The 144,179-nt window shown below is 45.3% G+C and overlaps 1 protein-coding gene across 1 annotated transcript; it reads right to left on the reverse strand.

Moving 5' to 3' along the window:
• Positions 1-20,714: 20,714 nt before the first annotated feature.
• Positions 20,715-114,912, reverse strand: Cacng3 (calcium voltage-gated channel auxiliary subunit gamma 3). Its single transcript, XM_032892722.1, has 4 exons — positions 114,011-114,912; positions 34,519-34,602; positions 27,645-27,785; positions 20,715-21,777 (listed from the first exon to the last, which is right to left on the reverse strand). The coding sequence occupies exons 1-4, from the start codon at positions 114,219-114,221 to the stop codon at positions 21,266-21,268; spliced, it is 948 nt and encodes a 315-aa protein (XP_032748613.1). The 5' UTR covers positions 114,222-114,912; the 3' UTR covers positions 20,715-21,265.
• Positions 114,913-144,179: the final 29,267 nt, after the last annotated feature.

A 144,179-nucleotide genomic window follows, 5' to 3' on the forward strand; every position in this document is an offset into this window, starting at 1 on the left:
AAAAAAGAAAAAAGAAAAGAAAAAAAAAGATTATAGCTATATCTGTGTATTTGCTTGGCTGTAAAAGCTGATTACACGGGAATGAATCCAAGACAAGTGAGATTGGTTGTTGCACTGTTCTTTTAAAGACAGATTAAACAAACAGACTGGATACTCAACAGGATCACAGGCTAAATGACCTCAATGCTATTAACCCAGCTGTGAGGTCTAACCAAAGTCCCAGTCTCTTTGAGTGTAAGAGATATTTTCATAAAGTCATATTGCCATAGTTGACATTCTGTAAATGGGAGCTGTGCAGCCTGCGAGCAGCACACATTAGTGAGAGCAGCTACTATGATACAGTCCATTTTGAGGTTCATGCAGGCTCTCATCTATCCTGGTGATGATGGAGATTTGGTTGTTTTCCATTGGTTTGGGTTATATGCAAAGCTCCCATGAACATTTGGTACGTGGCTTTGGGTGTCCTTGTTTTTCTTAGGCATCTGGAAATGGAACAATTGGGCAGACATACGTTTAGTGTTTATAGATAAGACATAGATTACTATTGGTGTCTGTTCAAACATTTTAATTAATTAATAATTATTATTGTGTGTGGCAAGGCACATACCACAGTACACATGTGGACAACAGAGGGTAATCATCAGGAATGTATGAGACTATGTGACCAAAAGAACGGGCATGTAGGGAACACGTACTGTCAGCCTTAGTCAGACTAAGGTCTCGATGATCTCTGTCTCAGGTATGGCTTTGAGAGCTCCTGTGATGCTGGGTTCACTCTTCTTAGAACTTGAGGCATGCTGGGAGGTGGTGACTCAGACAGACAACAGGGTAGAGGAGTGAAAATAGCTAGCTAGGGACCTGGAAAGGTGACTTAACCAGTAAAATGCTTGCCAGAAAAGCCTGAGGACCCCCAGTTTGGGTCCCCAGCACCCATGGCATAAGTGAAAGTCAGACCCCAGCCCTGGGGAGACAGAGACAGGAGGTTCTCTGACGCTCATTGGCCAGTCAGTGTAGCTGAATCAGGGACTCCAGGATCAGTGAGAGACAGTCTCTTAGATTATAAGTTGGAAAGTGGAAGGTCTTGGGTTCAAGCAGGATACTGAGACAGATTTATTTTATGGGAAGTAAGAGTTGAGTAGAAGAGACATTAATACCATGGACAGACCAAGAAGAACAGGATATGAGAGCTTTGAAGAGAGTTCAGCACCATGGACAGTGTGGTAGTTGTGGGAGGGAAGGCTATGAAGTAAGGAAATCAGGACCCATGTGGCAGGACCGTCTTACATCTTTCTGAGGGTAGGAGTGTTTTCAAAGCATGAACTTGTAGCTAGGCTCTCTGATTCCCAGGTAGGAGCAGGACAGAGGGCAGGGGCCAGGTGTGGTGCTTTGCTTGAGAATTTCCCCCTCCCATGGTCTACTATTTTGGCTTCCAGGTGATGGAACTATTTGAGAAGGATCAGGAGATGTGGTCTTGTTGGATGAGGTATGTCATCAGGGGCAGTGGAGGGGAGGGAACTTGAGGTTTCAGAAGACTCATGACTTTCTCTGCCCACTCTGCTCCCGCTTGTGGATCAAGGTGTGCACTCTCACCTGCAGTTCCAGCTGCCTATCTCTAGGCTCTTGACCTGCCGTCATAAATTAACCATCTGGAACCCTGTGCCCACTTAAACTCTTTCTTTTTTAAGTCACCTTGATTATGGTATTTTATCATGTTAATAGAAAAGTAACCCAGACAACCAGATAGGAGATCTGGGCACCTGTAAGTCTGTTAGCTAGGAATTTACAGTCAGTCCCTCAGTAGAGTGCCTATTTCATCTGTGAGAGGTGAAGGGTCCCTGCAGATTCCTGAGTAACCTCTGGATTCTAAGATTATATTCTTTCTTACTTCCACTCCCCCCAACCTTTAAACAGAGTCTCAGCGTATCGCCCTGGCTGACCTGGAATTCTTGTAGATCAGGCTGGGCTCAAACTCACAGAGATCTGACTACCTCTGCTTCCCAAGTGCTGGGATTAAAGGTGTGCCACCACATTGGGCCCCTAACATTACATTTTTACAAAAAGTAACTGAGGACAATAAACCCCACATTCACACACACACACACACACACACACACACACACACACACACACACACACACACACACACACACACACACACACACACCGGGGTGGGGGTGGGAGTGGGAAGGGTGGGCAGCTACTGGTGGTGACTATTGTAAGTTGCTGGTTAATAATATTTTGACTACTGTGTCCCTGAAAATCTTGAGAAATCTTAGTTTCTGTGACGGTTTTTATATTCTTGGTCCAGGGAGTGGCACTATTAGGAGGTGTGGTCTTGTTGGAGTAGGTGTGTCACAGTGGGTGGGGGCTAGTCCTAGCTGCCTAGAAGTCAGTCTTCCACTAGAAGCCTTCAGATGAAGATGTAGAACTCTCAGTTCTGCCTGTACCATGCATGCCTGACTAGATGCTGCCATGCTCCTATCTTGATGATAATGGATTGAACCTCTGAACCTGTAAGCCAGCCCCAATTAAATGTTGTCCTTTATAAGACTTGCATTGGTCATGGTGTCTGTTCACAGTAGTAAAACCCTAACTAAGACGGTTTCTCTTTACTGTCTTCAGCCTTGAAATGGGGTAAGAGGTTATACAGGGCCAGTTGTCTGTGCGGCACTGGTGTTTAGATGATCACTTAAATGGTTAACACGTCCAGCGAGGTGCATAGTGAAGCAGGAATGTGACTTTAATGGTTGAGGTGGTGGAGGAAACAGAAAGAAGAGGCAGAGATGTCAAGCTTTTATTCTGCTTTTAGTTGCCCTCCCGATGGCTTTGGGCCCAGGGGAAAGAGTCAGAGCTTTTAGCCCAAGCAAGCTTTCAGACATTACAGACTACTCACAGACAGAGGAACCCTTTGCATTCAAGGAAACGCAGGGGGCAGGCCTCCAGAAGAGTATCTTTCTAGTGTGGGACCTTCTCAGTCCCAGTTGAGCAGTTCTAGAAAAGCTCTGGAGGGGAGACGTGCCATGGGCTGGGGAGGGGTGGGGAAGTGGGACTGGGGGTTGGGAGTGGACTCCATCCAAGTGTAAGCGATCTTGTGGAAATGTGAGTTACTTCTTCCTAGTCTTGTGACAGAATTATAAAGAATATGAAAGTGTTAACATTTCCGAAACCTAATGCTGTCCAGGCCTAATATTAGTCATGAGGGAGTTTAATATTCCAACAGACCTGGAAGGAACTGGCCTTGTTAAACCCCCGCCTTTGTGTTCAAAGCAGACTTTATCTTCTCAAGGTGGAATGGCCTTCCATTTACGTAATGGCTTTCCTTTTGTTCCTCCTGTTGTCCCAATTAATTGCCTTAGAATATCCGACCTCTGTGATTTCCTCTATCTCTCCCACCAATAATGATTTATGATCCGCTTCCCTCTTGATATGTAAAATGTAAAGGAGTTCAGACACTTCAAAGGCTGCATAGGACTCCCCCAGGTCTGGATACTGACTGTGGGGCACCAGAGAGTGGAGGAGCAGGGGTAGGGGAGGGATGTGAACTCCTGGCTTAATCAAAATGTCCTCTTATGTTATGGGAGGGTGGTTTGAAAGGAAAGGTTGTAGGAAGGGGTGTTAAAAACCTTGTGAGAGTTCTCTTTCCTGAACCTCTTTTCTTTGGGGTGAAGATGGCCTACATAGAGACCAAAAGTAAGTAAATAAGTAAACAAACAAATAAATGCATAAATGAGAAATCTCCACATTTAATAATCAGTCTGGGATTATTGGAGGTTGGCCTTTAGTGACCCCCATGTCTTACACAGAATATCTGAACCCTGGCCTTTAGTGGCCCATGACACCTTATACCAATGGCCAGGCTCAAGAAAAACAACCTGGTCTGTAAAATTTACTATTTAACAAGATAACGAGAGGGTCTATTTGTCCTCTTAGCTATGCTGGCACAGGACTCATGCCATGAGACAAAGTCAGTTCTCTCTAAATTGATACAACAAACCAACCAAACAAAAACCAAACAAACAAACAAATGACCTACTTCTCTCCCAAGGACAGGATGCTCTCTTTGGAAACTGGCCCACTACAATGTTTTCCAATAAATTCTTCTGCCCATGTCTTGGTAAATTCTCTTACTGCCAGTGTCACCAGACTGCCTATGCCATCTTAAAAAGTGCCTGTGCCTTTGTGTCTAATAACGCCAGCTACATTCCTGTCACAGAAGACAGAATTTCCCTAGAAGCTGTAAGGGGAAAGATTCTATGTCAGTCAGTGGGTAGATTAGGGTTCGAGGCTTTCTAACTTGTTTCTGTTTCTTTAGGGCCCTGAGACAATGGCAAGATTCCTCACAGGTTTGTTTTGCTTAATCCTCATGTATCCAAGCTACCTTTGTTGGAGGCTGTGTGTGTGTGTGTGTGTGTGTGTGTGTGTGTGTGTGTGTGTGTGTATCCATTTTCTCTCCCACAAGGGTGAGAAAATGATGGTGAAATAGGCAGCAGGTTTATTCTAGGCCATACAGAGAATGGGGTACCATCAACCTGGGAGTCTTGACAAAAGTTTCAGGACTTCAAATGGAAGGGACAAAGGCAGGGTGGGAGTAAGAAGCGTGCACAGCTATACTTTAATGAACTCACGGTCTGGCTACCAGACTGTGTTTGTATGGTGGCTGTCTTGGGTTTTCTGTTAGATCCCCCTGGCTCCAGAGAAAGTGTTGCTAGAGTAGGTAGTTGGGCTTTCATTACAGGATGATGCTCTCCCCATGTGCAGGTAGCTTCTATTGTTCTCACTGGATGACTTTTCCTCTCTTCTGAGAGGTTGTGGGGTAGCTTCCATCCTATCATGCGATGATTAATTTGCAAAATTCATAGCTCCATAACCACCCCCCCCCAAAATCTCTGGGTTACACTTAATCTTGATGTGTTCATCTTTAAAGGGAGCAGAGAAGAATGGGTCAATTTAGGGTTAATTGGACTTCTGTTACCAGACTTAAATGATTAAGTGACACCCCTTAAATGATTAGCATGTCTGGGCTCATAAAGAGTGACTCAAAGTTTAAGGCAAAAGAGAGGCAGCTGCAGGCCCATAGGCCAGTGTCTAGTCACAACAGCTCTCAGTCCCTCCTTTGACACTGAGATGGATTCTATTGGTATTGTTTTATAATATACAGGAAAAAATCCCTCCTACCTTCTTATATTCAACATCTGGGCTCCCTTTATCAAGTTGATAAAAGACAGATGAAGAAAGAGAGGAAGCATGCAATTTCTACTTGCTGTTAGCATTTTAATTTCATATCTTCCTGGAGGAAGACAAAGGGCTGTGTCTGGATAGAGAGGAGACAGATGTAGCCCATAGGAAAATGGTGGTTTATAAAGGTACAAGGGGAAATTCTGTGTTAGGGTGAGGTCTTTAATTTTAATGGAGCATGTTAATTAGGTGAGCCAAAGGAGGCTTTTGATGGCTGAACTTCAATACTCTGGTACCTGGACCTTGGTAGTCATCCCCAGGAGGAGGAAGTGGGTAAATAAGAGACTAGACTTTGGTGGCCAGCTTTAGGAATGTAATCAAAGGGTTTCTTAGCAAGGCAGAGGGAATGGGAGAGAAGGGCAAGGCCTGCCACAGCCACATTTCCCATGCTCAGGCCGGCAGGAGTCCCTTCACTGAGAGTTCATGCACTATTTTAATAAAGAGCAATCCTACTGTGGAGAGCGCATGAGACAGAGGGAAAGAGGCTGGACTTCTGACAGCTGTTTCTTGTGGGAAGGTAAACACATGGAGGGGTCTACTGGAAGGAAAGTATTGCTTCAGTAAGCTTGTGTGTGCAGAGTCACATTGCACCCGGAGATGAGCCAGTGTTTTATCTTGGGACAGGAGAAATGGAGAGAGACATCCAGGGATTTACGCAGCAACGGAGAAGGCAGAAAACTTTCCCACCTCCATCGTGTCTCACTTTAAAATAATCTTTCATGCCAACAAGACATATTTGGGGTAGCCTCTGATCCTGCTCAGAATGAGAGTAAATCAAGGCACAGAGAGCTGTGGAAGTCATTGAGAAGGGATTTAAACAGATCCGTTCTTCAAGACAGGAATGGTGGGGCTATGGCAGCAGGGGCCGAGTGACCAGGTAATCGTGGTCATGTAGCTAAAAGATTCTACACCCAGGATGCTCAGTGCAGGAGAAGCAGCTGCTGCGGCTGGGAGGTGAGAAGCAGGCCAAGAAAGGAAGAAGCAGAGGAGAGGACTTGGTCAAATCAGCAAACTTCTTTCAGGGGACCTGGGAATTAAGGCCAGAGGGTTAAAAATCAGAGAGGTGTCAACACCAGAGGTGGGGATAAGATTTATGACTGCAGGAACAGGAAGGGAGGGAAAAGAATATAGACTGTTAAACATGTTAGACATGTTAGGCATGCTGCAAAGAACTGGTTTCTGTGGTTGTTGGGGCTGGCTGGGTAAATCTGAAATCTATGGGGTAGGCTATGAGGAAGGGCGGGGCAGGTGCTCTTGGAAGGAATGGGTGTTGCTTCTGCTCATAGGTGCTCTCTCTCTCTCTCTCTCTCTCTCTCTCTCTCTCTCTCTCTCTCCTCCTCGTTCTCTCCTTCCCTCCCTCTCTCTCAACCCTCCTTTTCCCTCTCCCTCCTTACCCTTTCTCCTCCCACCTCTCCTTCCCTCCCCTCCCCTCTCCTCCTTCTCTCTAAATTTTTATTTATTTATTTTTGTGAGTTTCACCCCAATCCTACTCATCTCATCCTTCATATCTACCCTCTGTCACTGCAACCTTTCCCTCAAAGGAAAATAAAAATAAAAAGCCAACAAGACAAAACAAAGCATAAAATACATCTCGCTATGGAAGCTGTAGTGTGTCACAGTGTGTCCCACAGTGTACCCTTTTGTTCAGACATCTTTACTTGCAAATGTTCACTGAAATGAGTCATTGGTCTGGTTCAAATCCTCTGGGTTCTGCTACACTATCAATACTGGATCCCCATTTGGGATTCCTTTTGGAATCTTGTTGTTGCTGTATGTCATGGAGATCCGGGAGCTTTGGATCTGCAGGTCTGCCTCTTCTGCATGCTTCAGCAGATCATAGATGTGGGAGTGGGCCAACCCAAACCCCTAGGATCTGGGCCTGGGTAGTAACTGAGTTAGTTGGCCAGCCTACCAGCTATCCCATAACTGCACCACCAGAGTTAGCTCTATTTTTCTGCCCAGGTGAAGTGCAGGGCCCATTCTCCTGAGTGCTGTAGCAGGTAAGAGGCAGAGCCAGGGTTGGGGATTTGGCTCAGTGGTAGAGTGCTTGCCTAGCAAGCGCAAGGCCCTGGGTTCGGTCCCCAGCTCTGGAAAAAAAAAAAAGAGGCAGAGCCTGCTCTCCTACTCTCATGACCCCAGGGCAATTGCCAAAGGTGGCAAGAGTCAGGGAGGGTATCTCAGGACTGGTTCACCTGTGCTCCCATCACCAGAGCCAGCTCTACGGTGCTGCCAAGGCAAAGTTTAGGGCCCCATTCCCCAGTGCTATAGCAGGTGAGAGGTGGGGCCAGCTCTCCAGGGTGCCACAGACAGAGAGGGGTGGGGCCAGCTCTACACTGCCTTGTGGTCAGTCAATATGGTCCTAGCTGTCAGCTCAGACCAGGGGCATCTGCGTAGTCTTCAGCGGTAATCTGTACCACAGACATCAACACAGTCTCCTGCTGATGCATCTCTAGGTCTAGAGACATCATGGGCTGGGACTTCACCATGGCTCCCGGTGGCGGGGCAGGTCTCCAGTTCCACCTCTCTTCATGATGGTCAAAGTGCTCCACATATCTTCCTCTCCTAGCTGTTCACATACTTCCACATCGTAGTGTCTTCCACTGTGGTAGGCAACGTAGAAGCTGGCAGACCTCTGAGTGTTCTCCTCTGTCCATGCAGAGTGACACGTCAGTGGACAGGCCTGTGGGTGTCTACAGCTCACCCACATCTCATGGAAGCTGGCTGGCCTCTGAGTGTCCTCTGCTTGCCTGTGCCTACCATCTGTCTGTCTGTCGCCTACCTACCTATCTCATCTATCTATCTATCTGTCTGTCTGTCTGTCTATCTATCTATCTATCTATCTATCTATCTATCTATCTATCTTCAATCTATCTATCTATCTATCTATCTATCTATCTATCTATCTATCTATCTATCTATCGAGATGCCTCAGTTCAACTCTTGAAGCTTTTCAACGGATTTTTACCAGGTCATCGAGCATAATCCCTTTTATTTAAAGCCAACTTTAGAATTAGTCATAGCAGTGAAAATCCTTCCCAGCAACATCTAGATAAGGGTTTGTGTGATTCATTTGGTCCTATAGGTCAGCCAAGTTGTGATGGTTCATCTTGACTGTCAATTTGATGGGATTTAGATCACTATGGAAACAAACCTCTGAGTATGCCTCTGGGGGAATTTCTGGAGGAGATTAATTGAGGTGGGAAGAGCCACCCTGAATAGGCAGCATCATTCCAAGGGCAGGGTTTCTAAAGAAGGAGAAGGAAAACTGAGTACCATCTCTCTGCTTCTGTACCATAGATACAAAGTGCCTCAGGCTCCTGCCACCATGACTGTACTCACCTTGATGAACTGACCATACTGTGAGCTGAAATAACCCCTTCTTTAAGTTGGTTTTATCATAGCAATGAGTCGAATAACTAACACATGTACTGAAACATAAGAATTGACCGCCACTGTACTCAACACACAGTGTGTACCGCTGTTGTGAGAACTTGGGTTCACTGAATCTTTTACTCTTTCCAACAGGCATATGAAGGAGGTCAGCACCGCTCCTTGAGTTTGAAAAATGTGTTATGTTCTTATTGGCATTAGCTCTCCTCCCTTTCCCAGACCTGTGGAGGATTTCATGTTGCTGTATGCTTCCCATTTGGGATGGCTATGGCTAGAAGCATGACATAACCTGTCTGTCTTTTTGTCTCCTGCACATTCTCCTGAGCCATGTTCAGATGGTAGCTTCTATTAGCTGTGGCTTCCTGGTGTAGGCAACCACAGCAAAGCCCAGTCGTTCTTGTTGGGTGCATGTTATATATATTTTAGCTACTAGTCTTTAGAAGGTTGTTATGGTTGGAAATTATCTATGTAGGCTTATGTGTTGAAGGTTTGATTTCCTTGTGAAGCTAGGGGCTTTTAGAAGGACCTTGGACTCATCAAGTGGTTAGTTTGATGGAATCATGACTTGATAGACTTTGTGGAAGAGAGGTAGTGGGAACTTTAGAGGGTGGAGCCTGGTGGAGGAAGTGACCACTGTGGATGTGCCCTTGAGAGATATTTTTCGTTTCCCGTCTCACTTGGCTGCTTCCTGACTGTCATGAGGTAAGCAGCTTTGCTCTGCCACTGTCATGTACTGTCTCCCCCACACCCAGGGACAGTAATTAGAGGCAAGTGACTATGGACTGAAGCTCCACGAGTTAAGAGAAACTTCCCCACTATGGTGGTTTGAATAGGTATGGCCCCCTAAAGACTCATATGTTTGAATGCTTGGCCACATATAGGGAGTGGCACTATTAGGGGCTGTGGCCTTATTGGAATAAATATAGCCTTGTTGGAGGGAGGAAGCATGTCATTGTGGGGGCAGGCTTTGGAGGTCTCATATGCTCAAGCTATGCCCAGTGTGACACACACTCTCCTTCTGCTGTCTGTGGATCAAGATGTACAACTCTCAGTTCCTTCTCCAGCACTGTGTCTGCCTGCACGCTACAATGGTTCGGGTCATGATCATAATGGACTAAACTCTGAAACTGTAAGCCAGACCTGATTAAATGTTTGCCTTCATAAGAGTTTTTATGGTCATGGTGCCTCTTCCCAGCAATAAACTCCATCTAAGGCATCCCCTCTATGTTGATCTCTCCCCTTCCCCCAAGTGTTTTGTTAGTGATGGAAAGCTAATTCAGGGGTTGTTTATTTCTGCCATTTGACACATCATAGCCTGATCATGCCATTTTATGGATGAAGAAACTGAGGCAGAGAAAAGTTAAGTGAACTGCTAAGTCACATTACCTGCCAGTGTTAAATGCAAGACTCAAACTAAATATGTCTGCTTTCTGCCCTGAGAGCTGTAATCACTCAGGTTGCCATCTTTCTTCGGCTTTAGAGCAGTCAGTGCTGTTCAACTGGGAGCAACTTCTGCCTCCTCCCTTCAAAAGACATTTGGCAATGACTAAAAGGATTTTTGCTTCTCACAAGTTGGTGGGCAAGGAGAGTAGAAGCCAGTGGCTGTATGTCATATCCTACCTTGCACGGGATAGCTCCAAGAGGGACATTCAGCCTCAAATATCCGTGGTGCTGCTCCTAGGAAACTGGGATAGCCTTCTACACTGAATTCCCGGTTACTTGTTCCTACTGCAGCACTCCACTACCACCACCCTGTCTTCCCTCCTCCCCCTCCTTCCACTCTCTCCCACTCATCCTCCTCCATCATCTTCCTCCTCCATCCTCCTCTCCTTCCCACAACTCTTCACTCCACCACCTCTTCTCCTTTCTTCCTCCTCCTCTACTCTTCTTTCGCCTCCCATCCACATCTCCCCTCTCCCTCCTCCTCCCCACCTCTTCCTTTTCCTCCTCGGTTTCTTTCTTCCTCCTCTACTCCTCTTTCCTCCTCCTGGTGCTCATCTTCTTGTCTTTCTCTATCTGCCTGGGGATCTCTCATTTAGGGTGTATCATCTTTCCATCTCAGTTACCCCAATCTACAAATTGCCTCACAGATTACGAGAATGAGCTGTCACACCCCGCTTTTCGCCTGCTTGCAACCAGTCACGTGGTCGGGCTGTCGGAAGTTAGCTATCTCGTCAATTGACAACAGCTGCTCGTCGGTGCTGGGACTGGTCTTAGATGACATTTGCCTAGCTGATCTGGAGGTGTGAGTGCTGATGGCTCCCCATTTGCAGAAGACACTTAACTGTGCCAGGTAGTGAAATGCCAGGCTGCTGCCGCTGAGCCACGGGGAGATCTCAACAGGCTGCGTGAGTGGGCAGAGGAGTTGCCAGGGATGAGCTTCAGTGTGGGCAAGTGCTAGGTGCCGAGCTTGGCAAAAAATAATCCGATCTATACTTAGAATGGGAGGGGAAAATTATGAATCAACTGAACGGACTTCAGCAAGAGACTCCAAGCCTACCTGACTGTGAAACTCACCTGAGCCCTGGCGAGCTCTACAGGTGTCTGGACTCCCGACTCAGGGGTAGTTTCCCAGAAGTCTGGGCTTGGCTTTCTTAGGTCAACTTTAATTCTCTGCAAGAAGACTGAGCTGGCTTCCTAGATTTCCAGAGTTTTTTTGAGAGAAGACAAAATATCTCGTGTTTGTTTGTTTGTTGATTTGTTTTGTCAAGTTCTCATTCCTGCTTCTTAGAATCCACAGAAAAATATTTAAGAGAACAGCTCCTATGTGCCCTGTGCCCAGCTCCATCACCAGTTAACATTTTGCCCCCGTTGCTTTCTCCTTCCCATTTGCCAATTTAAAAATAAACACCCCGCTGAACAGGCTGATGAAGAATGAATAGAATTTGGCCAAGCTATCAGTTGGTGATTTCTGAAGTCCAGCCCCATTCTGAGGCCAATGAAGAATTGCTGGGGTGATGGGGGCTGGGGACATAACTCAGTCAATAAAGCATTTACTGCGCAAACCTAAGGATCTGCATTCAATCACTGGCACTCATATTAAAAACTAGGTATGCTGGTAATCCTAGCACCAGGAAGGCAGAGACAGGCGCATCCCTGGGGCTTGCCAGCCAGCCAGACTAGCATGCTTAGTGACTTACAGACCAGTAGAGGATACTGTCTCCAAAGACAAAGAAACAGCACTCCAGGTTGATTTCTGGCCTCCACATGCACATGCAGCCCCGTGTGTGCACAGGCGCCCGCTCCCCAGGCATACCTCTCACACACAAAAGAATCACTGGGCTGGAGACTGGATAGTTTTTATTTTTAAAAGGTGTATTTATCTTTAGTTTGGTGTGTATGAGTGTGTGTCTGTATATATGCACTACTTGTGTATCTGGTGCCCACGGAAGCCAGGAAAAGGTGTTGGATCCCCTAGAACTGAAGTTACAGGCAGCAGCTGTGAGCTGCCTTGTGAGGGCTGGGAACTGAACCCGGGTCCTCTTGAGCACTGAATCATCTCTCCAGCTCGGGACCTTTGCATTTGAACTGGGTGATGACTGTGCTCCCTCAGAGTAGGACTACTCCGGCAGTTACTGGCTTACAGGTGGAGATCTGATTCGACTGTGCTCAGTAAGAACAAGAAAGTGGCAGAAGGTCTCCCAGAGTGATTCTGGGCAAGCTTCCACCATTTCTCAAGAAAGGTATCCCTGCTGGATGCTACACCTAGATATTATGGGATATCGACTGTGTGGGATGGGACATATTATATCTGATAAATATGGGATGGAATTCTGACCTGAGGATGTGAATTAGTTGTACCACTGTTGCTGTGACAGAGTTCTTGACAAAACAACTTAAGGGAGAAAAGGGTTTGTGTTGCCTCACAGATGAAGGTGTAGTCTATGGTGGGGGGGAAACGCATGGCAGCAGGAGACCATGTCACACCACATCCAGTCAGGAAGCAGAGAGGGCTGAGAGCTGCCCAGGATGCTATTTCTTTCCATCCAATCCAGGCTTCATGGCATGGTGTTACCCACATTTAGGTGAGTCTTTCCACCTCAGTTGACTCCCTCCTAGATGATCCTAAATCCTATCAAGCTGTCAATCAATATTAAGCATCATAGAATGAAAATGGAAAGACTTTGGTCCTTGGATTTATAGTTAAGTTGCTGAATTAATTAGCCTTGGGACTCTCTATTTGTTTCTTTCAGGGAGGTTATACTTTTCTTATTGAAGTTGTATGGTGGAGATAAGCGGTCACCTGCCAATGGCATGTGCATGTTAGATGATGTGGTTATTATCCAGAAGCAACTCTCTGCCAGTGGAGGCCATCTTCAGCATCCTTTCTCGAGACTGTACACAGAATCACATGCTTGTTCTCACCAGTGGATGGGACATGAAGTACGTACCCAAAGTACGTAATCTCTGGGCTAAGGTGGGGAAGTATGAGCTCATGATCCTTTGGCTTCTTACCATCTCCTCTTCCTTTCTCTTCCCATCTTCCAGGTGGCATTTGCCAGGAGGATTTCAGAGCACAAGGATGGCATAGCATGGATGCTGAGTCACTGCTGGGAACAGAGCCTCCCAGGGAGACCACTTGAGCAGAAACACTTATTCTTGTCTTTGTGGAGCTAAGAAATAAAGGTCTATTGTGATTTGGTATTGATTTGCCATGACATCATTAATCTAAGTCTCCCTGACTAGTGTAAGCTGGCTAAGCAGAAGTCAGGTGTTGGCTGCTCCCAGAAGTATTTCACTTCAGGCACCAGAAGCAGGACATGATCATCAGGTCCAGACCATCATGGCCTTGAGCTTGGAAATCCTCCTGCCTTTGCCTCCTGAGTACTGGGATTACAGATATGCATGACCATGCTCTATCAGATCACTGTCTAAAGATGGATTTTAGGGATTGAGAAAAGAGCTGAGTGATGGACCACTTGCCAAGAACATGCAATGCCATGGTATCGATCCTCAGCCTTGCTTCCTTGAGGTCCTTTCTTATTTTCAAAGAAGCCATCAGCAAGGCAATGGTTATTTCTCAGGAGTCACTGGCTTTAGCTTGGTGCCTTGGGTCTCTCTGCTGTCATTGTGATGCCTTTGATTTCACAGTTTACCAAACCCTCAGACCCTAACACTTGGGTTCCTACATCTCTCTGTCTTAGCCCTTTGTGGACTGGGCTGGTTTTGAGGCTGTGTTCTCCTGACTAGCTGTCACTCTGGTCAGGCTTCCTGATGTCTCTCAGAGGTACTTAGCTGCCCCAGTATTGTTGGGTTTTTCTTAATTCTAGAAGCTTGTAGAGATATCAGTTCTGGTCAATGCTCATACAGTAATTAGTAACAGAGCCAACGTCACTTAGGCATTCTCCTGTGAAGGAGTGCAGACAAAGTGCTCAGGGGTCCGAGAACAGGGTATAGTTGGGCCTTGAGGAGTAAGGCAGCAAAGTTTTAGAAACCAAGGTTATAGTGCTGACTCTGATTTCCTCTACAGAGCTTGCATTATATCCTCTCCCTTCCTCCCTTCCTTTCAGTGTTTGAGTCCTGTCAGGCATTAGGCATGGAGAATACAGTAGAAAATAAAATAGCCAAGAACCATGGTTATATGAGAAACTTGTAAAGAATTAAGTAAATGAAACACACACTAAATGATATATAAGAATCATGAACATTAACATTAGAAAGCTTGTGAAGAATTCTTCACTGAGGAAGTGACTGGTTAGCTCAGACCTAAAGGTTGGCAAGGGGTCAGGTTTTAGAGAGGCGAGATTTCAAGTTGAGGAAGTGTCAACTGCAAAGGCAAAAAATTCACTTAGCTTGATCAAGGAGTAAAATAGGGAGATGACAAGACTGGGGTGCAAGTTGCAATATGCACATTGCACGGAGTATCCGTGAGTAGGTCAGTAGCCTCTTGAAATGCATGAGCCTTTTGAACATGGGGAAATGTGGGTTTATTTACTTGAGCACCTTTGAAACTTTGTAGGTTGTCATATGCTGTTTGTATGGACTGTCTCTCACAGAGACTCATGGGCTTACAGTTTGTACCCTAACGGATAGGCTAATAGTTGAGAGGTAATTGGATCCCAAGGACTCTAGCCTTATAATCAATCCCTTGATGGAGTCACGATACAATGGTGTATTGGGAGGTGGTGGTATGTAGTAGGTGAAGCAGATCACAGAGCACTGGAAAGATGTGCTTTGGCCCCAGCACCTTCTATGTCTCCTTGCTTCCTGGCCATGAGCTGGACAGCTCTGCTCCACTGTGCTCTGACCACCATGACATTCTGCTATACTATGTCTTGGGTATTTTGTCACACAAATGAGAGGCTGACAACATAGTTGTTCTCTTTACCACATGGTTCTTGAGCATTTTAACTTGCCCTCGGGCCATAGTTAAATTTTCCCTTCAGACTCTCTCAAATCCTCTCCGTTCCCTATAACCAATTAGCAATTTAGTTAATATTCCCAGGAAAGGTCATTTGATTGGTCCAGCTTATCTTTTGTGGTGAAGTCCTAAGTTCCAGGCCACTGGCCATCCAGTGAGTGGCTTATGAGGCCTTTGGTCAGGCTCAGTCCTCTGATTTAGCAGCTGTGGATTCGAGCAGAGTCATGTTGGGTGGACTCGGAGATGATGAAGGAAAGGGGTGTTTCCCTGGGAATATCTCTTGCCAAACTTCCAAAAAGAGAGAATGTTCTAGTTGTGCATGTGTGTGTCCGTGTGTCCACATGTGCTCATGATGAGAAGGGAAGGAGGATGGGGGTCTTGCATGGTTGATGGGTGCCATGGCACATGCATAAGGGTCACAGGACAATCTGCAGGAGTTGGCTCTCTCCTTTTATCCTGTGGATCCTGGGGAGCAAACTCGGGCCATCAGCTTTGGGAGCAAGCACCTTTACCCACTCGGCCAACTTGCTAGCCCTCTCTACTTGTCTTTGTGAGACAAAGTCTTTCACTAATCCTGGAACTTGTTGCATTGGCTAGATTGGCTGCTCAATAAACCTGCAGGAGTTGCCTGCCTGTCCTCATGGAGATTCAGACATGTGGAGATTCATACATATTTCACTCTGCCTGCCTTTTATGTGGATGATCAACTCGGGGCTTCATACCTACTCAGCAAGCACGTTCCCCATTGTGCCTGATTAAGACTCTCAAATGACCTCAGATTACATGAATGCATTCAAGGCATAAAGCCAAATCCTTAACATGCCTGCAAATCTGCACCCCCTGAACCCAGCTTCCTCGATTTTATTTTGTTTTTTATTCCTTCCAAGCTCCTGGTCTCAGTGTTTGCATTTACCACAGTCCACCCCTTATACTCCTCTGTTCTTCTCCCTGAGTAACTTTGAGGTCTGATTCTGGTATTACTTTCTTTTTTTGACTACTCCTAATGTAGAAGACTATATAACAGGGCACCATTTTAAACTGTGTAGATTGCTATGCTCCCTAAACATTGTCCCTTGGCAGACAGAGAGTGACGTAGGACAGAGGTCATTTCTGTTGAGATCATGGCTGCTTCTATGATCTAAGCCCTGAAGGGACTGAATCCAGAGAGGATTGAAGAAAGCAATATTTTCCTGGGAACATCTCTTACCAACTTCTGAAAATAGAAAGTATGCATTAGAATTTCTGATATATACTGGATGAAAATGTATGTGTAGTAGGTGGTGGGTGCTTGATAAATGCTTCTGGTCAGTGGCAAATGCTTGGTAAATGCTGGCTGGTGAAATGGCTCAGCAGGTTAAAGACATCACTGTTAAGTTGACCCAAGACCTGTCCTTGGAACCCACATTGATGGAAGGAGCAAACTGACTCTTGCAAATTGTCCCTTTCTTTCCACATGCATGCTGTGGCAGAGTCCCATACCAAGTAAAATAATATAAATAAAAATAAATGTCAGATAATACATGCTGGCTGAATGAAGGAATGAAGAAGTGCCAGAGGATGAAGGCACTAGAGGTAGAGACTATGTGGCCAGGAGACTGACTGCAGTAAAGACTTCACAGGAGATATGGAGCTTGTTCTTGGCTTGGAGGGGGAGGTTTGGGGAAAGAGAAGCCAAGACATTGTAAGAAGGGATAAGATTTATCAATAAGGCAAAGAACTGGGAATCAGTGTGATAGACAGGATATGGTGTGGTAGCCTGGCCAGAGCTGGGTGAATGTGGACAAGAGGTAGAGAGGAGGACCCAAGAGGAAAGATGGAAACGTGAGAACAATATGAAGTAACAATACTTTACTTTTTTGTTATTTTTCGAAGCACGGTCTTGTTGTGTAGCCCAAGATTGTCTCATTCTCACAATCCCCCTGCTTCCACCATCTCCATGCTGAAAGTAGAGATGGAGAATGGCTCATATGGGTGGTAAGATACTTCATTTTCTTTCCAAGTGATTTATGACTATGAACTCAATCACCCTAAAAAAAATCAAGCCCTATTTTTATTTTATTGTTTGGTCAGTTGGTTAACTGGTTCTTGAAATGAGGATTCAACTTCAGGGCCTTGTGGGTTCTAACTCGGGCAGACACAGCTGCATAGAGTAGGGCTGGAATACCGGACACACCAGCTGCCCCCTCCAGAAAGCACAAAGGAGCTATTTGCAAGGTGAGGAGACGACTGCACACGGAAACAGTGGACGAGAAGCCCAGCGGCTCTGGCTCTGAGGTTGGGAGAAAAATGTTGTGGTCTAGAAATGGTGAGTAGGGAACGGACCCAGGGTTGGTAGAGGAGATGGAGTGCCACATGATGGAGCCACCAGGAAATCTCTGTGCATAGGCTCTGGGTTCCCGCAGGCATGGGTCGTGCTCCTGTGTTGCTATGTACTTTTTTAGTTCAACTCTATCTAGTGGTTTAACAACTACCTCAAAGGTTAAAGGACAAAATAAGTTATGTTTCTAACATGGTGTTTGACATGGAGGGTGGAGGACTGGTGCAGTGGAAGGGTTGTGTGTGTGTGTGTGTGTGTACATGCACACACATATATTTGCACATGTATGGGAATGTTCGTGCTCATGTGTGTACATACATGTGGAAGTCAGAGAACAACCTCTTACGTTGTTTCTCAGGAGTCATCTACCTTGTTTTTTGAGACGGTGTTTCTCACTGGCCTGAGGCTTGCTGCTTTGATGTAGGCTGGCTGGCTAGTGATCTCCAGGAATCCTCTTGTCTCCTGGGCTTGTGCCACTGAACCTGGAGAATTTATGTGCATTCTGAAGATTGAACTCCAGCGAACATCAAGCACTTTACTGATTAAATCATCTCCTTGGCCCCTCTCGTGGAGATTCTGATGATGAGGATTGACCAGAATCCTAACTACAACCTGGGGATGCTCGTAGAGTGTACTTGATGCTAGGCAGTTGAGCCCCCGATGCCAAATCTTTGCCAGGAGCAGCCTGGAGATGGCACAAAGTGTCCTTCCAGGAGTAAGGGGTCCATATTTCTCCAACAGCTCTCTAGCTATTACACAATAGTTTTATATTGATGTTCTGGGCCAGCACCCAGCTAGTGAACCACTGACCCAGATTCCCGGATCTTGATTCACTCCCTATTCCTAGGGCGGTTCCCTCCTCACAGTATATGATGTTGTCATCTACCCACTCCGTTCACTAGATCCCTTTCTCCCCAAGGCTGTCTGCAGCCCACACGTAGAGGGAGATGGTCTTTTATCACAGCATCGCATTACCAAGTGAGACTCCTTCTGCTTTCTCTTTCCTGTTCCTGTTGATTAAGTCAAGGGAAGAGGCAGCTTCTCAAGCTAGACTCTCCTCACTGCTCCCAAAGTTTGATGATTTGTTTTTGATAAAAGGTAGCTCCAGGGCTAGCAACAGCTAGAAGACAGCACTATTATTTTATTTTGTTATACTTTTCCAGTTACTGTTTGTTTGTGAATTAATTCCACTTTCTAGTAAATATATATATATATACAATTGTTGTGCCATGGGGGTAGGAACGATCTCAAAAAGCCGGCGCCCAGGCAGCTAAGGTTTGAGAAGTGCTGGCAGAGAAGGGGGTTGTGCTTCATGTAGGAAGGCCTGGCTTCAAATGTGACTCTGCTTATTAGCACCCAAGATTCCTTACACACCTCAAATCTCTATTTCTTCATGTACTCAAATGGAGAAAGTGATTTCTAGAATGTGAGGATATTTTGATGATTAAAAAGATAATTGGAGATGCATGTTGGTTGCATACAACAGCCGCTAAGCATCAAATAAAGTTCACTGTTCCCAGTGCTCAGTGTTTTAAACATTTATTTACTGGGGGTGGGGGTGCGGGTGCATGTGCTTACACCAGTTGTGTTCTCTTTTTGGGTCCTGGGATCAAACTCTGGTCATCAGGCTTGGCGGCAAGTGCTTTTACCTGCTAAGCCATTTCTCCATCCCATCCCACCTACTGTGTGCACTTTGTAACAAAATTCACAGAGTAAGTTCCTAAGTTGCTGGGACTTTGATCACTCCAAGGAATCTTGGCAAGTGTCTTACCCTCTCTTGCTTTACTTGCCTCGTTGGTCCATGATGATATTAGCAATATGATCTTTATGGGGCTCCTGGGATGATCAATCTTTGTCTTTTTAACAGGTATATGGCCCTGGGTGACTGGACAATGATCCTGCCTCCCACTGGGGCTGCATCCTAGGGGAGCAAGTTCTATGGAAGTGTGAGGCCCTGGATATGTACTCAAAACACTCTACGCGACACCATTAATAGCAGAGGGGACAAACCATTCTTGCTTTTAAAACTTAAATAGCTATTCAGCTGTGCCCTCACCGTCTGTGCTTAAAGGCCCCTGAGCCTGCATAAGAACACCCTTCCCTCCCTTCATACAGAATCACTTCCATTGTTCATGTTTTCTCCAGAGGGATGTGCCATGGTCTCTTCAGATTTATGTATTGAAGCCTTAAACCCCAGCAAGACAGGATATGAAAGCAAAACCTTGGGAAGGTCCATGAGGTTAATGAGATCATGGGTATGCTCACCCACCCCATGACGACATTAGAAGTTCATAAGAATAAAAAAGATACCAGCCCGAACACACCACACGAGGGTGCAACAAGAAGGGAGCTGTCTACAAGCCAGGATGAGGGTTCTTGTCTAGGGCCAAATATAGACACCTTGACCTTGGATGTCTCAGACTCTAGAGTAGTGGTTCTCAACCTTCCTACCACGGCCACCCTTTAATGCAGTTCCTCATGGTGTGGCCACCCCTGACCATAAAATTATTTTCACTGCTACCTCATAACTACAACTTTGCTTCTATTATGAACCAGAATGTAAATATCTGATGTACAGGATGCCTGATATGTGACCTCTGTGAAAGGGTTGTTTGACTCCTAAAGGAGTTGTGACCCACAGGTTGAGAAGCACTGCTCTAGAGCCATGAGAAAGAAATATCTGTTGTTTAAGCTACCTGGTGCAAGATATGTTTTCACACTACCTAGAATCCATGTAATATATATATATATATATATATTCATCATCTCTCTGTCCTATCTATCTATCTATCTATCTATCTATCTATCTATCTATCTATCTATCTATCTATCTATCTATCTAATTCTAATTCCTGGACTGGGATTTTGATAGAGTCCCCCACCTAGCATGCCCAGTTCTCAGCACCACACTCAGTCTAAGTGTGGTGGTGCACGACGACGATGGTGGTCCCATAATTGAGGAGGTGGAGGTAAGAGACTTAGGAAATTTAAAGGTATCCTTTGTAACACAGCAGGTTTGAGACCAGCCTGACACATGAGACCCTATCTAAAAACTGTACATAAATGCACATGTGATCCTTTTAAATACTAATCACTATTCATACAGACTTTACTTAAGCCTCTGGGGTTTGGGGCTGGGGTTTGAAGGTTAAGAGCTTTGAACAACAGAGTTAGATCTTGAATGGCCAGCATCCTACTCCCCCAGGAGCTGCCAGAGGTTCAAGTCGGGTGGGTGAGGGGGAAGGCTACAGAGTCGATCTCAAGGGCCTCAAGTAAAAGGGGAAATCGTTCCTTATGGCTAGAGAGAGGAAGAGTAAAATGTGGTTTCTAGGAGAGACCTGAGCCGTGCTGGTGGTGGGAGAGCAAATTTGTGTAGGAAATACTCAGAAAACAAAACCAAACACCCCTAGCTCCATTGGTTACAAGGCAAAAACCTTTAATAACACGAGTGCTTATTACATGAGCTGCTTCGGGGCACTGACATCTGATTTCTGGTCATGTTTTTCTAACACTTAAAGGTGAATGCCTCTCTCAGGGCCACCTGTGTGGTGGGTTTCACGGAGAGTTTGTGTGGGTGGACAATGGGAACAGCTATGCATACAACCGACAGGGGATTTGGAAATCCCCCACTGCTATGACTGCACCTTCGATTTTAGTCAAGTCCTTTCCCAAGGAGGGAAGAATGTCGTGGTCCTTCCAGCAAAGAAGGAAGAAAAGAAAACACTTGGCACAGATACACAGTGAGGGGTAACATTAAGGGACCAGCGAGAAAAGTCAGAGGAGGTGGACGGGTCAAGGTCTAGGGGATGAGGGACCACTGTGGGAGGGGGCGGAGTCCATTTGGTTTCGTTCTTTGTAAGAAGTGATACCATCACGAGGACCATGCCATGCAACCTTAGAGACATCTGTGTACACTTCCCCCAAGGCTGTGCTGGGCGGCGGGGCAGAGGTCAGAGGTCAGCTCAGACAGGCGTGGTACGTCTGTTGGCCGGATTGTTATGCAACGACTCTTTGAACTCTTTGGGTGTGGAGTTGTGGAACTGTAGAAAAGCATGGTCCCGGTCAGAGTTGAGAAGGGTCCCCATGGTAAGCTTAGAGGGGTCCCGGGACAGGGTGAACATGGAGATGTCAGTGGAAGGGATGGTGTGGAAGCCTTTGCTGATGGGAGACAGGTCTCGGGATCTAGGTTCAGTGGAGCGAGAACTTGACCGTCTTCGGAATCTATACCTGTAGGGCGGTAGGCGCGCAAATGTAGACTTCTTCAGGAGCTCTGAATGGGATCTGGCGCGCAGCTGCTGATGCTTCTCAATATAGATGTGCACGGCGACCACACCCACAATTTCCGCGATGATGAAAGAGAAGGCTCCAAAATAAAAGGACCAGCCGTAGGAGTAGCTCTTTTTAGAGTCCCTCTGCCCAGGGTCTCCAGCATTGGCTGAGATATAAACTATGATGCCGATGATGTTGCTTAGCCCTGAGAGAAAAGGAAAAGGAAACAAACATCCCATAAAACCTCAGAGGCAATGAGCATTTTTAGAGTTGAGATACTGACAGAACATGTGGGGGTAACAGGGGGAGGAGGGAATAGATTAGGGACAGGGAATCCCACAGCTGAGCTCTTTCTGCAAAGGTCTGTTGGGAAATGAAGAATTCTGATGCTCAATCCTGGGCAGGGCACTGTCAACTAAAGAAGACTTTGTCTACTCATAGCAAGTACCGGAGAACCCAGAATGCACTCATTTCTCCTTGAAATAACCTATTCTATCGTCACTTAATCTTGATACTAACTCACAAGAATGGCAAAATGAACAAGATATGGATCCCTGACCTTGACTATCTCACCCACAGCTGGAGAGACTGACATAGAAATGTAATGAGAGCATAATTCAACAAGGACCCTATCAGAGATGCATATGAGATGACTGAGAGAGAGGGAGAGGAGAAAGGAGAGCCTTCCTTTGAAGACCTGGTGGCATCTGAGCTGGGTCCTGACAGCTGACAGGAGAGGCAAGACTCTGGACCATGAAGTGTGAGAGAAGGGGCAGAGAATGACTTGCAAGGGCATAGCCTGGATGCTGGTGAGGCTGGTGGCATCCTGAGCAGCAGGGAGGACCAGCTAGGGAATAGGACATGCTATGGAACTGGAAATGTCGAGGAGAGCCCACTGGACACAAACAGGGTAGAGCCGTAGTCTGGTGGTGAATGAACCCCTAGAAGAAGGAAAAATCACTTAAATCTTTTTTTGGAAGAAGGAGGGCATGGTGCTATGAATGGAACCCAGAGCTTTGTATGGACTAGGCTAATATTCTACCACTAAGCTACACCCATGGAGGTCCAAGTCTTTTTCTTTTCTGACAAAGTACACTTGTCAGCTGTTGTTGGTGCACCAGGAATTAGAATATACAAAGCTATTAACCCAGAAGGCTCACTCCTACCTCTTGCTTATCAACTTGACCATTAACCTGGCCATCTAATAGGCTTGGGGGCAGAAGACCCAGTCAAGCACACATACAAACTCCACCCCGAGTTATTGTATCTGTTGCTGTTGCCATGGTCCCTGGACAGCGGACGTCAGCTTCTCCAGCCTTTCAACACAGACTCAATACCAGATCTTTCTAGGGAGCACAGATTAGGACTATAGAGGCTTCCAGCTCCTTGGACTGAGCAATGCAAGGGCTTTCTGCTTTTCCAGCATGCAAATGTTACTGGATTACTCACTTCTCTTGGTTGTAAGCTAACTCAATATTGCCCCATGCCATTGTGTTTCTCTAGAGAGTCCTGGCTTATTCATACACCTACTTTCCTCAACAGGCTCCATTGGGAATGACCAGCTGCTCACCCCTTAGGAGAGGAACTGAGTTCCCAGGCAATGGTGTGAAGGAGCAGAACTCGGGGTCCTACTCATCCTCACTTGCCTGACTCACAGTATTGCTCTAAAACATCTCTTTCTGTCAGGGCACAGGCTCGCTGCCAACAATGGCCGAGGAGTCGGTGTGCCAGCTGGCATCTTCATGCACTAAAGTTTCACTACCTGTGAGGTGGCACTGTATGGAATCTGTCCCTCTCTGCAGGCCCAGGGCCGGTTAATGAGTAGCCTCTCCTGTAGCCCCTCTGTTGAGTCCTCCTCCCCGCTCCTTGAATGTCCTGTACTTCTCAAGATATTCCTAGGTTGTACAACTAAAGGGTTATCTTAAAGTTCTATCTAGAGACTACAGAAATGGCTTGCTGATCTTTCAAAGGACCCGGAGTTCAGTTCCCAGCACCCATGCCTGGTGGTTTAGAGCTGCCTGTGACGTCAGCTCTGGGGGATACCATGTCTTCTGGCCTCTGCGTGCACCCCACCCCCAACACACATAAACAGAAATAAAATAACCCTGAAGATATAAAACAAAGCTTTGCCAAGCAGAGTGGCTTCAGTCCCACCATCCTGAGTGGCTGTCGGGGTGAGGTCTTACAAACATTTTGCGTATGACTCTGGTCATACTCAATCCAGGACTTGCCCCTAGCAGGGAAAGGCCGAGTTCTCCCTCTGCCCCATGTTCTCTCCTGGCCTTTCTTGGCACCGGCTTTCTCAGATAGGCAGCAGGTTCTGATCAGTGAGATACACCTGATACAAGACATGATGGATCTGGCTCTGTCAGGCTGCCCTTCCCCCCAACCCAGGATAAAAACTGCCTTCTTTCCCCCAAGTGTCAATTTGCCCGGATGATTAGTGGAAGGCACATTCTCTTATATTAAAATGAAGGTAGATATAACAAGGAGGAAAAGGCAGAATTCACATGAATTTTTCAGTTAAGTGGGAAACTGACTTCAAAGAGATTCTGCTCACTGATGCTTCTACCGATGCCCTGACTGCCCAGGGCCATGTTCTCTTTCTCCCCTATGACAGCAGGGAAATATGTGTGACAGAGTTTAGAAAGTCCCAGAAAAGAGGGCTTTGCTGGGGGGGGGGTAGGAAAGTTCACAGGGATGTTCAAATGTCCAACTAGTTTTAAGAGGCAGGAAGCCAAGCAAGTTATCAGTCATCCATCGGGCATTTATTATAGGCTAGATACTGGGTAGTGTCATTAGTGACTGGACTGATTTATTTTATGGTGCTGTTGATGGTACCCAAGGCTTCAAGTGTGCTAGACAAGGGTAGTACCATTCGGCTACCCGCTCCTAGCTACGAGTCTTTTCCTTCACCAGTTCCGTGCATTCCCTCCTATAGATGGGAGAATAACTTGGCTTAGTAAGTTTCTATGTTAACACAAGCTAGGAAATGATGAAAGCAGAATTTGAACCCAAGACTCGTGGCCATGGTGAGTGGAGATTTCGGTAATGAGACTCTTAGGGAACACACTCTTACTCTTCACTATTGCTCTAGCTTGTAGCCCAGAGCTTGACCCAAAGCAAGAACACAGGGTGTGTTTGTTGAATGAATGAGTGAATGAAAGGATGACTAGAATTGATGTACACATTAAACACACCAAACACATAACAGCTACTTTATGCTGAGCCACACTGGGTGCTAGCCACAGTTTTGGGCTCGGTTATGTGTACCAACTCATCAAATCCTTTAAACAGCCTCCAGAGGCAGTATCATTATGACCTGGGCCTTTTAGGTGGGCACACTGAGGCACAGAGCAGTTTAGCAACCTGCCTGATGCTATACAATGAGCATAGAGAAGAGGGGAGATTAGCACTGGCTACCCGGGCTTCAGAGACCGTGCATTTGGATCTTGTTATCAGGCCTAGGACCCAGGAAGTGCTCAATAAAGGCCGTAAACTTTAGCACATAAAGGGCCTTGAGGAGCATGGGGTCTTCCAATACTGTCATTTTATAGGTGGAAAATTTGAGACTCTTGGGGCTCCAGAGAGTGGGGGAGGCTCTAATCCTAGACAAGTATTCCCTCAGGGCTCTCACAGTCCACTGCATCTAACCTACCTGTCATCCCGCACAATACTCCCATGCAAAGAAAGTAGCTGATGACACTTTCCCCTAACAGTCCCCTCGGGGGACAAAATAATGATCTTATCTCACTCTTTGTAAACTGTCACATCAGCACAACACTGGTGCAGATTCTCCTGGTTGGTCAGCCAGAGCGAGGACAGGGCTCCCCGTGGGAGGAACATTCCTCAAAAGCAGCTAAGCCTCTGGGTTTTCTAGTTAACGCCTGTTACCACAGAGCATGGTCAGAGGCCATAGCGACCTCTGGCTGACCTGTGTCCTGACTAAGGACAGGGCTTTCTCCCTGGTCTGTAATCGAATGGGTTCCCTGAGAGTGAGAGGGGGATACTGTCCCTGTCTGTAGAAGGGAAAACATGTGGGAAAGAGCCTCACAGGGGGCCAGGATGCTGGGCTTCATGCTGGGCAATGTTTTGTTGTTGCTTTTCCAACAGTAGAAAACAACATCGCGGCTTGCACATGGAGTGTCCTTCCAGCAGCTCTGTGAAATTAGAACCACTGCTCTTTGCTGTGTTGGAGGTAAGGAAGCCAAGGTACCAGCAGGTTGGAGACAGTTCCTAAGGCCACCCAGGTGGAGCAAGAACTCAAATTTCAAAAATGTCACTTATGTACAGCCTACTTTGGTCTGGAAATAATACAAGGAAATCTCAGAAAAAAAGCAATTCTTATGCTTTAAATAATCTTGTTACCGTTTATTATAATTCTTCTATTTTAATATTTATTAAGTTTTTAGTGTATCTAAGGTATACAGTGTACTTTCATGTATATATTTTTAGAGTGAATATAGTGGGTATAGGATTTGGTACTACTCTTTGGTTTCAGGATCCACTATGGTCCTTGGAAAGTATCCCTGTGGGTAAAAGAGTCACCACCAAAGCTGTCTTCCTCTCCCCCTGCTATGGTGGTTAATAATAACTGTCAACTTGACAGTATCGAGAATCGTCTAAGAAGAAAGCCTGGGCATATCTGTGAGGAACACTTGAGGCTGTATTAATTAAGGTGGGAAAAGCCACTCTAAATGTGGATGGGATCCTCCTCTGGTCTGGGGTCCTGGATTGAATAAAATGAAGAATGTAAGTAAGCAAGCTGGACATCCACTCATCTCTCTCTGTTCCTGCTATTTTCTTCACCATGACGGACTGTACCCTGAAACTGTGGCCAAAAGAAACCCTTTCTCCCCTAGGCAGCTTTTGCCAGATACTTTGTTGCAACAATGAGAAAAGTGAGGAGTCAACTTTCCTCGTTCTCTGATTCTCTAAAGCTTTTCATCCTATTGGCATTGACCTGTCTGGAGCGGGAAGGGGGGGGGGTAACAAAGACATGAAAGGAAGCGTGGAAACCCAGAAGGAGAAGAAGATAAGGACACGGGAGAAGGAGGGGAAGTGGTGGTGGTGGTGGTGGGAGAAGCTAGTGAAATGGGACACATTTCTGAAGGTAGTTGTGGTAGTTTGAACATGCTTGGTCCATGGGAAGTAGCACTATTAGACAGTTTGGCCTTGTTGGGGTGGGTGTGGCCTTGTTGGGATGGGTGTGGCCTTGTTGAAGGAAGTGTGTCACTGTGTAGGTGGGCCACCCAGTGCAGAAGAGACCCTCCTCCTAGCTGCCTTCAGAAGAGATCCTCCCCCTGGCTGCCTTTGGATCAAGACAGAACTCTCAGCTCCTCCGGCAACAAGTCTGCCTGCGTGATGCCATGCTTCCTGACATGACCATAAATGGACTGAACCTCCGAAAATGTAATGCCAGTTCCAAGTAAACGCTTGCCTTTAGAAGAGTTGGTTTGGTCATGGCATCTCTTCACAGCAATAAAACCCAAATGAAGACAGTGGTCTCTGTCTCCTGTTCACCCTGCACTTCCTCCTGTTCAGAGTTGGTGTGGATGGATGACCAGGTCTTCCCCATGGACATCTGGGGCTATTGCCTTTGCTCTCTCCAGAGATGGTTGAGAGGATATGGGAGCTTGGAAGCTTGAAAGATGGTGGACAGCAATCGACTGGCATGCAGGGGTCTCACAGCTCTTCGCAACCCTTCTCCATCTCCCTATCTTTTCTTTCCCTCTTCCCTTTTCTTTCTCTCTTTCTCTTGTCCCCTCCTTCTTCCCTTCTTCCCTCCCTCTCTCTTTCTTTAGAGTTTCACTATGTAGCCCAGGCTGGCCTGAATTGGTGACCAAGCCTCCATAGTCTTGGCTGTCCTTTGGTTAGTCTGTTTCCTTGTCCCTTTGTCTCACAGTCTCTGACATCCTGTCTTCTCCTTGTATTGCCCTTGCAGCAGCCTTGGCTGGAGTCTGGGCCTCTTGTCTAATGGAGTCCTCAGCTGCACACAGGTTGATCGCTCACCCTGGGTGTGGCTCTGGCTTTGGTTTGCTGCCAGGTTACATCTCAAGGCAAGACACTCACCTGCAGAGACGAAGAAGATGCCCGCGCTGAGGATAACACTGTGCCTACTGCGGTGGAACTCGCTGGCAGCCACACAGAGTCCCCCGAAAAACAGCAGAGTGACGCTGAGGATGGGGAAGACACTGGAGGCCCTCACAGCCCCTGTGGAGAGAGGAGAGAAGTTTTCATCGATGTTCCAGCCAGCCTTGGGACCCACCTGCCGTGGTCATGGAGTGTCTGTGAACCAAACAGTGCAGAACTGGAGAGAAGTCTGAATCCCATAGAGGTGTGAGACCAGTGCCAGTCACTCAGGGGCCTGTGATCTGGAGGCCCAGAACCTGACAGCTGACCTCTTAGACTTTCAAGCAATTCTACCAGTCGCGTGCATTGTAAGTTATGTCTAGGGGCTTGGAGCCTGGAGTCACTGGGGACCCCACTTTCAGCTAGGCAACATCCTCTTCATCCCCCCACTTCCCAGACTTCCTGGGGTGGGATGGCAGTCCTATCCTGCCTCAGGCTACTAACCAGGTCACCCTTCATTTCTAATGAGAGTCTGGGAGTGAACACAGGGAGAACCAGACTTAGTTGCAAGCCCTAGATCTTTGCATGATCAGTTACTCCAGGGTGTCCCCGTGAATAACAGAGGGCAATATTAAACAATGATTAATGCCAAACAGTGACAACCCAGACCTGATCATAATAGGGGAGGGAGGGTTGATTTAAAATCTTTTGGGTCTGTATTCCGAGCCTGGAACCCAGGATCTTCATTTTGCATCTGGACCTGCACAATTACCCAGGTAGTCCTGAATGCAGGGGTTCATGTCGGCCCATTTGCAGCTCATCAGGATGCAGAATCTTAAACACCTGTATTTGCATAGTAAAGAGTCTGGCAGTACCCATTCAAAACCCATTTAGTCACAGAATGATTAGATGAATTTATGTATTCACTCAAGAAATATTTATTAAGCGCCTACTAGATGCCAGGCACCCTGCCAGGCGCTAGGGAAGCAGCAGCAAGAGCATTTAAGGACCAGAAAAGGCACAGCATTGTCCTTGGGAGCAGCGTTGGTCAGGAGCCCCCTGGGTGCCCTGCTGGAGAGGTCTGAAATCCCCATGGTAGAAGTCAGTATAACCCTAGCTGGAATAAGGGTGAACCTGACCCAATCCTTAACTTCTAATGGGTTGCACCCTGATGAACCTTAGGACACTGGAAGTACTATAGATGGGGCAGGCAGTAGATTCAGGAGTTATTTTCTACTCAGTTGGGGAGAATCTCACAGCAACACAATACACCACAATGTGCTGGCCATCTTCCTTTAGCCGAAAGGCTGTCTGGGATCATCGATGGCTGCTGCTGTACATTGTGAGAGAATTACTTCACATATTGCTGGCTTAGGAATACACTCAGATTCAAAATGGTAAATGAGGCTCGACTGAGCACACATTGCTTTCAAAACCACTGTAGGGTTTGCAAATCCCAAGGTGAAATGCCCCCATGCCAGGGACTGGCTGTATTTTCTGGCATTGGTGGGGGATGGGAGGGAGGTTTGGGAGAAGGCACCTCTCTACAGCTAATGGTTGGCTTGTTCTGAGCTAATCTGCATACATGCATTATTAATGGTTTGTTTGTTCTAACTCTTCTGCCCAGGCAGCACCTGGAGGAGCACAAAGAGCTGACTGGTAAGTGCCTAGGTCCAGATGTCCAGAAAGATAACTGCGGGAGCACCGGACCAGAGGGACAGACTTGGAGGCTGCCGATGGACTGCATCATTCTCAGTAACAGTGCTGGCTTGAGAAGTATGAAGGCAGGGTTACCGCAGTCTTCTCGGGTCTCTGGCCCTCCAAAGCTTAAATATTCAGTAACAGGCAGCACGAGCTTTGTTCCGGTTGCAGCATGGTCAGGCCTGGATAAAGAACCCGAACGGATTCTGTGTTCATCCATATATCAAAAAAGCCACAGAGCCCTTTCTCATGGGTCTTATGCTCTAGTAGAAGCCACCGGTATGGCCAGCCACATAGTTTGCAAGGCCTGTGCCAAGGAAAAAAATAGGAGGTGTCCCGTTGCAAAATTAAAATTTCAAGATGATGACTGCAGTGCAGTGACGAGGACTTTCCCCAGGGTTGGGCCCTGAGTGATTGACAGGACTGCAGGAATTCAGGTGAGGGTGGGCGTGGCTTGGTCTAGTGCAGTGGACCATGGAAGGGATCGAATTCAGGGGATGTTTTCTGTGTGGAAGTATTAGCCGATGGCTCCACTAACGGGGATGAGGAGAAGATTCATGAGCAACTCACATGCTTACTCTCAGTGTGGAGCGAATGGCACCTTACTGTGGCCCGTCAGCCGGAGGAGCAGAATAGAGGCAGGACAGGCAAGGGTATAGCTCATTTTGGCCGGGAGGGGTTCCGAGCTCTGTTACAGCATTCAGTCATGTGACTTAGCTCCACCTTCTTTCCTCGTTTAGATCTGAATGGAAAAACTCTAAGACACTGCGAGCAGTTTAGGTTAGTTGTGTGCTTGGGGATGGTAACAGACGGAAGGAGCAGGGCACAAAGGAGTAGGTTCTCCTAGGACAGAACACGAGCACCTCTGTATTTGTTTCATTATGTCTCTCTCAGGCTAGAGGCCTGGGCAGTTCGTGGTCCTGGATAGCTGTGTCCTTCCCTCTGCTCCCATAGTGACCTTTTAGGAGGGATTTCAAACAGCCTGAAAAACTGGTTGAGAGAAAAGAGGCATGGGGGAGGGGATCCTGGGCCCTAGAGGGACGAGATTAGGTCAGTCCCCTCTGAGTTGGTGGGCTGCCCTGCCGGTCTTTGGCACTGCCCTGGATTATGCTGGGGGCTCAGAGAATGAGAACCTAAAAATATAGCGGGGTTTTGTTTTGTTTTAACATGCCGAGTAATTTGATTTAAAGTAAATGAACAAGCTTTTAAAAAGCGGGCTCAGTGTCAAGGACCTTCTGACCTTGGTCATGCTCTGTGTCCCAGCTTCATGCCCCGGCTTCATGTGCAAGCAGAGCTTTTCTGTGAGATTCTCTTATCTGCCCTAAGGCTGGACCCACCTAAGAGGCAGCAATTACTCTAGTCCCTTCCCTGAGTCTCTATTACCTGAACTCATTTCACGGGATGAGTGCTGTCTGCCGACACACCTGGGCGGACTTCTGTTTGTCACCCATGGCTGCTTCTACTTCCATTCCACAGAGAATCACTTACAAGCCATGTGAGTCCCCGGTGTCAGAGTTTGTCTCAGACCATTGCCTATTTAATAGGTCCACGGGGTTTGAGGCAAGCTATTTATTTTCCTGTTCTCTCCTTCCCCTATGGAAGAAAGGAGTCTATAGGTTCCTAAGTCATGTTAGATCTGCACTCATGCTCTGGTGACCTTCAAACTCGTTCCCCCACATTCGCACATTTGTAAGCCTCTTCCTCAGTCGGGTGTGTTTATCGCTGGTTCATTCCAGTAAAGCTTCAGAAGGTGCAGCGGGGGAGGGCTTCCCTTCACCTCAATATTCTCAAGAAGTAGAGAGGATGCTCATGGTAATTTTGGTCTCCAAGTAGTCTGTGATCCCAGGTAAGCTGGCCCAGGCACCCGGAGTGTAGGGTATAGCTTAGTGGGTTCAGCCTTGGGAACAATTCCTCAAATACTTGCTAAAAAGTTTCCATCTTCGATGTGTGGGTTTTCAAATGGACTCTTGGCCCAAACCCCACAAAACATTTGTGTGTGTTTGGAGGTCAGAGTATAATTTGCAAAAGTCAGTTCTTTCCTTCCACCATGTGGGTTCTGGGATGGAGCTCAGGGTGTCAGCCTTGGAGGTAGGCACCTTTAATCTCTGAGCCAGAGGTTCTCAACCCGTGGGTCGAGACTCCCCTTGGGAGTTGCACATCCTTGGGAGTTGCTATCCTGCATAACAGATATTTACATTACGATTTGTAACGCTAGCAAAATTACAGTTATGAAGTAGCAACAAAATAATTTTATGGTTGGAGTGTCACTACAACATGAGGTACTGTATTAAAGGGGTGCAGCGTTAGGAAGGGTCAGAACTCAGAGTCTGAGCCATTTTGCCTGTCTGTGAATCAACCTTTAAAAAGACCATTTGCATTGTGTGTTGGCAGGGTTTGCTTAAAGATTCAGTGTAATGAGTTTATTTGATTAAAAGAATTTTTTAATTAAAAAAATGATTAACCTTTGAAATATGCCCCAAGGACATTGGAAGTGATAAGGTTGATTATAAAAGTGTATATTTGGACTGGCCTGGTAGCACAGGCTTGTTATGCATTCTAGCAAGGAGGCTGAAGCAGGAGGAACACAAGTTTAAAGCCTGATTGAGCTACAAGGTTACTTCAAGGCCAGCCAGGGCAAATTAATGAGATCCTGTTTTTAAAAAAAAAAAAAAGAAAAGAAAAGAAAAAGGGAAAAAGGAAGGAGGTGGAGACAGCTTAGTGACAGGAACTTGTTTGTTGAATGAGGAAACACACACACACACACACACACACACACACACACACACACACACACACACACCAAAGATGTCTCGGAAGCATGTGAATATGTGCTATGTGTAGAAGAGGGGCTATAACTGAGACCAGAAACAGAGCAGGTCTTCAAAGCCAGCTTGGTCCAGAAAATATCCCTAAGACAGGAAGCAGAGCTTCCTCTGGCAGAATGGTGGGTCATGAGCTGTTAACTGCAAAGTCTCTTGTAGGCCATCTAAGTCTAGAATTGTGCATTGACCAATCAGACTTGCCACGCATTTGCATGGTGGAGAATTCAGTCACAGGATTGGGTGAGAGTGGTTTCTTACCCTGTTCCTATCCAAATGAAAGAGGCCAGCTCCCAAAAGAAGACCCCCATCCCCAATCCAAGCAGTCCTGCATCTTATGCAGGCAAATGTTCTTACTGTCATACCTGCAACATAGTAAAAAGCTTGTCGCTTTTCTGCTCTTGTCTAAAGAGTGGTGAGGCTGTTTCTACCATGGCACAGTTGCAACTTGGCAACCCTGTTAGTGGTCAGACCTCTTTCTGTCCATAAGCAAGATTTAAGTAGGTTCTAGAAGCCCTGGCCACCCAAACTCTCAGGGGCAGAGTCCAGGTCTTGAGAGTCAGAGGTAAGCTGATTTGAGCGTAGTTTCATCATTGACAAAAGAGTTGGACTTGGCTGCCCTTCATATTGTTTTATGGGACGTCTTCAGTTGATATGACTTAGGCCTTATTAAGTTGTTTTCTATAATGCCATGGGTTTAACTGTGGCCCTCAAAATTCTTGTACTGGAGACTTAGTCTTAAAATCCGCTCATGGCATTTGTAGGTGGAGTCTTTGGGAGGTAACTGGAATTAGGTGACTTCTGATTTAGCCATTGGTGGTTAAGGAGAGGGAGAGAAACTGGAGATGATGGACTTGCTTCATCTTTCTGTGTGACATCCTCTGCTACTTTAGTATGCAGCAAGATAGCCCACGCCATTGGCTGAGCACTGTGCTCACCGGCTTCCTAGCCTCCCAAACTGTCAACCAAGGAAGCTTCTCTTCTCTGTGAATTACACAGGCAATACTCCACTGTAGCAGGGGGTGGACATGGGACCAAGATGCAGAGGTTTAAACAGCAGCCTGCAGCCAACATCTAAGAGCATCAATGGAGAAGGGGGGCTGGGCAACAGCATCTGTTCATCCCCCTCTTATTCCTGATTATGGATGCCATGTGACCAGTTGCCTCCACTTCCCTGTGATAGTGGACTGTCAGTTGAACTCCTTCCCTCCCTCCTTCCTTTTTTTCCCTCCCTCTGTCCCTCCTTCCCTCCCTCCTTCCTTTTTTCCTCCCTCTATCCCTCCTTGCTTCCCACTCTCCAGCCCACCCCTTGCTTGCCTTTCACTTCCTTTCTTCTGCTCCCCTCTCCACTGCTGGATTGACCCTAAGACCATATTCTACCCACTTTGGCTCCAAGATGCTTGATCTCTGAGTCATGAAGCCTGAATAAGACAGTTTCTTGGAAGTTTAATTTATAACCCCAGTATTAAAAAATATCTCCTTAAACCTAACATTCCTAAATAGCAAATTAGATAACTCATTGGGCTTTTCCTACTGCTTGAACTTGACACTTGTTCTTAATAGACATGACACAGGCATCCCAAGGCACAAGCTTCTTGTGCCTGGACCGGTGTAAGGCCCATCTGTTCTCCCACTCTGCTTCTGTAATCCCGTGTGACAGGCCAGAGCTGACATATACATACACCACCTTATGACTACCTTATGGTCCAAGGCTGAGTGTACTACACATTCTCATATGTATTTTTTTGTGACCTTGTCAGCTTGTTGACATTATAATTTCCATTTCAAGACAGATGAAGAAAGTGAACTATCTTGTCCCAGGACCAACCTCATGAGAAGGAGGAAGTCCAGCAGGGTCAAAGCTTGGCCTATCACATTCCAGTCCCAAACTGTACTGGTTCTAGTGGAAAGTTCCTACAGAGACATTGTCCCTGTCCCAGTAGGATTGAAACTGCAGAGATGTCAAAGGAGAGGTGAACTTTGGTTTGTATTTATCTTGCCAGGCCTTGCCCTTGGGGACCCCACCCATTAGCACATCACCCATTAGCACCTCACCCATTAGCACTTTGCCATTAGCACCTCACATCACCCACTGGGAAAGGTGAAAACTGCACTGAGTTGAAGAAAATTCCTTAGATTTTCTTCTAAGGAGACTAAAAAGAACCTTTCAATTCACTTTTTCTTTTCTATTTCTAGCTCACTGAAATGAAAGAAAGTTCAACATCAGAGCCTTGGGAATGCATGTCTATACTTTGAGGTAGATAATGAGGAGCCTCAAACTCAATAGGTAAGAGGGTGATGGCAACAGACCCTCTCCTTCCTCCACGGGAGACTGGAGAGGTAGGGGAACTTACGGAGAAGATATTCTGCTGTATCCTGTTCATAGTCTGCATCTTCCGGGAAGTGATCGATTTTCTTGCACACGCCTCGGAAAGCTCCTGTGAAAACAGACACGGCCCTGAGCCAAGGGGAGAGTGTTACTGGGGCCCAGGCTGGGTCTGCAACTCCATGTTATGTATACTTCCCTATTCATTGGCAGCTGGGCAGAGAGGCCCAACAGCTGATTTATGTAGGGTGCAAAAAAGAGACTAGTTGCTGTAGTTTGGATCTTGAGTGTCCTTGGGAGACCCATGCATTAAAAGATAGACCTGGGGCTGGGACTAGAGTTCAGGGGTAGTTGTTTCCTAGCATGTCTAATTTCCAGCACATATGCAGACACACACAGACACACAAAAAGACTCACACAGACACACAGACACACAGAACCCTCTGCCATTGGTAGGAGGGGTTAGAACTTTTGAGTCCAGGGGGAGGAAGTTAGGTCATTGGGTACATGCCTTAGAAGGGAATTTTAGGAGCCGGGCCCTTTTCTCTCTGCTTCCTGGTCACCATGAAGAAAGCAGCGTTTTCTCCCATGTCCTACCCAACATGAACCACTCATGTTCCATCTCACCGAAATTTCCAAACATCTGAGCCAACTAACCATGCCCTGATACCTCAGAATCAATGTCCACCAACCCATTTCTTTTCCTTAAGAGTTTATTTATACCAGGCATTGGGGCAAACACCTGTGGTGGGGGAGGATAGGAGCAGGGATGCAGGTTCAAGACCTGTCTGGGACACATGTCAAATTCAAAGCCAACTTGGGAAACTGAGCAAGACCTCTCAAAAGTAAGGCGAGGGAGGCGGCTCAGTGGTGGAGAACTTGCTTAGAATGCTCAAGGTCTACACACACACACACACACACACACACACACACACACACACACACACATACAGAGTATTTGTTGGAGTGATGCACAGCTAACATATCAGCAGAGATGACAGCTAATAAATAGATATGATAAAAACCAAAAGACTGAAATACGCCGCTTTTCAGACATCTCACGCCATTGCAATCTTAGAATTAGGAAACACAAGAGCTTGATGTGAGGGGTCTCTGCCTAGCTTGTCCTCAGTGAGGGAAAGGGGAAACAGAACTGAAGCATTTGATTTATCTTCCCACTTAACAGGTAAATAAGGGAGAGTTTCACTTGCAGTCACTCAGGAGAACAAGGAGCCAACATTCCACTCTGGGCACTGGGAAGGGGTTATCCTCTTGTCTCCAGCCTGCCAATTCTGACCATAGGCCCCTCTAGTCCTCTCTTCCCTCACAACCCACCCCTATCTCCCGCCAGCGTGGGTCACTCAGATCCACAGAGAAGCTGTCAGCATTTTGCATTCTTTCTTTCTCCAGTATAAACTTGACTCAACTCATTGTGTGTGTTTGTTAATCATTGTGGGTGTTTATTAACTAGCCAATTAACCAATCTCTGGGGCAGCTAATGACTCTGTCAGTTCTTATAAATGACAAACAGTATTCAGAATGTCTCACAGCACGGCGAGGAATTATGCCTGTGTTTCCTCTTCCCTGTCTGCAAAGACAGAGGCAGGGAGGTGAGGTGCAGTGCTGTGCAGAGCAAAGCAAGAAGGGGGAGCATCAGACAGAGCCAGGCTTGCTTCTCCGAGAGGTCGCTGTAAGATGAGAAAAGGCCATTTATGAAATATATATGCATATATACTTCTTGTGAAGCTTGGGCACATGATTATAAAATAGCTGCCGCTTATTAAGTGTTTCTGGGGTGGAAAGATGGCTTTGTAGGTAAAGCACTTGCTGCTGAGCATGAGAATTTGAGCTCAGATCCCCACTATCCACAGAGAGTATGGTGATGGGGATGTCTGCCCGTAATGAGAGGGCTGGGAGGTAGAGACAGGAGGATTCCTGAGATGGGCCAGACAGTCCAGCTGAATTGGTGAACTCTTAGTTTAGTGCAAGACCCTGTCTCAAAACACAGGGTGGAGGGCTGACAGATGGACACAGCAGGTAGGTAAATGTTGTAGCCACCCGACTTCCATGATCTGCATTTACTTTTCAGAACCCAAAAAGGTGGAAGAACAGATCCCACAAAGTTGTCCTCTGATCTCCTCGCATGCTCTGTGGTATGTGAGTGATCGACGCACACACTAATTCAAAAACAAAGACGGACTGGGCATGGCATTCCATGCCTTTGATTCCAGCACTCTGAAAATGAAGACAGGCAGATGGATGTGAATTTGAGGCCATCTTGGTCTAATATTGTAAGTTTCAGGCCAGGATAGCTAACGCTACATCGAAGTGCCACGTCTTTAAAAAAAGAAAGAAAGAAAAGAAATGGAGAAGTAATCGAAGAAGACACTCTGGCCTCCACACACATAAACATGTAAACATGTGTACACATGTACACACACACACACACACACACACACACACACACACACACACACCAACTTATACCCCTGTATACATACACTAAAGTGAAAGAGTTTTCAATGGGTCAGGCACATGGATGGGGCCACCACCCGTGAGGCAAGTTGGTTAATATTGACATTTCTGATGAGGCACCAAGAATCCCAGAGGCACCCTAGCATGTGAGGCTTCAAAGCCTAAGGCTTCACCATTAGACTTGAACGCCTATCATTGCTGGCTCTAATATTCTTGTTCCTATGATTATCTTATAATGCTAAGAGCACTATCCATTTAACTCCTTACTGCTCACTACTGTGAGTAGGCTCCAAGCCTCTCTGGACCTTGAATAGTGGGTGCAGCTGGGGGCAGCCTGGAGCCTTTGAAACTTGAGATAAAAGGAACATGTCCCAAGCATTTCATCCCAGCAATGGATAGCAGACTGACACTGGAGCTAGGGAGATGGCTCAGCAGGTAAAGTGCTTCTTCACAAGTGCATAGACCTGATCTTAGGTCTCTAGCACCTATAGAAAAACCAGGTATGGCGTCATGAATCTGTCACCTCAGTGCTAAGGTGAGGGTATATCCTGGGCCTTGCTGGGCATCCAGGTTAGCGAGTCTCTGGTTTGGTAATCCTGCCTCAAAAACAAGATAGCCTGCAATGGGGGGGAGGTCGACATAAATTGATTGGATAATGTCATAGTATGTATCCCATGGACCACTTTAAGCATCTTAAATGCCTTATAATCTATAGCTCTCAAAATGCATTATTTTTGTGATCTATCTTACAAATGAAAAACCTGAAGACCAGAGGTTTTACCCATTGACATGGCAAGTAGTCTTAGGGATTCCAAAGTTGAAAGTCTTTTTTTTTTTAATTGGCTATTTTTATTTATATTTAAAATGTTATTCCATTTCCCCCACCCAACCATCCACTCCTTCCTGCCTCCCTGCCCTGACATTCCTATACACTGGAGGGAGGGAGGAGGATCCATCCTTGGTAGGACCAAGGGCTTCTCCTCCGTTTGATGCCCAACAAGGCCATCCTCTGCTACATATGCAGCTGAAGCCATGGGTCTATCCATGTATACTATTTCAATGGTGGTTTAGTCCTGGGTGCTCTGGTTGGTTGATATTGTTGTTCTTATGGGGTTGCAAATCCCTTCACCTCCTTCAATCCTTTCTCTAACTCCTCCAATGGGGACCCTGTTCTCAGTTCAATGGTTGACTGCAAGCATTCGCCTAATTACATCATGCTCTGGCAGAGTCTCTCAGGAGACTGCTATATCAGGCTCCTGTCAGCATGCACTTCTTGGCATCAGCAATATTGTCTGGGTTTGGTGGCTGTATGCATATGGGCTGGATCCCCAGGAGTGGCAGGCCCTGAATAGCCATTCCTTTAGTCTCTGCTCCAAACTTTGTCTCCATATCTCCTCCTATGAATATTTTTGTTCCCCCTTTTGAGAAGGACTGAAGCATCCACACTTTGGTCATCCTTCTTCTTGAGCTTCATGTGATTTGTGGATTGTATCTTGGGTAATTAGAGCTTTTGGGCTAACGTTCACTTATCAGTGAGTGCATACCATGTGTGTGTGTGTGTTTGTGATTGTGTTATCTCACTCAGGATGATATTTTCTAATTCCATCCATTTGCCTATGAATTTCATGAAGTCATTGTTTTTGATAGCTGAGTAATACTCCATTGTGTAGATGTACCACATTTTCTGTATCCATTCCTCTGTTGAAGGGCATCTGGGTTCTTTCCAGCTTCTGGCTGTTATAAATAAGGCTGCTATGAACATAGTGGAGCATGTGTCCTTGTTATATTTTGGAGCATCTTTTGGGTATATGCCCAGGAGTAGTACAGCTGGGTCCTCAGGTAGTTTTATGTCCAATTTTCTGAGGAACCTCCAGATTGATTTCCAGAGTGGTTGTACCAGCTTGCAATCCCACCAACAATGGAGGAGTGTTCCTCTTTCTCCACAGCCTTGCCAGCATCTGTTGTCACCTGAATTTTTGATCTTAGCCATTCTGACTGCTGTGAGCTGGAATCTCAGGGTTGTTTTGATTTGCATTTCCTGATGACTAAGAATGTAGAACATTTCTTTAGGTACTTCTCAGCCCCTCAATATTCCTCAGCTGAGAATTCTTTGTTTAGCTCCATACCCCATTTTAACAGTGTTATTTAACTCTCTGGAGTCTAACTTCTTGAGTTCTTTGTATATATTGAACATTAGCCCTCTATCTGATGTAGGATTGGTAAAGATCTTTTCCCAATCTGTTGTTTGCTGTTTTGTTCTATTGACAAGTGTCCTTTGCCCTACAGAAGCTTTGTAATTTTATGAGGTCCCATTTATTGATTCTTGATCTTAGAGCATAAGCCATTAGTGTTCTGTTAAGGACTGTTATGAGTCTTGATTTCTTCAGTGGTTTTAGAAGTGGGAACACAGTACTTTCCTAGGGACAGTTTTGTGGCCGTCTCTTGCTATAAACAATGGCAGTGGTGCTTACCCTGGTTTCTCCACCTTTCCTATGTTTCTTCTATGAAACAGGTCGAGGGACACTGGGCAGGGCAAAGGGCTTTGAGAGTGGGCAAGAGGCTTTGAAGAGAGTGGCCTTACCTCACTGTGAACTGCTTTATATATCCTACAGAAGATTTCACAGGAAGAAAAAATTCAGGGGGAGACTGAATGTAGACTCTCCTAGAAGAGACCACTGGGGATCACTGGGGGTGGGGGGTTTGGAGGAATAGGGAGGCCTGCATTTGCCTATGAAACTGGTTACTCCAAGTGATTAAGGCAACATGCCTGAGACTAGAAGTTAGGATCAGTGAGCATGGGGGGCTCTTGGAAGCACACTAGCCAGGTTTTCAGTGTGTGTGTGTGTGTGTGTGTGTGTGTGTGTGTGTGTGTGAACAAGTGAGCCAGCGCATGTGTGTTTGTGCATCCTCAGTTGCTGTCCACTTGAAAATGATTTTGTATTATTTAAAAATCATGTGTCTGTATGTAGGTATGTGCAGATGAGTGCAGGTACCCACAGAAGCCAGGGATCTCGAATCCAGTAGGAGCTAGAGTCACAGGTGGCTGTGACTTGCCTGAAGTGGGAAACCAAACTCTAAGAGCAGTTTGTGCTCTGAACTCCCCAGTCATCTGCCCTGCCCCCACTTTTTGCTGTTGTGTTGTTTTGTTTGAGACAGGGTTTCTCATTGGCTGAGGGTTCAGGAATAGGGTAGACTGACAAGCCAGCAGCACCGGGAAGCTCCTTCTCAACTTCCCAGTGCCTGTATTGCAAGGAGATGATGTCACTGCTCCTGACTTCTTCATATGTGTTCTGGGGTTTGAACTTAGAGCTCCATATTTGTTCACGGAGCACTGTATCAACAAAGTGATCTTCTGCTTGGTTTCTGTTGTTGTTATTGCTGCTGGGTTTTGTCGTTTTAATTTTATGCATGTGGTCTTTTGCCTGCTTGTATGTCTGTGTATCACTTATGTATCTGGTGACTGAAGAGGTTAGAAGAGGGCGTAGCACCCCCTGGAACAGGAGTTACTGATGACTGTGAGCTGCTTGTGGGTCCTGGGAATTGAATCTGAGTTCTCTGGAAAAGCAGCCCATTCTTGGAACTGCTGAACCCTGTCTCCAGCCCTGGCAGCCAGTTTCTAACAGCCCAAAGTGGTCCACAATCTGATTTCCTATGTTTTACCAGCCGGGAGTAGTGTTTGCACATTTAGATGACTGAGAAAAAAAATCGAGAGAAGAATATTATTTTATGACATGTAGCTATGCCTGTTTGTCTACTCAGTTCCCAGGCAGACATGAGTATCTGTGATACACGGTACAGCAGGAAATATTTACTTTCTGTATCTCTGAGAATCTGCTGAGCTCTCCATGGTTCAGTAAGTTGTGCTCTCTAATGGAAAATGTGTAAATTAAAAAGGAATTTGGGGCTTTCACAGGGTATAGTGGTGTGTGTGTGTGTGTCTGTGTGTCTGTGTGTGTGTCTGTGTGTGTGTGTCTGTGTTCATGTGTGCTTGTGTGGAAGCCAGAGGAGGACTCTGGGTGTCCTGGTCTCCATCTTATTCCCTTGAGATGAGATCTGTCACTGAACCTGGAGCCAGGCTGGAGGCCAACAAGCCTCAGTGACCCCCCTGGATCTGCTATCCCCTCAGCACTGATAACAGGGGCATGTGGTCACACTGCCCTTTGTGTGTGTCAGGGATTCAAGTGGGGGTCCTTGGGCTAGTGCAGAAGGCACTCTCACCTGCTGGCCCATCTTCCCAGCCCAGGAGGCCTTTCAGAAATATGAGTCAAAGCTCATATTTCTGAAAAAAAAAAAAAAAAAAAAGCTCATATACTTTGTGATTTCTGTTCACTTATTTAACCTGCATCTTTAATCGCATATTGTACTTTATTAAAAAGTCAAATGTTTACTGCAATTTAAAACTCAGTGTATTTACCATGAAAGTCAGATTTTCAGGGTTTCTTTAAAAAAAATAAGGAGTGCATTGTCACTCTGTGTGACAACCAATACATGTAGCCGGACGCTAGCACTGTTCTTTAGTCTGGGCATGAGTTCACCAGTTGGTCAGACTCCCCAGTTGGCCTGGGGGTATTACCGTGTTCCTGCAGACAGATAATCCCGATATCTCTGAATGAAGCACAGTAAACGAGAGGCCTCTCTTTGGACTCACATCTCCGTTTCAGCCTCAAACCGATCATTCACTAGTACTCAGTGAATCACCTCTCCAGCCTAGGGGAGTGATAATGGTGACGTCATGGAGTTGTCCTGAGGTTGAACTGGTGCTGCTGCAGTATCTTCAGCGCCTGGTTCCGCCCTCAGCAGCCTCCTCACGCAGTCAGGCAAACGCATAAAGCATTTAGGACAGTTCCCGCCACACAATAAGAACCCAATAAATCAGAGCAATGAGGATCACTGGTTTTGGTAAATATTTTAGGATGAGAAGAGACAGAGTGGTGACACTGTGGTGTGATTTTTAAAAGCAGAACATCCTGAAAGGGAAGGCTGTCAAGGATTTCCCCAAGGAAGACTCCACACCGATCATGAAGCTGTTGGCACCCCAAGTCAAATGCTTGTTGGAAAGTGAATCTCGCCATTCGTATAAGTAGCATAGTGCTAGCTTCCAGAAATAACTACCAGTTAACATTTTTGTATCTTTTCTGTTTTCTCCCCTCCTGGGCCTTCACACAAGATGATTTGATAGGGCTGGAATCATACATTTTTCTTTACTTACATTTCCTTATGAATGGTTCCCCACATCAGTACAGTCTTTTTGAGACATTGTTTCGCCATGTAGTCAGGCTAGCTTTGAACTTGTGGTCCTCCTGCCTCAGACATATGAATGCTAGAATTACAGGTATGCACTTCCAAGACCATTTTTGTCAAGAATAAAGACATTTCAAGGTGAGGTGGTTGTACCCATCCCTTTAGTAATGAGACTATTGAAACGATGGACCCCAAGTAAATGGAACTTCCCCAGGAGACTCCTGCTGGGAGAAGGCAAGGCTTGGCTTTGGTGCTGGCCAGAGAAAGAGCTGTCTCCTCAAAGAGACTTTACCCAGTCCCAGCAACTTCTCAGAATACCTGACAGGAGAAACTGGAGGCGGCACAAGGGTAGGTCAGTGGTGGTGGTGAGCATGCTTTGACTGCTTAGATGTGCAGCTCTCTAACCGTCTGTGGATGCTTTGTCTGGACCCCAGAGACAGACTAGGGATGGCCAGTGGACCTCTTCTTTTGTTCCTCTTCCCAGTGTACACACTGAACATATTTTCATCTGCTTTACACTTTTATTTGTCTCTTTAATGGCTTACTGAGGACAACTGACTGAGCCTTGCTTCTTATAACTGCTTGCGCCCAGGCTCTGACACTTAGCAACTCTGGTAACATCACCACGCACAGATTTATCAATAAATCTTTTTAAAGGGAAGAAAAAGGGTGAATGTGATTTACCTACATGCTGCAAACAAATGGAACCTAGAGAACTATTGCAAACATTCAGATTGTAAGGATTAAGTCAGGATACAAACTCAAACACCATTGTAGCTCAGCTTTAAGCAGAGACGCTGCAAGGAGGGCGATGCGAACCAAGGAGAGGACGCCGGGCGTTGGTCTGGAGACTGATCAGGTGGCTAGCATGAGAGATAAGGGGACTCCAGTACCAAGACACATGGGAAACCTGGGGTGTGAGATTCAGTGGATTACAGGATCCTGGGAAGAACTTTGGAATGGGAGGGAGTGATTCCTTGAGCTCTTGAGGTCTCATAGCAGACTGATTTCATTCTGGGGAGAGATTATTCCTGTAGCTTGACATTGGCTGAGACACTGGAATCTTTCCGTTCTCAGAGGAAGAGTGTGTTCTCAGATCACCATGTCTCTTAAAGGGCAGGTCCCTGAAGCAGTTCCACTAAAATCAAGAGTAGGAGAAGGATGCTTGTGGTTATCTCTGTTAGTTTCCATGACTCTGTGGGTCCTACTCAGCACGAAGAACTATGAGCAATATGGGGGATCGAATAAAGGCAGCATTTCCTCAGATGACAGAATAGTCTATTTGGGAGGCTGAAAGCAATTTTCTCAGAAAAAAAAGTTAGAATAAAGGGCTCAGAAAGGTAGTTTTTTAAACACGATATTAAGCCATAAACAAAGCTGTAATAATTAAGTCCTTGTGGTACTCACATTAAGAATTTATTAGAATAATACTTAAATGCATAAAATATCCTAAAGATAAGCAGCCTATTATCTTGTATTTAGATAATCTCTGTTAAATTAAAAGAATATAGATGACATATGGTTCAAACAGTATAGAAAGGATTCAGAGGAAGCAACCTCACACACACCAAAAATTATCTCCCTGGTTACTCAGGAAGACGATTTCTGGGTTATTTTTTTTTCCTGTTATAGGAATGCTGAATGAAATCATGTCTAAGTTGAGACCTGAAAGTTAATTAGAAGCTAATCAGAGGAGGTGGTTTCTTCAAGCAGAGGGGGATCTGGTATTATGACGACAGAATCCAAGAGGGAAAACTTGTTTGGGAGTTCAGAGTCTGCAGGTGTTACAGGGTCAGTGGAGGTTACTCTGTAGAATAGACCCAGAGTGTAGGGTAAAAGAGGAAGAGAGAGGTGGAGAGCCTGGGAAGGGACTGTATGTGAGGATTGGACCACCAAGATTGGTTTTAGGTTCTGGGGATTCCTTGGTGGTCAAAACAAAGAGGGTGCTTGTTCTCAGACCTGGGATCCTCAGTGAGAATCTAGACCAATTACTTAGTGAACGCCATAACTCTATTTTGATACATGGGCATTTATCCTTCTACATATAGATCTCTGCAGAGTTCAACCCTCATCAGGAAAACTTTTCACTGCAGTGGACGGTGGTTAATGCTGAGACTAGTCAAATACATTTCCCTTCCTCATTTCTCCTTTTTTCATCTGGTGGTCCCTTTCCTTCTTCCAAATAAGTAGTAGTTTCCAGTTCCATACATGTCTTAGGGTTACTACTACTGCTGTGATAGAACACCATCACCAAAGCAACCTGGAAAGGGTTTATTTGGTTTATACTTCCATATCACTGTTCATCACTGAAAGAGGTCAGGGCAGGGACTTGGAAGCAGAGGCCATGGAGGGGTGCTTCTTGCTGGCTTTGCCCCCATGGCTTGCTCAGCCTGTTTTCTTATAGAACCCAGGACCACCATCCCAATGATGACATCACCCATCATGGATTGGGCCCTTCCCCATCAATTATTAATTAAGAAAATATTCTACAGCCAGATCTTATAGAGGCATTTTCTCAGGTGTGTGTGTGTGTGACCCAGTTTCTACTACTATACACTTTACACATCCTTGATATGATAGTAGTTTTGTATTTAGTGGGGGCTGGTAGTGGCAGCTGTAGGTAGGGAGGCAGAGGAGGATTGAGCTTGGATTTAAATGGAGAAGAAGCCAGCTATCTGAAGATTCATAAACTGTCTTTCAGCTAAGGCACTGCAAAGGCAGAGGCTGAGAGGTACACTGAACTCCATAGTTTGAGAAGAGAGGACAGTGTGAACAAAGGATTATTGTGTCAGCTTTGCTGGGCTCATCAGCTGCCCTTCCAGCTGTTTTTCTATTACTGATCTCTGGAATACCTGGGAGGCTGGGTTGCATGTCGACTATAGTCAACCCTAGCTTTTCCTTAGGGTTAGGAGCAACCCGTAGAGGTGTCTGAAAGGATGTGCATGAACCTCAGTGGCTTCCAAACATTCCAGTATGGGAGGTAGCCTGGAAGATCAGGCATTTGTGTTTTTATGTTCTAAAGATCTTATTGGCTATCTCCAAAGAAAGTATTGGTTCAAATAACTTGGGTTCAACATGGGGATCAGAGTGTCTTCATTCTGAGAGTTTTCTTTCAGATTCCAGCAAGGTGGCCCCAAACTGAACCTAGGAAATAGCCATCATAAAGAGGCTATAAGACACTCATCTGGAAATTTTAGAAATAAGTCAGGTTCTTGCAGGCTGAAGGTAAGAATGACTCTTGCACTCCCCGATGCTGTTGCTTACAAACTCCCTAGTAACACGCTCTTACACAGTTGACTGAACGTTTGTGTTTCCTCCAAACTCCTATGTCAAAATCTTCATCTCCAGAATGATGTTATGAGGAGTCAGAGTCTTAGAAGATTGATGGCAGCAGGAGGAGGGAGTCTTTACAAATGGGCTTAGTGCCATTATAAAAGGGGCTCCATGCAAAGAATAATGAGAATGCAGCCTTGGAGCCTGGAACCACCCAGAACTGTGAGAAAATTCTATTGTATAAGCCACCTGATATATCAACAGTTTTCAGCCTCCAAGTCACCACCTCTTTGGGGGTTGAGTGACCCTTTCACAGGGGTCACCTAAGACCAGAAAACATAGATATTTATATTATGATTCAGCAAGAGTGGCAAAATTAAAGTTATGAAGTAGCAATGAAAAACTTTATGGTTGGGGGTCACCGAAACATGAGAAACCGTATTAAAGGGTCACGGCATTAAGAAGGCTGAGAACCACTGTGGTAGATGATACTTTGTTATACTAGCAGAGGGCAACTAAGGACATTATAATGGTTCATATTTGTCTACTTGACAAAATTACCTAGGAGACAAGCCTATGGGCATGTCTGTGAGGAAATTAACTGAGGTGGGAAGATCCACCCTAAACTTAGGCAGCACCACTTCTGAGCTGAGGTCACAGACAGAGAAGTGTTCTTGCTTGTGGGTGCAATGCGAAGGCCTGCCTTACATGTCATGCCTTCCCTATGGTGAGGGACCAAATCCTCAAAACCACAGGCTAATGCAAATCTGTCCTAACTTGCTTTTTATCAGGTAGTTTGTCAGAGTACCAAGCAACAGGCACCGACACTTTAGGCGAGCTATTCCCTGACGTTTGAATGAAGTCTTGATAGTCTCCTGACTAGTGGACATTTCAAAAGAAAAATTGAAGTTGGAGCTGGATAGATTTGCATCTATTCAGCAAAATACTTGCCTGAGAGATGGAGTTTGACCACTAGAGTGCTCATAAAAAGGTTGGAATCCCAGCACTGAAAAGACAGAGACTGGAAGGTCCCTAGGCTTATGGTCAACCAGCTTAGCTGACTCAGTAAGTTGAAGTAATAGATCCCGTTCCAAAGAATAAGGTGAAAGGTGGCTGGAGAAGACCCCCAAAGTTGACCTCCATTTTCCACAAGCAAATGTGCCCTCCTCCCCCCTCCCCGTGCCTCAGAGAACTCACTGTAGCCTCCACTCTTATGGAAACATGATCTGAGGTACTTGATGAATGCTCTCTGGGTCTCTCTCTCACAGCATTGCTTAATAAGCATTACTCTAGGTGACATGAGGAAGTGAGAAGTGTGGCTGCTGAGGCCAGGATGAGTGGGTTTGGATCTTGCCTCTACTACACACCTTAGTCCTGTCTCAGTTTCCCTACATAAGCTGAGATCATTAGTACCGGTTATTGAGAACTTTAATGGGAAGTCAGTATTTGTCAAATTCTTCATTCACCCATTTAGTTTTGAGACTGATCTCACATATTCCATATATTTCCACATATTCTTAAGCTAAGGACAGCCTTACCAGTAGATGAACTTCCGATATTTCTTTTTGTCCCAGGGGTGGGGTTAGGGGAGGAGCTAAGATTACAGGTGTGCACCACCACATCTAGTTTATGTGATTCTGGAGTCAAACCTAAGGCCTTGTGCATATTAGTGAGCATTCTACTTTCCGGGCTGGATCTGCAGTCCTTGTCAAAGAGGCCTTAGAACATGGAATCATGCAAGTATGTGTTAATTCAACAAATGCATTTCAACACAAAGAAAAAGACATACAATTAAGATCTGATGAATCCCAGAACTCAGCTCTTAGTAAAATTCTCTTAATCTGCAGCACGGGGCACTGAGTACAGATTAGAGGGGACAGCTGCTAATACCATTATCTTTATTTTGGGCCTAGAAAGGAACTCAGGATTTTCTTCTATCCTCACAGAGATGCTTGGATATTTATGCAGATCTGTGCGTGTGGGTGCATGCATGCATATGCATGTACTGTGTGGAGTTAACTTAGGCAGGGAGCCCGAGGAGCTTGTCACCCTACAGAGAGATTGGCCTGAACCATCTGCTCTGTCAAGTTTGGCCGAGCACTAGATAGAGTTTTGTTTTTGTGTTTTTGTTTTTGATTTTTGGAAGGGGGAGAAGTCTTGAAAATAGCTCTCTGTGGTGTGTGTGTGTGTGTGTGTGTGTGTGTGTGTGTGTGTGTGTGTGTACATGCACATAGCTGGCTAGTCAGCTCCAGGGGTCCTCATGTCTTTGACCTCTTCCTCTTCTGGCAGCACTGGGATTACAGGCATGTGCTTCCTTGACTGACTTTTTCTGTGGGTGCTGGGTGGGTATCTGAACTCAGGTCCTTTCTCTTGCATAGTCAACGTTCCATCCACTGAGCCATCTCCCTAGCCCCAGTGCTTGTGTTCTCAAGTCAATAAATTATTTGATCTAGAACAGATAAGACTGGGGAAGCAAGACTGTCACCCAAGTCTTAACTTTGCAGGTTTTCCGTTCTGAAAAAGTCAGGAAAAACTGCAGCTATGACAAATGACTTGAGAAAATCATTATTATAGGAAGAAAGGTTTGTTCGGCTCATGCTTTCAGAGGTGATGGTTATCTGTGGGCCGGGGTGAGGAGACAAGGAATGTGTGGCAGTGTAGATGGCCAGGAAGTAGATGAGGAGAGAGGAAGAGAGATGAGATGAGATGCACAAAGACCATTTCCTCAACTGGACTCCAACCCCCATAGTTTCCACCTACCCAAGTACATTCAAGTATGAAACTATCAGTTGGTTAATTCCTAATAATATTAGAGCTCTCATGATGACACTGGACCTCTGAACACTGGTGCATGGGGGACCACAGTGCCTTCATTGCAGGTATCTTTGGGTAACACTTCCTAACCAAGTGATGGTGCAAGGGCAGATTCCCCTCCAGCAGAAGTAGAGGACACCATCAAGGCCTTTGATCCATCTTTAGACATGATCATTCACATGTCTCCACTGGACTGTCAGCACCTACACTGATGGTCCTCAGGCAGGCTTTACATGACTGTGGTTTCATACAACCTAATAACTGGTCATGGTGGCAGGCAAGCTCTGGGTAGACACCTCGTGTTCAGAATGAAGATAGCTCCATGCCCAGATCCTGGTCCAGTCCACAAACATGACCAACACAGTAACTGAAGCTTGGTTAGTTAGTACCCCAGCCACAAATCCAGCCATCATGCTCAAGTTCCAGACCTTGAAGGGCCAGTTTAGAATGCTAGCTAAGGCTATGGAGAAACCAGAGCTCTAGGTCCAGCAACGTAAGTCTTCAATTACATCCCCATTGCAATAGTTTTGTCTTGAGAGATGAGAAAGAGCAAAGGTCAGGTTCTTTGATGCTTCAGGAGCACTTGGGCTAAGAGGGCAAAAGTAAGCCCTTGCCCATAGGAATGCTTGTGTTAGAACACATCTGTGTTGTCTAAAGAGTAGGGGATGAAATCCACCCAAAGGCTCTTATCTAATGATGGTGGGACACAGAGTTTCTGAGCACCCCTGTGTCTCTAACTGTAGCCAGGTTGAGAGGCATGGTCCTCATAGTAGCCCATGGGAAGACACTCCCTTTGCAGGAAACAATGCAGGGCAAAGTGTGCTTGCTAGCAATACCATCTTAAACTTGAAGTGACTTATGAAAAGGTTTGTTTCCTTTGATCTCATTAGAGTATGTACTGGGATGAACAACAAGAAGCGGTGTGTTGATTTTGGGGGTGGGTGGAGAGACCTCATTTTTCTGATAAAGTTGCAACGATGGTCCGAGATGAAATCCCTTAAGACGGGATTGTGAAGTTTGATTTTCACAGCAGAATCATAAAGTGGGTCAGTTTTGTGAAAAAGTATGTTAGCTCGTCATCAGTTTTCCCAAGGGCCTCTGTTAATCTTTTGATATTCAAATCATGGAATGCCTATCACAGCATCACCCTCATCTGTGCCCCTCCCCTCGTTAGCTGTGTCCTGAGGCAGGCTCTCTTTCCCCTCGGTTGGCACATTGCATTTCATCCTCCTATTTGCTTTGTACTGTCACATGTTGACAGAGCTGGCCATCAGAGAGAGAGCAGCCAGACAGAGACTGAGCATCACAGAGTGGTAACAGGGTGGGGAGTGGCAGCGGGGTGAGGTAGAGCCTGTGGGTAGAGGCTGCTTTTGTAAGTGGTTGGGTCATTAACGCACATATTCATATTAAGACAGAAGAGTTCACTCGCCTGTCCATATGCACGGATTTAGATAATGAATTCTTGGATAATGAGGACCCTGAACTAAACTTGGTCTCTCTGAGCAAGACAAAGCACTTGGGGTATGGCAGTTACGAATTACTGCCTCTAATAAGAGAAATCAGAAAACCGAGGAAGTTAATGAGAAATAAATATTAACAGAGATGTTTATTGCCTCTGGCGCACACCCTGAGCCATTCTTCTGTTTCACAGATGTCCTTGGAGGCACCCACATTCCATGAGGAATGGTCCTGACACTTGGAGTTTATCAGTGACTGAAAGCAACTGTCTTCTGTAGTAAATGCTGCAGAAGGAGTACTGGGAAGGATGCACATGAGGTTGGGTAGACAAGGGAGGATTCTATGGAAAGAATGACAAAAAAAAAGCCATGCCTAAAAGATGTGAGGAAGGTGTCTTCCATGCAGAAGAGAGGAGGCCCCATAGAATATCCCATCTTTGACCTTAGATGAGGAATTTGGTGAGAAAGGATGGGCTACCTCTGCCAATTGTCCTCTGCACACAAAGAGGCATCTTCATTCACTTTTAAAGAACCTGGTATTATGGTTTTTGGCTCAGTCAGTCAATTGGATGGTTTTAGAAGCTTTGAAGTAAACAGTTTTCCTTTGCCCTTAATTAGGTGGATAATTGAAGGGACAAGTAAATAACTAGCTTATCTTGGAGCCCAGGATCCAAAGATTCCCAAGCACAAAGCCAAGAGGCTAGCCCTCCTGCAGTCTAGGGTCCAGGTTCAGTTTACCTGTGCATCCTGCCTCCCGACACAGTACCCATGATTCCATGGGCTCCAATGCTTGGCTAACCAATGAGGCAGCAGATTCATTTGTTTGGGGTACCAAACTAGTAGGTGTGTGGAGAAAGAATGAAGATCAGAAGTTATTTGATTGTTGACATTTACAAAAATTAAAATAAAAATCATGGGAAAATGTAAAGCATGTTGGTCCCAGGATTTGTGACGCTGTCCTGGTAGGCACTGGAAGTGCTAAGAACTTGTTCCCTCTGTAGACCACAGAGGCGAGGGTTCTGGAGAAAAGGGTTAAGAGAGACCAAGAGCCATGGATCTGGTTTGTTCATTTTGGCTTCTTGCACACAGGCCAGCCAGGTCTCTTCCAGTAGGGGCAAAGCTGAAGCCATTTGTATGAGATTTGCCTGAACTATTGCTTAAAATATGAAATATGTTCTTGGGCTTCCTTTGGTTAAGGTCTCTGAGAATCTATGGCTCCCTGTAGGGTTCTGCTGCACGTTTGAGTCTAAGACCAAGACTCTGACCGCAGCACATGCTTCTTTGATAGCGAAATAACCTCCCTGGCATATCCACATCTGCAAAGAACTGTCCCTCAAGTATCCGAGAAGTTGAATGGAGGATGCATAAGGTGGATGTGTTAGTTACTTGTGACAAGGTTCCTGACAGGGGGTGACTTAAGGAAGGAAGGGTTTGTTCTGTCACAGTTCATGGGGAAACAGTCCACCATGGCAAAAAGGCATGGAGGTACGAGTGGGAGGCCAGTTGGCCACACCCACAGCCAGAAAGCAGAGAGTGAACAGGAAAAGGGGCCAAGATACAAAACCTCAAAGCACATCCCCCAGTGACCCAGTTCCTCCAGCAGGAAGCTCCTAAAAGTTCCATAACATTCCCAAACACTATTACTACCTGGGTACCAAGTGCCCAAATGCACAAGCCTCTGGGGGAGTATCTCCCATTTGAACCACAAGTGTTGGGTTTGAAGGCTTGGTGGGAAGAGTGAGATCCTCTTGCAAGATTTGAGTATGGAGAAGTGGGACCATAAAGGGTAACAGGATCTAAGGACTCTATACTCAAGAGTGGATTAATGTTGTTGCCATGAGCCTGGGTAAGTTATCACAGGAGTGGGTTCCTAATAAAGGCATGAATACAGTCACAAACACACACACACACACATACACACACACACCAGCAGCAGCAGCAGCAGCAGCAGCAGCAGCATCACCACCACCATCACCACCACCACCACCAGCAGCAGTAGCAGCAGCAGCAGTAGCAGCATCACCACCACCACCACCACCAGCACCACCACCACCAGCACCAGCACCAGCACCACCAGCATCAACAGCAGCACCAGCACCACCAGCACTACCACCATTAGCAGCACCAGCACCAGCACCACCAACACTACCACCATTAGCAGCACCAGCATCAGCACCACCAGCACTACCACCATTAGCAGCACCAGCACCAGCACTACCACTACCACCGCCACCACCACCATCACCACCACCACCACCACCACCACCACCACCACCACCACCACCACCACCACCACCACCACCAGCATCACCACCAGTTCAGTCATGGCATGAAAGCCCTCAGCGGAGGCAGCTCCTTGCCCTTGGACGTCCTAGCCACCAGCTGTAAGAACTAAGCCAGCATTCTTTAGAAGTTACTAAACCCCAGGTATTCTTCCAGCAGCACAGAACAAGATGACTCTAATCTTCCCGCTATGAAAGCATGACCAGAATGGCACATCCACCTTATGCATCCTCCAACCAACTTCTCAGATATTGAGGGACAGTCAGAGAGAGTCCTGAGTTTTGGACCCCTGGTTCTAACTTGCCCATCCTGTGGAACACTGTCTTTATGCTCACTGTCTGGTCAGCAAGCTCCTGCCCCCGTCTCTCCAGTGCTGAGGTTACAGGCTCTGCCAGGTCCTGCTTTAGAGGGGTGCTGGGGCTCTGAACTCCCATCCTCATACTTGCCTAGCAAGCACTTGACTGATCGAACCATCCCTCGTGCTCCGCCGCCTTCCACCTTTTATAAGTAGCAACACATATGGCCCAATGACAATCTGGCATGTGGAGGCTTGGGGTTCAAAAATAGTATTTTTAAACCCCAATTTGACACTTTCTTCATTAAAAAAAAATCCAGAAGAATCTTTTAAGTGCTGTTTCTTAATTCCTGAGTGACGTGCGCTCGGAGTACCACCCCTGCAAGTTCTATAAACATGCGCAGAATTAAACCCCCAAACCGGAGCTTGTGTTTAGCTGTGTATAAAGAGTCACACTTTTTTTTTAAAAAAACATTTTGTGCCATTCTGGTCATGCTAAACTGAGAAAACGAACTGAGTCTCCTGGATTAATCTCCAGCTACCCTGGGCTGCTCATTTCAACCTTCACTGGTCAGCTCTATCCAGCGCTAACAGACTGACTTGCCAGCACATCCACTGGGGCCCTGACATTTACCCGGCATCTTTTACTCTCTTCTATTCATTAAGCATGGGTGGTTGCCACAGCAACCATTAACTGCACCTGACATCCAGGAATAGTTCTGTCGTTTTTTGAGCAAACACCACACCAGGGTTTCATTCAGTGATATGAAGACCTGATTGTCTTCTCTCTGACCTGCATGGACACCCAGGGGCTCTCCCTGGGGTCTGAACTTCCCACTAGGTATTTTTGCTGGATTCAGGGTCTGGGGCAGGAGAAAGAAGATGGGATCTCTCCTCTGAATTCCCTGTCTCCTTGCTGATTTGTTCTCTATGTTTCAGACAGGGTCTTGTAATACGTTCCAAACTGGTTTCAAAAGTCACAATCCTCCTGCCTCAACCTCCTGGGTGATGGGATTATAAGTGTGCACCACAGAGTAATGCATGGGGAGTGTGCATATATATTTCTGTCAATGTAGAGGCCAAAGGTCAACATCAGGTATCTGTCTCAATAATTCTCTTCCTTAGTTTTTGAGACAGAGTCTCTCACTGAACTTGAAGCACACTGATTCAGCTCGACAGGCTGACTAGCAAGATCCAAGGTTTCTCCTGTTTCTGTCTCTGCAGAATAGGGACAGCAAGCATGTCTGGCTTTTTACATTCCTGCTGGGGAAACGAACTCAGTCTCCGTACGTGCGTGGCAAGCAGTTTGCCAACCAAGCCATCTCCTCGGCTGCTTTTCCCTCCTCCGAATTTTTATTGGTATTGAGGAGGGGTGCAGAAGGACTTCCTTGAGTGGGCCGTGTTCAGGAAGGGGAACATGTTGGTGACAAGGTGTTGACAGGGTAGAAGGGGCCTCCAGAGTTATCAGAGGTGGATGCAAACATGTTTTGGGAATTCAGGCACTGTGATCACATGATATCTGTGTGCACATATGACTGTGTGCTCATGAATACATATTTATGGCTTCTAGGCTTTGCATATCTGTCTCTACCTGGGCCACGGTATCCCGACTCTTCGTGAAGCATTGAAGTGCTGGTCTCCCTTAAGCATGTCTAGCAACTTCCTTTCCAGATCTTGCCATCCCACGTGAGAATGTTAACCATTCGTGTTTCCTGCCTTTTATGCTATAACTTCTTCACTAGCATCAGCCCCGCTGGGTCTAAACACCTTGGCACAGAGTGGTAACTTCATGATTATTTACCAAATGCCGGCCTATCAGGTGCATGCACCAGAGGGAATTTTAGACAAAAAGACTAAGGGCATCTATGACCTGACCCCTGAGGTTTCCAGAGCTCTTACTGATGCCATAGCTTTTGTTCCTCTCACATGTTCAGAGCCCTTGCACACATAGTCTTTCTGCAGCTTCCCTCCCTATACATCCTCCATCCAATTAATTCCTACTTGTACTAAGATCTTGCCATGATATTCTCGAGCTGGTGGTGTTTGATTATTTGTTCCCACAGCACCCCGTGCTTCTCTTCCAAGCGTATATTATAAATAATCAATTATGGTTTCATTATGTCTGTTGATTCCACTTAGTGTAAATTTCAAAAGAACATCTCTATCTCACTCACTGCCGTCTTCCCAGTGCCTGGTATGCAGTAGATTGTTAACACCAAGTGAACACTGTCAGATACATCCGTATGGAGTGCTCCTTACAAGTCTAGGTTCATTTTTAAGCCTTTTGTCACTGCTCAAGACTCTTGTTTTATCCATAGGTCTTTCTGAGCCTAGTTTTTCAGCTCACCTTTTTGGCTCTTCCTTCTCTCAGGGCTGTGGATTTTTGGTGTGGTAGTAGTCAAGCCCTGCTTACTCCTGAGACTTTATCTCTCCCAGTGAACAGAAGGCTCACCATCACGGCGTGCTCACCATTATCCCGCACAGTGGCCACTATTGCCATTTGCTGCCCTGAATCCTTGCTGAGACTAACTGACCTCTGCTTCTGGAAAGTTCTAGCCTGGGTTGACTGTAGGGAAGCAGCAATAGAGAGAACGGGGTACATTTCTCTATGGTGGTCAATGGCCTGAGGCTATTATCAAGGAAATCTGCCTTAGCTGTCTGTAAGTCTCCCACTTTCCTTCACGGTGAGGAACCCTACCCTCACCTCACAGTAGGGAATGGCATCTCCCACTCAGCCTCTATGCATGTGTGTGCGTGAGCATGCGTGTGCATGTGCGTGTGTATGTTGGGGGTGGGAATGATCCAACTATCACTTTTCTGTGGCATAAGGCAGCCATGAGCTCATGGAGACAAGAATACTCGTGTCGTTCTGACAGACTTCATTGTTTTTGTTTGACTCTTTGAGAAGTGAATGAAAGACAGAAAGCATGTGTTAAGGGGGCTGAAACATGCTAGGTGCTAAATAAAAGTCACTTTTCTTTCCCTTTGTGCTTTTCCAGGGAAAGGAGACACTTCCATTCATGTATCAACATGTGTTTATTCGACAGAGGCCTATCAAGTTGAGGAACTTGACATAGTGTTCTGAGATTCCCTTAGCCAATGCTTTACATAAACGTCAGGTTAGAGTGACCTGGGGCTGTGTCCAGGACCTGTTACTTACTGGCTGCCCATGCCTAAGAGGCTTCTTACACCTCCCTGAGCACTTATGTACTTGGCTTAAGATGAACACATTGTCACTATTAAATAACAGCTCCAGGGGGGCTGGAGAGGTGACTCAGCGGTTAAGAGCACTGTCTGTTCTTCCAGAGGTCCTGGGTTCAATTCCCAGCAACCAGGTGGTGACTAACAACTACACGTGAGCTCCGGATCCAGGGGATCCTACGCCCTCTTCTGGTCTCCACAGGCATGAGGTATGGTTCATGTGATATGTGGTATGTGGTACACAGATATACATGCAGGTAAAACACTGGTGTGATAGTTATGACTCTATGTGGAAGTCCCATACAGAGGTCCCATTTGTCAGCCAAGAAAATTTTGTGCATAATGCAGTTTGTGGAAATGGTAGCCTGAGGAATTGAGCAGTGTGCTACCCTTCCTGGGACATTGCCGTACATGATGACATAAATGTAGATATGTCTCAGTGTGTGTAAGAGGCTGAGTGCACCCTTTCTATGGTAGTTATCCCTGTTGGTTGTGGGGGTACAGAATGCAAGAATGGGAGAATGATGGGGATATTGCTTTTTTTTTTATAAGTGGGCTATAACATTGATGCATTTACTCTTGAAGACACTCTTCATTGTATTTTTCAAGTTTAAAAATCTTCAAAAACCAGAGATAATGCAAAAGAAAATGTTTAGCTGACCCTCATGGGCCACACCTATAATCCCAGCACTTGGGAGACAGAGGCAGGCAGACCTCTGTGAGTTCTAGAACAGCCTGGTCTACATAATGAGACAAAAGTCTTGCTGAGAACTTGTCTGATACTGGTTTATACATCCAATAAAATCCAACCACAAGGAAGAAAGGGGCCATAAAGAGCCTACTGCTAGGTGAGGAGGTCAAAGGTAACACATTGTGAAGAAGCTCCTTCTCTGTACTGGGGTGATCAGGATGTGTTGAGGTATGTATGACATCACACTGCTTTCCTTGGGCTCTGGCTGGACAGTGCCTTTAGGAGCACCAGAAACTACTATTTCTGCTTGACCTTGTGCAGCTAATGTGAGAGTATCCAAGCAGCAATTGGGTCTTCAACAGAGTATTGGTGGAATGGGGGTGCTAGATGTGAGATGCCGGCCACCACCACACTTTCTTTCCACTTGCCTGGCTTCTGCAAGCTCCAGCATGGTACTAGCTGTGGAAACTTGACATGTATGATGGCTGCTTGTCAATTTGATGGACTTTAGAATAACCAAAAACAAACAAACAAACTCCCAGGCATGTCTGTGAATGGCTATTAGAGACATATTAATGATATGAGATTACTCATGTAAGTTTGGTTGGCTTTATTCTGAGGAGTGGGATCCCAGAAGGAAGGACAAGAAGAGCCGGACAGTAGTCTTCATTGTTTCTGAATGCAAGTGGAGTGTGACCAACTGCCTGAAGATCCTGGGTCATGACCTTCTCCCACAATAGGCTATATTCTTTTAAAAATTGTGCGGAATCCCGATTCCTTTCTCTGTGGATTTATGGAGTATATTTTTAGTGTTTATCTTCCATTTCTCTTTAAGTCAACTCAATTTCTGTTTTAACTGAAATTTATTTCCAATGGAAACTTTATATCTCAACTGTAAATGGAAAGCCAGTACCTGCGGCCATAAATAGAAGTCTACTGTAAAAATAAACACAATAAAGCCAAAACCATATTATGAAATTCTGGCTCGTTGCTGTGAATTGAAAAGGAAATATCTTGCTCGCTGTGTGATGTGACATTATTTAATGGCAGGCTGGGAGGCTGAGCACGAGCTACAGCGGATGCTACAGCAGTTAGATGGTTGGGTAGCTTGCCTGGTAGAAGGAGGGTGATTGGTTTTCAAATTTCATCAATCTAGGGCTCAGGACAGTGACTTTCCATGCATCATCTGGCTTCCCCTGTATGGTTAGGACAGATGGCCTATGCCCAAAGTCACTCACACTCCCTTAATCCTTAATGCCTCCACATTCTTCCCATGTCCTCCCCACATCCCAACAGGGAATCTCTTCCTGAGTTATAAGATCCTTGGACCAATGTTTTCTTGGAGACTTGGTCTTCAGGATGCTATAGTGTAATTAGGAGCTGTGAGCCTGGCAATTAGTACTGGCAGGAACGACCACAGAGTACTGTGGTCTGGGTGCTGGGTGGAAAGGAGGACAACAGAGGCTAGGTACTGAGTAGGAAGGGGGACCTCAGAGACTGAGTGGGAAGGGGGATCTTAGAGGCCAGGTACTGAGTGGGAAGGGGGACCTTAGAGGCCAGGTACTGAGTGGGAAGGGGGACCTCAGAGGCCGGATACTGAGTGGGAAGGGGAACCTCAGAGGCCAGGTACTGAGTGGGAAGAGGGGCCTCAGAGGATGGGAAGTGAGTGGGAAGGAACCTCAGAGGCCAGGTACTTAGCAAACAGCTGACATTGGTTCACTTGTTCGTTAAAGATACAACTAAATATTAATGATAAATGTTTGCTGTGTGTTGAGTGCCACACTGGACTCTAGCAAAACAGAGGGTATTAGAGAATGGACAATTTTGTCCCTGCATGGGACAGGTCCTGTGATGAAGCCAATAAAAGGTCCAGATAACCAGTGACAATAGGAGGACACAGAAGACTTTCAGAAAACGGCATCTGAGATGAGACTTGATGCTGAACACGAACAGCTACACTAGGATCAAGAGGGGAAGCAACGGGGCCGGCAGCCAGAGGCAGGAGTCTCATCCCCAGGAACCCTGTACTGGGTTGTGTTTCTCAAACTTCTGTGGGGCAGAGTCCCTTGGAGGGTTCGTCCAGGCACAGCTTCCTGGGCTTCACCTTTAGAGATGGGAGTTAGCAGGTCTAGTTTGTCTGGAGATTCTGTATTTCTAAGAAGCCATGATACAGCCAGAACACCTTCAACAGAGGCAACTCAGATAGCTCCACCGGAGTTGTCAGCCTCTCAAACTGTGAGCTAAATCAAACCTTTTCTGATTTATAAAGAAACCAACCTTAGGTGTTTTGTCATAGCCACAAAAATGGACAAGTACAAAAGCTATCTAAGAGCACGGATATCTACAATGCCATTCATTGTTCAGGCAGAGGAGCAATTCTGTCTCTTTAGACTTCCTCACCGGTGATGGCGTGGTGGTGCCATCTCTTGTGCAAATATGCCAGAGAAAACCTGTCACCCGAGCAGCGTGGGGGAGACTCCATTTTTCCAGGGCCATAGATTTGGGCTACAGATAGTAGTCATCCAGGCCCATGTCCCACCTGTCCTTTGTGGACATGAGCTCCATATGCTTCCTCTGGCTCCTGAGCAGGAAGAGCAGACCTCCATGGCTCCTCTCTAGCCACCCCAACTCCTATCACTCAATTTCTCTATGGTACCTGGATGTCCCATGGCCTTGGAGACAGTAGCCTGGTTGGAAAACTTGGGGGCTCAGGAATCATCCCCATTCAACTCATCCTTCTTATCTATGTAACCTGGTTTTAATTTCTCAGCATCCTGAAGCCTTACTTTCTTCATCTGAAAACTAGATGACGCAGCTGAATTAAGTAAACCACCCGAGACAGACCATGTGGGCAGCAATGGAGTGATGGCTCTTTGCAGCCTAGTGATTTCCATGTGGAACTCCTCCATGTATAGGATGCTCCTAGCTCCAGCCAGTGTCTGGCACCATCATGCCATCATTCTAGACTGTTCCATCGCTACCCAATTGCATGCAGATTTTTTCCTTTATACTTCACTGGTAAGGGCAAAAGAGCTCACAGAAATGAAGCCACCCAATATGGCCAAGCCAGGCAACTGTGCTGGAATTTGAACCAGGTTTGAAATGTGCCTGCATCTGGAATTTGAGCTGTCTATCTCCCTTTTCTCCACGTAGAGCATTGTGTCAGAACCTTGGTGGATGCCAGGCAAGGGAGCTGAGTCATTTGCTCTCAGGAGCTGAAGACTGATAAGGCGCTGTCTCCATTAGGAGTGCATATGGCTGAGGAGAGGACCTGGCCTTTGGGAGGTGAAGTGCAGTTGCAGGTGTCTCAGGGAGAAAGTTGAGAAAGCAGCCAGAGCACAGGGAAGCCACAGATGGATTGATTAGGGGATGCCTCAGTGAACAGTGAGGGTTCCATGCCAAGCCAGCTCTGTGGGGGACACAGAAGGGAGAGGCATGACCTTCCCCCGGGATGTGTATCTCACCAGGCACAGAGATGGATTCCAAAGAGGAAATCCCACTTTTGAGCAGACGGAGAGTAGGATGAGAGCTGGGGTTTGGACTGGGTCTGAAAGGAAAGGCTGAGTGGCGTAGTTTCAAGGGTTGACACAGACTGGGCAACAGGGATCATTCTTGCTGGGGGCTGGTGGAGGGGGTGAGACATTAAGACCATTCCTGCTCTTGAGAGCCTCCAAGTGGGAGTGACACTGAGGTTATTGCTACAGCCTGGCTTCCAGGGCAAGTTGCACCCATCCTCTGACTCCCAATTTCTTTTTCAGCAAAACAGAGACAACAGTATGCTTTTCCCTGCATGCTGTAAGATGAGTTGACATAACATGGCTCACGAGGGTAGCTCATGTGTATCCATGGTATAAATAAATGTCCCTGGTTCCCACTGATTCCCCAGGGGGAAGTGTGGTGGCATTATTCTGAAAATTTGCAAAATTCTGCAGGGTCTCTCGCCTGCTCCTCTGCCCGCTGCGCCTTGCCCACTCTCCTTCATCTTCATGTCTTTCTGGACACCCACACAGTCAGACAAAGGAAAAGTGAGAAATAGGATCTCCATGACCAAATTACCCAGGATATAGTCTGTGTGAGGTAACCTAGGTTGAAGATGGGGATGGTGAGCACAGGGATGTAACTGGACAGAGTAAGGCCATGCTGTCCTGGTTGCTGAAGAGGGGCCTAGGGAAGACCAGTATCCTGTCCTTTTGTTTGGATCTTTCCTCCTCTGGCAAGACACGGGTGCAGTGTGTGAGATGATTCCCCTAGGCGCGTGCGTCTGAACACGTGTCCCCTAGCTGGTAGCGCCACTTAGAAAGATGACAGAGATGATAGACCCTTTGGGGGTAAGAAGCATGGCTGGCAGAAGTGGATATCTGGAGGTTGGGTGGGCTTTAACTAACCCATCAGCCTCAGGTCCCTTTCTCTGCTTCCTGGTCAGCTGCCATTTTGTGAGCTGTCATCTGCTGCCTCAGACCCTTACTGACAGGGACTGGGCTGCTCAGCAGCCATGATGGGTTCTAATCTCCTGAAACGCTGGGACCAAGTAAATCCTCCCTGCTTTACATTGCTCTATCTGGTCACAGCAGAGAAAAATGTAACTAAGATACATAGGTGGGGGAAATATATGAAGGAAATTTGACAAGTATGAGGGTTATTCTTGGTTGTCAATATGACTTCTGGAATTACCTGGAACCCAAGCATCTGGGTGTGCCTGTGAGGGATTCTTTTTCTCATTTGAAGTAGAAAGGCCCACTTCTAATCTGGACCTTCGAGGTGGGAAGGTCCCCCTTTAATCCAGGCCACAGCTTCTACTGGAAACCTCTATAAAGGACATGGAAGAAGGAAGCTTGTTTTCTCTTTGCCTGAATGCTCTCACTCTTGTTAGCAAGTCCCTTCCTGCACTGGGATTAAAACCTACTTCTTTGGGATTCTGGCATATATCAAAGACCAGCTGAGATGGCCAGCTTCGTAAAATAGAGCACAACCTGCTGGATTCTTGGATCTTCTGTTGGTAGACAGCCATTGTTGGACTAGCTGGACCAGAGCCTGTAAGCCATTGTAAGACATATGCCACACACACACGCACACACATGCACGTGCATACACACATTACATAAGCTCTGTTCCCCTAGAGAACCCTAACTAACACAACAAGGCAGAGTTGACTCCCCCAGTATGTGTTCAGTGAACACATGTTGAATTACAGATTTTCAATGCTGCTTCTGAGATGCATCAAGAGGGGGCAGACACTGCCGCTGTGAGGGAGGAGGCAACGTTGGAGCCAGTAGCTCAGAGGTTCACTCTTCACATGATTGGGCGGGCAAGGCCATTCCTGCCTTCTCAAGAGCTTCGCTCAGAACCAGACTCTAGGGCTGGAGGCAGACTCTGAATCTCCAGCTCCTGTGTCCCATCCTTTGAGTGTGTGCCTACCTAGGTTTATGAAAATGAGAGAGTGGGTGAGGAAGGGAGGAGGGAGGGAGAAAGGAAAGGAGGAGGAGGGAAAGGAGGAGGGAGAGGAGGAGGAGGCGAGAGCCCTTGGAGAATTTTGCCAGGTTTCAGAATGAAGCTGCCACATGTCTGCAGGGGAGTCGGAGGGAACACGGGGACATATATATATTTATACTGCGAGGGCTGTGGTATTCCTCCCCACAGCATCTTGGTGGCTAATAAATCCAAGTGGACAAGATTTGTCCTTTTACTCAGATATGCCGGGGATCAAGGAAGAGGCTGTGGTCTAGAATCATGGCTTCTTACCAATTCTATATCCTGGTGCCCTGGCTCACAAGGCCAAGGCTGATCTCGGTCTTCAGGCCGTGTGCACGCTTAGAACTTGAAGCCACTCACATGAAGCCAGTGGGTGGGCTGAAGACACAGATCTTGTTTCTGCCTAATGATAGGGTGCATGGGACTAGGACCAGAGAGTGGTTCATAAAGGACCTGTCCCCTTCAATTAGTGCACTCTTCTAGCTTAAAGTTCTTAGTATTTCTCTGCACAAGGCATTTATTATTTTCGTGCTATACTGAACTCCATGCAATGCAAGGTTTGGCTCCAAAGCCCCAAGTCCCCAAATTTGCACCTGCTATATAAAAGGTAGGACTAGCATTTACATTTAGCCTACACAATTCTCCCATATATATATCTAAATTTTCCCATTTTAAATGTGTGTTGCACATGGCTATGCTGCTTGCATGTGCCCAAGCATATATATTTGTGAGTGTGGACACATTTACGATGTCAGAAATTATGCTGGGCTCTCTTTTTTGTTTTTGCTTTTGCTTGCTTGCTTGTTTGCTTCTTGTTTAACTTGACACAAAGTGGAGTCATTTGGAAAGAAGGGACTTCAGTTGAGGAATTGTCTGCATTAACCTGGCAGGTAGGCACGTCCAGGGGGGCAATTTTTTGATTAATGATTCATGTGAAAGGGCCCACTCCACTGTGGAGAGTTTTAACCCTGGGCAGGTGGTCCTAGATGGTTTAAGAAAGCAGGCTGATTAAGAAAGCTACAGAGAGCTAGCCAGTAAGCGGCATTTGTTTCTCTAGGACTTCTATCTTGAGTTCCTGTCTCCATATTTCTGCCTTGGGCTCCTGCCCTGGCTTCTCTCCCCAGGTTGTTTTTGGTCATGGTGTTTACCAAAGCAACAGACAGCAAAGTAGGACAAAAATTATCGACCTTATTTGTGCATTCATTCATTCGTTAGTTCATTCATTCGTTTGTTCGGAGATGGGGTTTTTCTGTGTAGCCCCGACTGACCTGGAACTCACGCTATAGATCAGGCTGGCCTCAAAGTCTCAGAGCTCCACCTGCCTCCTGAGTGCTGGGATTAAAGGTGTTTTCAGCTGATGCTGCCACCACCGCCCATCACCCAGTTCTTTCAGGGGAAGTGTCTTTTAACAAGCCCAGAGCTTTCCCCAGAAGGTTTGCTGGCAAACCCAGCCCCTTTGCATGTTCTAAAGTGCTCTTTATACCATATAGCTCCTAACTCACTAGCAATGACAGCTCCATGGCAGTGCTCGGGGAAGTGAAAGCCTGCGCATGCGTAAAGGTGAAGATGGCTTCAATCCCCTGGCTGGGCTTGCAGATCCAGAACCCAGGCCTGCAGAGGAAGAGCCCTCCCAACAGGGAAAGGGGCTCTAGGCAGGGGGAGTAGCAGTACAACAGCCCTGGCATAGGTGCTGGCTCAGTACGCTGTTATCCCTAGACCAGGGAAACCTTCTCCGGTGCGTCTGAAGCACGATCAGGGGACGTCTCTGTCCCGGTCCTTCTGTATACTGGTGCCAAACAATATAGAAAAACACTGAAGTGTAAAATGTAAAAGGGATTTGTGGATTAGCTTAGTGTAGGAATTGTGAGCCTCCTGCCTGGGGCTACAGTAAGTGAGTTCAAGACCTACTGTTACCATTTCAAGCAGTGTGACCTAGGAGAGGAAGCTACCCTCCTGGGTCTCCTTTTCTTCTGAACGCGGGAGATAATAGGATTATCACAGAGGGCTCATCATGAAACACAGAGGAAAAACTTTTAGAACAATGAATAGTTTAATAAATATGTTTTAGGAAACAACATTTTTCTTACATTTATTGGTTGGTGGGGGTGGGTGACAACTTGGGGATGTCAGTTCTCCTACCTTTGCTGAGTTCTGGGGATTAAATGCAGGCTTGCAGGCAGGTATCTTTCACCTGCTGAGCCATTTTACCAGCTACCCTTCTGTTACTTGTTAAAAACAAACAGCTCTCACACTCTAAGGCTCGCTCAGCACTTGCTAGACGGCAGAGATGTGCCTTCAATTAGCTCTCACAGCAGCATCCCAAGATGTCCGTTGCCACCTGCTGTTTTCTTTTCACAGATGAAAAACAGCAACAGAGAGGGCAAGACACTTATCCAAAGGAAACACAGCTAACAAGTGGCAGGTCTGGGCTTAGAACCCCAGCAGTCTGGCCCCAGGAAAAACACACCAATCTCATTCTTGGCCAGAGGATTGGTGCCTAGCTCCAGGAGGGTCAAGGGGAGCTGGAAACGGTGGGGTGGTGTGGCGGTGTGGTGTGTTGGGAGTGAAGATGGCCAGTGAGCTGGTCTCCCATTCAGGTCTGTAGCAGACCTGTGAGACTTGGTAGGAGCCGAACTTCCTCACATGGTTTGATTGAGCCCAGAAGCAAAGGCTTGGCTCAGTCCTTCCTTCCTGTCAATGCTGGTTTGCTGTTTAGCATATTTCCATCTGCCCTGAACAGTCACGTGCAGAGGCGGGAATGGCGTAATCAAGGTCACAGATAGCTAAGTGTGTGCAATGCAGTCCTGGCTTGATCCAGCACTGTGTCTCCCTGTTCCCATCTTCGTTTTTCATTGACAATGTAAACATCACCTGGAAGAGGGAGGAGCTAGGGGAACGGGGGCATCTATACCTAATGCGCATGCTTTCTTCTTACCACTCCCTCAACCGTGTGTTTACACAGTATTCTGAACATCCAACAAATATTCAGAAAGCACTTAGACCGGGTCTAGCACTGTTTAATGGCATCATGTTTATGCTGACTCCTAATAGCTCCTTGGGGTACCAACCTTGTTCCCACAGTGCAGGCGGAGGTCAAGGGTCAGGTGCTATCTTTGCTCCTAATTTTGTTAGATGTGAAACTGTGGCTACAGTAGGTGGGTCCTATGCTCAAGGTAAGCTTCCTGTTTCCCCACAACGGAAGGAACTCCCTTGAGAATCCCTTAAGCCCCCAACCTTTTGCCCAGGAAGCAAGGCCCTTTGGAGTTATTAGTTTTGCTCCCTGCAGGGACAGTGTCAGGATTGGGTCCTGGGAGAATGCTCCATCTGAATTTGCCCTCTATTGTCCACAGGGGAGTCTTCCCTCTTGACTGATACGGGTGTGCTGACTATTCAACGCCCAGGACAGAATGTCGGGCCTTGGGAAGCTTCCTACATTGCGGATGCTCCTCATGGCAGGATGACTGTATCTAGTACATACACTCCGGAGCCGCTGCCAAAGTTCAAATCCCAGTGCCATCATTTGCTGGCTGCATGGCCTTGACTGAGTTAGTTCTCTGTGACTTATTTTTCCCTATCTGTAAAATGGGGATAAGAAAAGCATCTATCTCACAGGGGTTTGTGAGGGTTAGAGGAGGTAACACAGGTTCAGTGAGAAGAACACAGGGGAGACACTGTGTAAATAATAACTGTTTACATTGATGGGTCTTCCCTACTCAGAAAAGTCCCATTCTCCTTCCCTTCTTCCATTTCCTCTCCTTTCCCTTATCCTTTTTCCTCCTCCTTTCTCCCTCCTTCTTTTTTAAAATGGAAATTTTCATTGTTGAAACAGGCTCTTACTGTGTAAGCAACTTACATTCTTCCTACCTTAGCCTCCTGAGCCCTGGTCCCTGCCGGCACTGCCCTGGTGGAGGCTGTCCCCTTTATAATCGCCCTGCCCCCCTCATCCTGATTTCCCCCATGGTGAATCTTACTTTGTCTCCCCTTACTTAAGCTCTCTGATGGCTACTTGTCATATTTAAAACCACCCCTGACATTCTTAGCAGAAGTTACGATGTCCTCAATTATTTGACCCATCTACTTTCAAGCTCTACCTATAACCATTTACCGCCTGGGTGGTTGTACCCTGTGGCCAAGCCACGCCAACACAACCGTGCCCAGCTCTTTACTGCCCCAGGCCCACAGCACATGGGCCTTTGCCTAGAACACAGCTCTTCTACACCTCATGTGGCTTTGTGTTTCACTCAGCTCAAATGCCACCTCCCCAGGGAGGCCCTCCCTGCTGTCCCATGGCTGAACATGATCTGATTTACTCTTTAAGAAGACGATTCTTATGCCCTGTGGATAAATCATTTCCCACACAGCATGCTCTTACAGTGTTTCCACCAAGTCCCACCAGGCGTGAGGCACCCCTGCAGGAGTCTACGTGAGCTGTAATTCATCTGTTCACTCAACAGACATTGTTCTGGGAAATGTGTGCAAAAGCAACAGACGAGACCTGGGACGGCCTACCAGGAGCTTACAGTGCAAGCAGGGAAGCTTATTTGCTAATTTTCTCATGCTGAAAAAAAATGTCTAAAGTTTCTCTAATAAGTGTCAAGACTGTGTTACCAGCCAGCGGAGCCTTTAAGGGGTTAGGTCTAGTTCTAAACAAGTCATTTCCACCAAGCTGTGTAGGCTCTGGAACATTGAGGAAGAAAGGGCAGGAAGGATGTATGAACCAAACGATTGACTGAAAGGCTACAGAACACCACACTCTAGAACTGATTCAACCGTTATAATCATACATTCACCACTATTTTCACAAGCTATTTTCACCGGCTCCAGATAAGACCAGCCCTATCAACAGCCAGTCAAGGAAGGGGGAGGAGCTCAGCTACCTTTTACCAATTGGCTATTGGTCGATTCTGAGAGGGGGAACCACTGTCTTTAGTTGTAGAGCCAACCAGGCTCCATATTCACAGTCTAATGGCTGGGACTAATCTCAGTGGTCCACAAAAATAAATGGATGGACAATGAATCTGAGAGAGAGACTTATAGGGGGTGGGCAGGGAGTACAGGGGTGAAGGGGAGGTCAAAGTGGTTAGTCTGCAAGGTGTACATGTGTAAAACTGTGAATAAAAAAAAGAACACAGAGAAAAGAGGTATGGTCTTTAAGAGGCAGGGCTTCAGAACACCCCATCTGGGGGACGCCACAAACTCAAGAAGTATAGCCATGTGTCAGAAATGACAGGTTCTGATGAACAGCCAACAGGGCAGGACCCCTTCCCTGATTGTATGTTCTTAGACACCACTTTCTTATATGTGGCCATGGTCACATGTAACCCTCCCAATAAGAGCCCAGAGAACCAGGAAGGTTGGGCTCACTGTTCTCCATCCATGCACTGGGCACTATGGTAGGCCTTTTATAGCACAGGCCTTTAGAGGTCATGGGTGCTGTCTTACATTCTATTCCTGTGGACATATTGGTGGAATTTTGCAGGGTAGCAGTTCCTTGGGCTGGGCCTCTGGGAGGAGCCCCCATGGAAGGGGTGGTAAGGTGAGTAGGGCAGGCCACTGGGAGAAGTGGGACTGTGTCAGAGCTGCAATACAGACCTAGCTACATGAAGAAATGGAGCTGAGGCAGACTTTAGAGACGTGTTAGCTGAAGACTAGAGAGTTGAGCCTGCTCCCATCTCACCTGAATGCTTCTGGGAAGCAGATGGCACCAGAGTTGTACCGGCCTTCCCATGCTAAGAGACATTCCCAGAGATGGGCTTAGCCATGGGAAGACTGAACTGGCAGGACCACCTCAATAGGATGAGGATGCTGGTGCTCCCATGCCTGCCACCTGCACCAAGAAGGATGACAGGCTGAGAGGCTTTGGATGGGTCAACTTCCTGTAGCCTCATTTTTCTATCTATCAAACAATGGTGGGGAAGCAAAGGGTGTCATGGGGTAAGTCAAGGGCTGAGTGGGTTACTGCAATGAGACTTGTTATGAGAATATTCAGGACTACAACAGGCTATCATCATTGTCCTTGATAGCACAGATAGTCATATGCACTATATGCACATGCATTTGCATGTTTATGTGCTAGAGTGCATGTGAACACATGTAGGTATTTGAATACAAGTGAGTACATGAGTAGGCATATGTGTGTGTATACATGTGTGAGCATGTGCATGGGTGCAAGTGCCTTGTGAGCTTGGGAATATGTGATTGAGTGTGTAATCACATGGAAGTGTGTATAAGCGATTGCATGTGTGAGTGCAGGCTGTGAGTGTTTATGTATGCATGTGCATATGAGTATATGTGCACATCTGTGAGTGCATGCATGTGTGTGTTAGCGTGGTACATATGTGTGTATACATGTGAGTGTACGTGTGTGTATACATGTGACTATGTGCACACATAAATGTGTATGCATGTGTGAATGCATGAATGTGTACATGCATGTATGTATACAGACATGAGCATGTGTGTAAATGTATGCATGTATGTGTGCGTGAGTGCAAGAGTATATGTGCATGTATGAGTGTATATGTGCATGCATGTGTACATGTTTGGATAAGTGTGTGCATGTATTGGTGTGTGTATGCATATGAGCATGTGTGTTCATGTGTGGATGAGGGCAAGAGTACATGTGTGTGTGTTTGTGCATATATGAATGAGTATGTGCATGTGTGATTATGTGCATGTGTTCGTGCATGCATGATAGTGCATGTATGAATGTGTATACATATGTGTGTGTATGGATATGTATACATCTGAGTATGTGAGTGCTTACGTGTGTGTGTGTGTGTGTGTGTGTGTGTGTGTGTGTGTGTTGGGAGTTGGGGTGGACAGGAGCTGGAGGATGAGGAAGCATGTCTAGAACATTGGAGATGGGAGCTCTTTGAGGCAGCTATGACCTGGTTGGAGCTTACAAGAATGGGGTTAGGGAGGTGCAGAATGAACAGAAGGAACCTGGCCATCTCATGTTCTCCACAGACTACTAGGTGGTCCTTGTGGTGCAGAACCCCGTCTGTTCTCTGCTCCACCCTCACATAGATAAGGAGATTCCCACATCTGTAGCTGCCATCCAACTACCACCTTGCCCAGCATGCATGCTTCATCTGTAGACAGGGGTGGTAAAATGTAAGATTCCCTAAACTAAAAGAGCTAAACTAAAGATTCCCAAAGATTCAGGACCAAGAGGAGCCCACAGGTGGCATGGACTCCCTCACACATCAAGAACTACAGTGCACATGAATGACCAGAGGATGCATACAAGCAGAGCCGACCTTGCCACTCCTACCCAGCCTCTAGACCTTGAAAGGCACCAGACCAATGTCATTCTCGGGCCCAGGATGGTTGAGACTTGCTGTCCTTTGCTAATGATTTCTGTTTCACTTAAGCCTTTGTATTATAAAGCAGTTTTAGGTCACAGCAAAATGGAGTGGGCTAGTGATTTCCTAGATACCTGCCTCACTCATGATCATCTACCACAGTGTCCTAACTACCGAGCCTACATAAGTGTGTCACATCTCCCAGTGCAGGGTTGTGCTGGGGTTCCATCACGGGTTAGCGGCTCCCACACAACAGTCGAGCCTTCAGGAGTTTGGATTTCCCAGAGGCGATGTGCATGGGGATGATGAGAAGAAGGGAATTTATTCACTGATCACTTGACTTCATTGTCACAGGGCTCTCTAGCTTGTTTCTGTAAGGGATTAGGCTAGTTGCTGTTTTAGAGAGGATATTGTGCTGGACTAACGCTTGCAAACCCACAGGTTATTCCGTCTCTGTTTCAGGAATGCAGGAACCTTGACTTCCAACGGAATGAGCTGATCTTTCAGGGGTTCAGTCAGCTCTGCTTCCCCTGGGCACTGACTAAACAGGCCTTTTCCCTTTGCTAGAATTCACTTAGTCACATGTGTGTGGAGGTGTACAACTCTCAGCGCTCACACTATACCTTAAGGCCAGATGGCTTAGTTGGTAGGGTGTTTGCCCAGCATGTAGGAAGTCCTGGGTACCATACCCAACACCATATAGAAAACTTGGCTCATGGCAGTATGAACCTGTCAACCTAGGGCAGGGCAGAGGAATATCAGAGGATCAGGAGTTTAAAATCATCTTCGGTACAGAGCAAGTCTGAGGCCGTCCCAGGTCTGTCTCAGAAAAATGAAACAAAAAAAGCTAGGCTAGGGTATAAAACTTATAAGCACTAAGGTGTTGGGATTGTTACTGTTACCAGTCAGCCTGATAGGACAGGATCTAGAATCACCTGAGGGACAGGCTTCTAGGCATGCCTGTGCAGGGGCGGGTGCGGGGGAGTATTTTTGTTCATTGAGGTGGAGAGACCAGCTTACTGTGGGTGGCACCATTCCCTGGCTGGAATTCTGGACTGCATAGATGAAGAAAGGAAGCTGAGAACGAATCATTGCTCTCTGCCCTCTGACTGTGTGAGCAAAGTAACCAGCTGCTTCAAGTTCCTGCCACCCTCACATCCCCGTGAGGGCCTTTACCCTGGAATTGTGAGCAGTCTCTTTCTTATCTTTGAAAAAGCCCTTTCTCCCACAAGTTGCCTCTGTCAGAGTATTTTAACACAATAAAAGAAAATGACCAAGCCAGTAGTAGTATCCTTTCCTGTGCTTAATTTTAAAATCTACTATGCTTAACATATTAAAAAAAATAGGCCAATAAATTAAATTTTTGCCATGGTGACTCTTTTAAATCAAATCTCATTTTGAAAAGCATTCCCTCTCCCCTCTCTCTCTCTCTCTCTCTCTCTCTCTCTCTCTCTCTCTCTCTCTCTCTCTCTCCTCTCCTGCCTGACACATGTTCTTACTTAATGCCTGTGGCTCAGTTTGGGCTATGAATCCATCTCACTGGTGAATAACCCTCAGAAGGTCCCTGTCTTCCTGGAGCTGAAATGCAGTGGAGGAAAATAGATATTCCACAAACAGACATCCGGACCCAAGTTTACTGCAGGAAGCATTGTATCCTAGGGAGAGGACTGAATGGGGACACAGAGCTGTCGGGGGCAGATAGGAAGAGATGGTTCTCTGAGAAGGTGGCATTTAAAATAATTGCAGAAAGCGAGCGACATGAGGCTCCAGGTGGCAGCACAAAAGGGTTTGGACTAAGAGCTCTGTGGACTTGGTGTGAAGGCTGGGGTTGTGACTCGGTTGGTGGAGTGCTTGCCCGGCAAGCACAAAGTGCCACTGCACAAAGCAGCTATGGCGGCACACACCTATGATCCCAGCACTCAGGAATCAGGAGGCCCAGAAGTTCAAGCTCCAGGTCAGCTTGTGATAACAAAACTGTGTGTTTCAATCAATCAATCAATCAATGGTCAATCAAACGGCTGGTGGCACTGGAGTCCAAAAGAGGAAGAGGGAGCTGGAATTGAAGCTGTAGAAGTGAGAACAAGGAACCCGCTGGTTAAACATTGCAGCTGTTTAAACCCCTTGCAATTCACAATCATCCAGGGAACTTAAAAACCATACCAATGCCGGGGACCTTCCATGACCCCGTGGAGCCCAGGCATCCGTGTCTCTGTGTATGTTTTAAAAACAAAACCCAGGAGATTAACTGTGCTACCATTGAGGACCACTGATGTGGATCTGAAAGCCCACAGTTTCCTAAATACTTTTAGTGCCCAAATCCCCGGGTTACTTTGTGAAAAATGCAGATTCTGACTCAGCTGGGTGGAGTCAGTCAGTTTCATCTCTTTCCGCCCTCACGGGAGACTGACGCTCCTGGTCCAACGACCACATTTGGAGAAACAAGGTTTTTGTCAGTGATAAGGAGGCTTATTTTTACAGACTGGTAGGAAGCCACTGGAGAATATTAAGCAGGAAGGCTAGCACAACCTTACGGATGTTTTCACAAGATTACAGCAGCTACAATGTGGAAAATAGATTGCTGAGGGAAAATGGAAAGTTGGAAGCTAAGTGATGAGGGATGAAGAGAAAGGCTGCACCAATCATCTTTCTATGCAGCTCCAGGGATGCTGGGCTTGGGGAGGGAGATGAGACGTGTACAATATTCAAGGCTTAGATCTAGAACCCTGCATCTATCTCCCCACTAGATGCTCATTGCGATTCCCAGAGAAATGACTCTTACACAGGGAAGATTCCCAGACTCACAGTATGTATCTCTCAGCCATAGGGATCTCTGGTACCAGGTTCAGACAGAGGGAGTACAGACGCTCAGAATCTAGAGCTATTAACTAGAGTGCATGATCTTTAATGTCCCAAAGACTTCAACTGTCTTTGTTGTCTCAAAGCCTTTGTCATTGGTGCATAGTACCCTCTTGGGTGAGAGAATCTGGGCTATATGCCAAGATGAATGAATGAAGTATGGCTTTCATTTGGAAGCCTGCTACCGCCAGATGGATAATAATTCCCCTAGCCCTATTCCCTGCTTTGGATGGTATCTTTGAACCAATTCCCATAGTTCCAAGAAAAAGACTCATGCCTCAGAAAGTTGAAAGAAACAGTGAGATGTTGAGGCAGGGCATGAAGAATGCAAGGCGGGTGGCAGGTTAGTGCCTTCCCTGCTGGCATATCCTTTGGGAGCGGAGGGACATAGCACTCTCTTCCTAGCACTGTGCAGAAGAACGAGTTGACTTGTGTTTTTCTACCTCTGCTGGGTTGCTAAGCTTTCGTGTTAATTTATCAAATTCAAAGATTGAGATTTCAACTTGTCCAGAAACTCATCAGTTAAGGAAATACAGGTTGGGAGGGAGAGCAAGGAAAGGGAAAGGGGGGAGGGTGTTGGGAAGGAAGAGGAATGGGTTGGGGAGGGACCTGTATGGAAGGGGAAGAAGGAAGAAGAGGAGAAAAAGGAGGAGGGAGAGAGCAAGTGAAGGAGGGGAGAAAATGAAGTGGGGTTGGAGAGCAGGAATGCTTTTGCAGACAAAATGGCAGGAGTTGTTTCTGGCATACTGAACTGTACTTGAGTGTTATGTCTGTGGATTATCCCCTAGGTGAGTTGTTCTGCATCAATAAGGAAGAGAATAAATGTACTAAGATCTAAACTTCTGGTCCTTCCAGAGGATGAACTTTGCTAGTCTCTTGTCTCTTTCAAAGGTGGATGACTGTAGCCAACATCTACAAACGACTGGAGTTCATATGCAGATTTCTTATTCTTCTAATTCAGAGCGCATGACAGCAATGGGTCTGTGTTCTTTTATCAGGCTTAGAGTTTGCTACAGTCTATACCCCCAGTCCCTTTCTTCTGTTTTCTGATGGTGCTGGAGATTGGACCCAGGGCCCTGGGCAAGCTCCCTACCAGTGAACTATGTCTTTGTTTCTCCCCTTTTCCTATGCAACCTTTCTGGTCTCCCTAGATACCAGAGGTTATGACTTTGAATACAGATTCGAGAGCCTATTGCTTGCTTGCCTCATGAATCTATGAGCCACTGTTGGGAACAAAAGATCAGCTCTTTATCTGGGATGGAAAGGCAGTTTGGAAGCAGTTCAGATCAAAAGGCCTTAGTCATAGCTCAAAAGAAGATTCTACAAAGTGAGAAATAAACATAGAAATAGCTTCGGCTTCCCATCTGGAGCTCTTTGATGTTCATGGTCTCTGGTCTTCAGAGTGGGAGAGCTGTGCGGTCAGGGCTTGCAGGTTTTGATCTCTTGAAGCGAAAAAAAAAAAAAAGACTCCAAGCCCCATGAGAAATGAGAACCTAGGATATCCTACCTCTCCTCTCCTCTCCTCTCCTCTCCTCTCCCCTCCCCTCCCTTCCCCTCCCTCTCCTCTCCTCTCCCTTTCCCCTCCCCTCTCCTTTCCTCTCCTCTCCCTCTCCCCTCCCCTCTCCTCCTCTCCCCTCTCCTAACCCCTCTTCTCTCCTCTCCTCTGTCCTTCCCCTCCCTTCCGTCTTCTCTCTTCTACTCCCCATTTCTTTATCTTCCCCCGAATCGATCAACTTTTAGTCCACAGCAAAACTCTCCATCCCCATTCACCAAAACCGCACTAAATAAAACCAAAACTTCAACCTCATTATGGTAATATGAAGCAAAAGCTTCTAAACTATAACTGTCTCCAATGAAGGGGAAGTTGGGAACGAGCTATGTGAGACTGGATTCAAATTCAAGACATCAGTCTGAAGCCTTGTTTAGCTTAAAATAAATACAGACAGAAAATAACCAGAACCAATTAAAAAATGTATCTTTGTACATGAATGAGTGTGCACACATACATTTCCAAGTTCTGTCCCCTTAAAGGACCTGGAAGCAACAGCAGTTCAGTAGCTGGGGCAAATCCAGGACCCAGGTCCTGGTTTCTAACACCCTTCTTCAGCTGAAAGAACTCGGGGTCCATAGGAAAACAACCAGTTCCATGGCCTCAAAAGAGAATGGGCATTTTAAACCACTAAAGGACATATTCAGGGTATGAACTGTGAAGGTGTATGAATGTGACAGTGACAGTGACAGTGACAGTGACCCACAGCAAGAACTGCTGCTACAGTTTGAATCTGCATCAAACGCTTACTCTCTAGTCATGGCGCTACTTCAGAAGACAGGATCCAGCTGGCGGCGCATCCTTGGTAGCATCTCATCCCTGGTCTCTTCCTGCTCTACTTGCCAGGTTGTTTTCTTCCCGTGATAACCCTAACAGTTTCACAACACGCATTTCCACCATCGAGGTATTCTGCCTGGGTTTGAGGGGTTAAGCAAGCACGGACTGAACTCTCTAAAACCATGTGCCAGAACAAATCCTTCAGAGTCTGCCAGGCATTATTTTGTCACAGCCCCGAGAAAAGGGCACCCGTTCAGCCGCTCCTGCCAATATGGAACAATTGGAACGACAAAATTACTACGGTAGGGTAGATTGTAACCCGAAGTATAAAATAAATAAGTGCGCACCTGTGCCATCTAAGTCTAGGAATAAATAATTAAAGGTGGGAGAGTAAATGACTCTCTCATGTAGAAGAATTCCCAATAATTTATGTAGCCTAGCCCCCTCAAGGAAGCAGAACCCAATGCTGCTACTGAAGTGTGGGCTGTGAATAATGACTGCATCCCAAAGTGCACAGTAAGGGAAGGGAGAAGGAAGTCGCTGTAGTGAGAAACTGACAAATACCGATTCAGCCATGGTTGAGGATGTCAGTAGAGCTAAGCTATGTTGATAAGATGTGTTCTTGAATGATGTGATGAGAAAGACATCTTACCATTGTGATCCCCCCCCCCGCCAACCCCATAACTCCTCAAGTGGTTATGAGGAAAGCTTCAGGCAAGATGGACTGAGAGACATTTGATGGAATGCTGGTCAATACTTCTCAAGAATCGTCAAGGTCGTCAGGAAAGACAAGAAAAGTTTGCCTAACTGTCACAGCCTGGAGCAGCCTAAGGAGGCACAATGACTAAGCATAATGGGATTCCAGATCAGAGAGAGGAAGCTGGGCGAGGGAGTAGCACACTGGTACAAAGTGTAGGACTCAGCAGATAGAAATCCTTCAGTGTTGGTTCATGGCTAAGAACAAATGTGCGGCACATGTGGTGTGTGTGGTGCGTGTGGTACATGGGGCACATGTGGCATGCTGGCATGTCTTATCAAGAATAAATGAACTAGGAGCTCGCCATGCTTTCGTGGCATTCTGTGCAAGCCTTCAGCTAGTCTGCAATCAGATTTATTTAAAGATCTGATAAATTTTGGTTCACTAACTGCACTTCTAGACACTTTGTCATAAGGAAATTGTTATGAAGGTGTATAAGGACTCATTTACAACATGTGTGTGTAAATTAGTGGTTTGTGAAGTCAACAAAGTCCCAATAGTGGGATTAACTAGGTAAACTACAGTATATCATATAGTAAAGTACGGTCACTTAATGGGGCGGTAACATCTGTTGATGAAGAAAATCTGACCACTGTATCTTAATGAATGAAAATGTACATTACAAAAGTGTAGCTTCACTCTGGTTAAGAATAGGTGATAATATAAAGATATGGTGGTACACACCTGTAATCTCAGCCCTTGGAAGATTGTGAGTTCCAGGTTACCCTGGGCTAAACAGTCAGACTATGCCTCAAAAATATAACCATTATGTATCCAATGGAGCCTAATTTTAGACTAAGAGAATAGAAGGATAATTATTTCTTGTTACTTTCAAACTTTCTTATGCTGGGTTTTTTATAGTATAGTTTTTTATGCTGATTTCTTATGCTGAGTTACTGCTACAGTAAAAAAGAATGACTGTCCGTATGCATGAATATATAATTATTTTTTTAAAAGGAAAGGCAGGGTTCTAAGGCCAGGCATTGAGCCTTCACTCAGTTTGCTGCAACCAGCTCTTAGGGGGTAGGACCTAATCTTTCCTTTCTCAAGACCACTAGGGAAACACAGGGGCAACCCTTTTCTGTTCGAGGTATCCTGCCGACCACATTGGTAAAACAGAAACATTGGCTCACATGTGGTAGGAGGTTTCTGAAAGTTTACAGAGAACTCCCCATGACTCACCCCAACCACTGTCCACCACATAGTGTGTCTTTCCTCAGAGGCTATTGCAGGTCAGAGATAGCTAGCTAAATTCCAACCTTTTGAATTGCTTGGCTGTTGAATCTAGACGATAACTTCTGTAGCACACAGTAGGTTAAACAAATATCTGCTGAGTGGATAGGTGGCTAGATAGGTACAAGTATGTGGATGGGCAGATGACTAGATGGGTGGGTGGATGGAAAGAAATGAGGGGATAGATAGATGGAAGTGTCAGTGGATGAATGGTGGAAGGACGGATGGAAGGAAACCAGTGGATGCATGAAGAGATGACTGGAAGGACAGACGGAGAGATAGGAGGAAATAGGTGGATGCATGGAAGGACGGACGCAGATATCTGGATAGACAATTGCTTGTTTGAATTGCCAGGAGGACATGACTGGGTGAATAGATGGATGGGCTGATGCATGGATGAGTGAGCATGTGCATGGATGGAAGCATGCGGACGGACAGATGGATGGTTAGAAAGATAGATGGATGGCTGGACAGAAGGAAGAAATTGAGTGGGTAATAGGTAGATGGATGGCTAGACAGATGGACATGTCCTCTTCTTGATTTGCAGGTGTCCTTTCTTGTTCAGTTCTAAGTTGAAAGGGTTTGGTTTGGGTTTTCCAGAGGCTGCACATTCTGTGTTACTGTATCTCTTACCCCATTTGCCTCTTTGAATTCCCTGAACTGCTTCAGATCCAGCCACCATTCTAGAGTCTAGTTGAGGCAGACTTGGAGTGGAGGGTGAAACTAACTTCAGTATTACTCGATACTTCCCAGACCCGCTGCCTTGAGTTGCTCTCTCAGCTCCCATGCCTGTTGGGAAGGCAATGACAGTTCAGCATCATTTGCAGACCTCGCCTGATTGACACAATCTGAATGGACAACCTAGAGTATCATCATCTTCTCAGGACTTGTGTGACTCAAAAATGCATCAGGAACTCTCTCCTCCCTTTGATGGTATTTTGGGAATCTTGAGTTTCTAATAGGTAATTGATTGAATGAGTTATCCAGACATATTAGTGACTGCACTGTATACTAAAGCAGGTGGAGGGTTAATTTTTGAATATCTTCACTTAGGAGGAGGAGGAGGAGGAAGAGGAGGAAGGGGGGATGGCATCACATGAAACCAAGAGACCTTGAAATTTGCACTGGCTGAGGGCCATCCTGCCAAACACATCCCTTCCTCTCTGAAGGATGCTTCAGGAGTGTCTTCTGAGATAACGACAGTGTCGCTTCAGCTCCATGAGCTGCCTTTTTTGCAGTTCTTATCACAACTGTAATTGATTAATTTTTTTGTGCACAGTTGGGAGTCTGGTGAGGAAGCAGTTTGATTTTATTTCTGCAAGGGAGACCATTGATATGCAAGTCTGGAAGAGCAGCAAGTACGGAAAAGCACATTCACAGAAAAACCACGATGTGAAGTGGTGGAAACCTATCCGGAAAACTAAGTCTAATGGTGTGTGAGGTAGATGGATGGAACCTTGGATACAGAGGGTGGAAGAAGATGGGACCAGGAGCCAGATCATCGAAAGGGAACTGCAATGGTGGAGGGATGCTGGGAGATCCGGACCTTGTCATAGCAGGGAAGATGCAATCTTGAATATACAGATTTCTGTGTCTTATGATGTGATTCAACACCTTGCCTAGATCATCCTCTTTAGAGGCAGAAGGGCACAGTTATTAGAGCTGATGCCTTAGTTTGAATCCCAGCTTTTGAAGTTTCCTGCTATAAGTCAAGAGGCCTCTTTAACCTCTTGAGGCCTTGGTTTCCTCATCTGTAAAATGGAGATGATCCTAACACCCCCAGTAGTTGTAAGGATTCAATGGGTTAACGTGTGACACATGCACATAACAAAGCTAGAGTATTCTGCCCTCACATTGATGCAGGTCGACGTGCCTGCAGGCTGGGCTGAGGCTTCTCAGGATGTCCTAGTCCATAAATCACATACTCACTCACCAAAGATCAGCACTTTTTATTGTTCACACTTTATATACTCACAAAGGCCTGGGTTGGAAACGCCACATCTCTGGAGGCTCCACTCTGGCTGGCACCAGCAACAGAAGTAGCAAGCTGAGGATCTATTTGGGGTTTCCTCACACTAGCAGCCACACCAGGAGCAGTAGGTAGAGTGGAGGCTCATCCTGAAGTTGATGTTTCTGGCGTGTGGGACATATTATAGCTTCTAGGGAGTGCATCTGGATAGCCTCTAGAGAACACATCTGGACTCCGGTTTTAGACTGCAAGCCCAGAGAAGGTTGAACTGAGCCATTTGGACCTGACACAGTTACCTGGAGACTTAGCAAGAGATGAGAGAAAGGTGTGACAGCATCTCCTGCTAAACTGACAGGTGGAGGTACAGGACTTGGCCTCTGGAGAAAACACAGCTCAGCACGTTCTGCCTTAGGCCTGTGCTTCCCATGTGCCTGCCTAGATCCACTTCATCCTCTCTGCCCAGCATCCAGTGAGCACTGGGCATCTATCATTAGAATGATGAATGCATACATGAATACGGGGATGCTCTCGGGCATAGGGGTAGTTACTGTGCCTGCTTAGCATTACATTGTTACCTGCACCAGGTACTGGGTATCTGCTGGTAGGACAGATGAATGAATGAAGTGCCATTCGGTCTTCAAGTCCTTTGATATTTACTCTATCATTCCAATCTCCTACAGCCCTGTGGAACATTTTTCTAACGTTGCCACATAAATTATCAACGGACTCTTAGAACTGGCAAGATTCTGTGTCTCATTCCCTTCGGCTCTTGTTGTTTTGTTTACGGTAGCACGGTGCTTCTGGAACATCCTTTGTTCATTTTGCCAGGAGTCGAGGACAATACGGTCTCATTGCCATCATCTGCTTCCACTTTTTGGAGTGTGTCAGTCACTTGACCCCCTACCCCTTGCCAAGTGTCCCCTGGCTATAAAGACAATTATCTCCTTCAGTGCCCTGGAACCAGGACCTTCTGCCCAACAGAGCAGACAGCTTTTCCTCTGCCTGTGGGCAGCATTAATGAACAGTGGATGGGAACCCTAGGGCTTTGGCATAGGCAGCTCTGTGTCCCTTGGTGTTGACTGATGTAGGGGATTTCTCACTGCCAAGCTGAGGCAATGTTGGCCCTGATGCTAGTGGGGAGCCTTCCAGTGCCTTTGCCCAATGTCTTTGCAGAGATAAGAGCTTTCAGATAAGGAAAAGGAAACAGAATCAATCCTCCTCGAGGCAGGGGAATGTTCTCAGAAAGAAGAAGAGGGAATGGCAGTTTTCTTTGAAATCCCATTCCTGAAGCCAACAGGAGGCTGCAGGAAGAGGGTGGTCAGTGACATGAGCAAGGGGATCCACACAGTGGCCAATGGGGTGTCTGTCTGGAGTATTGAAGGTGAGTGCCCTTCCCGATTCACAATGTCTCTAGTGTGAATGTGTGTGAAGGGCACTGGGCAAGAGATAACATGTCCTCTCTAGCTCTCTCTGGTAAGTCCTGCTGGTCCAAAAGAACCAGCTGACAAATGTTGAGTCAAGGGTTTTCCTCTTGGTCTTCAGCTCTCTGCAGTTGAAGGTTACATGAAGCCTTATCATTACAACAACCAAATCTATCCTGGAGTACTCCACTGTTGGTTACAGGAGTCAGCAGCACCTCAGAGCCACCCACAGTGTGGGTTTAGAAAGCACGCAAGAGAAGCACCCTTTGGCAGGAGAGATGGAGTCCCACACTATAGCTCAGTCTGGCCTTGAACTTGAGAGCAACCCGCTTCTACCTCTTTAACGCCGTGTTTGCAGGCCTGCACCCTTATCCATGGCCTCGGGTGATGGGTTTCTTTCCTTCACTCGTGCACGGAGGTTCTAGTGTGACTTGGCTGCATTTTGATACATGTACTTGAATGAGGGGGTAGCTCTGCAAACAGCCCTGGTGTCACCCATTTTGTAGGTAAGAAAGCTAACGGTTCTGAGGGTTCAAAGCAGTTAAAAGTGTTCAAAAAAATTCTCATGGGTGCAGCACAGATGCAAGATTCAAGCTCAGGCAGAGTGGGTCTAAGGTCTGTGCTTACCAGGCTGTCACACAGAGTAGCAAGGCAAAAGAGATTGGGTACTTCCTCTCATTCAGTCAAGAAAGAGGCTGAGGCCACAGGGGTGTGTAGCCCTTGTCTAGGATGTACAAGGTCCTGGGTTGGAGTTCCAAGCATGAGGTTGGGGGGCATCTAGGTAGAAGTATATTCAGTTGCGATGGTTCAGTGGGTAGAAGGTACTTTTTAGGCAGGCCTAAGAAGATGGACTTGATCCCTAGAACCCACACTGAAGTTTAGGAAGAGAATGGACTCATATGGTTGGGCTTTGCCCCCCCATACTTGCATCATGGACTGCAAGCTCCACCCTGACACATCACATATACACATTAATAATGATGCTGCTGTTGTTGATGATGATGGTGATAAAAGGAAAACAAAATAAAGAAATAGACCCACCAAGAACATGGTTATTTCAGGATATACTACCAGAAGTAGAACTGACATTGGAGCTGAGGTTACAGTCCAAGGTACTTAAATCCAAAGGACAACGACCTCTTTGGACTTGAAAATTTCTATGTTCTTTCCTTTCTAGGGCTCTGATCAAATCACCTGCTGTAGATAACTTAGTGTGGAAAAGGCCTCCTGCACAGTGTTTGGGGCTTTGTCTGTCATGACAGGGAAGGCAGGGCATGACTGCTCGGTCCACACTTTGGTGGCCAGGAGGAGAAGTCTGGCTCTTTGCTCCCTGTCTCCATTTCCGTTTTTATGTCATAGATGCCTCCATACCAGAAATGCCACCCACATTCACAGTGGGTCCTCCTCCTCAGTTATAAGTCCACTGAGAGGACGGGCTCACCGTCTCCCGCGGTGGCTCTAAATTCAGTTATGCTGAAAATGAAGATTGACTATCATATGATAGCAGGTGACCCAAGTCCAAGCAGCCAAGATCTGGATGACATGTCTACACAAACAATTACCCAGATGTTCCTAAGAGCCAGATGTTTGCTCTGAGGTGGGCTGAGCATCCAAGCAACGGAATACACGTCTTCTCTGATAACAGAAGTTCCTGTCAAGCCCCTGGGCGGATTTGCTCCTCAGCAGGCAATGCTTCATCCCCCTCTCTTCTTGCTCCTTCCCATTCTACCTGAGGGAGATTTGGGTTCTTTTTCTTACTTCCTTTTATTTTTTCTTAGGATTATTAATTTTTTTTGTTCATTCCAGCTTAGATTTTACTCAAATTTCTTAGGACTGACTCAAAGGAAAAAAGCATTTTGTTAAAATAGCTGTGTTGCTTTTAAACAATTTGTCCTCCTACTCTCTTTTTCTTTTTGGAAGACAGAAACCGAATATAGATTTGTGGGAGAGAGATAAAGAGGGAACCATAGGAGGGGAGGGGAGGGGAGGGGAGAGGAAGGGAGGGGAGGGGAGAGGAGGGGAGGGGAGGGAAAAGAAGCCCTGGGAGTGGAGATGGGGAAGATGAGGAAGAGGCAGAGGTGGAGGGTGAACCTGTGGAATCTGAGTTCCAAGACCCAGTGGGGACAGACCCCTCCCTCTCTGCTTCTGTTGCCTATGATATGTTGCAGAAACTCAGACTCTCCCTTTGTGTGAACATTTTGGTTTATTACTATTGTTAATGGCTTTTTAAAGCATATATATTGCACATAGTGATGGATTTCATAAAGACATTTCTCTCTAGTACATCATCCATTTTGACTGTTTTAACTCCCGTTATATCTTCTTCCTGCTACTCCTCTATTAGTCCACTTCTTTCTACATTTATGCCAAGATACACGCACACACACACACACACACACACACACACACACACACACACACACACAGAGAGAGAGAGAGAGAGAGAGAGAGAGAGAGAGAGAGAGAGAGAGAGAGAGAGAGAGAATTATACATGAGGAAGTAAAAGCAGTATTAACTTTTCCGAGCTTGGCTTATTTGACTAAATATGACAGTGGTGTCAGAAAGGAACCAATACCAGCTCCCTATAAAACCCTGTTTCTGATTAGTTTCACTTAACAAGGAGAAGCCCAGGAAAGCTAGGATCCTGTTCCTGAGGGACCAGCATAGTTGGGGATTTCTGCTGCTGCTTCCCCTGGAGGGCCTGCAGGAAACTGGTCAGCTTGGCATAGTGGACAGGACATGCGTATTCAAAGCCCTCCATCCGAGCATTAAATCTGGCTATCACCTTGCTCGGCCCTACTGTCTTCCTCTGCCGCCTTCTCCTTGATCTGTCCTACCTGTACCCAGGAGTGAATCCTGTCTGCTGTGGGAGTCCTTACCTGGTCAGTATCCATCCCTCATGCACCTCAGTCTCTCTGGGCCCTGGCTTATCCTGAAACCAACTCACCTTGTTCTACCCTCTTTCAAAACCACATCCGCCTTAGCAATTGTCTCCCTTCACCCCCACTCTTCTGTCAGCTTCTTTCCTCCTATTAGCTGAGTGAGATAAAGAGCTAGCAGGTGCTTTAGTGTGCGCACTGGTCAATACAGCTCTTAGGCAGCAATTCACTTCATCTTTGCTACAGTAACCAAGGCACGGTATTCTTTTGTGTGTTCCTCTCTTCTCAAGATGTCATTTTTAGTTGTTTGTATGTATGTTTATGTATGTGTGTGTATGTATATATGTATATGTGTATGTATGTATGTGTGTGTATGTATGTATGTGTGTGTATGTATGTGTGTATGTATGTATGTATGTGTGTGTATGTATGTATGTATGTATGTATGTATGTGTGTGTGTGTGCATGTTACCTACAGAGTCTAGAAGAAAGCATGCAATGCCTGGGATGGAGCTGCAGATGCCTATGAACTGCTGGGTGTGGGTGCTCAGAACAAAACTAGGGTTCTTTGAAAATTCAATACATGCTCCTTCCTGCTGATTCGTCTCTCTTGTCCCTTCTTCTCCGGCTCTTTTTTTTACTGATAAAATAAAATGAGACACAGAGGCATTAAGAAACTTTCTCTCCAAGTACCTTGCTAATAAGTGATGGAAACAAGACTTGAACACAGGATAGCCTGACTCCATACTGTGCATCTTCCTGTCCATTGTGCCAGTGACTCACTCCCGCGGGCCTGGCTTTTACCACCACAGTTTCCTCCCCCTTTCCTCCCTCCCTCCCTTCCTCCTTCTCTGTTTCTCTCTGTGTGTTTCTTTTTCTCTTTCTAGATCTCTCTCTCTTTCTCTCTCTCTCTCCCTCCCTCCCCCCTCTTTCTCCTTCTCTCTCCCTCTCCTCTCTCTCATGCATTTATCCCTCTAGAAAGGCCTCTTATGTAACCTAGAATAACCTTGAATTCAAGCCTCCTGCCTCAGCTTCCTGAGTGCTGCAGTTACAGTATACCATACATGCACACCAACATACTTTTTCTAAGGAAGACTGAGAAACAGCCTTTCTTCAGATCCAGGCCCTTTTACTTCTGATCTTCTACCAAAGAATACTGTCTCTACTTTCCGTCTGATTATTGTAGCCTATATCTGGGCCACCAATCCAACCAACTGTAGATAGAGTTCATGATGGAAAATGCATCTATACTAAGCATGTGTAGACTTTTTTCTTATCTTATTCCCTAATCAATACAGTGTGGCAACTATTTACATCTCATTAGGCACTACAAATTACCTAGGGATGGTTTATATTCACAGTCGGATGTACCTGTACCATAGGCTACATATGGGCACTACATCTCACATGAAGGAGATACATTGGGATGCTTGATGCAATATGGTCCTTAGGTGTGCAGTCACACGGTCACCAGGAGTCTGGCTAAGATGTGACGCAGGCAAGTGCTGCAACATGTTGTATCTGCTGCTGGCCCATCTGCATGCCACTAGAGCAGTGATAAAGGTTCACAAAACAACTGCACACAGCTATGGAGAACTGACCCCATGCTCACAGTACTCCATCATCAGTTATAACGTCCATGATAAACCTGTGAGGAGCCACTATGTTTTGCCTGTCAGTGATGAAGAAAGAGTCCTAGGAAAGTGAAGCCAGCATGTCAAAGTCCCCCGGCTACTGAGGGCAGACCCAGGACTCTGCCTATGCTTCTGAGCATTACCTTTCAATTGCTTGGAGGATTTCCCACCAGCCCCCTTTGAGAGACATACAGTTTGATTATGTGACATGGCATCCTCTAAGGAAGTAAAATGTTCCTGTCTGACCCTGGTACCAAGAGAAATTGTGCTGTTCTAAGTTTCATTTATTTTAGGTGCTATTTATTGAGCAGTAGCTAAGTGGCTGAGGTTGTGATCAATACCCTCCACAATGATTGTTTCATTTTAACTTCAAAATAATTCCACGGTTATAATTATCTCCATTAGAGAAAAAAACCACACCAACAAGATCTTATGATCTAAGTAATTTGCCCAGAGATGAGCTGTGGATGAGATCTGCTTCATAACTTAAGCCAACTTTAGGCATAGGTCTGGAAAGATACCCAATTCTACTATTTATAAACTAGGTGGCTAATTTACGCTACTTAATTTTTCCATGCCTCGATTTTTAATCTGTGAGATGGGCATGATGGGTACCGGGTTCATTCTTATAAAGCGATTGGTCCTCTATGTGTTCAATTGGCCAGAGTCCTTTAGTCACAGGACTGCCGAGAGCCTCAGTCCGTACCTCATCTTGTTACTACAGAAACACAGACGCCCCAGGTCTGCATCTTTAGACTCATTTTGCCTTTGTTCTGTTCTCATTCTTCTTCAGTCTGACTTCATTGCAAAGCTGGAAATCCTCCCCACCTTCTCTGAAACAAGATGAGTGCAACTTAACAAATATATAAAATGGTAAGTAATTTTGATCAATGTCAAGCTTACTATACATAGTAGGTCTTTGTTTCAACCTCCCTCCCTCTCTCTCTCAGGTTACAAACCCATCTTTTTATCCAAGACTGGGTACCCCACTGTTCTTAGCTACTACCCCACATACTTCCTCCAAGTTGAGTAATCCTTATCTGTGAACGATAGCTAATATTATGGCATTCTCTCCAGATTTCAGTACTGTTCGAAAAGATTTTATATAAATCATTAATCCCTATTTCACAGATAAGGAAACTGAGGCACGGAAGAATTAAATGGCTTAAACACAGTCTTACAGTTTCTAGAGAGTAGAACCAGCTGTTGGTAAATGCCAGCAGTCTAGTCCCATAACCCGAGTTTCAAACCACCAGTCCATGCTACCAGCCGTTAGGAGTTCAGCAGGATAGACTTCCTGAAGTAGCCACAGATGTCTCCCAGAGTAGTAGCTATCTCCCTGTTAGTAGCTGGAAGGGAGGCCAGGGTCTTGGGGGTAAAGCCCTCCCTGCAAGTGGGTGGACCCGCCCATATTGAAGGCTGGAGTCCCGTGAGCTTCGAGGCTCCAACTTCTGGCGGAACCAGCTCTGGAGATCTTGGCCTCCACCTGCCAACTTGAAAGTTTTAGCATTTCAGCTGTTTCAGAATTACCAAAGCCCACAAAATGCTAAGGTGCTTTTTTTAGGGTTTTAAAAAAAATGTGTCTTTTCCACCATCACACAACAATCCAAAGGAAAAATTTCAGGTTCTTTGCCAAATGCGTATTTTTAAAGATTGCATTTGGCTAAAGACCAGAGATGGAATGTCAGAGAGGACTGTGGGGGTTTCCCAGGTACATCCACGCGGGCCAGGAGCAGCAGGAGGAGGACAGCTCTTTCTGTAGACCTCTGGGCTGCCTGGGGTGCAGAGGGGCTTAAGTTGGTTCCAGCTTCCTTACCACATTTGTTGACAACATCCTTTCCTTAAAACATTAACACTTCAACCTAGAGGGGGTCCAGAGGGCTCAAGGCTCTATATAGGCATCTCTGCCTGGCCTGGATAATAATTATCAACTGGTCAAAGTCTCTATACTTGGTGGCGTGTGTGTGTGTGTGTGTGGTGCGTGTGTGTGTGTGTGTGTGTGTGTGACAGGCTCCCACCGGTGTGAATCGGCTCAGTCATCATTTTGGAGCGCTTCCGTTTGGGACTGCAAACACCCACCAACAAATAGGAGCCTTGCTTTCTAACGAGCTGGGGATGTGTGGAAAATAGAATCACTCACAGAAGTAGTGAGCCACAGATGTTCCATGGTGACAGCAGGCTGTGCCAAGCACAGACAGACAGTATGTGTGGCCATAAGACAGGAAGTGTTGTCCAAGAGCCCGGGAGACAAGGGGATGTGGATAGCTGGAGATAAAGTCTGGCTTCTTCTCCCCAAGGCCCAGCCTTCTGCATAGTTGCATGACACTCAGTTTGGAAGTGGTCCAGGAAGCGGAATGTTTAGCTTCAGATAACTGCCATGAAAGCTTTTACCTCCAAAGCAAGGGAGAAGAGATGATTATAAGGAATCAGGAAGACCTGGGTTCAAATCCAAGCTCTAGTGCTAGCTAATGGGATACCCTTGTCAAGTCAATTAACTACTTAAAAAAAACCCCAAACTATAAACAGGAAAATAAGAGGACCTACTTGCAAGGTTGTTGCATGCATTGAAAGAGATAGTACAGAGCCCTGCTATAGTGACCACCCATGGGAAACTCTTGGTAAATAATGGCCGCCATCATTCACTAGCACTCACAGCATCATCTTCCACACCATAGTCCTGACACCCACAGTCTTGACTTTGCTAAATTTCACCTTTTCCCTTTCCACACTAGGATTGGGATCATTATGATTAGTTTTCAGAATTAATGTTTATGAAGTTCTAGGGCAGGACCTAATACATAGCCCTGAAAACATACAAAACCATTCCCCTCTCCCCTTTCAATTAAATTTCCTTTAAAATGTGGTTGGATTTAGCTATCAAGGAGCAGAATCTGGCTAATGCTACATGGCTGCACCTGGAAGCCTGGTAGGTCAAGAGGGCAGAAGCAAAGGCTTGTCTGGAGGAGATGCTGCTGTGGCAGGAAAGACGCAGTCATGGAATGCTATGGGGCTAAGGATGCAATGAGGCTGTGAGTCTCCTAGAGCCATTGCTTAAGCTGAACAAGTTGATGCTGTAACCCAGGTCATTCTGACTCCATTGGCAAGGAATGGTGGTATAAACCTTATTCAGCTCAATAAAGCATTACATAGATAGATTCAGGGAGAGAAGCAAATGGAAAACCACTATCTACAGAATGTTATAGTTTTAAAGATCTGATTTATTTCTCTTTAGGGGTGTGGGTGTGTGTATGGCTATCTATGAGAGTCAGAAGACAGTGTTATGGTGAGCAGTTGCCTGTATGGGTCCTGGGACCTCTGGGTCCTCTGGAGTCCTTTGCAAGAGTGGTGTGAGTTAGCTCTTAACTGCTCGGTCATCTCCCTAGAGCTGCACTTCAATTTTCAAAAGCTAACAATGTCCCTGCATGTGTGTGTGTGTGTGTGTGTGTGTGTGTGTGTGTGTGTGTGTGTGTGTGTGTTTCAAGGTGTGTTCGTTCTATCATGTCACTAGACAAACACCTCAGAGAACTCCATTAACCGTGGAGAGGTTTCCCCTGCAGTTGCTGCCTGTAATGGGCACTGGGATCTGGACTGGCATGCATGATGATCATATCTCAGAGTGCCCTCATGATCAAACCAAAACATGTGTTCTACTAATCTAGGCATGTATTAATCTAACCATCAAGATGAACCATCACATAGGGGTAAAGAAGTTCGTGGTGGAAATAAACCTCATTGTTCACATTGCTAACTTTGGAGTGGGATGAGGGCAGGTCTAGAACAAGGTCTGTCAATATTGATTTTCTATCTTTAGATAGTTTTGCTGGTTATAGCAGACATGTTATTTTTACAATGGACTTTGAACAATTTTTAAAGTTACACATGTAGCTTGATCCCGGAGATCACATAACTAATGTGGTGGCTTGAATGAAAATAGGTTCACAGGGAACTCACTGTTAGGAAGTGTGGCCTTGTTGGGGTAGATATGGCCTTATTGGAGGAAGCGCGTCCCTGGGGGTGGGGTTTTATGTTTCAGATGTTCAAGCCAGGTCCAATGTGACACTCCCTTCCTGCTGCCTGCTGATCAAGACCTTTGAGCTCCTCCTCCAGCACCATGTCTACTGTCATGCTTCCTACCATGGTGATAATTGACTAAGTCTCTGAACTGTAAAACAGTCTTGATTAAATTTTTTCTTTTGTCAGAGTCGCAGTGGTCTTGGTGTCTCTTCATAGCAATAGAAACCTTAGCTAAGACAACTAAGAAAGGATTTTTCTTTCCTACTCAGTCTGTGAGGGCAGGGGCTGCATATAAGACCAGTACAGTGTCCAAAACAGGGTAGATCCCATAGAATAACAAAACAAAATGAGAGAGAGAGAGCGAGGGAGAGGGGGAGAGAGAGAGAGAGAGAGGGGGGGAGGGAGAGAGAGAGAGAGAGAGAGAGAGAGAGGAGGGAGGGAGAGGGAGAGGGAGAGGGAGAGAGTCCCATTAACGAAGTCAATGCTAGAGTTGTAGGCCTTTCATTGGCTGGTGAACTGGGAGTGAGTTCACACCCAGGAGCATCTTCCAATGGTGATTTGCTTAGTTAATTCTCCATCTAGAGCTAAATCCTTGAGCTTTCCCTGTTCCATGGTTTCATCAATGACCTGGTTAGCACAGGATAGCCGGGTCAGTCAGCCTTTTGGGTAGATGGCACTTACCTGAAGGGGTTATGACTTTTCTGGGTGTGGGCTAGGATCCCCAAATGGGCCTCTTCATGTTAAAACATGCCAACTTCAAAGGGATGAAAGTCTAAATCTGGGTTAAAAAAAATCCCAGGAGCAATAAAACGTGTTGCTGGAAATGGCATTTGGCTAGCTCCCTTCAAATAGCTCTCCTCGGCTTCTTAAAAAATACATTAAAAACTCAGAGGCAGAAACCTCAAAGCCTGGAAATTGAAGACTGAAAGACAACTTAATGGCACAATCTTGGAAGAAATGACACCAATTATAAGTGCACTTGGAGACAGAATGAGAAAATAGAGAAGGAAAAAGACAGACGTGGAAGAAAATAAATGATAAACAATCTCCCAGTTCGGCTCCCCACAGAAACATTTATACATTTCTATGAAGCAAATGAAGTTCTAGGAAACACAAGTCACTCCAGAAAAAAAGGCCAGATATTGACAACTAAGACAGGAAAGAAATGGTCAAAGAACTTCTTTCCAAAGGGCCCTGGGCTCAAAGGGTTGTATATGAACATCATTCTACTAGGAGTCTAGAGAATAATTTGACCCAGACACTACAGTTCTGATTTTAAAACTAGAAAAAGAACACACATGAAGGACAAACTATAAAAAAACTTCATTAGCAAATACATCAGAACATTTTGTATCGGACAATTTATTTCAACATTATATAGTAAAGGAATACAATTCGAGAATGGAAAATACTCTTCTCACAGGCAAGGGGTAGTGCAAATCAACTCACTAACAAACAGGAGGGAAAACCTGATGGTTTCCATAGAGATAAAAGAAAACAGACCTCCCCACTGAATTAACATTGCCACCAGAATACTACCAGAAGTCTCAATACTATGAAGAAGAACAGCTCTCTAAAGCACTAGTAAATATCCTACCTTTTCACTGGACTCTGGAAGGATTACTCACTTTGGAGGGGCAGAAATCACCTTAGGAGTCAGGAAAGATGCAGACGACTGGGCGTGGCAGAGATACACACCTACGCCTGTAACCATGCCCTGACAGGAATGGTCATCAAGCGTCTCTGTTGCAGTTAGAAGAAAGATAGGGTGGTCTTGGAACACTACCATTACTTAATGGCTCTCTAAGGTTCAGAGAAAGGGAAAGGATGTGGAGAGAGTGTTCTCATTAGTTGATGATATGGAGGGTATACTAGGAACAAGAAAGGACATTAACTGCAATGCAACTGGCGCTAACAAGGAAGTTCACACAACTTACAGGCAACTCGTAGATAATTCTAGGTCAGTAATAGCTTCCTTTTAATGGCTAGCCCAGTGCTATTTTAGAAAATATTCTGGAAGATACTGCCCATCTTCAGGAGCTACCCAAAATATAAAGAGTGTCTAGACCTCATGTTCCCCTTGCCATGCCTTCCATGTGGTGATGGACTGGAGCCCTCCAATCTGTACCCGAATCAGTCCCCTTTCTTCAGCTTGCTTTTGTCAGATACTCTGCACACCAACAATGAAAGTCTCTAAAACAGTAAGATGTAAGACACTGATCAGATGAAAGACTTATCTTAATGTAAAATGCGAATGTTTTAAAGACATTGATTGTGCTCATGCTTGCGGATTAAATTTATTAATATCCAAATGTTTCTGGCAACGTGAGAAAATGATGGGGAAGGGTTTGGGAAATCCAATTAGAGGAGCCAACGTTTGACCAGGAATCATCCCGGAAAGTTACGATATGAGAGAGTCTCTGAGATATAAATATATGTAAACCACAATGACTGTTAATAAATTATCCTGTTCATATGTGTGTGTGTGCATATGTGCAGTGCACATTTGTAACTCAAGAGAGATAAATTTAGTGGGGGGGGGTGCTTAAGTCCCAGGGCGATTTTTAGGTCTACAGCTCTGTTCATCTCAAGCCCAGAAAGCCATGGGAGGCAGCATGGTGGGTGAGTCTTCAGCTGAGGCTGTGGTGAGCCAAGAGAAGCTCCAAGCCAGTGCCTCTTAGCAAACTTTTACAAACCCTTACACTGTGTTACTGCTGAATCAGAGGGGATTCGAGTCTCTTGTTCAACTATTTCTTTGATCTTTGACCTCAGTAGAACTAAATTTCATTTTCCCACTTGTAAAATGAGAGTAATGTGCTTGAGTCATATCTCATTCATAAAGTTGTGATGGAAAAAAAAACACAGTCACATCTGAAATCTCTTGGTGTTTGCTATCTCTGCAATGCTGTGACCAAAGTACCTGACAGAAATAAGTTAAGGAAATAAAAGGTTACTTTAAGTCAAGGTTTCAGTCCATCTTGACTGGAAAAGCATGGCGGGATTCCTGACGTTGGGAGCGCACATTGGTGTCTCCTCATAGCATGACTAAACAGGAAACAAGCTACACAGGCCAGAACCATTAGCAACTATCACCTTCAAAGGACTATCCTTAGCAGCCTCATTCCACCACCTCCTAAAGACTTCATAGTCTTTAAACAGTGACACAAACTGGAGATCAAGTGCAAGAAAGATGAGACCATGAGGAGCTTTCCAGATGCAACCACAACACTAACGTCAGAGTGGTTATGGTAGAGTAAGATCTGACAGACTATCCCAAGGTAAGGTGGCTTTATAATACACAGTTAAGAACTCACGCTCTGGGGAGAGGCTGACTCAGTCTGCAGGCTACTTTATTTACTGCCTGTGGGCCTCTGGGAAGTATACTTTACCTTGGTTTTGTCATTTCCTAGTTGTGAATGGTTCCTTGGCAACTCACCTTATCTCATTATACATTGCCCTGTTATTAAAAAGGTGGTGATTATAGTATGTGCCTCGAAGGGTTGTTATAATGAGCAGGTTAAGAAAAGGGTTTATCTTTCTTAGAACACTCCAATAATACTGCTGGTCATTACCACCCTCTCGGGGGACTTGTTGTTTTCCTTCTCCAAGGCTGGTCCATGTGACCTAGACCTCAGCCAATCAGTCCTTTGAGACTCCTCGTCTGAGGCTATTGGTTGGTAATGGGTGAGTAAACTAATCAAAGCCAATGATTGCCTTCTGGGAATCAAATTCACACTCAGCGCAGGGTTTAAGGATAGATAATCATTGCCCTGAGAGCCACAGTTAACCACCACATATTCCCGAATCTGCTGTCCATTGCTCCAAAGTAGATTTAGCAGAGAAGACAATGGGAAGAGGAATGTTGCTTTGGGGAATTTGATCCCTGCTTCAAACCATATTTCTGCTATTAAGCCAATATAGTACCTTCTCACCCTCTTTTCTGAATACGTGTGTTACAGCCAACTATGTACATGTGTGTGCCTGTATGTACAGGCCAGAGGTCAGTGAGGTTAGTCGTCTTCCTCTATCACTCTCTACACTACTTCATGAGACAAGATCTCTCCTCAAACTTGGTGACTGGCTAGACTGGCTGCCCAGCAAGCCCCAGGGGATCCTCCTGCCTCTGCTTCCCAGCACTGCCAGACATGGATTTTTATATCGGTGCTAGGGATTTGAACTTGCGTCCCCAGGCTTGTGGGATAAATACTTTACCACATGGCCCATTCCTCCAGACCTCCCTCTTCTTAATATGATTACTTTGCAACAATGAATTCATGGGAATATGATAGTATGATTATATTATTATGGCCTCCAACAAAAGGCACCCCAATTCTCCAGAACAGATTGGGTCTGGCCCTGTCATTAACATTATACTTCCAGCCTCAAACAGAGAATAGTCACATGATGATGACTGATGAACCTTCATCTGAATGATGGGCACATTACAAGTGCAGACAACACTGCCCTTTTCCAAATTACACTTGAGAGCACAGGGTGAGAGACGAGTCAAGAGCTTCAAGCCCATGACCTTCAAGTCGTAGCCCCCAGGCTGGAATGGAAATTAGCTAGAAACCATCATTTCAAATTTCAAAAGGTCACCATTTATGAAAGGGTTCCTTGATGCTTGCTCAGAACCAGATGGTAAGTCAGACAGAGAGGAAAAGGACGGTGGCACACAACTTGCTTCTGCGAGACCCAGGAAACCCTATCTGTGCCCAGTTAGACTACAGTGACCTGAGGTGGCTTTCAGACTTTTAGCATTGGTTAACTTGTCACATGAAATCTCTTCTAATGGTTTCTAATCTGGTTCTCTCCATTAGGAGAGGTTAGGATACGCAGCTCTGGCTGACTTCTGGTCAGCAAGGCGCTATTTGTGCAAGTAATTAGACAGGTTATCCCGTACTTCCCTGTAGCACACCCGGTGGCCCTCACAACACCACAACCTGACTGTTAAATGGGAAGTGATAAATACAGTGTGTTCCGAACCCAACTCATTGTCTCTCACCCTCACTAAACTTCCTGTCACTCAAGGGTGTCACAGTCAATTCAAAAACTGAAGGGAGAAAAACCCAGAGTGCTCTGACCTTGTTCCCCTTCACCCTCTGCTGTGCCAACTAGGAAGTTCTGCCTTGAAGTATCTTCTCAGCGTGTGGCCAATGGCCCATCAGCACTGCTCCCTTCTTATGACAGGATCCTAACACTATGGCTGGTCTATTAGGTCAAGACCTGTTTTTCCCTTTTCTATTTGTGTGTATGTGCTGCACCTGTGTGCGTATTTGCATGCTTGCACACGTGTGTGCATGTCTGAGTGTACGTGTGCATGTTTATGAGTGGTTGTGAATGTCCAGGCCCAAGACTCATGTCTGGAATAATCTTCAACTGCTCTTCCACCTTATCCAACTGGGAGGGGAGGATCTCTCAAGCCCAGAGCACACCAGTGTGGGAGTCTCACTGGCCAGCACGCTTTGGAGAATCCCCTAGTTCCCTTGGCATTATAGACAGGCTACCACACTCCTTCAGACATACATATGTGGGTTCCTGGGATCAAAATTCTGGTCTTCATGCTTGCCTAGCCAGGACTTTAATAGATCCATGTCCATAGCTCCCAGTAAGAGGTCTCTTAACTAGTCTTCAAATGTGACTTTTTCTTCCCTGTTCTGGTCATACTGCAGACAGAACTTCAAATGTTAGATTTTTAAATACCTTTACTGTGTGTGTGTGTGTGTGTGTGTGTGTGTGTGTGTGTGTGTGTGTGTGTGTGCCAGGAAGGCTAGAAGAGGAGGAGACTGGAATTAGAGGAGGTCGTGAGCTACCAGATGTGGGTGCTAGGAACTGAATCGTGGTCCTCTGCGGGAACAACAGGTTCTCCTAACAGCTGAGCTACTTTGCATCCCCAAACCATCATTTTGAACTATCCACAGTGTTCCTGCTGCTCCCAGAACAGTGTAAAACTGGATGTATCTTCTAAGTCCAGCAACTTCTGCTGCTTTGCCATCCTCTGCGCTCACGCCACCTATGGATGCAGACCTGGCTGAGACACTCCTGACTATTTGGGGCTCTCTCCTGTTCTTTCTTCAGCCGCCAGATCTACATCCATGCTACTTCCTCTTTTCAGAACACACATTCCGTCTCTCATCTCTAATACTCACACATCCTTGCTTTCCTGTGCAAGTTGTAATTTTTCTTTTTAGTCCAAGGTATGTCACAGAGTCCTACTATCTGAGTGTAGATTCTGTCCTGAGGAATGGTTGTGTGAGAGAAATGCTCCCCTTCCCCAGGCTGTGCCCAGGGTTTTCCCTTTGTTACATAGAGATAATGAGAGTAGTTAAAAGGCTCAGATGTGAGGGTGTGGATTACTTAGCATGGATGTTGGCAGAGAAGCCGAGTGTTACACGTGTTTATTAGTGCTTTACCTGCTGGGATGGTCTATCTTCACTGTCAACTTGACTAAATTTAGAATCACCTCGGAAACACATCTCTGAAAGCATCTGTCAGGGTGTTTCCAGAGAGGTTAAGCAGGGTGATTTTTATCTATGTCTACACCTTTGCCCTGTGCCACTGGTAATTTCCAAATGTGTATTTGGAGATCATATTGCAATCGACCTTCTAGAGTTTTCTTTTGCTAGAGTTTTTCTAATAATGACTTGGCTTATCTCTCAGCATAGTCCTGAACTGATTCTACATGGTCCCCAAATTATTTTAAAAGCATCAATAAAAACTAGTCTCAGTGGCATATATCTGTCATCCCAGCACCCAGGAGGCTGAGACAGGAGCACAGTGAGTTCAAGCCTAGCTTGAGCAACATAATGAGAAAACCAGAGTGCCAAAACCAAAAGAAAGAGGATATAAGATATAAGTTATCCGACCACAAACTAGCAGAAGTAGCCACATACTCCAGCCATCCTTTCTAGTGGATAAGATCACTCATAAGGCTGTAAAAAGTGAAATCATAAGACGAGAGTAAGGGGAGAGGGAGACAGGGGAGAGAGAGGGCAGAGAAGGGGGACAGGGAAGGGGAAGAGAAAGAGAGGAGAGAGAAGGAGGGAGGAAGAGAGCAGAAAAAGAAAGAAGAGGGAGAGAGGGATGGGGAGAGAGAGAGGGAGGGAGAGAGAAAAGAGAGACAGTAGAGACAGAGACGGAGATAGACACAGAGACAGACAGGAAGAGAGAAAGAGAGTGAGCAAGCCCTCTGGTGCTTCTGTGTATTACAGAGTATCAGCTACTGTCCTGCTGCGATGACAGAACACCCGACAGCGTAAGACAGGATGAGTTTATTTTAGCTCACAGTTCAAGGATACTGTCCACCGGAGGCAGCACGAGGCAGCTGGTCATTTGTATCTGCAGTGAAGAAGCAGTGAGGCAGATGCTTGCTCAACAGTAGGAAGACTGGCCAAAAGGAATGATTGTTCAGGGAGCCCCAGCAGTCTTATCCACTCTGTACACAGCTCCCTCCTGACACAGTCTCTTCAATTATAGGTTACAAAATGGTCAGTTGATAAGTTTAACCCCCATGCACCAAATGCCTGAGGATGTGCAGCTCCTTCTCCCTGTGCTTTGCTTCACCTCACAGGGGAGTTATGTCTTTACAGATCTCTGCTCCCCGTAGAGCCACAGCTTTGCTTTGTCGGCATTCCCTAACAAAGCCACAAAACGTTATGAATCCTCCAGGTCCCATCAAACATTACCTCTGCAGGGTTGCATTTTAATCAAAGCCACCTCTTCCAGGACTTACTGAAACCGCACATTGCCTCTTACATCCCAGAGTCGGCAGAACAACAGCTTAGCCTCGCTGCAACTAAAGAGGACTCGGAGATAGAGGCCAGAGCTGCCAGGGAAGTGTTTCATCTCCACCAGAGAGAAAGCAGATGAGAGAATGAAAAAGCTGACGACTGTGTTTCTTGTCTTCGTTTCTCCCCTCAACCCTTTCAAGTTTGTCAACAGAAGTGAAAACAGAACCAAGGAAAGGCTTGCAAATCTGGTCTTCAGATTCCGCACATCTACACATCAGCATGCTTTTGCTTGTGTGGATGGTATCAATTTGATATCTCTTGTAGCTCACATAAGGGTAAATGCTTACCTTAAAACTCACAGGAAAGTGGCGGTAGATCCAATTGCGTGTTAGTGTAATGCATTTCAATGTAACTTCTGTTTCCGGAACAAAAGGGAGAAGGAGAAGAGTGGTGTTTCTTTTCACTTGTTTGGCAAGTCTTTCACTTTTCAAAGTGTTTGTTTAGTGTGTATATCTCTGTGTGTGTACACTCAGGCCACTGTGTGTATGCAGAGGTCAGAGGTGGGCACCTTGTAGGAGTCGGCTCTCTCCTTCTACCTGGGGTCCCGGGGATTGAGCTTATCACACTGGGCAGCAGGCATCCACACACTGAGACATCTCCCTGGCAAACTTCTTTAAAGCACAGTTTCCACTTGCTTCTGCATTTGATCTGCTGCCAGATGTTTGGGTAAGAGTATATGAAGAAACCCCAGCTTTATGGAGATGTATGACCAGAAAAGAGGGAACTGTGTGAATGGCCTCTGGAAACAATTGTGCCTACTTGTTTTCTACCTGACACCAAAGCTCGGTGAGCAGTGGCTTCTTAAGGGCTTTCTCCTAGTTAGACCATGGAGCTGTACTGACTTTTCCTGAGGATCTGAGGATCGTACTTCTTATGCTATGTTGTTGCCCTATGCTCACTTAGGACGATATTTTGTTGCTGTTCATGAGACAGGGTCTTACTATGTAGCATCAGCTGACCTCTCATGCACACCAGGCTCTTCTGAAGTTCACAGACATCCACCTGCCTCTGCCTTCTGAAGTGCTGTCCTGCCTGGCTATTTGAGCCTAATTTTGTTAACAGCATATGTTTGGTTTGGTCGTTTGGGAAAGATTGATTCATTGAATTATGCAGGTTTTTTTTTAAAAATTGGGCACATTTCATCACACAATATTAGAAGAAAAAAAAGAGCATCGAATTGGCTTCCAGAGCCAGATACAAGTTTTCCAAAACTGTAGTTTTCTCTTGAAACCTTGAATTTTATCCTTGGCAACAAATATAGTTGGTTGCTTTTTTTTTTTTTTTTAGAAAATGTCTGCCAAAGACCTAAGCCTGAATAACCATAATTTTCCCATCAGTCAGTCATTTTTTCAAAAAATATGGCATCTCATGGAGGGAGAAGCAGGTAGTTTAGCTCACAGCTCAGTAGCTTAGGGCTTTCTCTGGAGACACCCAGCGTGCATAGGCTTGCAGTGGAAGTTTTCCTTATGTACTTCTTATATTTTTAGGAGGCTCCATAACCTGAGAGTTAACAAAATCTATCCTTTCTAAAATCATCATTATAACCATCATCATCTCCTCCTCCTCCTCCTCCTCCTTCATTTAGGGTATTTTAAAGTAAATCTAACCATGGTGATACTGACTGTGGAGAACTGTCCTGACTGGTCCTTGAACTTCAATGGGGTTGTGCCTGTTGTGTACACATACCACTGTGGTTGTGCAACCATCACAGCAGTGGGAAAGATGTGTCTGCTTTTATCACTCTTATTGATTTGAAATCATTTTGAACTTGCTGACATGACCTCTGCAGACTGGCCTGACCCTGCCTGACCTTCATGCTGTGAGAACACTAGCTCTGGCTTTAAGATGAACAGTACTGGTTTTCAGATTTCTGTGACCTGAGTTTGGATCTCACTGAGTCCCCTATTAAGTGAGGATAATACCCTGAAGAGTCTTGCAGGACTAAGAAGAGGTTTGTAAGCAAGCACTCAATATACACTGGCTGTCGCTACTTACTAAATGCTACTAGCTCCCCAGTGTAGTTCATCTGAAGATGTTCTAGAATCATTCATATGAGAACAATCCAATCCAAGATTTGTCACTGACTGCTATAAATATGACTTGCTGGTACTGCTTCCATAAGTTAAATCATTGGTTTGACCTCAGTCTTCTTTGAATCTTGCAAAGATTCTTAGTGACAAAACAGTAGTTTCCATAGTCTGGAAGATTCTCTCCTGTTGGCCAAACAGTGCTGATGAGTAGATTGTGTTTAGTCTATGCTGCGCAAATGGAAATAACCAACACTTATGCTGGGCCCAGGCACTTTTATAAGCACTGTACAGGTATTAACTAGTCACACAATGCTGTAATCAACTACACTGACAACCATCACTTTATAGATGTATTAGCTGAGATTCAAAGAAGTTAAGCAATATGCTCGGTCACTCAGCCATGGGTGATTGAACTTGGATCTGACCCCAAGTCATGTTGTAGCACAAGTCTGTATGAGTTACTTTTGCATACTTGTGACAGAAACAACTTAAAGACAAAGCTATATTTGGGCTCACAGTTTCAGAAGGTTCAGCCCAGCATATCAGAGACAATATAATGGGGTAGTATAATTCATATCAGGAACTTGTCAGGGGTAGTGTGCCCTCAAGGATTCCCAGGGATCTACTTCTTCCAGTTAGGCCAACATCCCAAAATTTCCATGAACAGCACTGCTCCCTGGGAACCAGATATCCCAGACATGAGTCTATGGGGAAAGTGTGGATCCAAATGAACCTGTGGCGGATAGTATGGATCTAACAATAATTGATTGACTTCTCTTATTGTTATCTGTGCTTTCTTTTTCAAGTTTTTTTTGTCTTTTTTGTTGTTGTTGTTGTTGCTTGTTCATTTGTTTTTTGAGACAAGATCCTTCTATGTAGCATTGGCTGGCCCAGAACTTACTATATAGCCCAGGCTGGCCTCCAAATTTCTGCTGTCATCTCGCCTCTGCCGTTGGGATTACAGGCACGCACCACCACATCCTCTATAAGGTTGAATTCTTAGGTTCTGGGTGATGTTGAGGAAGCAGGACAGAGGATATGTGTAGTTTTCTCAGGCCTGTGTTTTTGAAGTTGGCCTGTTTTAAAACTCAAAGAAAGCTTTGAATCAATCAGAAAAATGCAGAAATTGTGCCAGAAAGCCCAAGTGCTGTATAAACATATCCACAGAGTGATTTTGAACACTGGGCTGAGTGTTAGGAGATGCCATTTGAATGCTTTTCTCCGAGTGACTTGGAGACTGTACCTTTGAAACCACACAGAGAAGAAGATAACCTTAGAATGCAACTTGCTTTGTGCTGGACACAGTCTACAGTCACAGCTGTGGTAACTCATGTCATTTTTCAAACTCTGACTCTATTACTGAAACACGGAAGATGCTGGTTCTTTACAGACCCACTTTGCTAATGGAGTGCATGTTGGGATGTTTTATTTGTAGAGCTGAAGCTGAAGCCTAGGGCCATGTGCATGCCAAGCAAGTACTCTGCTTACAGGCTACCCTTTTTCTCTTCTGACTCTTTCTCTTAGTGATATTTTAACTTTTTCTTTGACAGTTTCATATTCTCCCATCTCCTACCTGACTAAAGAGACTCATGACAGGTTAGAATGCTGAGACTACATGACTAGACTATGCTCACTCAGGCCTTCCCAAGTTCAGGAACCATTGCAAGAGAGGAAGTAGAGTGAATGAAGGATGGGAGGTTGTTGTGAGACACTATCTTCCGGTCATTGCATGGCCACTGCACTCACCAATGCATAGCAGCTATGGCGACCTACACAAGAGCTACACAAGGTCAAGTTAGAATGGTTCTTATTATGAAAAAGGTAACAACACAATTGACAGATGTGATGGGTCGAGATGAGGAACCTGGACATTTTCATTCTGTAGTATGGGAAACTAAGACATTCTGCCCAATGTGGATGGGAAAGAAATGAAGATTTGTGTTGTTTTTAAAATTTAGAGAGCTAATCAATACAGAGACTGGAATGAGCTAGATAAATCCTTACCTATCATGGCAGGAAGTCAATAGATTATAAATCAAGAAATAGAGAGATGAACATATGATTTAGAGATATGGGAATAAACACAGGGAGTATCAAATCAGAAATGGCTTTTTTAAAAAGCCATTTCTGTGGCTCTGAGGGTTGAGTCTCACAGAAATTGTCAAATTGTAATGACAAAGGATTGTCATTACAAACCTTTCTTTATATTGGATTTTAAAATTCAATAAGATTAAGTATCCTAATAAGTTGAAAGATGTTTTAGTTACTCTTCTATTGGTGTGATAAGACACTATGACCAAGGCAACTTAAAGAAAAAAGAATTTATTGGGGCTTATAGTTTCAGAGGATTAGAGTCTGCGGTCATCATGGCTGGGAACATGGCAGCTAGGAGCTAGAGCAGTCACTGAGAGCTCACATTTCAATCGACAAGCACAAGGCAGACAAAGTGAAATGGAAATGATGCAGGCTTTGGAAACTTCAGAACCCACTTTCAGTGACATGCCTCTTCCAACAAGGCCACACCTCCTAATCCTTCCCAAACATTTCAACAGTTGGGGACCAAGCCTTGAAATATATGAGCCTATGGTGGGTATTCTCATTCACACCACCGCATAAGATCAGTCTCGGAAGGCTTTTGAGTAAATTAAGAACAACATTAACTTGAAGAGAAAAGCATTCTCTCTGTAAAGTGTTGACAAATGACTCAGTAAAGCAGCAAATCAGAGAAACGCTATCTATTAGCCAGTTAACAATTATGAGCAGCAGAGAAAGATGAAAGAGATTATTGGTTGATTTTGTTTTATATTGGAGTCTGCTTTGTGTTAAGTTTGCATCCTTCAAAATGTTTTGAAAAAATATATAAAGGCTATGGAAATAGTTTGGTGGTAGAGAGAGCTCACAGAACACCTTGAGTTTGATTCCCCGGTCGGCAGAACAAAATCAAAAGCATGCAACAGGGAAAATTCTACTCAAAAGAATATAAGAAAAACCAACTATCTAGAATTTTGAAAAAGTTTAACCATGAAAAAGAGGAACTGGGTATGCTATGTACAACAGCAATCCCCAAACTTGGGAAACTAAGGCAGAAAGATCTCAAGTTTGGAGCCAGCCTGGGCTGTAGAGTAAGGTCAAGACCAGCTAGAGATAGAGTGTGACTCTGCCACAAACAATGAAGTGCACATACACACACACACACACACACACACACACACACACACACACATATACACACATATAAACACAGGCATGCATGAATGCACACATACAGACTCACACAGACACAGAGACACAGACACAGACACAGACACACACACACAGACACACACACACACACACATGCGCGCACGCTTTCGCATGCATGCCCCCAGACACACACAGGCTAAACCCTTGGAATGCCTTCATGGGGAAGATGTTGCTTTCCTGTTCTCACTGCCTTCTGCTTAGCTGTAAGAACCCAGGAGCTCTGACTTCATTTTTATATCTGGCCAGCACTGGACAGGTCAGTCCTCTGTGTATTCTATACAGTTCTTTTTGTGTACTTGGCATATGTGGTTTGAGCACCTAGTGAGGCCAGTCACTTTGAAGACTCACAGCCCTTAGAACATTTCCATGACAACCCGACATTGACTAATCCAGGAACTCCTCCTCTTAGCAGCAGGAGCTCTACCCACTGCTTGCCTCTTCAGCAGCATCTTCTCCACACAGCTGCGAGCAGAGACAAGAGCCTGGCCTTCCTTCTGCTCTGCTGCACGCAGCTTCCGAACATGGCATGGTGTCTAGCGCACTGCAGCAGCTTGATAGGCACTTGCAGTTTGAGGACCCCGGGCTGAGGGGCCCTCTGCTGGAAACCCATCTTGCATCTCTTGTTGGATTTCTAAGCTGAGCAGGGCCCCTGCGTGGGAGGAGCCTATTAGAGATGGGTAGGACCAGAGACTCAATGATGAGAGAATCTGTGGGTCAGGAAGAAGTTACTCAGCAGGAAGAAGGATTCTAAGCTCGTTGAGAGGTTCGCTAAGTACTCAACATTCTCACTGACGTCCCTTATTGTATGATTCCCCCCAAATAGGAAATAAAGTGCTGAAAATCAGGGACCATAGGCTTGTCTTCAGAGAAAGTGAAGAAGGAAGACCATTCTGAGATATTCTGTTGTGCCTGTCACAGAGATGGGGGGCGAGGGGAGGGGCAGGATGGGCAACCATTTTGAAGACTAGATTTAGTGTTCTTGTCTAACAAAATCTAGAGAGACCCTGGGACAGTGTGCAGCAAATGATACTGCTGAGGAGATCCAGAGCACGGACAAGGACCTGGGTTCAATCCCCAGAACCTGGAGTAGGAGGGAGAGGGGGGGAGATGAGCAGGAGAGAGGAAGAAGTGGGAGGAGAGGGGAGGAGAGAGGGGACAGAGAGGAAAAGAAAGGGGAGAGGGAGAGGAGGGGAGGAGAGAGGAAAAGGAAGTAAAAAGAAGTAAAAGGAGGAGGGAGAAGAGAGAGGAGGGCTAAAGAGGAATGGGGAGGAGGGGAGGAAGGAGGAGAGAATGAGAGGAACAGGGACGATGGTGATGGTACGAACACATTCCACTCCTTCCTAGGCTCTGAACCCAGGTCCTATATGAGCTGCACTCTAACACCCCAAATTAATCTGTTTCTTTTCTTATTGACCCCCCTCTCAGCCTCACTGGTCTTGAGCATCAGGCTCAGCTCCACTGGACTTCTTGAGCATCTGAACAGTTCCCCCTCAGCCTTCACAGTCCCTGTTCCTTCCACCTGGGACCCATCCCTCACAGAGACACTTGGTTTGTTTCCTCACTGCCTTTCCACTTTGAACTCCACGTCACCTTCTCAGTGAAGTCCACCTTGACCACAGTATATAAAACTTCACACACACACAAGCCCACAACACCCTCCCCTGGCATACCTTCCCTATGTCAGGACTGGATTTTTTCTTGAGCCAAAGAGGCGTCTTTACAGCAGAGCCTCTGGGACGATAACTGGAAATTCATCTTTGGTGTTCCTGGCTGATTTCTGTAGTTTCAGACTTTATTATTCTAGTCCCTGCCTCCTCCCACTGCTCAGGAGTGAAGTTATCAGTCGAGAGAGAGAGAGAGAGAGAGAGAGAGAGAGAGAGAGAGAGAGAGAGAGAGAGAGCAAAAAGAGGCCATCACAGCCCCTCACAGCACCTTTAACTCCGGCTAACACCATTACCTCTTGATATAGATTTTTTTTTCTGTTTTGCCAAAGACTTAGAGCATTTGACCATAAGCAGATTGCTTTTTGGTAAAAAGTAACACTCTGGAAAGAATGAAGTAAGGCCTACTTTACAATACAAATGTTAAAGCATTGTCCAATAGTAAACAGCTATTTGGTTCTGTGTTCCACACTTTTAAGGAGCTAGGAGGATCTGCTTTAAATGTGTGTCTATAGCGACTCCTCTGAACTAACTTCTGTGGGAGACAGGAGAGTTTTTGTAGTGGATGAGGTAGTGGGAGGTCCCTCCAGAGCTACCCGTGATTTCTGGAATATTACTTTAATTTAATAAGTGCAAATCATTGTATTTCTAGGACAGAAACAGCATATGGTACAGTGGTGTTGATGCCAGCCCCTCCATGTGCAGGTAACAAATACATTGAGAAACTCAGGCATGGGGGACAGAAACAGTGTCTGCTGGGTGTGTATGCAATATGTCCACACAGCATGGATTTGCTTTTCTTTTTTCCTTCCCCAAGTTTGCACCCAGAGTACTGAGAGAGCTTGAAGATGAGACTGTTGGAGAGCTGCGTTACATCCCAGGACGACATAGAGGACAGCAGACAATGGCACAGAGATCAGAGGATCAGGAGAGCCATGCCTCTCAGATTGAGGGCTACTGGATTGAGACCTCGTGACTGGAGTTCTAGATGTGCTATTAAAAGGGCAATTCGTAGGCACTTCAGAATCAAACATCTAGGGCTGAGGAGACAGCAAAATGAGCAAAGTGTTTTCTGCACAAGCAAGAGGACCTGTGTTTAGGTGTTCCTTGTAGCCACATGACATCAGAACACAGCGGTGTGTACCTGTAACCCTAACACTGATCGTGGGGAGTGGAGGGGACAGGAGGAGCCTGGAGCCTGCTGGCCAGCCAGTCTAACAAAAATGTTCAGCACTGTTGGGGATTAGCACAGGCACACCAGAAGCTTAAGCTAATCAAATTACTCTCCGGCCTTCAATGAACTTAAAGTATATTTCGTAAGCATATACTACACACTGGGCTCTGGGCCTACGCTAGTGGTTCCTGGGAATGTGGTGGCCAGAGTTCTCGGATGATGTGTCTTCTAACGTTCCAAAAAATGGTGATGTTAAGACTTTCCTACCCTTTGTCTTATTCCATCTGCCTGCTTTTGGCTCACTCTTACCCACAATCAGTAAGAATAGAGCTTGGTGGTATATTGGTCTGCTGTCTGGTGTTCTTCTGAGATGACTGAACCCCTCTAAGTGCTTCATGAGAAACTAGCCAAAACCTGATTTCTGCCTGACACTGCATTTAAAGCTCAAAGGAGTCAAATCAGTGATGCGCGCAGAGTTTAATCCTCAGGAAAGAGGACAGTCATGAATCTAATAGTCTCCCCAATTTAGCAAGCCTCAAGCTCTAGTGTGGAAGCAGTGGAGTGCAGGCTCATAGCTTGTCCCGCTGCCTCTGATCAGCCTCTCGTGCTTCTTACTTCCAAATGCTCTGTGTTTTCTTTCAAAGGGAAATGACATTGGATCTATGGAGGGATTTCTTCATAGCCCAGTGCTATGTGTTGAAACCCTGTAGGTTTTTACCTTTTCCTTTCCTTGGCATTGTCTTCTGGATTTACAATAAAAATTGTTGACTCTTAACATTATGTTTATAAGTGGTACATGTGTATATGATTACATGTGCGCACGGGCACACGTGCACGTGCACACACACACACACAGATGTGTAGGTATGGTAGCCAGAGGTTGATGTCAAGGTATCCTTCTGTATCACTTTCTCCCATTTTTTTGGAAGTGGGGTCTCTCACGGAACCTGAGTATTGCTAAGACTAGCTGACTAGCGAACTACAGGACTTGCCTGTGCCTACCTCCCCAACACTGACTGGTATTACTGGTTTGTACCACCACTCATGGCTTTTTTACATGGTGCTGAGGATCCAAATCCAGGTCCTCATACTTGAGCATTGGGTATTTTGCTGACCAGGCCACATTGCCATCCGCAGCATCAGGACTTTTCATATTTGCAGCTATTGATCAGTTGTGTGCTAGTGACTGACATTAGGCTTTCCCTGACAAAGCAGGTGGAACGAAGCCCATCTTGCCAGGTCTGGGCTTTTAACTGGGGGCAGATAGTGAAGAGGTTTGGGTGGGTCTGTGCCTTGTATTTCTACCAGCTCCCAGGGTTGAGGTTCTGTTGAGCCTCTGTCTCCTTGCTTGATGGCACAGAAAGGCTATCGGTAGACTGGCTTTTAGGATAATCAGCTGATCCTGTTTATACTGCGTATCCAAGTGCCTGACGCATAATTAATGAGAGACAGCAGATGGGAGGACTTGAATCCCAGCTCTGTCTTCCTGTATGGAAGTCTAGAAAATGTGGATAGCAGTAATATCTATTTTCTGAAGAAGTCATGAGGACCAAGTTATACTTGTTAAATGCTTGTGTAGAACACTGTTTAAATACTGTATGTCTGCTGTTAAACAGATAAATAAACAAACATTCAGGGGATGGCTAGGAAAATGAGCACACAGCCCGACACAATAATAGTAACGTGGCATATGGAAGGTGATTGCTAAGTGTCAGCTGCTATTTGTACTGTTTTCTTGTGACTGCCTTCAAGGATTGCCATAGTTCATTCTTCTACGCCTTTCTTGGAAGCACGTGGATCCCACAGTCTTGCTAACAGCATCCCACCTAATTACCAATATCGGGATGGAGGAGCGCATGCTCCTTGGAGGTAGGTCATTTCCTGTGACCCAGGATATAGAACCATAAGTAAATCTTCCTTGCAGAGCCATCTAGGGGTGGAGAGCTTCTAGATACAGCTGGTCAAGTTCATGATTTGAGGGTAAATGCTGGTCAACCCTTGAATTTTCCTTCAACTGCATATAATTTTAAACTCCCAGTGGTTCCCCTTTGAGGGAGTAGTAGAGCCTCGTTTCTCAATGGCAGCAATCCCATGCCCTTTAAGGAAACATGTCTAGAGCACTAAGAGAGATGAGACCAACACTTCTCCTACTTAGCTCACTGCTGTCACCTCTTGTCCAGCTAATGCCTGAGTGGTAAGACCCTATATGTTGGGTTTCTTGGGGTCCCTTCCTAGTAGCATGCTTCCTTGATGTGAAATGACTAACTTGGGGCTGTTCTTGTCCATCTCACCTTGGCTCCTACCACTGACTGAGCCCCATGCTACTGAGATTTCAGTTGCCAACCCAGTATCCTGTAACTATTTTTTTTGATTATTTTTTAAGATTTATTTATTTTATGTATATGAGTATACTGTTGATTTCTTCAGACACACCAGAAGAGAGCATTGGGTGCCATTGAAGATGGTTGCGAGCCGCCATATGGGAATTGAACTCAGGTCCTCTAGAAGAGCAGTTAGTGCTTTTAACTGCTGATCCATCTTTCCAGTCCCCTGCACCCCGTAACTATCTTTAAAGCATCTTCTCCTAGTAGAGAGATTCAGGTCTGCGTGAAGGTTGATTGGATTGGGGGCTGACATACAGTCCCTGCTGGACCCCAAGTCAAGAGAACTAAGGTAACGTGACTTCTTCAAAGCATCACTCAAATGGGCCAAGGGCTTTTCAGTCAATGAGCATCTTTCTCCAGTAAGGCGCCCAAGCTTCCTTCAGTGTACAGAACCTCATTATCCCAGAGAGGTTGCCCTATTGTTATGCAGTCTTTCAACATGGCTGTTTCCTTTGGACCTTCTTGCTGAGGTATACACATGTGTAGCCATGCTGCCTAAAATGTATCCAAACCAGAGATGAAATACTAGCCTCTCTTTTCTCTACATGTCCTTGTAGGTTGTGAGCGAGTCTTCTGGGAGCCCAAGGTAACTCACCGAAGGACCACACACACTGGAGGGAAAGAACATTGTCATAAGAAAAGCTAATTTGCTATCTTAAAGCAAATTAATTCTCTCTGACATGAATGAATCAAGAACTAATGGCCAACATATTATTGACAGAACCACAGAAACTACAAAGGAAGAGGTTGAAAAAGTCTTGCTGCTTTGGACAGGCAGATACCACACTTCGAATCCAAAATGCCTCTGAACATGTTCTGAATGTTTGCTCTCCAGCAGGATGTACCGTTTGGTGAGTCCTTGGAATGTTTAGACCTCTGGCTGGCAGAACTAGTTCACTAGAGGCAGGACTTTGAAGGTGATCCCTAGTTCCTGGTGCCTGCCACTCTATTTCCTGTCTGTTATGTTGTGCCCAATTGTTTCCTGCCATTTGTTTTCACTGCCCTGATGTCCCGCCTAAGTGCCTGGGGCCAAGCAATGACTGACAGATCGAATGCTCTGAAACCGTGTTCCAAAATAAGCCTTTTCTCCCTTAAGTTGCTTCTGTCTGGCATCATTTTGGTGATAGCATTTACACAGTAATACACATGGTAAGGAGACAACCAGAGGTGCAGCCATCCCCAAGATTGCATACCCACTGAAAGATGGGACCCAGGTAAGACTCCAGACCTTTGTTGTTGCACGGTACCCTTGGAGCTGTTGCTAAAGATGAGATTGTTTCCAGTAGAACAATGTGTCTCTTAGGGTGTCCAGGACAGAGGAAAAGAAATCAACCCTGCGACTTTTAAAATGGCTTCTCTTAAACACTGTTTTCACTCGGAAGTGCTTCCATATTGCAAAGTATAACTTTCAAACTATTAAAAGCACATTTCTCCTAACTTATATAGTTGGCTGATGTCAAGCTTTATTCAACTCAACAGTAGGAATTCAACTCAACCAGCAGAGTCATAAAACTGGTTTAAAAGAGGAGGTAATTTTTTTTCCAGTAACAAAAGTCTGAAATAAGATAGCAAAGTTAAATGTAAAAATTGATCAGCATGCTGGAAAGCTTAAGTCACTTTATTTGGGGTTAACTTTTTCTACTGACCAGGAATCATTTGTACCATCATGGAATAAACATTTATGTTCATTTCCTCAATTTTTGAACTAAATAAAGACACAGTTACTAGATCTTAGTGCATTTCTCAACACACAATACCAATAATTGGACAGTCTTGGAATGTGGGTGAGCAGTCTTTCTTGTACTACAAAGCACACAATTTCAAGCAATGAAACCAACAGAGGGAATTCCCAGGTATTTACTGTCTGTGATGGAGTCACAGGACATGGAGGCAGAATGCCGTGTGAGGTAGGAAGAAGATGCCTGAGGGCTTTGTTCAAGGAGGGCACATCTGGGACTGAAATGTTGATTAATGAGTTGAGCACAAGACCAGCATACAAAATGGACAGTTTCCATGGTTGAAGCAGGGTCATGGCCCAAGAGGTATAGTGGGAGTCAGGTGAATCCTGCTTTCTATCTGTATACCATTTACTAACTGTGAAAGTGACTAGGTATTTGAGCACTAAGTTTTCTATCAGCTAGATCAGTTACTTCAGTATTGTGACAACCAAAATATCCAACAGGCTTTACTCTTTACTTCATGGGTTTGAGGAAGTCCTGGGAGGTCTCAGGAATGGGTGGGGTGGCTTTGGCAGTGGTGGGGGAGTTTGGGCTCCTGTTCTGACCTCTACTACCTCCACAATCCTAACTCAATCCACAGGCATGGCTGAGGTCACTTGCTCACATCCTACCTTATGACTCTGGCCCGCTTTCTTCTTGCCTTTGACTCTTGGGTTTATGGGTGAGAAGAAAGAATGGAAAGAACCAGAAAAGCCAGGAGTCAGGGAGAGCTCTAGCTTGTTCTATGCCGTGGCTTAGATAAGATGATATGGACCATCTCAGAATGAAGAAGTGTCTGTCACTAAGTTCTGAGGACATAGAGAATGTAAGACCCCGGTACCCACAGAAGTTGCATTCTGCAGGTGATACAAGAGAGGACAAGTGTGCATTGACGTATCTGAAGGCGTCTGGCACAGGGTTTGGCACAAAGGACATAGTCAACAATCCCCCTCCTTTGTCTTCTTCCTCAACTGCGTCCTTGCAGCTTCCCTGAAAGATTCTGAACACATAAATAAAGCTGGAACCCCATCTGCCTGAGAAAATCAGCCATCTGCAGATTTGGAAATATGGGGGAACTTCTAATGGCTGGCTAATTTTTTTTCGGTTTTCAGCCAGATGTTTGGTGTCATTCAGGCCCATCTGCGGTAGAAACATCAGTTTATTGAACTTCCTTTCCTCCATTTGAAGTTCCCTAGATTATAATCCTGAGTAAGCTTTCTGTTCTTAATATCCAGAGCCTTTTAAATGAGTTACAAAGATTAATTCATGAACTGAATATGAAAATAGAAATTTGCTTTCAAAGGCCATTTAGGTAATTTCTAGGGATCAAAACGGGCAACCCGTGGACAAAATTAAGCTACAGTGTAAGTAGTTTGGATAAGCCCATGTTTTTAAAAGGTGAACTATTTGTTTGCATTTTAAAATTCAAATGCTTTTAATGCCTGATTTTTTTCCTTGATCTTTTTTCTTCTTTCCATGTATATTCATATGGTGTATATGTATGCATGCACCTATGGTTACATAAGTGCATGTGAACCTGTGTGTGTGTTTGTGTGTGCACAAGTATGTGTGTTCATATATGGAGACCAGAGTCTGCAGTTGGGTGTCTTCTTTGGTTGCTCTCCACCTTATATGCTGAGTCAGGGTCTCTCGCCTGAATCTCAAGTTTCCTGATTCAGCCAATCTAATTATCTAGATTGCTCAGGAAATCTCCCATGTTTGCCAGGATCACAGGTCTGCCATAACCACTCAGCACATACGTGGTGGAGAGATATTAATCCTAGTCCATACATTTGTGTAACAAGAACTTAACCTATTGAGCCATCCCGCTGTCCCATGCTTGACTCTTCTTTACCTGACTTATTGTTAATGCTGCTTTCCTCCCTTGGACCTCAGTTTACTCAGATAAGAACTTTAGATTGATACACAGCTCCCCAGAGTCAAACTCAATTCAAGTCGAATAATTGTTGTTCTTTAGATGGCCTCTCCAGCTTGGTGCAGTCCCCACTACCATCTACTGCCACAAACATTGAGACCAAAGTCTGGTCATCACATGTCTCTCTCATGTACTGTCATTGTCTACCATATAACTGGGGTAAAAGAGTATGAAATGCTTTCTTTCACACTTTGCATGACCTGGCTAGGCCACACGGATAGAGGACTTACTGTTTCTTAGCCTCATCTGAAGTTCTTATCTTAGAACTGGGTAAACTGAGGCCCCGAAGAACAAAGCAACATGAACAATTTACATGACTATTAGGGGAAAATGTGATTAGTGCCCAGGGTTCTTTGTTGCTAGGCTAGTGGTTCCCCTCACCATCTAAATGCATTGCTTTGCTTGGACCTAGGGCTTTATTTTATTATTTTATTTTATTTTATTTTTAATGAGAGAGATGCCTACTAAGCACATTCTCATTCAAATTCACACACTGCCTTTGAAAACATGCAGCAGGTTGGGACTTTGTGAATGCCTTGCCTGCTTTCCAGATAATGAGTCAGGCAATCACTTGGGTTTCTCACTGTGGGTGACTCTGCATAGGTTGATTGGTTTCTCATTCAAAGTGCATCTTTCGCTGCTCTGAGTTTGTTCTTGTCTGGTGGCTCCTGCATCCCTTCCGTCGATGCACAGATAAGCTGATTGTTTTCAGATCTGAGACTTCTGAATGGAAAAAAACCATGTGTCTGGGCATTCTCACAAGTCAATGTTTATACCGGCAGCAACTCAGCTGCTAGCGCATGAACTCGGGCTCTCTAGCAGTGATCTGAGAAGCTGCAAGTCTTAGGTGACATACCACCTGCCAAGCTGAGGTATATGACCTTGGGCAAACTATGGAACTTCTCCTAGGCTCAGTTTCCCAGTCTATAAGGTGGAGGTAATGACAGTCGCTACATCTCTGAGCTCCTCTGAAGATGAAAATCCCAACTGTTCAAAAATTGAAAACGGCACTACAACATAGCAAGGACTGAGTATAAACGACACTCTGCTGGGTCATAGGGTGACAAAAAAGAAGTGAGCATCTCTCGTGAGTGCCGTGGTCCTCGTGAGCATGCAGTCATTCCCAGGACCACTGTAAACATTCATTGCATGTTGGCTCTCGCATCATAATTTCTTGAAGGACTTTTAGAAAATTTAGATTCCGGGGATACACCATAGACCTATGGCGGCCTAGAATGTAGTTGTGGAGTCTGATAATCTATTTTTAAAAACCTATTCATAAGATTCTAGTGACTAGCCAAGTTTGGGGACAATTATTGGATATTATTGTTTTGTTAGATTTGAATACTTCTGCTGTTAGGGGCCTCATTATTGCTGGAAGCTTCTTACCCCACGCTGGTTAGTTATTTATGTTTAGGTAAGACACCAACCCCCTTGAGGCCACAAAGAACATTTCAAACCTTTCTTCCAAATGACAGCCTTTCATAGGTTTGCATACAGCTGTCCCTCCTGAGTATTTCCTTATTTTGGGCAAAATAATCACATTGTCTCATGACTCTTAAAATATGAAAAAAAAAGGACTCTTCTAAATTACGTGTAAGAAGAAAAATGATCAAAATACTTCCTTCATAGGTTCTTTGATGTTTAAAGAACCAGAGGATGAGAATGTTGCTGTTCAGACAGGAGGAGTGAATAGAGATGGCTATCACCTTCCTCCTCACAGAGGTTGGAAATCCTAAGATATATGCTGTCTGCTGCATGTGTCTTACCATGCAGAAAACAGAGGTTCTTGCATATTTCTTGAGCACTTGATGTGTTCGCTCTATTAAGGAGAATCTTGGCTTCCAATTTTATGCAGGCCCATCTAAATGATTAAAAACTTTTCAGATTCAGAATGGTTCATGTATCTAAACCGAATGGAATGCTTCAAAATGTAAGATTTAGCTGAGAAAAAAACTATAGGAAGTTTCCAACAAGTTTTCTCAAAAGAACTGACTAGCCCAAGAACACAGCTTCGATCCCTCTAAATCGTCCCCAATTTCCTTTCTCAGTTACTCCACTAAAGCTGTGGGACACTCAGCTGTGGCTTTGCTCCCGTGCATGAACTGTAGGCACGGAGTAGAATGTTGAAAAGAAGAGGAAATGCTCCTTGTGAGGGTTTGAGGAAAGGTTCAGAAAAATGTAGGCCCCGATTTTATCCTGACAGACTTTTAAATAAATAAGGCAGGGTGAAGAATGTCAGTATTAGTGTTTAATTTTACATTTCCAGACTATTTCCAAGAGGCAGAAGGAGTATAAATGACTGAGCCTGAGCTACGTCTGTGTGGTTTTGGCTGGGGAAGAACCTTTTTCTTTTAATGCCACCTATGTAGGCATCATCATGTATATCAACCACAGCATTGCAAAACGGATTTGATTCATAATTGCCAATGCAGCAAAGGGAATGGTGGAATTTCTCCAAGGTGAGTGACCTCAAACTGTAAGTGGTCAGAAAGAACCACATTTTAGTATTTCTGTTAGTAAACTGGTTACAGTGTAAGCTCGAGTAGTCCTAACTCAAGACTAATGATTCCAAATCAGTCATTTCTTGGGTTAACTGAGAGTTAAAAGGGACAAATATCTTAGCTAAGAGTATGGAGACCATTTGCAGCATTGCTGCGTTTTCTGACTTTACATGAAGAGCCCTCTCCCTCCTGGGCTTTCCACCAGTTGCAAATCTGTGTTGGAAACAGAACCAACTGTAGTGGCGCTATAGTCAGGAGAGTTCAGAGCGTCAGGACGTGGGAAGGAGGCCAGAGAATGATGCAATATTACACTAGCAAGTGATGTCATAGCATTATTTCCCAAGTCATTTACATAAATGCGAGTTCCCAAGAAACCCTGAGAAATGCCACAGGGAATGCAGGGGGAGGAACCAAGGGAGATTGACTATCACGGTGATAAACTTCACTGGCTTCCAGGAAGCCAGAGAAACAACAAAAACCAATCAAACAGACAAATAAAATCCCTTCTTAGTGGCCCTTTAATCTAGTGGCTCCCCCAGCTAACAGATTCACAAAGCTTTGATTTTATCTTTTTTTTTCACTCCTTGTGACACCCAAGTATTGTTCAGTGAAACTGACAGTCACCCTTCAAACGGTGAAGCAAGTTTAGTAGTGACATAGGCTACCTAAGAGCTCCACACTCTAAAAATGGCCCGCCTGCCTCATTATAATTTAGAACAAATCCTCTAATTTTTAAAATTAGAAGCAATGAGATGCAATTCTTAGAGTCAGTCTTGTCTAAATGTCAAGGAAATACATTTGCTGGTAATGGGCGTGATTTATGAATGAAGTCAGGTGGATCGAAAACACCAAGACTTCAGCTTTATTTGGAGCCTAAATAATGAAACACTTATTCATAAAGACATTTTTCTTTAGATGTGGGGGCGTGGGAGTTGGGGTTTACATATTGTTCCCTAGTATAAGTTAACAAAGGAAGTTCATGGCAATGTCTAGTTGGACCAAACTCAGAAGAAGCTGGTAAGCTTTTATTGTTTAAGAAGAAAGAAAGAAAAAAAAAAAAGGATCAGAGTGCCCCAGGTTAGATCAGTCCCTCAGCACCTTCCTGTCTTATCCCCTTCCTTTACTTAATAATCCCCATTCACCAAAATGCAATTAAACAAATCAAAGTCTCTAGACAGAGATCCAAGCAGTGCACAACATGCCTAGAGGTTCAGGATTAGAAGCTTTCTCAACTGCAGAAGGTGCTTAAGAGTGTTACAAAATCACATCACATTTAGCTTAGACCAGAAACAATCAACAAGACCCAGCCCTTCCATCCACACAGCACCTGACTCAGTGGAAGCATAGTCTGGACACTCACGCATCTCCAACAACAATTTAAACTATTTTTCTTCCCCTCCACTGTCTCTATTTTCCCCCCCTCCAACACATGTCAGGACATTAGAAGCAGATCATTCAGAGCCAGTGAGAGGAATTTGTAAGTACCTTCTAAGCAGCAGGTCCTCCACAACCCGGAGTGGGTCATTACTTCTTCATTTTTCCTGCTGGTTTCATTGTCACTTGTAGATTTAGTCCTGCACACACCTCTGGAATATAGCCAGTAGTCCGTGCCCACCGCAATGGTCATTAAACTGAAAGCTGCGAAGGCTCCTACAGTGGTGATCAACATCTGGATACCTCTGTCACACATCCTCATAATTCTTCATGGTACTCTGAACGGCTGGGGGTTGGAGGGGTAGATTCAGTGACAGACTGGGAGAATCACTCTGCAGCTGGGTAACCTAGGACGGCCTCTTCCAAAAATCCAGATCTCCTTTTGTCAGCATCCACGGGGACTTTGGGAAAGCTGGGATTTCCTGTCTTGAGCTCTCTCCAGTTCCCTGAGTCCTCTATGGCCCTCGGGAGGGTGCGGGCTCCAGGGGGTTGGTCCACATCACTGCTGCGGTCAGAGGATTCCTGGGTTGCTTTCATTCCTCAGGAGCTTGGTGAGGACTAGCGTTTGTGCAGGGCATGGCTTCGGAGCTTGGAGCTGCCGGCTTGGTTTGAGATGCGCCTGGTTTCTCACAGCCCCCGGGAGACTCAAGGCAAAAGAAACCCAGAGAGGTCTGGTGTGTGTGAGTGTGTGTGTGTGTGCGTGTGTGTGTGTGTGTGTGTGTGTGTGTGTGTGTGTACGTGTGTATGTGTGTGCGTGTGTATGTGTGTGAGTGTGTGTTTGTGTGTGTGTATGCGCGCGTGTGCGTGCGTGTGTGCGAGCGCGTGTGCTGGGGGTGAGGGCGGATGGCAAAAAATAGCTCTGCTAGGAGGCGAGTCGCTGAGAAGAGTGTTCACTGCTTCCCCAGCCTCCCAGGAAAGCTCTCCGCCTGCTCTCCACACCCCCGCGCAAACTGGAGAAAAGGGAGAGTCCTGGGGCGGGGGCCGGCCACTTGCGTCGGAGGGCTGAGGTCCGTGGTGCTGAACGGACAGCTCCCCGCCTGTTGCCCAGCCTCCCGCTTCTCAATGCTGGGTCGTTGGAGGTCCGTGGTGCTGAAGGGACATCTTTCTTTTGCGGCTGCACCGTTGCTCGCGGAGCTCCTAGGCTAGGAACCTGGGGTGCTAAAGGGTCCCTCCTCTAACACTCTCCTGGTGCGTTCCTAGAGCCAACCAGGCAGCTCAGCTCTGCGTACTCAAGCCCACAACCAAGCAAAGTTTCGGGAGCCCAGGGCAGTCAGCATCAGGGCTCCAGGGCACTGCAGCACGGTGGATCCGGCTCCTCAGAGGGAAGGGTTAAGGACAAGGACCCACAGCGCACTCTGGTGCGCGCGTCTTATCTCAGCGCCCACCCAACGCAGCATTCTCTAATCAACACTCCTCCTCAACCCTGAGCCCAATGAGCCAGGCAACTTTGTTCTTTGCTGCAGGAGTCCACTAGGGAGACAGAAGCAGGGAAAGATCTATTCTTTTTAAAGGGATGGGAGACTCTAACTGGTGGCTCACTTGGGTGGGCAAAGTGTTGTCTGTGTATCTCTGTCTCAATTTCGTTCCTTAGAAAACAAACCAATATGTCTACCCTCCTGTCTCCGGAGCTCGGGTTTACATATGAGACAGTGTGCTCACATCAGACTCAGAACCATTCATATGTATATATGAACATATACCTCGAAAGGGCTGAAGGGATTAAATGTACCTAGACTGTCGTTCACATATCAGGGACCTTGGGTGAAGGAATGTAAGGGTTTGATCCCTGAATACGCTTCTTAGATATTTTCACACTTTTACATCTGAGGGGGTGGTGAATTCAGGATGAGAAAGCATTGAAAAAAACGTCAGCTTCTTTCCAAAGGCCCTGATGCTGTTCATTTGTTAACATCTTCTAAGTCAGACCAGGAAGCAGGTGTAATTAGGTCTGGGTTCCTTACTTGCCCAAAGCACAAATGTCATCACACACCTGTGAGTTCTTTCCCTCAGAAATAGCAAATGCTGAAAAGAACCGGCACAGACCAGCTTCCAGGTTCCATATGTTCTAGCATATAGATAAGGACACACACTAAGCTGACTTCAGGCTTTCCACCAAATTGCTCTGACCAGTTATTTTGTTGTGGGGTGACAGATAGTAATACCCATTTGGATGCTTGGAATTGAGGCTGCATGGGCTGTTTCTACAACCCATGAGATATGCCCACAACCAGCTGTCACCGCTGAGTGTTATTCAACTGGACAAACACATAATAGAAGGGAATCATAGACATATCCATTCTCCAGGAGGCCATTTCTGGCTGTATGGGGGCTACGATTCAGGTAACTGAGTAGGGGCATCATACTGAAAAGTCTCAGACTTGGCTCACAACCTTTTTGTGACCTTGACGTTTTTATTTTTATGTTAATGTCATTTGAAGACGTGGTTCTTGGTGTTATAGACACATGTGCACGGCGTTATGACTGATTTCGTCATGGTTTCTGCACAAAGTAAGGCACAAAGTAAGATACGTGAACATATGTATACACCTGCATGGTGCAGTTTGTGGGGTCATGTGATCATGCTTTATATAAATACACAGCTGAATGCATGCATGTGTGTGTGAATCTGCAGGTACAATGTGGACCTGTCTGTTTAAATGCATTGACTTGTATATATGTTTGCCATCATTTATACCGACAATTTAACATATAACAAAATGAAATGCAAGCTTAGGGCCAAGACTGTAACTGACAAGACTAGAAGCAATGGGGAGAGATACACGAGCCACCCTCTAAGTGACTTAATGTCTTTTTTCTTATACAGAAAATGTTTCTCAGTGGGGATTATCGATATTCTTGATCACTATTATTTTTGTTGTTAATACAAATAATACTGATTGCTAACTTTCTATTTTGAAATGGTCTTAATGTAGTTTAGGCTGTTCTCAAACTTATTAGAAAACCTAAACTGGCCTTGAACTGTCCTTTCTGCACCCGTGCCTAGAATGCTGGGATGGCAGTTGTAGCTATCACACACAGCTTGATTGATAGCAGTGACTTTCAAAGGCCACCTAGTCACATGAAGGTGAAGTTGGTCTTTCCTGGGAGGTTTTATAGGATAGGTAGATATTTTCTTCTCAGTCTCAGAAGTTTAAATAATACGAAATAATTGAAAACAATCAGACATCCCTAGATCTGTTCGATTCTTCTCCTATTCCGGGAGAGTTGGGTAAGGTGCACTCTGTAGCAAGGCAGTGATGGTGGTAGGACTTTGACCTTAGGGATAGTACACTCCATGACTCCCTTCTCCAGATGCACAGAAAAGCAACAGCAGCCCCAGATCCACATCCTCAGATTTGTAACATAAAGCCACACATAACAGGTGTCCAGCTGATGGAACCAAGTATCCAGGCAGACTCCTGAGAAGAACAGCCGAGTGCTCAGATGGATAAGGAACACAGTCACAGTCAGAAACCACAAGAGAAACGGCTGTAATGCCCAAGGATAGAGCTTCGTGCTGTAGCTTGGTGACTCAGATCATCCTTGACAACCTTTGTCCGAAGCCAAAGCTAATTTGAATATGGGGGCATCAGAAACATGTCCGAGCACCTGACTGAAGTGAGAGCCAGAGGCAGGGAGCCCATCACTTAGACCCTAACAACTTCTCCTGGATTACCACGGGAGGATCTCAGTCTTTCATTCAGTAAGACCTGTAGGTGTGTACACCGGTGTGTGGAATCTGCCGCTGGGCCGAGAGAGAATCACTCATTCTCACCACTAGAGGGCTCTTTCACCAGTTCAATCGCAATTCATAGCGTCCTCTTAAGGAAATGGAGCCAGAGGCTTCCTCCTTGTTTGCCAATGATCCTATCTGATCCTGCTCATCTGGCAGGAGACTCAGAGGCATTCCAGCAGCTTTAAACCTGTGCGTCTTTCTCTTATGAGACTTTTTTCTTCCGCCGAACTCTTAGCTTGCCATTAACAGCCATTGTATATTTATTTGTGTCTTTTCTCTGTTAGGGTTCCACTTATGAAAGCATTGTTAACGGCTAACTCAATTGCATAATTGTTTTGAGTGCCCACCATGCATAAGCCAGCCAGCTCTGCACTCGGGACAATGACGTAAGTCTCATCCTCCAAGGAGCAGGAGAAGCTGTATTGGTGAGCACGTTTTGTCTGCAGGTGCCGGAAACTCACTGGAGCTCACTTGAGAAAATGGGAAGTAGAGCATAGAAATATGGGGGATGTTTTTGAGGGAACCGAAAGCCAAAAATGAAATTGGAATTGGAATCAGAATCGGGATCTCAAAGTAAAAGCCACTGGGATCCTTGATGGCTTCTGTGTTTTTAAGCGGTGCTTCTTTTTACATTCTTAGGGAAGAGGTTTTATCTTCTGTGCTGCACTCATATTACTAACAAAACCTGACCTAAGCAGCTGTCGGGGTGTTGGTGTTGGTGGTGGCGTGTGGTCTACTGGCTCCTGGATTCAGAGGTCTCAATCCACAGAGGGAGCATGCTAGATCAGGGCAGCTTACACGATGGCAGACAGGAAGCAGAAAGGGAGGAAGGTATGGGGTGGGGGCTGGGGAAGGATATCCAGGAGGGAGCAAAGGAAGAGAGGAGGGAGAGGGAAGGAGGGAGGGTGAGTGCCCTCAGCCTATGGACTGCCTGAGAGAAGATTTTCCCCTTTAAGTTAATGAGTCTGGAAATGGCCTCACAGATACACTCAGTGATGGGGTTTACTAATCTCCCAGGTGCTCCTCTAGGCTATCAAGTTGATATAATCAAGCTCAACTCTCACACCTTCTCTTCAAGAATTTAATCTTCAAGATGGGAGCTAGATTCAGCTCCCGTTTAGAATATCCAGAATTGACAACCTAACTGGTTGAGCTTGCGTTCTGTTATTAAACTACTACCAATCAGATGGGCTCAGTGGGAGGGGATCTTATGATACAGCCTGACTAAGAAGACCATGGCCTATGAACTGAGGGAAGGATGTAGAATGCAGTATCCTGACACTACAGATAGAAGCCAAGGCACATATCTTTGGCTGATGGAAGCAGATATAGAATTTGGGCATCTTGTAAAAATGGCAAAGACATAATCTAGAGAGGATGGCTCAGTAGTTAAGAGGACTGGCTGCCCTTCCAAGGTTCGATTCCCAGCAAACTCAAGTGACAGTTCACAACTATCTGTAACTCCACTCTCAGGGAATCTGATGCTCTCTCTTTTGGCCTTTAAGGCCACCTGGCTCACACATGGTAAAAAGACATACATGCAGGCAAAACATCCATACACATTAAATAAGTAAGTAAATATTTCAATGTCAAAGATAGAATTGACATTATTCAATTACCATAGCTAAGGCAGAAGAGGGGGTAGGGTGGGGTAAGCTAGAAGACAAATGAGTGTCTGAGTTCTCTGGGGCCGAAAGACCAGGGGTTCTAGGGTAGCTGGATTTTCATCTCAGCTCTTTCTATCCTGCTTGGTTTAAAAATCTTATGCAAGCATATTTTGGTAAATGTTTAAAGTTAATTAAAAACTGAACGAAAACAAGCAGCAGCAAGCCACCCATCCACTGCTCTCAGCCACCTCTTGCTTTATCAGTACAGAAATGACAACTGCTGGGGTGAGCTATCTCTTTATTCCTAATGCCTGGGCTTCTCTCCCTGAAACATCCCATTCACTGACAATGTTCAGGGTGTGTGTGGTGCTGCCTAGCTGGATGGTTCAACAGGTAAAGATGGATGCTTGCTGCCAAGCCTGATGACCGAGTCTGGTCTCTGGGACTCACATGGTAGAGGGGAAAGATCGTCCTGCAAGTTGCCTTCTCACTTCCACATTCATGTCTTGGTAGGCATGAGACGGGTATACATTACACATACATATATGTAAATTAATGTAATGAAAAAGTAAGTTCTGATTTACACAAATTAAAATAGAGATCTTGTGCTGAGCTCAAAAACCGTCACGATCTTAGAGCACCCTTCCCTAATGGTGCTGTCTAAAGTATCGCCGTATATTTCTCTCTCCCCTACCACCCTGGGGTGTGCTTTGTCACAGCATCTCTCGGTCCTGAGCATACAAACACTCAGATACACAACTTTGTTTGCCCACATCTTCCTGATGAGGATGAGGCTTCCTTCCTCTCATTACATCTACATTTCCTGACCTCAGACTGGTGCCCCGGATTTAGTAGCTGCTCAAAGAGCATTTGCGTAATCCATTATTTGTGTAAGTAAGGATTAAGCTTCACACCTGCAACACGCACTGTGACTCAAGCAACAGGCATCTTGTTCTCAATCACCTGGAACTTCGGTCCAAAGGAGTGAACAGTAATCACTAGGAAAATAAGAACACTCGTAGCAGATGCGGTTGGATTGATGCCCCTTACCAAATTGGGATGTTTACATAACCCTCATCCTGAGCCACAGACCACAGCTGCTTCTCTTGGGACAACTTTTTCAGCTTATGGAAGCTGCCTTGCCCAAGGACTGGCATGTCCTTCAGGGACAACCTGCAGCTAAAGGAAAGGGCAGTAAACTCAGGAATGTAAAACCGTCTTGCCAGAAAGAGGAACTGTGTATGTTCCGTAGTCATTCACGGATCATGCTAAGATTTAGATGGCACCAAGACCACATCTTTGTTTGCTTTTGAGCACTTCTCCTGTGGTTCTTAGACTAGAGTACATTAAATCACCCACAGTGGGGCCGGGGATGTAAGCTCAGTTGGTATAGTGCTTGCTTAGCACGTAAGAAACCCTAGGTTCAAGTCTCAACATCCCATGCACTGGGCATAATGCACATCTGTAATTCAGCACTCTGGTGCTAGAAGGAAGATTAGAAGTTCAAAGTCATCTTCAGCTATCTAGTTAGAGGCCAGCCTGGGATACACGAGACTCTCTCAAAACAAACTGTTCTTTTTGTCAACTTGAAACAAATCTAGAGTTAATCAGGAAAAAGAAACTTTAACTGAGAATATTCCCATCAGATTGGCCTGTAAAAAAGGAAAAGCCTGTGGGGGCATTTTCCTGGCTAATGATTATTGTGAGAGGGTTCAGCTTACTGTGGGTAGTGCCAGCCTTGGGCAGGTGGTCCTGGATTGCATGAGAAGCAGGCTGAGCAAGGGGGATGGATTTACACTGAAAGAGTAAGGCGAGATAAACCCTTCAATCCCTTTGGTGGTTTGAAAGAGAATGGCCCTATAAGCTCATATATTTGAATGTTTGGTTTCCAATTGGTGGACTGTTTAGGAAGGATTAGGAGATGTGGCCTTATTGGAGGAGGCATGCTTTGAGTTTTCAAAAGCCCATACCAATCTCTGCCATGTCCTCTCTCTGTGGACAACTTGTAGATCAGATGTGCTGTCTCAGCTACTGCTCCAGTGATATGCCTGCCTGCCTGCCTGCCACCAAGGTCCCCTCCATGATAATCATGGACAAACCCTCTGAAACGGTAAGCAAGCACCCAATTAAAAGCTTCTTTTTATATGTTGCCTTGGTCATGATGTCTCTTCTCAGTAGTAGTAACCCTAACTAAGACATACCCAAGGGTGGCACTCCCATAGTGAGCAGAACCCTACCACAATAATCATTAATCAAGAAAATGCTCACACAGGTTTGCTTATAGGCCAACCTGATGTGAGTACTCTTCTCAGTTGAGGTTCCTCTTTCTAGATAACTCTACATTTGTGTCATCCACGTATTATTATACAATAAATGAAGAGGACAATGTTTAACAAGCTTCTACCAAGTTCTCGTGGGTACTATTGCTGCTCTCCAGAAAACTACAATTTCAGGATTACTATTTTTTTTATTGTACCATGTCTCATCGTCCCTTGCATTTTTTCCCCCTTAAATAAATTAGGTGCATCAGAACCCCTGCCTCAGGCTCTGCCTCTAGGGAATTCAATCCATGCAATCAAGGAGAGCTGATAGAGAAATGCCCTCAAGGGCAATTGAGGTCACTTTACCGAAAGCACTCCATGGAAACAGAACTCTTGAGGATGGACAAATAGCGAAGATTAGGTCAACATGTTGCAGGGAGTTAGACTAACAGTGAAAGCCCTGCTCTGCAATGGGCTTGAGGGAAAGAAAGAAAGAAAGAAAGAAAGAAAGAAAGAAAGAAAGAAAGAAAGAAAGAAAGGGAAAGACACCAACCATGATCTGGATTCTGTTTCTGTAGTTGAAATCAAATTTGATTTTTTAAAAAATTTAATTCCTTAAAGAGAAAAGAGGGCTTATCATACAACTCTGATCAATAAAATGTAATTAAAAGATGCTGTATGTAAATAGCCAGAGAGTGAGAACAATATGTGTATTTAACTGCTGGTGGGTGGATAACCACAATGTGGCACACACATACGGAAGAATATTACTCAACCATGAAGAGGTATGAAGTTCAGCACATGTTATATATGCTATATACGTGAACAAACCTTGATGACATCATTATGCTGACACAAAAGACTCTGCTTATTTGAGCCTCCTAAAGCAGGCAATTCTATAGAAGCAGTGGATTGAGGTCATAGGGGCTGAAGAGCAAGAGAAACAGGAAGCTTTTCTCCACCACTATAAAACTTTTGCTCGAATTACTAAAAATAGTTTCATAAAAGTGGGAAAGATTATGGTGTGTTGTAAATGTGATTAATGCTCTTGAGTCATATACTTTAAATTATTGAAATGTCAAGTTTGAGACTGGAGAGATGGCTCTGAGGTTAAGAGAGCACTGGTCACTCTTTCAGAGGACCTTGATTCAAAAGTGTACTGGCTGGTTTTGTGTGTCAACGTGACACAAGCTGGAGTCATCACGGAGAACGGAGCCTCCCTTGAGGAAATGCCTCCATGAGATCCAGCTGTAAGGCATTTTCTCAGTTAGTGATCAAAGGTGGAAGGGTCCCTTATGGGTAGTGTCATCCTTGTGCTGGTAGTCCTGGGTCCTATAACAAAGCAAGCTGAGCAAGCCAGTAAGTAACATCCCTCCATGGCCTCTGCATCAGCTCCTGCTTCCTGACCTGCTTGAGTTCCAGTCCTGACTTGCTTTGGTGATGAACAGCAATGTGGAAGTGTAAGCTGAATAAATCCTTTCTTCCCCAACTTGCTTGTTGGTCATGATGTTTTGTGCAGAAATAGAAACTCTGACTGAGACAAGTTCCCATCACCTACAAATTAACTCACAACCTTTTGTAACTCTGGCTCAAGTGATCCAATGCTCTCATCTGGACTCCATGCATACTGCATGGGTTCACAAACGTACATGCAGGCAATCACACATATACATAAAATAAAAGTAAAACTTAGCCAGGTGTGGTAGTACATGGCTGTAATTCCTGTAATTCCAGCACTCAGGAGGCAGAGACAGGTGGATCTCTGTGGGTTCAAGGCCAGCCTGGTCTACAGAGCAAGTTTCAGGATAGCCAGGGCAGTTATACAGAGAAACCCTGTTTTGAAAAACAAACAAATAAACAAAAATAAAATAAAATAAAATAATAAAATCCTTTTTCAAAGGCAGATTTTGTGTTATATATTTTTTATCACAAAAACAGGTGGAAAATGTGTGTGCATGCATACATACATACATACATACATACATACATACATACATACATACAGTCTCCCCAGAATCCTTTGACTTTTGGCTGAGTGACATGGCTTTGTTTTGTCATTTCTTCCTTCCTGAAGTCAGGACCTGGTGACTTGTCAGCAACCTCTCACTGTGTAGACACAAACTCCCATTTACGAGAGTTGAAAATAAAAGAGATGACACTGTGTTCCTTATGCTCTTAGCCACCATCATAGACCAAAGCTATTTGCCTTCAAAACTCCTATTATATGGCAAAACCTAGACTCATTAGTTGATTTAACTGATTTTTCAAGTTTAAAATGAGCATAACCACTAATGTATACAGACAGGGAGGAGTGAAATTAGAGGGGTAATTTAGTGGTCAAAAAAACTCTTAGTTCCACTTGCCAGAAAGCCAACTCAAAATGGATAAATGAGCAGATAAATTCAGGAGTCGGTATTTGTGAAACTGTAAGGGCAAGGACACTTGGAATAGCTGCAGCCAGGTTGCCCAGGGATTTGGGGTCTCTCTCCCACTCAGTCCAACCTTGCTCTATGCTGGCTTAATGCTCAGTGTGGCTCTTCTCAAAAGCCAGAGCTCCTGACTTACATCCTATGGCCAATTCCAGAGGGAACAGAGCTCCACCCACAGCTGCAGCATATTCTCAGAGCTGGTTTCTCATTGGTCCGTTTCCAACCCGAGCATGATCATGATAAGCAGGAAACAGCTTTGAGGCATGTGCTCCCGTTCCGTTCCCGGATGTGCAGAGAAAATCAGCCTCATCCTAGTCCATGTAGACCGAGAATAGGTTGAAGGGTGATTCTTAGAAGAAACTAGTGGTGGGAATGCCAGACGGATAGGAAACAGGAGGCAGACAGCGTGCTGCAGTCACGGAGGGCCACTTACCTGTGCTAGGTCATTCGAATTAAAAATACTTATGGGACCAAAGAGACGGTAGTGTGATTAAGAACCCATGCTTCCCTTATCAGTGAGGTGTGTTTGGTTCCCAGCACACCAACTGGGAGTCTCATAACTATGTAAGTCCAACTCCAGGTGATCTCACGCAGTCTTCTCACCTCTATGAGCAACTGTACTCACATGTACACACCCTACCCAGGAGCACTCACAGACATATAATTAAAAATAAATCTTAAAAAAAATAAGTATACTTACTCACCAAGTACTGTTATAGGTGTTGAGACTTTAGCAGGGGCAAGACAAATGGATTCCCCATCCTTTAGTGAACTCACATGTTAGGGGAGAAAAATGGCCAAGGAATATGTAACCAACCAAACAACCAGCCAGCCAAAGAGATATGGTATGCTAGGCTCTCTGTTACTCTCACAAAATACTGGAGCTAATAAACTTATAAAGAAAAAAAGGTTTCTTTGGTTCACATGTTGGGAGATGACAGTCCACAGTCAGTTGGCCCTGCTGCTCTGAGGCTGAGATGATGAGACTGAGTTCTTTCTGAATAAAACCCTTCACCCTCATGCACCAGAAGAAACACCAAGGGAAAAAGATAGAGAGGTAGACGGAAGGTGGAAGTCCATCCTTTTCTGTCACCCAAGGACCTCTCACTTTGCCCCATCTGCCAAAGGCTTCATGATCTCCCAATAGCACTACCCTAGAAATCTTTACCATATGGTCATTTAGGATAAAAAAATGGTAGCCTGCTGGTAGCCTGCTGGTAGCCATGCACACCTCGAAGAAAATGAAATCGGGCAATATGACCAGGGTTGGCAGTAAAAGGGTCACTTTAGGCAACATGGTCAGGTAGGGAGGGCATTCTGAGAAGGTGATCTCTGCCTGAGAAAAGCCTTGGCCGGAGGAGGAGCCTAAGAGGCACTGGAGGACTGTGTCCGGAGCAAAAGCTGTGAACTTGGCTTATGCTGGTCAGAGAGAATAGCTTTGTGGGGGTTTTCATGGACAAAGAGATGAATGGAGGATGAGATCAGAAAGTGAACTAGATCCAGACTGTGTAGTCTGTATCAAGGCAGGGGAGACAGGTGTGGCGGTCATTTCTCTGTGAGCATTACTTCTCCCAATGTAAAGATGGATAGCCAAGTTGTGGGGGGAGGGGCTGGAACGATGCCATTTGGAGATTTCACTCTGGTCACAGAGTGGATCATGAAGGTACAGGAGTGAAGGCCAGGAGCCACTTTAGGGAGCTGTGTCACTAATTCAGGCTACAGGTATTGGTGTTTAGAACATTAAGGTGTGTACATTTCCTGAGGACTGAAGAGAACACTCAATGGGCTTAACTGGGGAGTGATCTGATCAGACTTGTGGTTTTCTGGTTGTGCAACGGTGCTTTGGTCATGCTCCCTAGGGCAGGGGGGTCATAATATAGCAGAACCCTTCGACCCCAAGACTCACCATGAAAACTACTGTCCTTCCTGCCTTCTAGGTTGAAATATGACACAGGAGATAGGAGAATGGAATTTGCCTTCATCCAAAATCTGACTCTAGGGAACTGGACTTACAATGAAAAACCTCAAATAATGTCAGGAGGAGAACTAGGGGGGAGAACCTTTGTTCTCCAGTAGTCCAGAGCAAATCTGGAGAGAGACGCTTGTATCTGTGGAATCAAGCACCGTACTTCATGCACCACAGGCAGTAGACCGGAAAGGTAGACGATCGGGTTTGGAGAAAGTGCCTCTCCTGTATGACCTTGAAAAAGTAAATTAACCTTCTGTGTCTCTCCTCCCTCCCGCCCCCAAATAAAACCAGGATCATATTAAGACCCGTCGCTTTAGCTAATAGGACCTTCCGTACTGCAGAATGCAGATTACATATGATAATACACGCAGCACAGCGCCCGGCATGTATCAAGTGCTCAATAGATGTCAGCTGCACTATAAATAAGATGACGATGCCAAAGAAGCCAGCTCTCTTAATGAGATCTGCTCTAATCTGCCACCTTTGGAATAACAAATGGCTGACATTATGGGCTTAGTTTCCTTGAGCCCCATACACCAGGCAAATGTAGAGACCCAGGGGGTAGCGAGAGTCTCAAGGGGTGTTTAGAGAAGAGATAAAGACCCCAGGAGATAACAGCAAGGCCTAAAACCACCTCAGAGACCCTGCAGATCAGTGAAATAGGGTTCATTTGGGACTTTCTCCTGATGACCTAGAACCCTAACCAAAGCTTCCACTCCTGAGAGGTACAGGCAGGGGACCAAGTGTGGTAGTGTTCATCTGCAAACCGGGCAGTTTGGAGGCAGGAGTTCAGGGCCTGTGTAAGTACATCCAAGACCCTGTCTCACAGACAGACAGACAGACAGACAGACAGACAGACAGACAGATAGATAGGAGGGAGGGAGGGAGGGAGGAAAACAACAACTAACAGTGCATCAAACATGAAATTAGAAAAGGATCCTGGCAGGGGAAGAAGAGATCTTTAGTGGAGGAGAGGGGTTGGATATTTGTGACATAAAAGCAAAGCAAGGCTATTTGGGGAAAGTAAGGGAGCTAACTGGCCAGAGAGGGTGGGAGTACGAGGGAATGAGTGTGGGTAAGAAGAGGATGTGTGAGGAAACCTCATATTCAAACTATAGCAGAGTGAACAGCTCTGAATTAAATGTGAGCTTAGAGCTTTGATACCTGAATTGAACTTTGAGAATCTTTAGTCCTAACAAAAAAGTCCTTGTGCCCACGGCTGCTGCAGAAATCACGGACTTGCCCCTCTTGTGTGGTCTCCCACCCCAGACCTGGTTCTCAATGCTGAATTATTCTGTAGTTGGGCTCCAAGTGCCTTGAATTTCCACCTCAATCTCTCATGTAGCTGGGATTGCAGACCTGAGCAATAAGGCTTGGCCGGGCTTTTTGTTTGATTGGCTGTTCTTGCTTCATACTTTATAATAGCACCTGCCACAAGTTGGGTAATGGATAAGTATTTATTGAATGGGAAGCCGAGCGAATGAATGATTATTCAGACTAGTTTACCATTTCTTTACCATCACCGAGAAGTGTTCGGCCTGACATAAAAGACAAAATATTTTGTGATTCACAGTTTGATATGATATGAACTTACAGTCGTTGATCAAAATGACCCACTTGGATGGATGGACTGTGGAATGATATCTTCTAATAAAGACCTTTGGGAGTGACTCTGGATCATGGTGAACAGCTCTGTGCTCGCCAGTTCTGCTATAACAGTGCATTACGGTAAAAATCTTACATTCTAGGAGACTGGAACTTTTTGCTGGACCTTACAGCCAAGTAAATAATACAACTCAAGATAACATAAGGCATTAAGACTGCTATCCTACTGTGCACTCAGCCTATTGGTTTAGCCTTTAAGGGACAATGTAACACCAGGTGTAGTGGCTTTTAATCCCAGGACTCAGAAGGTAAAGACTGGAGGATCTCTGAGTTTAAGGCCTGCCTGGTTAGTTAGTTCCAGGATAGTCAGGGGTACACAGAGACCCTGTCTCAAAAACAAAACAAAACAAAACAAAACAAAAGACAGCAATGTAACAGCCAACCTTACTTGCCTTGCATTTCCCATGTGATCAATTTACACAATGTCAACTAATAAATAGATATAATCTTAAATTATGAACTCTTCCATGGTCCTTCCCCAGAGAGCAATGCTCGTCTTATGATAATCACATGCGGAAAACAGCAAATATAGGCTGAAAGCGGTGTTATAAAATGAATATCCTCTATAAATGCTGAATGCAACATACAGGTACTGCTTGAGATGAATTTTGTAATACTGTTATCTAGGTCAGTTGGAGTCAGTGACTTAATCCCTTATAAAACTCTGTTCAAGATTTCTGTAAAGTAGCCTTTCTTCCTTCAACATGTGATGACTTCTGTGCTATTCAATAAATACAGAGCAAAGCGCTTTGTTAGGGATGGACACACCGACAAACACACAAGGACAGACTTCACAAGGCAGCCTTAAGGCAGGCACAGATTCAGAATCATATAGCAGACAGAGTAGGCAACCTTCTCTGGGAGAATCGAAGACACAGACGAGTGTGATGCATTCAGAGCTGGGCTTGGGCTTGGTTAAGTGACACCTAGGGGAAGTGCTTTGATTTATTCCCTTATCATGACACTGATACATTCTTGGTGAGTTTATTATTAATGCGTTCACACAGACGGCATTCTGCACTTTTCCACATCCCTGGGAGAACTTGCAGGATGGTAGCCATGGCTTCTTTTCCATTTGCTGGTATTTGGCTGCCTGTCTTCCACAACTTACACCAAACTGGATTCAGTGCTGGCCCACCGAATTGCTCTTCAGCCAGCTGCTCAGAGAACAGTCTCTGACACGCTCATAAGGTTTGCTGTGACCTCCAGTCTGCCCTTTGATCTATCACCTGAGTGAGCCTGCCACCTTCGTGGCTCCCATAGGATCCTGGATATTTCCTGGATGATGCATGAAAGACGAGATTCCATCAGCTTCCATCCATTTGCACAAACACCGTGTGACATCATTCCTAAAGTCACCTGGGCCCGTTGCCATTCTTTGACTCACTTTTCAGATTTTTCTCTCAGAATTTTAAATTCTTTTTAGAATCAACTTTGGGCCATAAATGTTTTCTTCAAATCCGTCTCACCTTTCTCTAGCTTATCATCATGAATGTCTATGTCTATATGACATTTCTTTCAGATTTAATTCTTATCTATAATTATAATTTTACTCTTATTTTTGCTGGTGGCTTCCTCACTTGGTAACATAACTGAAAACTTTTTTATTATTGATACTCCAATACCTATAAAACAACTATTTCTAAATCTTTTCTCACCCATACCAAATGGAACATATTTTAAAATGTTCTAATTATATGGGTACCAACCTTCCATATTTCCCAGCGTGAATATAGCACCTTATGCCTGACACCCCATCTTCCTCCTCCTCTTCTCTCTATATATTTGGTAGCTCCCCCTCATTTGTGAAAGATAAATTCCAAGGGCCTCGGTAGATGCCTGACGCTATGTAGTTCCAGACTCTAAGTGAAGTGTGAGTTTCCTAGGTGTGCTATGATGACCAGTTTTAATTGTCAATGTGACTCGATCTGGAACCACTCAGGAAGAGAGTCTTAGTAAGGGATTGTCTCCATTGGTTGGCCTGTGGATTTGTCCATAGATGATTATCTTAATAAATTAACTGATGTAGGGAGCTCTATCACAGTGTGGGTGGCACCACTCCCTAGGCAGAGGGTCCTAGCCTATAGAAGAGTGAAGAAATGGAGCTGAGCACAGGAAGAAAATGAACATGTTTGCATTTATTTTTTCTCTGCTCTTGACTCCAGATGTGATGTAACCAGCTGTTCGAAGTTTCTACCTTGACTCCCCTACAACGATGGTCTAAGACAGCAGCACAAACATGAGGACCCGAGTTCAAACCCCTCTCTCCTTTTGTCAGAGCATTTTATCACAGCCTCAGCAAGGAAGCTAGAAACACAGCTTTAATACATTTTAATTTTTAAAATTAGGTATGGTAAGAGATGAATAACAATCACTAACAATGAAATAACAATTACTATTAATTCCAAAACAGACTGTAATAAAGTTATGTGAATGTAGTCTCTCTTTTAAATGTAATTCAATCGGGTTGGGGATTTAGCTCAGTGGTAGAGCGCTTGCCTAGGAAGCGGAAGGCCCTGGGTTCGGTCCCCAGCTCCGAAAAAAAGAACCAAAAAAAAAATGTAATTCAATCTTTGTAGAATAGGGGATGGATCCTAGAGCCTTGCACATGCTCTGTCACTGAGCTGTAAGTCTTTTACTGTGATACACTCATCCTTCTTGAAATGATGTGGAATGAATTGTTGTGTTACAAAAACTACAGAAAACAAAACCACGGACTTGAGAGGCTACCCTCATGGGTGTGCTCTGTTTATAAAATATATACATCTATACCTTAAATGTATTCATATCACATACAGTTACACATATTTACATACATGTGGTTCGATTAAATTTTATCGACTATTTTCCAGGAAATGGATTTTTAACATCTTGGTATCATATATATGTTTATTCTCTTATATAAGGCTTAGTCATATAGGATATAAATCATTTGTGTGTGTGTGTGTGTGTGTGTGTGTATATATGCCTCATGTTGATGTTAGGAATCAGCTTAATTTTCTACCTTATTCATTAAGGCACGAGCCCTCAATCGCACACAGATTTCATCTATATGACTAATCTCACCAGCCAGATTGCTGTGAGGAAGGATCCTGTCTCTGCCTTTTCAGGTTGGAATTAGAGGTGGACCTCCACATCTATCTGAATTTAAATGGGTTGGGGGGTGTTTGAACTTGGGTCCTCATGTTTGTGCTGCTGTCTTAACCACTGAGCCATCTCCGGTGTCCCTAAGTACATATTTAAAATAAGGGAATTGGGGAATTGGATGTTAGATTTCAGTAATGAAGTGATAAGTTGCCAGAACTTTGTCAAGATTGTTTATTACTTTTAATTAACTTTTAAATTACTTTATACTCTTTAATCAATCTGGAATCGACATTGACGTACACCATGAGATGAGGATTTAATTTTGTTTTATTTATTCCCTCAAATATTAATCAATCATCTCAGGGTCATTTATTGAATATTTCTTCTTTCTCCAAGATTTGTATTGTCACTTTTATTATTAAATAAAGCCAGGTATCTGAAAGATCGTCTTGAAACTTTCTGTCCTATTCCATCAACTATGTTACAGTTATTGTGACATAAATCACATTAATCTATGCTGTAACATTTATGTTCTGTGCTATTTTAGTCGTTGAAACGTTATAGCCCATTTTAACATCTCTATTCAACGTCCTCTGAATTATGTTTCAGTTTCAGTTGCTCTTGGCTCTTACCCATTCATTCTTCCAGTTGAATTTGAAAGTCGCTTTGTCAACCCTTCCCCCTTCTCACCAAACCAAAGACAAACACAACAAAATAAAAGTATTTGTTCGGCAACATTTATCAGAATCATATCGAACCCATCCATTTACTTAGAAAGAAATGACACTCTTAGATCCTCACCCAGCTATCGAGTCTTTCTGATTTTATTTCAAATTCACTCGCTGGCCTTTTATCCCCCCTTCATGTCCATTCCCCACACTTCACATTACATTTATAGCTAGACGACGTGTTTGATTATTTTAGAAGAATGGAAACTGAGTGTCACCCAACTTCACACTGGTAGAAGTGTAAGAGGTGGTGGCTGGAACTGGATCCACATTCATCCAGCCTGCCCTCTGAACCGTGACGCTACTTTACTTAAGATTAGATCATGCCTCAAATAAATGTAAGTCATTATTTTCTAGAAAAAAATATCAGCTTCATTAAGATTTTCTGGCTCTCCGGCTGAGCTGTTCTTTGCTTGGGTTATATGCTCTCGACATTTAATTTCCTCCCTGTTTTTGTGAGTGAGGAACAGGATGGCGGCCGCTCTCCTTCCCACAGCCCTTCCCACTCTTCCTGATCCAGGGCCTTGTCATTCTGATTCTTGTTTACACAGTACCATTCATTGTGCGCTGGTGGAGTAGGAAGATGATCCTCCTGGGCAGACACTACTCTGATCAAGCACAGCAGCTCCAATTACACATCTGGAGAGTCACGTGCTCAGCTGAGTTCAGGAGTTAAACCAACTCAACTCGGTGGCCCATCACAGCGCTGGGTGGAGTCTCCCAGTCTGTCAAACAATGGTTGGAAATGACCAGACCACAGGGTTGCTGGATTTTTAAAAAGTAACTCAAAATTCTTATTTTTATGCCCCCCACAGTTGCTCTCTCTCTCTCTCTCTCTCTCTCTCTCTCTCTCTCTCCTCTCCCTCTCCCTCTCCCCTCTCCCTCCCTCTCCCTCTCCCTCTCCCTCTCCCTCTCCCTCTCCCCTCTCTCTCTCCCACGTCATACATGTGTGTATGTGGAGGGTCAGAGGACATCTTTGTGGGGTTGGTTCTTCCACCTTTACATGGGTTGTAAGGATCAAAATGACATCACCTTACTGCACAGCAAGCTTCTTTTCCCAGGAGCCAGATCATTAGCTCACCTATCTTTCTTTTTTCTTTTTTTTTTTTTTTTTTTTCTGTTTGAGATAGGTTCTCATGGAGCCCAGGCTAGCCTCCAACTTGCTATGTCACTAAGGATGACCTTACCTCCTGAACGTTTCCCCTCCACCTCCTGAGTGTAGGGATTACAAGCATGTGCCACTATACCTGGTTTACGCAGTGTTGAGGATGGAGCCCGGTACTTCATACGTGCTAGGCGGGCACTCTACCAGCCTAACTGCATCCACACAGTTTCTCATTGTTGGCAAAACTCTTCATTTGGCCAACTCCACAGTTTCAGTCTTTACTGTTCTCCACAGGCCCAATGTGTTGAGAGTTTGTCCAGTCATGGCTAAGAGGTAGAATCTTTAAGTGGTGGGGCCTAGGGAGAGGAAGTTTAATCATTTTGGAGTGCCTTTGAAGGTGATATAAGGGACAACCAGATATTGTCCCCCTTGCTTTCTGGTGACAACATGGTGAGCTTTCTCTATTACGCACTTCCTATCATGACGTTCTTGCCCTGCCAGAGCCCAAAAATGAGGAAGTAGCTACCATGGACTAAAAGCCCAAAGTCAGGAGCCAAGCTTATTTATTTACCTGTTTATCTCTTACATCTGTTTCTATAACAAGTTGATCTAGCCAACAAGGCTCTGCACAGTCTGCCCACAGCTCATCTTTTTACCCAATCTCAGACCCTTTCTGTATTGTGTCCACACCTGGGTCATTCTATTTTTCTCTCTTTGTCGTAAGTGCCAAGCCCTTTCTACAACTCTCAGTTTCTTCTCAAGGCTTTTGTCCCCACGAAGCATTCTCTGGGATCATGTGGTACATATCTCAAACTATGTCCTTCAAAGTGTTTCTTTAGGGAGGCCTAGCCAGCTACCAGACTGAAAAGAAGTTCCTTAATTACCACGAATGTTGTCACTAGTTTAATCGCTGTGATGAGCATAATCAACAGTGTTTACTGCTATGCTCTGTGTATTTGTGTCCCCACAGTTTACATGTACGAGACCTGATCCCCAGTGTGATTAGGTGGATGGAGGAGGGACCTTTGGGAGGAGGTCAGTGGCTTTGGAAGAAGACAAAAAGGAAGAGATAAGCATCTCCTTTCTCTTTTTTGGTCAGGTAAAGGTATTATAGAAAGATGGATGCCTACAAGCTAAGTGGAAGGTTATCACTGGGCAATCAGATTAACTGGTGTGCTGACCTTCTACCTAAACTTGGAAGAGATACCTTTCTTTCATTTAAGCCACTCATGATAAGGCATTTGATTATAGCATCTAGAGTACATGGAGACATTCATTTAGTTACTATAATATTTATTTTACTTTAAATTATGTGTGTGGACCCGTGAGTGTGTGTGTGTGTGTGTGTGTGTGTGTGTGTGTGTGTGTGTGTGTGTGTGTGTGTGTGTGTGTGTGTATTAGTACAGGTGACTATGGAGGCCAAAGGGATCAGTGCTGGAGCTAGAACTACAGGTAGTTTTGAACTGCCCGATGTGGGTGGTGGGAATTGAACTAGGGTCCTCTGAAAGAGCAATCCATGCCGTTACCTGCTGGTCCATCTGTCAGTCCCCACAGAAGCATGTATATACTCTCCTGCTTGCTTCCTACTGATTTATCTGTCATATGGAAATTTAGATGCAAAACCTTCATTTTTTTTTTTTTAGGACCTGACACAGTGGTTGGCACATCAGCGGCACCCATAAATGCACAGTAGAGAATCAGTGAAAATTCCACCCTTACTGGTCATCATGAGTCAACACCATTGTGACTTCTACAAAAGCCCCGTCAGAAAGTCAGGGATTGGGGAGGGGATGAAGCACAAAGCTTTGGAGCCAGAGAGCCTATTCAGTTTAGACTCAACTCAAATGAGCCAAACTGCTCATTTTTAATTTTATTGTGTGTGTGTGCATGTTCGTGTGCATGTTCGTTGCACGCCAGAGCACATGGCTTGGTCATTTGTTACAGGGACTCATTTACACTAACTATTCCGAAAGACAGTGATGGGTTATCATTTCTCATGGTTCTAGGAAGTGACTAAGATGAAGTATGGTTCTTGCTCTAAGTTCTAACCTAGCTTTACTTAGATGGCGGGAGAGGTAGGTCATCTCAAAGTGTTCCCCAGCCATATGTTTGATGGAGGGCTCCCCACTCACATGTCTGGTGGCTGATGTGGCTGCAGGGTGGGATCTTCATAGGGATTATCGCAGGAAACACCTGCCCATGCCTACCACACAACCTGCTAATGGCTCAAACAAGACTCAGGACTCCAAGGCACGGAGCCAGATGTAAAGCCTACAGATTTTCTTCATCTGACCTTGTTCAGGGAGAAATGAAGTTAAGCTTTACACCCCCAACCCCCCTTTGGCAAGATAGTGTCTCCTGTAGTCTAGTCTAGCCTTGAATTCACTCTGTAGTCGAGGATGACCTCGAACTACTGATTCTCCTGCTTCTACCTTCCCAGCCCTAGGACTATAGATGTGTAGCACTATGCCTGGTTTTACGCAATGCTGGGGGCTTTCATGTATGCAGTAGAACATCCTATTAACTAAGCCATATTCTCCGTCCAAGATTCCGCCTCTTAATGAGAGTGGCTCAGAGCATTTATGCTAGCTCACCACTGCGTTCTGTCTCCTGATAAGCATTGTAGGTTGCAAATACATGGACTTGGATTAAGCTAGGTTCACACTGACTCTGCCATCTATTAGTCTTATGTCATAATTGAAACAATATATGTCCCCTATAAAGGGCTACGTATTGAGTTGATAATGCTGTTTTGGAAGGTTCTGACCTGGATCCAAGTTGCTTCTGGGCTGAACTGTGTAAAGCTGGGAACCAAGATATGTCTTTATTCCTTGAACTTCTTGTGTGATATTATTTTTGTCACAACTATAAAACAGTTAATTGTCATTGTGACTAGTTTTGACCTCACAACCTTTTCTTCTTTGTGAAGTGGGTATCACGTGAAGAGTGCCGGCATGTGAAACTTTGCCATGACCAGTGATGAGTGACAGAAGCTCCTCTTTCAGCCTCATTATTGATACAATCTCTCAGGCACGATGGAGACATTTTTAACAGAAAAGAATGAGTACTCACCGAAAGCACAGTGCTCTTACTTGAGCCACCTGTGACACTTGCCTTCCAAGCTCCCCAGGGTGCAGATAGCTTTCTGCTGAGCCCCTCCAAAGGCTGCCTTCCAGGCTGCTGGGGTGGGTGGGCATGGCAACAGCCCCATCGCAGCCGGCGCGTGGCCAGACACTCAGATTTGCCAGTGTGGGCGCAAACACTCTCTCCCCAGAAAAGCTGCTTGAAGGCATAGACGAGGGGAAGGAAAGATTAAAAATAAAGAGTGGTCATGTTCAGTTTGGAGATTAAAGGAGCGCCATGGACTCAGAGGCCCTCCAATTCTCCTGCTTTGGGAGGGGAGGATGCCTAGACAAGATGGAAGGAAGGAGGCTACCCTGTGGCTTCCTTTTCCTAGAACTCTAATCCCTCGAACATTTCATGTTTATTTTGTTCGTACTCACAGGGAGCTTGAATCTGAAAGTTTGAATTGGACACTGGCTCTACAGCAGCCCCCAGCACTCCTGCTATCTGTGTCTGGGTGACTTTCATCATCCACATCAAAGATTTTCTTGGCTTCAACACTCAGGTTGGATCTGTGTCCACCTTGTATCGTGCCTCTCCTATTCTCACGATGCAGCTAAAACTTACAGTACAGGATTGGTTAGCTCTCCTCTCCGAAACCCTCCAGGGGAGACTTCTCTATTCCAAAGGTGGGGACTGACTGGCTTTACCCAAAATGCCATAACTTGCAAACATTGTGGATGTCCAGGGTCAGCTGGGTGTTTGTTCAGTTGCAAAGGACAGGAAATGCTCTTCCCATGGTTTAATAGCAGGGTTGGGGACACTGATTAATTGGTTCAAACATCTGGGAATCAAGGCATGCTTGGACCCAGGGCTATAGCTGCACCTCTCAGCTCTGTTTCCCTCAGTTTCGTACTGTTTTCAGGCCCGTCGTCCATGCTGGCAGGATGGCTTCAGCATCTTCCAGTCAGAAAGGAAGGAAGATGTTTTTCTTTCTCAATACTTTAAGCTTTTTCTTTTACAGCATACGCACATATACATACTGTTTATATGATGTGTCCATTTGTGTAAATCTATGTGCAGATGGTGTGTGCATATGCATGGTGTGTGCATGTGTGTGCATTTATGTGCATGTGTGTGTGCCTATGAAGTGACACATGGAAGGCAGCTGTTGACACTGGTTATTTTCTTTTAATCACTTTCCAATCTTGTATTTTGGGGCAGGGTCTCTCCCTGAACCTAGGGCTTGCTATTACATTTGAGTTAGATTGACTGGCCAACGAACTAATGGAATCTACCTGTCTCTGTGGTCTCCACCTCTTGGAATGTTGGGGTTACAGATATGTACAGTCCATCTTTTCTGTTTGTGTGCTGGTAATCTGAACTTAGGTCTTATGCTTGCTTGGCAAATGCGTTACCCACTGACCCATCTCCCCAGGTTCTTCATTATATTTTAAAATGTATTCTTCAATGCCCTGGGCCAGATGTCTGTGGCAATGACTGAACTACATGATCATCTCATAACAGTCACTGTGGCCAGAAGATAGCTTAGGCTATACAACTTAACTCGCGAAGCCTTCAGAGCTAGTCCTGTGACTAGAAAGGAGATGGATAGAATCACTGACAAGTGTTGACGGGCTCTTCCCAGAAGGGAAATGCCCACTACACAGGCCAGCAAAAAATGCATTGCCTGCTGTGGGTTGAGTGTGTCTTCTACAGGTTCAGTTGCTAGAATTTGATTCTCTAAATCCATAGGTTAATGGTGTTCAGAGATGGGGACTTGGAGAGGGAGGATAGGGTTAGAATTGGCTAGGGGAATGGGTCTCCCATGATAGCATCAACCGCTTTATATGAGGAAGAGCATGCTGGCTTTTCTTACAAAGTGATGTCTCCTCCATATTCTAATGCAGCACGATGTCCTTAGCAGATGCAAATATTTTATTAGCAGATGCAAATATGTATTAGCAGTTTGGAATATTTTATTGTAGAAATATTTTATTGCAATAGAAAATAGACCAAAGCATTGCCATTGGGTTCCATCAACTATAACAGGTAATGCATTAACCGATATTAAAGTCTTACCTTATAGAGAGGGTGGACCCTACTCACTGACTCTTAGAAGGCACCTGCCATTGTGGTCTTCCCAGTTCTAACTTCCCTCTTCTTTAACTATGCTACCCTCTGTTGGAAGAGCAATTGTGACATGTTATTCAAAGTGACTGTCTTTTTCTTCTACCCTACTCCAGGGTAGGGTAGCACCCTAGACTAAGGTGATTAAGTGTCAGATGGGTATTCAAGTCAGGGCAGCAGGACTCAGTCTCAGAGCTTCCATTGGCACTGCTAGACAGAGTAAGTTATTCTTTCTTGGTACCACTAAACTGTAGGAAGTAGCAGGGATTTGTGACGAGAATAAGCATGGAAGGAGTTGGGTGAAGGAGGGGAATAGGGTTCTGGTATCACCCCTGGAACCATTTGTGCCCAGAACTCGATAATCCAAGGCTTTTTAGTTACCCAAATAAGCAAACTCCATCTTGAAGTGGAGTGTGCCACTTGTAACCTTAAAAAAATCCATCAGTAGAAGTTAGTATCAAGGCCGATGTTGAGCTCTAAGGACAAAAATCATACCTTTAGCCAGTGGTAAGAGAGGTACACCATGCTCTCATCTCGAGGTGTTTGAGGGCTGGAAGCTGTAGAGTGTCAGAGAGACACTGCCCAGGGAGACCCCTCTGGCACTGCCTGGTTATGTGATTTGTTTGGGCACTTTCTGAACGTTGACTCAGTGTCTGTTAGTGTCTGATCCCATTTCTTCGATCCTCCCTTAGCATAAGTTATTCTGAAAGTCTGGAAGACAGAACCCTGGAACTTAAATTCTTTTCCAGTTTTGAGGATTGACCTAGGCCTCACACATGTTAAGGAAGTGTTTCTCACATAGCTACCCCCCCCCAGCCTTTCAGGGTCTCAGTTGCTTAGGCTGACCTTGAACTCAAGCCTGGCCTTGAGCATGCATGATCATCCTGCCTCTGTCTCTCAGTAGGAGGAATGGCAGGCATGTGCTCTTAGGTCCAGCACCCTAGAACATGTTCACAGGAGACATAAATGTATAAGCTGCAGGGTCTGGTAGAGCTGCATTCTCACCCTGACTTGGCAACTTCCCTCTGGGTGGCTTTATAGTTGAGTGAATTTGCACTTCCTGGATTTATCTTTCAGACCTATAAAGTGGGTTCAAAAATAACATCGACCTCTGACCTCTCCCTTTGCAGTTTTAGCTCCTGCTCCTGGGCTTTGTTACAATGTGCCTGAGCTAGGGTATGAATGAAATGCTAAGCGAAATGTAAACTGGGAAGTCTGTTCAGAATCAGACCTTGACCTTTTAGTAGCCGTGTAGACTTGGACAAATAATTCTTCCTCTTTGGAACTCTATTGCCACGGCAAATGAAGACGACAGAAATAGCACCTCATCTTACAGACATTAAATTAGCATGTGTATTGTGTTTAAACAGTGAACGGTTGGAGCCAGCAAGACAGGTCAGCAGGTAAGGATTTGAGTTAGATCCCTGGGACCCACATGGTGGAAGGGGGAAATGGACTCCTACAGGTTGTCTTCTAACCTCCATACCTGTGCCCCGGCACATGCCTGCCTACACATACACACAATAAATAAATAAAAATGTAATAATTTTAAGACATTAGATGGTACTAGGTGCTAGCCACTATTCCAAGCTTCGTAGATTGTGGAGTCGTGCCCATTGAGTGGCAGCACTGACAGGTGTAGGTGAGACAGTTTTTCGATGAGCTTTGATAACAGAGGCCTTGGCATGGTCCCGCTAAGTTCAGCATCCATCGCAACACACAACTTTTTGCACATACATTCTGATGACAGCTCCAGCTTTGTTAATACTCTGTGTGCTGAACATCGATTAATGCCTTTTAAAGGTTCGCATGCAAAGTCTGACTCCTCCCTCTGCGGTTACGTCTCGAAGGAGTTACTTAACCTCTCTGAGCTTCAGCATCCTCAACTGCAAAATGGCTAAAGGCACAGCGCCTGTCTGCAGGCTGGAGTGAGGGTTAACTACGCAAAGTCCTAAGAATAGAGCCCAATGTCCCAAACCCTAAGTTATTTGGTTATAAATGATACTCTCCAATGAATATATTGTACAAATGGAATGCCCAATGCATCCTTTAGAAACTCCTTAAAAGAGCTGAAAATTCAGATGATCATCAATCTTGTCACTCTAGATTTCAAACCTGTAGCTCACCTGACAGATACATCCAGCGTACACATTTCATTTGTACAGCCCAGCGCTTCAGTAGTTAGGATTTTACAGTCTAGATTTCAGAGTCAGAACAACCGATGGGGGAAAATCTCCTTCCCCAGCTTCTCTTGAGGAAGGGGAAGGTGACGTCACCGGGCTCCACTCTCTGCAGTCAGCACTCGAAGGAATCGTGCTTTAAATAGACAAGAGCTTCCCAGGGCGTGAACTTGGGTTCCATAACTCTAATTTTCTCAGTCAGAGAGTGCTTTATGTGTTCATCTTACCTGCCGGGCCAATCGTTTAGAATAACAGCTCTCTAACACACCAAATACCCAGCTCAACTCGGCTTCCACAACAGCCCTAAAGGAGCAACTGCTGACCTTGCAAGGGTGAGTGGGCAGGGAGGGGCTGTCGGATTCCCCAGGGTTATGCATCTGGCGTGTGGTGGAGCTGGGATTCCAACACTCTGGAGTACACTTTGTAACCCCTTTTGTTCCTACCAAGGTCAAGTGTTCTGTAATTTTGCATGAGTGAAATAGAAATATAGTCCGGCAATCAGCCCTCAGTTCTCATCCCTATGCTGCCCAAAGCGGGAGGCGATTAGTTGTGGATACCTAAGATGACTGTAAGTAACAGCTTACTAAATTCCTCACTCCCTCCAGCATCCCCACACCTATCTCTAATGCTTCAAGACTGCCTGACCTGGAGAAGCCTTTTCTTGGAGTGAGAGTCTCTTCCCACAGCAGAGCCTCCGGAACTCAGCTCCTGACTGGAGGGCAGGGAGGTGGGGGGAAGACAGGATTCATACTTAGACATTCTGCTTGTCCTTAACCACTATAGCAGCAAGGCCCTACCTATCAGATGCTAAGATGTTGATTATTCTTGGCTTTCAGTTATGCTGAGAACCAAATCAAGGTGACAAATCCTTTTGTGTTACGTATCACAGATGTATATATGCACACACACGTGTGTATGTACATATCCATATTCATATGTGCTTATACTAGCTCTGTCACCTGCCAGCTACATGTGTGTGTCCCGTTCTAATAAACATATACATTTCTGCATGCCTAAGAGACCTCTGTAAGCCACCCCTCCCCCACATACACACACACAAAGCCTTCATATTTTCTTGACTAAAGAATTCCTCCATTTTCCAAACAGCTTGTCTGGCAAGATTTTTGTAGTTTCCCTTCCCAAAGTCTGTATCATAGAAACAAGACATCATATTTCCCTTTTCCGGTTATCAAATTACATGATAATATTTGAAGATGTTTCAAAATACGATTCAGCCCCTACTCAAAACCCTGGGGAGTTGCTGATCACCGAGTGATTGCCGTGGATTTGGAAGTGAACGTCTTTAGCCAAATGGTTAGGTTTTGAGATGGTGCCTGACGGCTGCTCTCAAATGCTTAACATTTGAAAATAAACCCACAAAACACAGAAGAGGAGCAGATGGCCAGCGAGTTTTGTCCATCCTCTGTAGCTTTCCACCACTCTGCAGCATCAGACAGCAAGACTTTGCGCCAAGCTCAGGTGGGTGTATGTGAGGAGGAGGCAGGCTGTCCCCAGGCTTGGACTGTGCAGAGCAACGGCTATCTCCGGCATCCCTAAGAGGGTGGCACCCGCAGACATGGGCGTCCTTGCTCTCACTGCAGCTCACAGTGAGTGAGGGGCAGAAGCCTCACCTTCCTCTGACTGTCTGAGCGTCCTTGCTAGTTCCTTCCTGTCTTGCTTCCTGGACCTTGGGAAGAGGTTTCACAGGCAACTGCACTTCTGCATGGTACCCTCATGTCCTTATACTAAACGGCTCAGTTTTGATATCTCAGTTTGGTTCTTTTAACAGCAGTTAGGTGCAATGCCAGCCAATAATGAGAATCCTGGTGTGTTAGTGTTCCATGGATACTGTACCAAATGACCCCAGGCTGAGGTGTTTTAAAACCAAGAAAGGTATCCTTCCACAGTACTGGAGGCCAGAAACGTGAAATAAAGGAGTCAGTAAGTTCTCGCTCTCTGAAGTCTGTAGGGGAGCGTCCTCTCTGCCTCACATGACTTCTGGCAGCTGTCACGTTCTTAGGTTTGGGTCTCATCTCCCTCTGTTTTATTCTGTCACCTTAACCTCTTTCATCTATGCTCTTTCTCTTGGTTCTCATGTATGAATGTATTTGTGAAGACAATGAGAGTGGGTCCACCTGACAGGCCAAAGTAATTCCTTCAATTGTTTCTATAAGACTCTTTCCAAGGAAGGTAAGACCCCCCTAATTTATAGACTAGGGATTGATATCTGTTTATAGGTTAGAGGAATGTCCATTGTCACCGGTGCTTTATAAAAAGTTGATCCCAGGATGGCACCTTTAGGAGGTAGTGGGAGGACCTTTACAAGATGGAGCTGGAGGGCATTCCTTAGGCTACTGGTGACATCACTTTAAGGAACCTGAGGGACTCTGGCCCTTCAGAGGCTCAAAGCTACAAAGTCACCCACACCCAGACTGGAACTTTCAAAGCCATAAACCTCACATGTTGGTTTATTATCGCAGGTATTTTGTTATAACAACAGAACAGTGACTAATACAATACCTTTGTGTAGTCATCCAATCCACCGGACCAGCTTTTCCTCCCTGCTGATGAAGCTTTAATCTATTTCAGCTTTTCCTCTTTTCCTGTCATCGTGGCGATTTCTTCAGAGAAGCCGGAGACAGACTGGGTCAACCAGCGTGAATCTCCTTTCTCTCTAAGGAAGGCAGAGGTCCACCTATTCTACCTCAGTGGCTCGCCCATCCTCCTGTTCCTCCTTTCACCCCATGAACCATGTCCTGTGATGTGATTCAGCTCATGCCTACATGTGGTGGCCAGGCTCAATTTGGCTGACCTCACTGACACCAAGGAGTCACCTCTGACTGACACCTATGAAGGCACTTCCAGAGACCTGTGGAATGAATGAAAGTCAGCCAATCCAGGTCATTCTTGGCCCTCTGTGAGAGTGGGGCCATCTCTCTGGGAAATAAGACACAACACAAAGTGGACCAAGGAGGGAGTCCACAGTTCAGTTCTTTCTGAATTGTGTTGTCATTCATGGACAACAGATTCTGGAATCTTCAGCCTTTAAACATAGTCTCATGCTACTGCCCTCCAAGAAGCTTCCAGGATTTGGGTCTCACACTGGAGCTGCATCCTTGACCCTTTGTCTTGAGGCTTCTGGCTTTTTTTATAGAGCTGAATGGCTGCTAGTTCCTTCCTTTGCTGAACTGCAGGTGGCCATCCATCATGGGACCACCCAGCATCTGACTGTGAGAACCAACCTGACAAAGTCCTTTCGTAATTACACAGACAATCAGTTGCTTCCCTTTCTCTAGAGAATGTTCTTTGTTTGCCATGGCTGGAGCCTGTGACAGCCCCATAGGCTCACATTTCAAATGATTGCTTGCCAGCTGGTGCCATGATTGAGGGAGGTTGTGGAAACTATGCAGTGGGGTTTACACAACAGAAGTAGGTCACTAGAGGTGAGCCTTTGAAAGTCAGACTTGGTCCTGGGTGGATCCCGTCCTGCTTTCTGCTTCCTTGTCTGAAGTTTGTGAATGGCTGTCCTCTGCCACATGTTCCATAGCCATGATGTTTTGTTCAAGTGCACAGGGCCAAGAGACTGTGGATTGAACTCCAAGACCGTGAGTCAGTATGAGTATTTCCTTCCTTATTCCTGTCTAGCCTAAAATTGTATTCTTTATAGCAACAACAAGAAGCTAATACAGCCTCTGAAGCACTCTCACTGATCTTCAAAGCCAAACTTCACACCAAAATGTGAAGTCTACATGGTCAGCCCTCTCCCTTCTCCTAAGGGTCACTCTCCACCACTTCACCATGCCTGCATTCTTTAACCACATGAGCCCATCTTCTTTTGAAAAGATTATTTATTTTTTATTTTGTTTGCATTGGTGTTTTGCCTGCATGTGTCCATCTGAGGATGTCAGATTCCCTGGAATTGAAGTTACAGATAATTGTGATCTGCCATGTGGGTGCTTGGAATTGAATCCTGGTCCTCTAGAAGAGTAGTCAGTCTCTAGCCTGAGCCTCCAGCCTCATGACCCTACTTTCTATTCCTCCAACAATTGATGTCTCAGTTGTAGTCCTCTATTCCCTTGGGTTTTGTTCCGTCTCCTTACTGAATTCATGTGTCACCTTATCAAGAAGGGCCTTCCTTCTACTTGTGTCAAAAACACAAACAACTAACATTTCTACCTCTGGAAGCATCTGTCCTACAACCCTCAATATAGACTGCAGCCTGTGACCACCCCCTTCACTGTTTTAAATATGGATTCCATT

Source organism: Rattus rattus, chromosome 2 (genome assembly GCF_011064425.1).
Source record: "Rattus rattus isolate New Zealand chromosome 2, Rrattus_CSIRO_v1, whole genome shotgun sequence".
Taxonomy (NCBI): Eukaryota; Metazoa; Chordata; class Mammalia; order Rodentia; family Muridae; genus Rattus; species Rattus rattus.

Bases quoted from the DNA above. Each gene is read 5' to 3' on its own strand.
- Cacng3 (XM_032892722.1), bottom strand. From the start codon at position 114,221: ATGAGGATGTGTGACAGAGGTATCCAGATGTTGATCACCACTGTAGGA. The intron at 34,603-114,010 runs GTACTTACAAAT...CTGTTTTCACAG, and splicing joins GAGGACCTGCTGCTTAGAAG to GAGCTTTCCGAGGCGTGTGC. The intron at 27,786-34,518 runs GTAAGTTCCCCT...CTCTCTCCACAG, and splicing joins TACAGCAGAATATCTTCTCC to GGGCTGTGAGGGCCTCCAGT.